The sequence below is a fragment of the Cimex lectularius genome, unplaced genomic scaffold (genome assembly GCF_000648675.2).
Source record: "Cimex lectularius strain Harlan isolate CLEC.00 unplaced genomic scaffold, Clec_2.1 scaffold166, whole genome shotgun sequence".
Taxonomy (NCBI): domain Eukaryota; kingdom Metazoa; phylum Arthropoda; class Insecta; order Hemiptera; family Cimicidae; genus Cimex; species Cimex lectularius.
In genome coordinates this window covers 949,865-1,094,043 of record NW_019392766.1, presented here as the reverse complement: position 1 = coordinate 1,094,043, position 144,179 = coordinate 949,865, and the positions used below count along the sequence as shown (strand labels likewise).

Sequence of the window (144,179 nt, the reverse complement as noted above, 5' to 3'; positions counted from 1 at the left end):
TCCTCCCGTTTCAACGTTTCCGAAGTGAGTCGCAAGTCGCCCCGGGCAGGGAATCAAGCACCTCGAAAGTCCGTCCGGTTGCACAACTGCTTCTTAGGGGCGTCGATTCTGCCGTGCCGAATCTCACGAAAAGCAGGCGTGTGAGAGACTTTTTCCACCCAGAGGAAAAACCGTCTTTCCCGTTCGCCGTTCACCTTGGAATAATGTTACGGGCTTATTCGGCTCGACACTTTTTGAGTCAATTTGAAACATGAACACGAGAGACTGGAGTGTGTTTTGATGATGAAATCAAACAGTATAATCACTTTGGGAATCTTACCCACGAGAAATCTGCATGACATAATTTGTTTCATAAATGTAAATTTTTGACTAAACAACAATTTTATCACTTATATGATACAAAAAAATTTGCTGGAAAAATAGAAATTTACATAATGCCTATTACTAAAATTTGTGAAATTTCTTCACCAAGTCGTCAGGTGATCAATCAAGTTGGTCGCTTCTGATCATTTTTGATTTGTCAGACACATATCGACTTTTCTTCATCATCACTGGTGTCTTCGTGATGTTTCTTCTTTCCAAAAAAATAGCAGAGCTTAAAAGAGACCAGAGGTGTCCCATCAAAATTTAAACCACAGACTATATTTCAAAATTCCTTCGATTTCCAGCACCGTCGAAATTGCTCGTTTTGCATATATTGCAATTTTTCGAAGAATGCCATCAAAACGAAAAGTATCAATAACACGAAAATCACAACAATGAGAAAATATTTCACGAAATAACATTCATTCTAAGACAAACAAACATTACAATTAGACAACGGAAAATTCCAAAAAGGTTCCGATAATTTTTGCCAGTTCTTAGCTCTTTTATATTTCGTAAATGGTGGATTAGTGTGACTGGTTTTTCCTGGCTGACACAGTTAAATTTTGAGGTTTCCTTTTGAGGTCTGTGGAGTGACGAACCTGTTTCACCCACTCATAACCTAAAACGACGAAAGTGATGACAGGCAACATCACTGATCGAAAGAGCCAAGCTACATATTTTAAGATTGTAAGTTTTTCTATTGTCAAAACCTAAGTTTGGTTTTATTTTTCAAAATCCCATAATTAAATTTTCCTCTACTAAAAAACAATAATTTCTAATAAATTGTAATGCAATTTTTAATACAAACAATGTAAAAATGCGAGGGGAAGTAACTACTACAAAATTGGCAACATCCCTACTCATTTTTGAGCAGTTTAGATATGATTGGCATTTACTGACATCCCTTTCTAAAAGTCAGCTCTATCTGGTATCGGTATCTTTTTTTTACGAGTGTTGGCAACAGCCCGTTTGAAAAAAAAGCCCGTTTGTACGTAAGTCGGTTTCGAATACAGGGCTGCTGGATTCGAACCCGGGACCTTTACCTTACAGCGATGAGCGCCGTGTCAATGCCTAAACCGTTGCGGCCACTCACGCCCCCTATCTGGTATTCCAATTTGAAACTTATTTATCAAATCTAAAATATTCTTTAAAATGAACTACATTCAAACCAAAACTACAAAAGGTAAGATTTGGCCCTTGGTTTAGGATTCAAGAGGGGACATGCGTCAGAAATCCTTTGGACACACGTCATTAGAACAGGTAAATAAAGTTTGCTCTATTTTTTAATCTAAGAATGATGAATTGTTCAAGGTTTTGTATTTATTTACATTTTAATTTGTTTCAACAACCAAACAATTTTATAATTATATTAAACAATTTAATTTACATTTATTACATCAGAAAATTTAGACCACATTTTTTTTGGTGGTTTTCACGGCTTTTCCTTCCAAGATTTATTAGATTATTTATTTCGTATTTTTACTATTTTATTTTCCAGTTGTTAATAAGTATGTTAAAACGCAAAATTACATGGGAAAGTGACAGAGCAAGTCTTCAAGCAATTTAATGCCGTTCCCATCGCTTGACTTTCTTCTCTTCTCTATTTGGTTAATAGAGGAATTAATGAACAAGGTGTTCTTGATATAATTGCAATTCTCCTTTTACATTATTAATGTTTTTAATTATTCAAATATTATTCCAAGGCCTGATGAGAAATAAAAACAAAGAGGTTTTTTAACACCTTTCAAAATCGTCAGGCAATCCTGCATCATATTTAAGCGTTATAAGCTGATTTTATGAATAAAGTTGTATAATTAATCATAAATGAAAAAGCCTTCTCTCTAGTAAGTATTTCTCCATAACATGTGGATCAGATTTTACACATCTATTCCAATCGTCCTTAGGATCTTTCTTCCTCAAATTTCCATTTATTTTAGTGATGACTAACGAAAAATAATGCTTGTTTTACTAAAAATATTGAGTGATTTTTAAGAGTGATTGATTTTTAAAATTCTTATGAGGATATGAGAAAATGGAGAATGTTCACTCACATGCACCAGAATGTTTCGTAACTATGAATAGAACTTGTAACTCTAATTGCTAATTATTATTGGCATCACGTAATTTCATGGTCTATAAACCAAACAAGACGCATTGTTAGAATTTTTAAATGGATCATTTAGGAAAAAACCAGAAAAGGGAACAAAAAATGATGAATTGTGGTGATTGCTGTCTTTTGGTTTTTCGGTTTAGCTTTCATCAGCTACATGAATTAATAAACAATGATCGAAGAATATACTCTAACCAGGAAATTTAAGGCTAAAACAGCTACTACTGTTTCGAGGATCGGGTAACAAATGAAATATGATCTTTCACACATGGATGATATGGCGTCTTTTGAAAATTTCTTTATAAGCGTTTCTCTCCACTCATGCGTCATTGAAGTGCAAAACTCTTCACGACTTCCATTCAGGGGTCTGTTGAAAGAAAAACGTTCATTGCCTCTATCCGTTGTGCAACTTCAAAGACAATCCGGGTAATTTAGTTTTTAATCTCTAATTTTTTTCCCGAAAATACCGATAATAGGTCAGTTCGAAAGCATAATTGGTCGGCTGAATAGTATTGTCGCTAGAAACTCCAAAAAACACAGACGTAACGCCGAATGTTACGAGCTTTCACCTGGAATTCGTATGCACGCGGCTCGTCACAAGGCGCGTTGTAAATAAACTCGAACGCCCTGTTTTCCATCTGTGCAAACAAGAATATCCAGTTCTGACTCTAAACCAGTTCTCCAAACGGGGAAAAATATATTTCAGCTTCATTTATTCGATTTCCTGAAAATATAGAACAAAATGTATCAGTAGTGTATACAGAAAAAAAAGTGATTTTGTGTCGAGAAATACACCAGCTATATATTTTGGAAAGGCCATTTAATTTAAAAAATAAGTTTTACCTTTGACAGTATGCTTGTAGTTTACGTTTTAGTTTCTCGACCTCCGGGCACAAATTTGATATCCCATTTTCTATAAATAAAATATGTATCTACCTATCTATTATCAAATAAACTTAATTTTACCAAATTAAAATATTTTGTCAAAAATAAATTCAAAGAAAATCATTTTTAAAAAACTCGCCCATTTCTGTTTCGTACTCAATACACTATCATTTTAAAAGTACAATATTATGATTATTTGGTGATAGTGAGATGCGATCTGGTGTGACGTAGGTTTTAGAAAAACATTTTCTTTATGGTGCCAACGTTTCGATCTTTATTGAGATCATCTTCAGGGCCTGGGATTTACAAACATTGTTTAAATTATACAAATGCATGTAGGATGTAAAAAGATGAATTTATACAATGGTAGAAAATTTTAGATTAAAAAATTTAATTTATACCATCCTAGAAAATTTTAGATTAAGAAAATTAATTTATATAATACTAGAAAATTTTAGATTAAAAAAATTAATTTATACAATGCTAGAAAATTTTAGATTAAAAAATGAATTTGTACAATGCTAGAAAATTTTAGATTCAATCAAAGTAATTGTACTCACTCAAAGTGTTTGTTTTCCGTGTAGATGTGTCACTCTTGTGTGTTCTTCACTTTATTTTCAGTTTATATTTTCACTAGTAATTAATATGGGCCTGAGGTACCCTGTAATTTTTCAATATTAAACAGTATTATTATTATGAAATTCATTAGATTTCGTGGTCGGATTGACCAAATAACATAACAGCAGATAAATTATTTCACTTAATTAATCTTTATGTAAGGTATTGATTGAGATAAAAAAGTCAGTGTCACGAGCGGGATTCGAACCCAAGACCTTAAGCTAAACACGCCGCTGCTTGTTCAAGACATGAAGTCACCATAGCTCAGGTGGTAGAGCAGCGGCGTATTTAGCCGAAGGTCGTGGGTTCGAATCCCGCTCTTGACACTGACTTTTTTATCTCAACCAATACCTTACATAAATTATTCAGAAATCGTGAGATGCGGTCTGGTGTGATGTAGGTATCAGAAAAACATTTTCTTTGTCGTGCGAACGTTTCGATCTTTATTAAGATCATCTTCAGGGCTAAAAGTGTTTGTCTTCTGTGTAGTTGTGTCATTCTTGCGTGTCGTGTTGAGAGTGCCCTGTGAGTGAGTTTGGGCACTCTCATCACGATACACAAGAATGGCACAATTACGCAGAAAACAAACACTTTTAGCCCTGAAGATGATCTCAATAAAGATCGAAACGTTGGCATGATAAAGAAACTATTTTTCTAAAACCTACATCAAACCAGACTGCATCTCACGATCTCCAAATAATCATTAACTAACGGTCACTAAACACCACACATTTGTACAATATTATTTCAATATTGTACAAATAATAATAATAATAATACAAATAAATTGTACAAGTAATAATAATACAAATCTAATCTCCTGTCCTACAAAACCTCTTAGCCTATATTTAGGAATATTAGGAGGATAAAAGATTACGGGACCTTGCGTAAAAAGGCCGTTATCTAATGTTATTGTGTTGCATTTCATCAGATACCCACCTCTTCCTCATCATAATTTGTAATCACGTTACAGCAAAGCATTCTGATGTTTACTTTGGTTCATATTAGATAAAACTCTATTACAATTAATCATTACAAACCATCAAAAACTTACGAAGATTACGATAATTATTATAGTTGTAAATATGAATGCAAATTTAACTTGAACTGGATCCATTTTGTGGATCTGCCATGAAACAGCAGACATTGTACCGTGTTGCCTAGAAATCTTCCACAATAGATCTTCTAGGTCGCAATGACTGTAGACTAAAGTCACCAGTGACCCCGCAATCCATGTTGCCCGCAGTGTTACCCGAACAGAATGGAGGGAACAACAGTTCCAACCACCTTTAACCGAAGATATGCTTGATCAATACCCCTGCATACATGTCAAAAACGAATCGTTTCATTTTTATGCAAAAAATAACAAACTTTAAAATGAACTAAATTAAAACTTTCTCGGCTTTATAGATGCCGAATAATCATGATAACCGATCCATTTGTATTTAAAAATGTTAATATTTACTCTTCCAAGTAATCAAGTAATATTAATTAAGTAAATTTCATCTTTTTTATTTTTATCCTGTTGTAACGTCTCCTAAATATAAAACCACTAGGAAAATCCTATTTCACATATTAAACAAACGAATTCATTTAAAAATAATAATTATCTTACGCCGTTCTCTTTGTTAATTTTTCGATAATTCTATTGTTTAGAATATTTGCTACTATTATGTATTATTCGAGATATTTGCAAAAACTCAGAACAAAATCATGTTTTTTGGGCGGTAAAAAGGAGATTTTGCATAACGTCAGCGTGAGCGGTAACGCTAAATCGATGGAAGTGCGCATGCGCAGATATAACGGAACGCTATTTGAAATTCGTAAAAACAATATTATTTTATCTTGATAATATTGTTAATCTTATTATATGCTATAGGATGGATGTTATTAAAATTTATTTTTTATTTTGATTCATCCTTTTCCACAGACCGAGACAACCAAAACACACTTTTATAAAAAGTAGTCTATTTTTTTTTTTAAGTATCGATTATGGGGTGCTACCAACCCGCTCCCGCTCTTCTACTTTAATGACTTACACTACTATCTTAAATAGCGTCCTACGTTGTCTTATGTCCATGTATCTTATTGCCATGGCAGGTCAATGCATTGATCACCAAGCTGGGACCATGCCACGCTGGCCATGTAGTCTTTATTTTTTTAAACGTATCGATTATGGGTGCTGCCCGCTCCTACTCTTTAACTATTATGACTTCAACTGCTATCTGAAATAGTGTTCTACGTTAATTGTCTTATGTCCATCTTTCCTATGGGCCATGACAAATCAATGCATTGATCACCAAGCTGAGCACCATGCCACTCTGGCCATGACCTTGGTTACATACACATGGGCCTACGCTTAGCCCAAAATTGAGCCAGCCTCAATGGACTATAATTTCTTTCGTTTCTTATCGAAGTCGAGTAAATCGCTGTTGCAGCTTTGGTTTGGCAGGGTGTACAATTGCTATTTACGTGTTACATGGACGATCAATGTAGGCACAGTGTGTGGACACAACACCTATCTACTTACTTCTTGATTGCTGGCCTCCTTTGATGTGTTTGGTGAGACCGGTCCCAAAACCAATGTTCCCAACACCATTTCCAACCTTGGCCAATATGGCCATCCCTCCCTCTACACAGTAAGGTTTGAACCATAGTGAAGAGGGGCCAATGGAATAGCATGCTTCCTAACGAGTTATCATTTTAAAATTCGTACAAGTTTTCACGAATGACTCCTAAGAATGTATTTGGTGTTCCAACATTAAAATATTTAGCTGTTTTATTTACATTCATAAAGAATGACAGTTAGCTAGAAATACAGCAACCTTAATTCTTTCTTTCAATTAATTACTCGATGTATAAGGTATTGGTTGAAATGAAGAAGTTAGTGTCACGAGCGGAATTCGAACCCACGACCTTCGGCCCAATACGCCGCTGCTGTAACCACTTGAGCTGTAGTGATATGGACTTAATTCGTTCCACCATTAAAGCCACAGCAATAGTGTAAAACCGATCCTTTGGCTGAATTTTAGTTTGTACATTAGGGCTTCTAAAACTATCCAGCCATCGGCATTCGCCAACGAACTGTCGTCATCAGACAAGAGAAAATCCAAAACACCTTTGAACAGGCCTTTGTACACAAGCTTGCAAGATTGGACTATAATTTTTATTTAGAAATCGTGAGATGCGGTCGGGTGTGATGTAGGTTTCAGATAAACATTTTCTTTGTCGTGCCAACGTTTCGATCTTTATTGAGATCATCTTCAGGGCCAGGGATTTACAAATATAGTTTACATATAACAATTACATTTTGGATGTGGAAAAATAATATATTTTGCACTGTATAAATTCACTTTTCACGTTGGCACGATAAAGAAAATGTTTTTCTGAAACCTACATCACACCAGACCGCATCTCACGATTTCTAAATAAATATCGATTAACGGTCACTAATCACCACACATTGGACTATAACTTGAAATATTACAAACTCCCAGGAAACAGCGTTGCATCCATTATGCAAAAAATCTGCAAATATCGTCAAAGTTATTTGAAAGACTTTAAATGTAACGGTAACCAGACATAGCGGAAACGTTATATGTATATTATATTAATAAAAAAAGGAAAACAGCAAAAAGGAGGGAAAATTTGAATGGTTGTAGGTTGACATAGGGAGTTTGTGTCCGAGTGGATCGAAGTCACGTTAGCTCAAGTGGTAGAACAGCGGCGTAATTAGCCGAAGTTCGTGGGTTCGAATCCCGCTCGTGGCACTGACTTTTTCATTTCAACCAAAACCTTGCATAAAAAGATTAATTAATTATACTAATAGTTTTTTTTTTCTGGTAAACAATGAGCCGGCAGAGATTAGGCAGCTAGGTGAGTATTTAAAATTTTAATCATTACATTTAAAAAAATCTTAAATTGTAAAAACGTAGGCTATGAGGATAAACGACAATTGATGATGGGAGTCAGTTGTTTATAAAACGTACAATTTAGTAGGCTTATAATTGCTGTAATGGCCGTTAATTTGCGTAAAAAGTACTAACAATTTGCAACACGTGCAGTCGATTTGCTGCAACGGGATGAACGTCGATGTAGGAGGTCGAGAGTTAGATGTTGAAATGTTAATTTCTATTCTAGAAGAACACTAGTTTTATTAGAGCAGCGATAGTTTTATCTATCTTCGGATTGAAATTTTCGTTTTAATATGCCGGCGAGGCGTGCCAGGTGACGCACTGACCTAGCAAGGACGCCCGGTCGGAAAGGAAAAGTGCTCCGACGCCGTTTTACAGTTATGTCATGAATGGGCAGACAAAGAAAAGGAGCCGGGCCGACTCGCGGCCTGTCTCGTGCCTCTGAAACAGGAAAACCGCGGAAAATGAAAACGGATTTTTTCCTGGAGCAATAGTCGACGAGCGGACTCTGCGGTTTTCTCCCCGGGCACCGAGAACATCGTGCCTTCTCGAAATGTGTGGAAATGTCGCAAGTCCTTTCGTCATACTATTGCTAAATGCGTTCGGCAACCACATAATTTATAGATTCAACATGCAAACCTTAATTATAGCATATTGATTTAGTTCGTCAACAAATGCAGTTACTAGGAGTAAAGATGGCATTAGTCGCATACTTTCTTCGGTCTAGGCTGCATTCGTCGTACAAATCATTGTAATTATTGGTATTCAAAGTTGTTTCTTCTGCGTACACACAGTATTGACCTTTTAAACATCACTAGCGGTTTGTTATCATAACCTTACAGCAATACGGATACAGAAGATGAACCAAGACATTGTCTATGATTTAAGATTTAACAGCCAGTTTTTCTCATAATTTTTTAATTTCACATAATTTAACCTATTTTAAAAGATTCAATACGAAATCAAGTATTATCACTGCAACTCCAGTTACTTGGTAAAAGATTGCGCATTACTCTTACGATAATTATCGATTGAAGAGTAACTGAAGTTACATTAGGCTTTATAATTCTCCTTAGAGAACCGTAAATACGACCATAACAGAAATACAGAAATGCATTGTAGACTGACTAAACCATTTTCTTAGATTCATCAAACAGGATTTTACCGGCCTACCAGGACAATTTTACCGACCAAATAATACAGCCAGAGTTGCTTGCTCATGATGTCTGTGCGTTCCTCTAAGCACGATGGCTTCTGTTCTTCCTGGCCATAAGTGTGCTCTTTCTAGGAAAGTAGTTGTTGTTGAGAATAACTGGTTGATTTCTGATTAGTGATTGATGTAAGCGAGTCTGCAATATTCCGCCACCGGCCATCTCCTCACACTACACATTCACGTCAATAAATACGTTCAGCGCACAGTAATAGATACACAACAATGCAGATATCAGTGCTATATACAGTAAAACAACTCTGTTTCCTCCAAAAGTCGGAATAGATCCCCGAATACTCGCTGCCATGCTCAATAATTCTCATATCTGGTGGCATTCCTATGCGCCCTCTATACACAGCCAACGAATGGCAGCTCTTTCAATTAAGTGAAAAGCATCGAGCGACCTTCCTTGTAAGCTGGACACATAAGCGGACATTGGCCCAAAAGTAAGTGTCCTTATGTCAATCTCGCATGGCCTGTACTTAATCAGGTGAGGATAACCCTTCTTCTAAGTGTCAGATTCTCGGAGGAGCACCTACCTGTCGACAGTGGTCTTGATACGTGAGAGCTTCTCTGCCGATCCGGCCCATCTAGGCTGCCAATATCTTTCAATCATGATTTTCATGAATTTTTAGCGTCAAAGGGCTAGAGGTTGGGACGTCCCGGCCTTAGTCGCCTCGTTACCATCCAACGTGTACCTGACAACCACAGTTTTGCCGAGACGCTCCAGTTCATTGTATCTCTCAACAAGAGCACAAGGACACAACGAGAGGGTCAACGGAGAACCTATCACGAGCAGAAGTTTTGGAATGAATGAAACTTGGTATCTCTTCTCTTTTTGTACCCCCACATTTACACCATTCAACCATATTGGACTCAGATATGTTGTATCAGCATGTGCAGTTTATTGTTTGTATTGGGCTCTGAATGCTTTTTTATTAACACGGGTTTTCCTTATCAGCTTGGTTGAGCGTTGCTGAAACCGGGGTGACCTTTTCTAATTGATTAATATGACCATGTATCGTTTTAAATAATCGTTTTAATTTTTTTCACATCAGTGATTAGGTTTCAAGGCAATTAAATCATATTCCTTCCTCTGTCTCGGTACCCTTTATGTCAATATTGAATCAAGCACTTAACTTGAGATATCTCCCTTCGCTCAATGTGGGAAAGCCACTTTTCCTTTCCTTTTTAATTCGCTTAATCATCGGGTGAATTCCCACTGATGACTTCATAACGGATCTGGACCTTGATCGTACGTAAGAACATGATCTGTTCTATTTGGATACGTTGCTCCTCACGCGTGTTGGCATCCAATATGTTTTCATATGTCTGCTGGAATATCCATAAATTTGTAAACCTCGAGCTTGGTGAAATGTGCTTCAATTCTCTGGAACCGTCTAATCTCTGAAGGCCTGTTTATAGTTCAGGTCGCAGCACTGAAGGTGAAGAGCGGCACTCGTTTCACTATTGTTCACTTCATTATTTGGATCGCAATTTCAATCCATATTTTTTAGTACAACTCTCATTTAATTTTATATCTTCTCTTTACAGCCAAGCATCATCTTTGAATATGGTTAGCAGTTATTCCTCCAGCTTGAGAATCCAGTGTGCACAGAGAGTAAAGGAATGGTCTAAGTACAATTCCTTGCGGAGCACCATCCCTTTGGTAAAATGTAGGCTTTCTTAGAAGAAGAAAGACATTTCCAATCCTAATTAATCGCACGTCAATTATTTTGTATTTATTTCGAGTGGATCGAAGTCACGATAGTTCAAGTGGTAAAGTAGCGGCGTATCTAGCCGAAGGTCGTGGGTTCGAATCCCACTCGTGACACTGACGTTTTATCTCAACAAAAAACCTTAATTAATTTTGTATTTAGTTTGTACTTTAAAAAATTCTTTAGGATATAAGATGAAAAGCAGCGGCATTAGAATGAACAGTGACTGTAATATGTTTTGTTGGTATGTCTGGTTGTTTTTCACTTTTATTGAACAATTCCAATTTGTATAATTTGTTCAAACGCGATTCGACATTTTCAGTAATTATACCATGTCTGACTGGGCCAGGAAGATCAAATCAAACCGTGAACAAAGTGACGAATGTTGAATACCATCGGCGTCACAAACTTTCGTTCTGTTCACGTTTAACCATTAGAAGTGGTCGACAAGAAACAGCGAAACAAATAATTTGTAAAATAAATGTGCACTGGTTGACGAAAGGAATTAAATTTTCTGTGCCATTTCCGGCTCCGGTCTTTTTCCAGCAAGGACGTTGCGTAATAGCCTTTTATGAGTCAAAAACTTATGAAAGGTTAACCCAAGGCTGACGTATAATTGCCGATACGATTAAATATAGGAAAAAGATTTTTTTTTTTTTTAATTGAAAAAATCTTGTATTGAGTCATTCGTAAATGACATGCGCTCTGTGTCCTGACAAGTTAGTCGATAATTATTTCGCTTAAGAAACAGAGGTTTTAAGAATAATAAAGTCGAGATGTTTTATGACTAATAGTACATTCGACCCTTAAGTCTAGGATCGGTTAGCTGTTGTACAAGTGTGCTATTTTGTTAATTCTTTAAAGACCAGGTTTGGCTCAAAGCACATCTTGGTAATTTTTCGGTTTTTTGAGTTCAACACACACCCAATCCTGTTCAAAAAAGGAATTAACAAATTGTTATTATTAACGAAGGAGAAATGCTTAAACCTAATCAAATATTTGAATACACGAAACTTCGCGGTCATAGTTCAGGTAAAGTGCGACGCCTGTTTCACTATTGATCGGATCGAAATTTTATTCTCTATTTTTTACTACACTTCTTGGTAATAATTCTGCATCTTCTCTGACTCTGTCGAAAAAAGCCAATTATCACCTTCGACTATGTAGAGTTTTATTCCTCCAGCTTGTGAATCCAGTATGCACAGCGATTAAAGGAGTGGTTCAAGTACAAGTCCTTGCAAGATCACAACCCCGTTGGCAAAACGTGGAGTTCCTTAACGAAGTCCGATCATAATTAACCATACGTCCATTATTTTATTTTATTTGTAATCAAAATTACCTTGTTGAAGATCTGAATTGATGTTTTCAATAATAAGTTATATGTAAATATGCTCCTAAACCAAAGCTTTAAATTGGTAAAACAGGATAATTTATTGCAAATTACGCCTACTCAGCAGTCGGGCCAATGCTATTTGTGTTTAAATGATTGTGCATTGAGCATTTAATTTTTTTAGATCTTTTGGAATGTAATAATAATAAAAAACTTTCTGATCTATTCGAATTCCTGCAAACATCATCAAAATTTTTGTAATGGTTTCGGAGCTGTGTTCGGTATTTTACGTTTACGCTTGTGGAAGCGATACTATTGATCCGATTTGGATGAAATTCACAGGCGACCGTCTAGAAACTAACCCGCACAATCTTTGAAAATTTCATAAAAATTGGTCTCATAATTTCGGAGTTTTGCCGGTTACAAAGAATTGGCCATAGTCAGATAGACAGAGACGGAACAAAATTTGCTCAGAAATATCTGATACGCAAATTGCGAGTGGAAATTTTAATTTTGTTTTCACTTTCAGCATGGATGACTTCCCTACCTTCGGTAGTTCGGAACCAATAACGGCATTTCCTGATCTGCGTAAATACTTATGGTATGGTATGGTATTGTAGAAAAGGATACTAGGAAGCGGAGTTTGTACTCCTCAGGCACTGCAGCCTTCTGGCTTATTGTACCTTCCTAGTTCCTTAGACTCAATCCTTCTTCTTAGAAGTATCAGGTCATTGACTGTTGCTGCTGCAATTTGATTCCCTAAGTTTTTTCCGTACGTTAGGTTAAACCTCCATTGAGCTGTTGCTTCGCATTCGAAGATGATATGAGTGGCTGTTTCCTCCTCCTCATTGCATAATCTGCAAATGGGATCATCGCTGTATATACCCATGTTGTGTAGATGTTTTTCTCAGATGCCAGTGACCGGTTAGAAGTCCTACCACTCCTCTGAGTTTGGCCCTCTCCAATTGCAGCAGTGTTTTTGCCAGTCTGCGTAAACACTTAAGAATACTATAGAAATTTCCAATCTTAATTAATCGCACGTCAATTATTTTCTATTTAGTTTTACTTTAAAAAATTCTTCAGAGTTTAAGTGAAAAAGCAGCGGCATTAGGATGAAACCCTGCCAGAATCCACTTTTGATTTTTTATGCCATCGGTTCAATGTTGTTTGTTTCGCAATGTTATTTTGGAGGACAAAATCTTTTCGATTCCCAGCATGAATTTGAAACGCAAGGCTTCCCTAACTTCGGTAGTTCGGAAGCAAAAACATTATTTCCTGAACACCGTCCAACACCCTGATTATTTCTCTCCGCTATGATAAGAATAAAATCGTGTCATTGTATTTGTGGTTCATAAATAAATAAATTAACAAGATAAATAAATAAATTAAAAATAAATAAAATAGAATAAACTGTATGACTGTAACTAACCGGAAACTATAGACTTAATATATTTCTTTGTCTGGAGAATGAAGGAAAATACTTGTAATAAAAACAGCTCATTGGGTCCAGAAATGTCTCAGGAAAAACCGGTATAAGCAACCCCAAATAAGTCTTTACTAGTAAAAAAAACTGACCCTGGTTGTTCTTCTTCCTACTGTTTCCATATATGCGCATAAATATATTTGCTTTTCAAGGTCATTTTGACATTCAGAAGAAACCGATAACATCGATTATTCCGTGGTATGCACAATGCACGGCGAAATTCTGATTTATCGCATAAATGGATTTGCAGTTGAGCCCGCTTTTAATTACACGCTGTTTCCGTCTTATCGACGATCAGAAACTATCAATCGGCAATTATTGCGCCATGACGATCAGGTCATCTTGCACCACGACCACTCGGACGTAATGCACGGTGTGTAGTGTAATTGACGAGGCTGAAGTCTGAAATCGCCCTAATGAGACCAACCTGGAGAATATTCAACGCAACGTTTCTGTAAACAGAACGTTTGCATTTCTGCGTAATAATTTGACTATCGGTTAGGGCGTACTAATGTCAGATGTTACATCACGGTCCGCCTAACCTCGCGTTTCGTGCCAGATGTCTCCTATTCGACTTGAAAGTTTGATTTTAATGTAATATTAATATTGCAGTCTTTACATAACATTAATTCTCATAAATATCGTTTAAATTATACGAAAAAAGGTGATGAGCGTGAATCCGTTTATGTAATTTGTATCCTATTTTCCTGCCTAACCTCACATTTCTTTTAAGTATGCTTAATATTTATGATGTTATTAGTAGAAATTTGTGCTATAACATGTCATAAAATGTACCAATAAAAATTAAGCAAAAACCTTTTCAAATAATAGAACCAACAATAACCTAAGGAAATATAGTATTATACAACCCATTAGCAGTACTACGATGTTGTCTATTTAATCAAGACATGTGTCAGTCATTGGATAGAAGATCCCTCTATCATTGACAATTAGTCTTGATGAGAGTTTCTGGATTTGAGGATTTATGTTGTTGGGAGGATTTTATGACACCTGAATATGTGATTTTGTTGGACAACTGGAGCATCAAGATTTTGTCCAAGGTTTATGAACTGGGGCTGTAGGCGAAGATTACTGTAGTGAATTCACTGTTTTTCGTGGTCCGCTTGACCAATTAATAACATTCAATTAATTAAGGTTTTAAGTTGAGATAAAAAAGTCGGTGTCACGAGCGGGATTCGAACCCACGACCTTTGGCTTGATACTCCGCTACCACATGAGCTATCGTGACTTCGATCCCCTCGGGCACTAACTTCCCATCTCAACCCCACCTTTTCAATTTTCGCTCCTTTTTGCCATTTTTCAAATGTCGTGTAATCGGATTGAATTCTCGGCGACAAATGAAATGGCCACGGAGAGCTTGAGTGAAGTGTACTTCATTTCAATTCATTGAATTCACTATTTTTCGTGGTCCGCTTGACCAATTAATAACATTCAATTAATTAAGGTTTTAAGTTGAGATAAAAAAGTCGGTGTCACGAGCGGGGCCGAGAATCCAATCCGATTACACGACATTTGAAAAATGGCAAAAAGGAGAGAAAATTGAAAAGGTGGGGTTGAGATGGGAAGTTAATGCCCGAGGGGATCGAAGTCACGATAGCTCAAGTGGTAGAGCAGCGGCGTATCAAGCCGAAGGTCGTGTGTTCGAATCCCGCTCGTGACAATGACTTTTTTATCTCAACTTAAAACCTTAATTAATTGAATATTACTGTAGTGCTTTTTTTTCTTAACTTGGCTGAACCCCACACTTCCAGTCAATGAGTTCATATCGGCTTTATTAAAGTATAAAGTAGCTTTCTATTTGTGAGATGTAAGTCTAGAGCGTTTTTTTCGTTTCTTTCCAGAAAACCCAAGCGAAATGTATCGGTCATCACAATTCCTCAGTTGAAACCATAGTTTTCTTCTGGCGTCTTCCATAAGTGGCTTGCGCAGTTTCCATTTCTCAACATGTCAATGCGGCTGTTTGGCATACTGTATACTGATCTATTGCCTGGAGATAATTTTTCTAGTATTGCGAGCGCATGAACCACAGCCAAGCACGCATGGTTATTCAAACAATCTACTGCTAGTTACGAGAAAATCTAATTCCTGCTAGCTCTATATAGAACTGCCGAACAGCCAACATTTCCAACATTCTTGCTACCATCTATATAGATGTTCAAGGCATAGTGCACATAGTTTCCTTTCATCAACCAGTGACAATTTATCAGTGTGAGACAGTTGTCAATGCTCAATGCTATGCCTGGTGCGTTGATGACTTTATTTATGAGAATTGACTCATGTTTCGAGAAGAAGAGCGAATTGAGTTGTCCCATTTTAAGGAAAAAAGGGAGGATATTTCGACAAAACATGTGGCTTCATATGAGATAGTTCGGAAGCTTATAATGTCTCTCATCTCTATCAGTCTGTGTGAAACGTTTTCCTTTTGTATGATTTTAAAAATTCGTCTCGGACGGGACAGGCGTTTGTCATGAATGGACTGACACCATCATGATTGATCATCATTGCTTCACAGCTGAACCACTTGAGGTCGTGGTGAAGTGTGGATAAAATCCGATCCAGCAAGATGGCGAGGAGATGAAATGAGCCTGAAAAACCAAAACAGCAATTATGGGCTGACCAAAAGATCGGAAAGGATCAAACCGCATATTCACCATAAATATAACTAGACAATATTGACACACGGACACCTGTTTTGGGACAAAACCCTCGCAGGTGTCCCGTTCGTAGAGAAAGGTGGCCCAATATGTCACATCTGATCAGTGCCTTGCCTTGAACCCTTACAAGAACGGATAGGCATGAGACCTGATATAAAGATGGTACACAAATTTTGGGTCCGTGGTGACCTTCGTCCATGACACCCAGCGGTTTGTTACACGTTAAACCTGCACGACATGAAAAAGTACAGGCAGACATCCTCTGAGGAAACTCGCTGTTTCTAACGGATCAAAACCAAATAGACAGATTAAACAGACCAAAATTTTCGGGAATGAACTTATTACAGGTGCATCACGCCGCAGAACACAGACGAAAAAAGTCAAAAAATAATTTGTCCAATAATTTTAACATACAGGACGTAACGTTACTCTTTGTGTTTCCCGAATGAGGGTGGTCTATTAAATTTACAATACTTATTTTATCTTATGATTTTTCCTTCTTGAAGGTGGGATAATAGGTCATCTCAAAAAAACCACAACCAATTTTATATCCATAATGTTTCGGATTTATTTTAATCCTTCCTCATCCTGGTTATAACCATTGCGTTAACTCACCTGAGGAAGGATTAAAATAAATCCGAAACGTTGTGGATAAAAACTGGTTGTGATTTTTTTGAGATGACCTATTATCCCACCTTCAAGAAGGAAAAATCATAAGATTAACTGTTGAGGTCAAAATAGAAGAAAACATCGTTACTTATTTTATATTATTCTAAATTAAAATTACATGGGCTATGCCGGGATTCGAACCCAAAACCTCTAGCGAGACAAACATGACTCAGGCACCCCATCCATGCGTCATTTTATAAATTACTCAAAGAGCTCAGATGTATAAAATTTATTAAGTGCATTGAACCGAACGTAATACGACAAATTAAACTAAAAACGATAGTTAACTCATTTGTGTTGAGGGCAAATCGAAAAAGCCCCGCGCTTGTGAAACAATACGAGCTTAAACAACAAATTAGCCAATTTTGAAATGAACATTTCATAACGGAAATAAGTTAAAATAACGTTGAAATAGAAAGGCGTGACCTTGTATTTTTACAAGACGATAATTTTGTAATTATAAATTGTCTAACGTTTGATCATTTGTAGTTTGTACAATCGTGGCCATTTATGAGCAAATTTCAACATCTACTTCTCTATAGAATAGTTCATAATGCTTTTTATTTTTGTTATCACGAACATTAATTACAGTACTTTACAGTATAACTTGAAATTGTATAAAATTATAGAAAATGCGTTTTTCTTGTTTTGATTATACCTATTTTCCTTTTTATTTGTTTGAACCTTTGAACCTTATTTTTTCCTACTCATTGGAATTAATTTTCGTACGTATTTCATTTCCAGGATATTTTTTACATTCTGCTTAAAGCATAAAATTTTAAAATTTAACCGTGTTTGAAAGAGTTTTTCAAGGTTGTTTAAAGGTTGGAAGAGAGGCCAAAAATTGACCATGTTTCGGTGACATTTTCCCAAACCCGTTTGATCTATTACAGTAAATTGTTTTTGTTTTATTCTACTTAGTAAACTACAAATTCTTGGCTAAGGGAGTGTAAAAATTAGCTACAATCTAAAGTAGTGACAACATTTTACTCTATTTAAAAAAAATTAACTTTATATATATNATATATTCTGAGTGTTCTTTAATCACAATTCTTCACTAACCTTGTTAGCTAGGATTTTGGGGAATATTTTATTCGAAAGGTGGATAATACACTTTTCAGAAGAATGGATTTTCTGATCGAGCTCATTTTTCTCCATAAAAATTCAGAATATGCCAGAGGATAAAAAATAAATACAGACGTAATACAGATATAAACAGCTTTAAAATATTGCTGGCTGTGTGGCGATAATGAAGATGATCACCGAATAGATAGCTTTGGGTGGAAAAGGGAAAAGAGACAGCTACAAAGATGGAATGACATCATGGACCATTGCTGTCGCACTATTGGAACAAGACGGAAGAAGAACAAGACAAGACAAAACCAATATAATTGGATCCGGGAAAAAATTCATCTCAAACATTGGGTTGATGGTTAAAAATATATGTATGTAACTACTTAAACATTAACTATAATTGATGATGCATGTTGGGATGCGATATTAAACCAGCACTACGTATGGCTGGCTATACTCGCTGGAATTATTCAAACGCGCGTGTACAGACGGACCCAGTGTTTGTTCAACATTGATGACGGATAATACACACACAATAGTAGAGGGACGTCGGTGGCCACAACGGTTTAGCCGTTGACACGGTGCTCATCACTGTAAGGTAACGGTCCCGGGTTCGAATCCAGCGGCCCTGCATTCGAACCCGACATACTTACAAATGGGCTTTGTTTCAAAAACACCGGCACTCTTGAGGGTTAAGGTATTAAATTAAATTTGTTACTGTGGCTTTGCCATCACCAAACTCTACATCTGATTTAGCTGCCATTTGCCCCTTTCTTGGCAAAGTTACCTCACAGCAAGGCTAACTTTAGCAATTTTGTGGACATCTTTGAGTTTAGTCCCCAACTTTTCCACAAAGGACTTCCTTTCTGCCAATGGCAATTTTCGCTCCCTGAGTGATTTTATTTAGTTGTTGATTCTACGAACGTCTTAGGTCAAAGATGATTCCCAGATATTTCGCCTCTTTAGACTCAATTTAGCACAAAGAGCTTAAGTCCTCCTAATGCCCTTTTCTTGGTAAAAGAAACCACGATGGTTTTCGAATGGTTTATTGATAACTCATTCCTTAATAAACTAAACCAGTTTTACCCCTTGTTTCTGCATTTTTGCAGTCATATATTTAATCTGAACAGGGCTCAATCCTAATTAGTCTTGAAAGACTATTGCAGTACAACTTTCAAAGCAATCCATTATATTTCGTGGTCCGATTGACCAAATAACTTCTTTCAATTAATTAATATTTATGTAAGGTATTGTACATTGTTGCGGAATTTGAACCCACGATCTTCGGCTTGATACGCCACTGCTCTACCACTTGAGCTATGACCTCGATCCACTCGGACACCAACTTCCCATCTCAACCGCACCTTTTGAATTTTCCCTCCAATTATAAACGTACTAAATTGTACATTTTATAAACAACTTACTCCCATCATCAATTGTCGTTTATCCTCATAGCCTACTTTTTTACAATTTAGTAAAGTAAGATGTTTTAAAATATAATGATTCAAATGTTAAATACTCACGTAGGTGACTTATTTCTGCCGGCTCATTGTTTACAAGAAAAAGAAATAAACTATTAATATAATTAATTAACCTTTTATGTAAGGTTTTGGTTGAAATGAAAAAGTCAGTGCCACGAGCGGGATTCGAACCCACGACCTTCGGCTAAATACGCCGCTGCTCTACCACTTCAGCTATCGTGACTTGCACTTCGATCCATTCGGACACCAACTTGACTGTTGGTCTGGAAACAGACTTTTTATCTCAACCAATACCTTACATAAAATTTAATTAATTTCAAAGCAATATTGGCTATTAATTATTATTATTGTTATTTTTAAAAATACATAAAATGTTATTGCAACGCGTATGATCGTTTCCTGAACATTTGATGCCGTCTCATCAATACACCTGCATAATTTCTTAAAGAACCGTGGTTAATGGGATACTTTGCTACATTAAAAGACTATTTCGTCAATTCTTTTAAAAAAACGACATTAATAAAACAAAAGGTGACGAAATATCACATAAGCCGAACGTGCAGCATTGTCCGAATGAGGTTGACATTCGACCAAAATCCTCAGATGTTAGAAACTTATCGTTGTACCCGTCTTTAAATAATGGCTGGGACCTCTTGAATATTTACCAGGTGGGCGATTTCGAGAAGAGAGTGGCCCTCGGACCGAAATGTGGCAATGCGAACCTCGGCCGGTTGCCATGTGTAACCCCGTTGCGAATTCCCGTTCGCGTGTACGCGTGTACCCTGTGTCCAAGTCCCAGTTGGGCTCTGCACGACTTGATGCCTCGGCAACATTTTAGTTTAACTTCAAAACAAGAAACAAAAACTTCACTCTATGCGTTTGTGTGTGCATTTAAAAAAAATTTATTTCCACTTTATCTTTCTTCTGCGTAAAAGCCGATATCTAATATTTCACCACAGGTCGGTTATTCCTGTAACATAGCTAAAATTAAGTAGATATTTAATTGAAAATTTATTTATATTATTCTAAAAAAATGTTTACGTTCATAATTTTAATTACAAGATATCAAATAAGAAAAAATATTTTGTATCTAACTTTAATTAACTTTTTACCTTGATTTTTGAAATAGATTTTCTCTAGTAAATTCTTAAAATTTGTTTATTCTATCGAACGCCTTTAAAAACACCGACAACAAAGGCCCTTCCTTGCTAAGAGTGCTTTATTTTTGGCATCCGCCCCGAGGGTGCAATTTGGGTGAAATATGTTACAGAAAAATATGTTTTCGACGTCGTTTTTCATGTTGCAAAACATTCTATGTAGTAACAGTCCAATAAGGTATTTAAAAACCTTTTTAGTACATTACTGTTGGTATCAATAACAACCGAAAATAGTACACAAGCTAACGGGACGTTTTCTAGCAAATCTATTTAAACTCATGGTAATTACAATTTTATCTGTTATGTTATTACACTTTAATCTACGATGTTAATTAATACAATTTTTATAGTTGTACACCGTGTGTTCACAGCATTATTATAACACTATTATTTAACGCTCTTCATGACACCCAAGGCTTTTTATCAGATCCTAGGCTTTCTTAAGAGCTCTCGTGTGTATGATTCAAGCCTATCCCAGGAGTAGGTTACCTGGACAGATCTTCGCAACAACAGGAGATATTCCGCACTGAATCCAACCGGACATGAGAGACAACAAGCAGACACAGAAGATGGTTAAAAGTAGAAACCAGCTAGGTTAGCAAGGGAGGAGTTATCTATCAATCCTCATAAAACCATTCACAAGGAAGAGTACAACAGGAAGCTTAAAAACTCCAATCCTAAAAGGAGGCCAAATATCTAGGGATTACACTAGATCAGCGGCTCACTTGGAAAAAACTAAAACTATCCAAAGAGCGAAAATTGCCTGGGGGAGGTGCAAAAGGCTCTGCGCCAAGAATTGGGGTCTAAACCTCAAAATGACCCTATGGCTATACATCTGTGTTGTAATAAGACCAAAGTTGACATACGGGTCGGTGGTGTGGTACCAAAACTCTTCAGGCCAAAGCAATAAAGCTGCTAAGTGGCACCCAAAGACAAGCATGTCTCAGTGTCATTGGTGCCATGAGCACAACGCCAACTGCGGCCCTGGAAGTTTTTTTAAACCTCCCATCACTTCACATTTTAATCCAAGGAGAAGCCAGAGCAGCAGCCCACTGGATCATAATGGACAACCATCTGCTAGGATAGGCCATGTGAATAAACTTGGAAACTGAGGGAGGAGATACAGTAGATGCCATTCTATGTGTGCCAATTGATTCCACTACTTCAAAGTACCACAAACTACAACAATAAGTCCAAAGTACTGATACCAGAACGGGAAGAATGTGCCAAGAGAACACTAAAGGCAAATTCTTACTGGTATACTGACGGCTCTAAAACCGACAAGGGTGAGGAGCTGGGGTTTTCGGGATGAACCCCAAAACCGAACTGGCGGTAAACCTAGTCAAGTATGCTACTGTTTTCCAGACTGAAATCAAAGCGATCGAATAATGTGCCAGAGAAATAAAAAGGCTAGGAATACATTCCCGGAAGTTAGCCATTTTCTCTGACAGCCAGGCAGTTCTCAGGGTCTTAACCATAACAAATCTCATGCGAGGCGAAGGCAAAGCGTGTTTGGAAATGTATGGAGGCCCTGACGGAAGTCAGCGACACTAATGACCTGACCATGCCACTGCCGCTTAGGAAAGCACATGCACCGGATAGGAGTACATACAGAAGAAACACTGTGCAGATACTGCCAGGAAGAGGAGGAGACCGCAGAACACATTTTATGTTTCTGCGAAGGTCTATGTAGGTGCAGGTTCTTGCAGCTAGGACACGAAAACCCACAAGCAAGATCCTTCACCAAGGAACCGCTGGCAAAGCTGTGGAGGCTGGTTAATAGCCTGAAGCTGGCCAGTGAGTTATAATTAACAGAGGAGCACAATAGATCTATTTAGGTAGAGGTGCAATACGCCTTGTGCCGCCTCTCTTATCTTTATCCCTATCCCTAGCCAGATTATGGATGATTCAAGACGAATCATCTACTGTTAAACTTATATTTTGTGCGTAGAACAAGACGAATAGATAGAAAACAAATTTCATTGCACTTTACAACATGGACGGATACGAGACAACAAGCACACACCCAATGAAAATGCCTACAAAATTAGACAGATCTGCATGAATCGGAACGAACAATCTGCTATAAAACTGATAAAAGTGCAACGACCAGCCGCATAGCTAAAAACTAAAATTTCATTACAGTATAAGACAACGCCAGACAACAAACAGGCAGATGTAAACTGAAGAAGAAATCTATAAGTCTATACTGAAGTCTTCAACAGGAAACACGCCTGAAAGTTAAGTAGGCCGCCGTTTTACGACTTGGCGCCAGAACGATCAATATTGGTGGATAGCATCTATCATGGATTTTGTCCGTTTGGTGAAGAAGGTCTGTATTAATTATAGGCGAGACTTTCTTAACTGAGTCCTTTGCCTGTTTATATCCTGGGGTGCTGATCCACTAGTATTCATTTTTTTAACGTGATCTATTTGTCAATTTTCTTTGTTTTATGGCATTTGGCAACATCACATAAAGGTTCTGGTCCTATGGGTGCTGCTTATGTATGTCCTGGGGCACAGACAGGAGACAATTCAGTTCTATTCCTACTCTCTTTATCATTGGTGTGGCCAGCGCTTTTACGGCTTAGACTTCAGGACGAACAGAAGTTTTCTGGTATATTAAGCGTTAGCATTGACATCAGGCTTGAGTTCCAAATTATTTTTTCAGTCCGGAATACCTGCCAGCAAGGAAAGACTTCAAAAGTTGCATAGAGGGACTGTGGGGGACTTTTTCACTACTCGGACTAACCAAGACTTCATCGAATACTTTGACTAGACCATAAGCCAAACTTCAAGACCAAAAGCCGAGCATGTCCGCTGTATGAAGGTAAATTTGTTGGTGTTTGTTTGCCGGCGAGTGGAAAGAACAACAAAAAGAACACCCAACGAAAGAGAAAGGCAACACATGTTGAACTGTTCGACACTAATTACTGGGTCCGTTTACGTAACTCAGCAAGAAAAGACGAACACAATTATAAGGGGCGATACTGTCGTCTTGTGATGTTAAGAAAGAAGGTTGTTGATCCTAATGGACCTCCGTTTTACTGACCCACTCGATAATCAGGTCATCATTGATAGTGTTCTCACGGTTTTGAATATCACTTCAGAGATTTTGGTCTCGGGATCATCACATGTGATATCTTTATGCTCTCAAATTAGCCATATAGTCTGTAAATGTATTGAATATTATGTTTCGAAAACGAATCTGCATATTTGACGAAATAAAAATATCGATATTGGAAAAATATTCACGTGACTGATTGGAGATATTAGCATATAATTTCTTAATAGATTTACAATGAACGAAAAGAGTGACCATGACCTGATGTTTAAAACAGTCGAAAAAACTCGGCCTTCAAGACTTTTGTCATTCTTTTTCCAGTATTGCTCATTCTATTAATAGACAACAATTTGATCGATGTCAAAAACAACAAGGAAAACGTCTATCGCATTGCTTGACAACGAATTAAAACCGTGTAGTAAACAATTGTGAAAGGAGTCTGAAGAAGGATAATTTGTCTTAAGAAGGCATGTTGAAAACATGAACACGTCGAGTTTTTAACTCAGTTATTTCGTTATAGACGTGAAAGTTTTATGTGTGAAACGTCGGCTATTTTAACTGCTTGATGCATGCGTTTCCAATTCATATACACGACTCGGTTTTGAACGAATATTGCCCGTTCCTACTTCATTTAAACGAAGAAAGTTTATTTAATTTTTCTAATTTAAAGCGCAATAATTTTAATTGGGCAAAATGTACTGTGGGCTCAGGAAACCATCCCAAGTGAGATTTTAAGTGGCTATTACTATTTTTATGATAGTCATTCATTTCTATGTGCAAGCTGATCCTTTTTCTAATCATGAAGGTACTTTCTTACCTAACGCCTTGCTACGTCTTAAGACGGTACAGAAACTAGGCAGATCCTTCGATTTTTTGTCTACGCGAGAGAGCAATTAGTCTGTGACGGCAAACTTTTCTACCATTGTGCCACCCCGAGGAGTGGAGGGCCATTAAAACAATAACATAAAAACGGCGGTAATGCTCTGCTTGCATAACAGGAGGGTTACATAAAAAGATGTGAAGCCTCTGAATCGGAAAGGTGAAGGACGCCCAGGATCTTCTTCTTCGCGTCGTTAATCGTGAGAGGAAGATATGAAAAACCACTTTTACTCCGCCGAGAGAGAACCGGACTCGCTAGAGGAATCAGTTGCGACTTACCTGAAACCTGAAGACGAAATCAATCCTTTTCTATCTATTTTGAAATTTTTACTTTCTTAATTTACCGTTCACCAGGTTTTTGCCAGGTTTTTAAGAAGACGGTATTGACGATTAAATTACCGATCAAATCATGCCATATGTTTTCAGTTTCTTAAGATTAACAGATCTGATATATGCGAGCGTTGCATGGAACTGTGTTCAATGGAACATTTAATTATAGTTTGTCCAAGACATTGGGAAGAAAGAAAAAAACTATTTCATACGATTAATTAATGTTTATGTAAGATATTACTTGAGATAAAAAAGTCAGTGTCACGAGCGGGATTCGAAACACGATCTTCGGCCAAATACGCCGCTGCTCTACCACTTGAGCTAACGTGACTTCGATCCTCTCGGACACCAACTTCCCATCTCCACCCACCTTTTGAATTTTCTCTCCTATTTGCCATTTTTTATCTCAACCAATACCTTACATAAAGATTAATTAATTGAAAGAAGTTATTTGGTCAATCGGACCACGAAATCTAATGGATTTCATAAGTAAAACGAAGTATATCTTCACTAAAGCTCTCTATGGCAATTTCATTTGTCGCTGAGAATCGAATAGAATACACGACATTTGAAAAATGGAAAGTAGGAGGGAAAATTCGAAAGGTGGGTTGAGATGGGAAGTTAGTGTCCGATGGATCGAAGTCACTAACACGATAGCTCAAGTGGTAGAGCAGCGGCGTATTTAGCCGAAGGTCGTGGGTTCGAATCCCGCTCGGTACACTGACTTTTTATCCCAACCAATACATTACATAAAAATTAATTAATTGAAAGCCAAAAAACCAAAATCCATAACACCCTTGAACAGGCCTTTCTTTACAAGCTTGCAAGATTCGACTGTATCTTGAAATATTACAAACTCCCAGGAAACAGCGTTAGCGGCAAAATCCGTTATGCAAAAAATTTTCAAATAGCGTCAAAGTTATTGGAAAGACTTTGAATGTAACGGTAACCAGACATAGCGGAAACGTTATTTGTATATTACATTAATAAAAAAAGCAAAATGGCAAAAGGAGGGAAAATTCGAATGGCTGTAGGTTGAGATGGGGAGTACGTGTCCGACTGGATCGAGGTCACGATAGCTCAAGTGGTAGAGCAGCAGCGTATTTAGCCGTAGGTCGTGGGTTCGAATCCCGCTCGTGACACTGACTTTTTTTATCTTATCTTTATCTATACCTTACAAAAGATTAATTAATTGAAAGAAGTTATTTTGTCAATCGGATCACGAAATCTAATGGATTTACTATTTCATTCCATAAGCTACAACCAACATATGAAAAGCACTAGTTAAACTATACTAGAACACTTTGTGTTATTTAAACACTTCTTGCTTTGACGCATGGCTATGGATAAATAAAGTACATTTATACAACTTTCAACTGTTAGATGAAGAAAGAAAAGAAACTTATATGTTGTCAAGTATATTTTCCTTTTTTCAGCTCAGACAAACTGGTCCTGACATTTTTTTTACAGAATATACTCATAATGCTTTAAATTATTTTACGGTCTTACATAAGTTCAATATATCCTGTACGACTGGACAAATGTAACTCGATCGCTTAAATTAAATGGATCACAAACGAATAAAAAATCTTATTTTCACCCGACGTGTAACAGGCGCAGCTGGTCGTACCTGTTTGCTTCCTGATATGGCCGAGGCGGTAATAAACCTACGGACCGGTCCGGTTTTATTAACAACGCCGAAAATAATTAGATAAAAGTTGATCACGTCTTGACCATTCGTGATGGTTTATGGACAGCGATCGTTTGGCCGACCTGTGCTTTCTAAGAAGGCGGCAACTAACGAGTCTCCGATAAATTATGTTTAAATGCACTTAGACCACGATCTATTCCGTGCTTCCGAGTTACCCTAAAACGACTACTAGATAAATGTAGCCCAGTTTTACTAAAACCCAGCAGCTACCTGGATGAGGGCGTTTTTTATCTAAGCACAGGTCGATGATAGCCTAGTAGGGGTATTCACGATGTTTGTAAGATGTTAACTCGTGTTAACTCGAATAGAGAATTGTCTAGTAAGATCGTGAACGCCCCCTTCTTTTCTTAGCAAGTTAAATATTAATTTTTCCGCAATGCTGCGCGTGGCGATTAGTAGAACCAAAAATAATGTTAAAACAGTCCTTGAAGGCGTGTTGAGGTTTGTTATGGTTTTCTTTTGTGTTAAATTGTAAGAGCTAAAAGTTAATAAAAAAGCAAAATTAATCAACACTTTCATTCAAAATGCACTCGAAAAGTACTAACAAATGACACGCTTCAATTCGTGCCGACATACCTAGGAATGAGGAAAGAGATAGCATAGGAGAGACGGCCACAAAGCCTACTACACCTCAGGCTATTAACCAGCTTTGCCAGCGGTTTCTTGGTGTAGGATCTTGCTTGTGGTTTTTCTTGTCCTAGTTGCAAGAACCTGCACTTACATAGACCTTCACAGAAAACTAAAATGTGTTCTGCGGTCTCCTCCTCTTCTTAGCAGTATCTAGTGTTTCTTCTGTCTGTACTCCAATCCGGTGCATGTGCTTTCTTATGTGGCAGTGTCAGAAGTTCAACCAGAATCCTGGTTCGGTTGAGGTTTCCTTCCAGTAATTCTTTGGTAAGTTTTGCGGATGGCCTTCTATGAATAATAATATAATCTTCGCGTGCCCCATCCCTGTGGTATTGTTCCACCAGGTTTTGGACTCATTAAGGATCGATTTTAAGATGTATCCTCTTTTGTGGCAGGCTGCTAGGCCGCAGTACGGTTCTGGGCCCATAGAGTTCATGTTGGCTCCCTTTTTGGCCAACATGTCAACCTTTTCGTTGCCTCTATGCCCCGAATGTCCAGGGACCCATGCCAGAGTCAGGTCATTAGTGTCGCTGACTTCCGTCAGGGCCTCCATCATTTCCAAACACTCTTTGCCTTCGCCTCGCATGAGGCTAAGGCCCTGAGATATGCCTGGCTGTCAGAGAAAATGGCTATCTTCCGGGAATATATTCCTAGCCTTTTTATTTCTCTGGCACATTGTTCAATCGCTATGATTTCAGACTGGAAAACTGTAGCATACTTGCCTAGGATTACCGTCAGTTCGGTCTTGGAGTTCATCCCAAAGACCCCAGCTCCCGTACCCCAATGCCGACATACTTAACTTGTATTCCTAGGTCTAACAGCCTACAACTTTATATGATAGGGGATGTATCTATGAGAGCATAAGGACAGGTCAGAAATTAACAAAAGAAATGTATTGGTCTGAATTAATTAATGCGTATTTAAGAATAAAAATACGTGTAAACAAAAAAACAGCTGTTAAATTCATGGCTGCCATGTTGGTTACCTACGCCCTAACGGATAGCAATGTGACTACATTTTCGACCTAACACCTAACCTTGGCTCTGGTCTGTTAGATCGAGCAATGTTAACTAGCCGATTCTTACAAGTCTACGTCATCATTTCTTGCGATCTAACAGGACCTTACAGATTTAACACAAGGATCGTGAATACCCCTAGTATATTCAAGGATGACATGCGTTGAATTGGGTTTACTAGAATTTTTACAAGAATGCCTGATTGTCTAGCAGTTTCGACGGAAAATAAAGAAATTTGGTTCCCACTTATCCGAATAGAATATTAATTTTTAGTTCGAATTTAATTTTGTACGACTGAAGCAAAGAGACCTTTGTTCAGAGAGAAGCCTCGGCTTTTCGTAGTGGATGTTTACATTCGCTTTCGTTCTTGCTGGGCCTGATGAAAGTTAGGTTAAATATTGCAGGTTCATGTGAATAAAATCAATCAATGAAACTTCAACTAATTTTAACTAGAGGCACGCATATCAGATAAATATTGTACTGTTAACCTAGATGCGAGTAATATGAGCAAAGCATCCTTGTTTAAGTCCTTTAACCTCAAAACGTTCCAAGAATGACTTTCCTGACTATATTACGGATAGCTAACATCAAGGTAGAGATTACTCCAGCGTTCTTTGGGGTTTTCAGTACCTTCCATCTAGGAAATCAAACGTAGATTTAAAATTTTTAGTTGAGATGAAAAAAAGTCAATGGCACGAGAGGGATTCGAACCTACGACCTTCGGCTAGATACGCCGCTGCTCTACCACTTGAGCTATCGTGACCTCGATCCACTCGGACATCAACTTCCTATTTCAACCCCACCTTTTGAGTTTTCCCTCCTTTTTCCATTTTTCAAATGTCCTGCAATCGGTTTGGATTCTCGACGACAATTGAAATGGCGACGGAGAGCTTTAGTGAAGTGTATTTCATTTTTAAATCATTAATTCACTATTTTCGTGGTCCGCTTGACCACGAAAATAGTGAATTGTAGATTTAAAGATTTATTTTTACGAGGGTATTTCAACTACGAGGTCATTTGAACCTTCGGGGTGCCGGTGTTTTTGGAAAAAGCCCATTCGTAAGTACGTCGGGTTCGAATCCAGCAGCCCTGCATTCGAACTCGGGACGTTTAGTTTACAGTGATGAACAGATTTAAGGATCAAAACAGCTCTACGAGTCAGCCAAGAACTCCACCCTACATTGTATTCAGTCCTTCCAATGCTCCATTACCTCCGTTCAGGACGCAAAATCCTAACTTAAAATCCGTTTAACATCTTACAGATTTTCTACCAACTCTTCAAACGACTGAAACTTCGGTGGTCCCTCGATGAGTTTTGCTGGATAATGACGATATCCCACGTATAAACGGCAAAAATTTTTTGAAATATTGCTACTCATGCCATGACCACATTTAACAGACACTTGTTATTAATGTTCTATGTAATTTCGAATATAAATTTAAAAGGAAAGTTTCGATATAACATAGATAATTTATAAATTATAAAGATTGAAAACCTTTCCTGTTTTTATGTGTTTCTAATATCTCTTATTTTGTATGTTTGTTACGTTTGTTCGAAGCAATAAACTAAACTACTTACGAAATGACAGAAACCATTTTACGAAAGCAATCTTTTATAATTATGCGAAGCTTTTTTTTGTTGTTGTTTGAATGACCATTTCGCCTCACTATCCAAAATTACCCCAGCCGTCGATGAAAATGTAATTTACGACTGGTCGTAAATGGAACAATTAACCTTGCCTCTTTGTGTATGAAGATATTTCGAACACATGGACAACAGGAGTCGTAAATCCGAACCTCCGATGTTTTACGCTTTGCCCTTTGCCATTTTACTCTTCGACGTACGAACAAATTGTAAGTTTGTTAAAGCACGTGTACCTTTCCTTTTGTTGCCGGGCAAAGCAAGCGATAAGGAATACAGATTTATGCATTTATATCTCAACGAAAGTTTACATAAAAATTTGTTCGCGAATCTTCAAGATTTCGCCTTGTTTTCTGAAGGGTGATGAACCTGAAATTATGTAATTATCGAAGATTTAAAAAAACGCCAAAACTAACAAATTTAATCAAAAATTAGATATTAAACCAAGAAGACCACGAATACTATCTGAAAACTATTATGCAAAACGGCTGAAAACCCATAGTATGCACATGCGGAGACAATAGACCGGACAGTAAGGATGAAAAATAAAAGACATATACAAAGAACATACAAGATCATCTAGGTAAAAAAAAAATCAAACTGCACGACTTACCACCACCAGAAAAAATATGTCTAACTCTCAAAAAAACATAAAACCATTACATCATACAGTAAAGAACGTGGACGTTTTCTTTTTTGATTTTCTCTTCTGTCTTTGATTTAACTCCTAATTAAATAACAATAAACATACAAAATAATAACAGTGAAATTGATGAAATTTTATTAAAACGAAAAATAAATTCGATTAACAATTAAATAATAATAGTAATACGCTATTACATGCCAAACGCAAATATACAAAATTTATGAATCTGTTGGAAATGATAATGGTCCATTTTAGGACAAGCCATTTCACAACAGGCCGCCAAAGCGGCATGACCAATCAATAAGGCAGTAAGTTCCAACGATTGAAGAATCGCTATCAGATGAGGAATTTTTAAATGCAAATGAAGGGGGCATAGGCTGGAAAGATTTACTTTTTTTTAAATGTGTTGTGATCAGAAAAATTTTTATGCGTGAGGGATTCGGGTCGCAGTATTTGTTTTGATTTGTTTGGGCTAGTCAGAATGAGAGTTTTGAGATCTTCCTCAAGCTTCTGTTCAATGTTTTTTATTAGTTGAGGGATTTTCTCCTGCCTTTGTGTGGGTCTTCCTTTTTTGGGTATTAGAGGAGATCCCAAAATTTCAATTTCCACTGTTTTTAACAAGGTCTGTTTCAAAGATGTAAGGTTTTTTGAGTCAAGAGGCAATGTATCCTCGCCCTGGTAATTGGTAAGTTGGGAACTAGCCCCAACCAAAGCCGTTTGAAGCCGTTAGCCTATATGAGTACGACATTTTTTTTTTCTAAATCAAAGGACTATTTATGTGACAAATCATAAAGGCCGCCAAAGCGGCATGAACAATCAGTAAGGCAGTGAGTTCCAACGATTGAGGAGGCAGAAGACCAGGACGGCGGAGGCCTTAGGCAGAGCCACGCTGGGATTGGAGTTACGGTCAGTCACTTTAAGGGTTAAAGACTCAAAAACTGCTTGTGTTGGATTCTTCGTCGATTGGTGCCAATTGTAACAAGGTTCTTTACATCAGTGTTGGGCAAAAATTAGTCATGTCTAATGATTAATGATTGATCAATCAGACCGTTAGTCATGATCGGTAGTAAGTGACAAATTTAGTCATTAGTCGCCATATGTGATTGACCGTTAGTCATGACTAGTAATTAAATAAGAGGCATGACTAATTTAGTCACAATATAGTTAGTCATGACTAAATTTCGATAAATCATGTTCAAATGGGTGCTCAAAAAATGAAAAATACACAACTTCATCACTTTTAAAAAATTTTCTAACAGAAATTTATTTCATCAAAACAAAAATCCTTCAACACCTTATTTAACGAAAATTAATCTTCGAATTATAAGTAAAGCTCCGTCGTTATGAAAAGCCAAAAAATAATGATAATGATAATAATAATAATAATAAAATAAAATAAAAAATCCTAGAACAAGCTACGCTTTGAAAAGTAAATATGTTTACATAACCGATCAATGGAAAAAATATTTTTTTGAATTAAAATTTATTCCACTTAAAAGGAGAGATTTCTACATTATTGGAAAAATACACCATCTAGAGGTCTTGATTGTAATAAAATAGACATGTAGAATAATTATGTAACTTTGGTTTTCGTTTATGATAACACTTTTTGAAGGTTGGCCTTGAGCACGACTCTCATCTCAAAATTTTTATCCGGAGGCGGTTGGATTTTGGTAAGTTGGTCATTGTAGCCAGGGTTAGGCAAAATCAAACTAATTCAATCATGATTAAAAATTTTGATTGAAGTTTAATCATGATTGAATTAGTCATGAGTAAATTAATCATTATATGATTTAATCATAATTAATTCAATCATGAGGTATGACTAAATCGTATAATGATTAATTTACTCATGACTAATTCAATCATGATTAAACTTCAATCAAAATTCTTAATCATGATTGAATCAGTTTGATTTTGTCCATCTCTGCTTTACATAATTGTTACATTATTACATTTTTCTTTACGTTGTTTGCATCTTGTCTAGAGAAAAGGATATTAAAAAACAAACAAAAAACTTTACACTTTCTACTACAGTTTCTTTATAATAAGTAATCTTTGATGACATTTTATGGATACTATTATTTGTTTGTAATATAAGAACTTTTTTTATGTTAAACAGCTATTAACCTTTTTTTTACAAGCTTATTAATCCCCCAACGTCATAAATACGCTCCCACAACGTTATAATTGTTGACAACTTGACTATGATTGTGTGAGTGAGTCGTCACTCAATATACAATATTTGTAAAATTTTCCTAGAAGCATCTGCAGATATAAAAATAATTTTAAAAATATGTCTTATATGGTATTATAAGTGTTATTCACTGTGTTCTACACATTCTATCGAGTATGTGTAATAATAATATACTATTGTAAAACAAACTCACCAATTCTATGGAAACCATTAACTTAAGACTTTTTTTAATTTTACTAGTAGAGAAAATGTATGGTGCAATTTTTCTTTTTATGATGCTCCTCATTCAATAATAAGTGAAATAAAAGTATTGAAAGTAACTCAGAAAACAATGATTGTTTATAAAGTAAACACAATGAATTTAGAGACCATATAATTTAATTTTAAGGACAGAATTTTGGCCCAGAAACCATCAACTTTTTTACAGTAGGTTAGGAATTGGTAGGTTAGTTAGGGCTGGGTTAGGTCAGGGATGGCTAAGAAAAGTAGGGTTATGGTTAGGTTACATATCACATAATTCAATTTTTTAAGTTTATCCGAGAAGGGGTGAAAATATAGGAGTGCAAAACGAGAATTTTGATAGACTTTTAAGTTGAATACATACACTGAACAAGCCTGCCGAAGAGCATCTCAATTGATCCGTGTAATAACACGTACAGCGAAGATTTTTTGGAGCATTTTTATGTGAAACTAAAGGTAAAAATGGTACATTTTATTACGCCTCCTCATCTATTACTAAGGTTATAGTTAAATTTCTAAAAAAAAAGTTTAATATCACAAGGTACTTCTGTGATCATTTTGAAATTCCCCGCGAGTACTCTCCACCGACAAGAAGACAAAGATCGACGGAGTATGGAGCAGAACTCAGACTGGTCTGAACAAGGAAGGAGCTTTTTTCTTTTCGACAAGATTCTGATTTAAACCAGGGTTGAAAATAATTGCGATTATTTTAATTCACCTTTTTTTTTAAGTGGTGCCCAATTTATTGTTCATCTGATTTTAAATTTATTGTATGCCATTTTTATCAACTTCAGCGCTAGAAGATTTTTGTTGTAAAGGTACTTTTATTTTTATTTTTATTTTGTTTTATGTAAATATCCATCTGTTTATAAGGTAAAAAATTTAGACAAGAAACACCTATTTTGTTTTACATTTAATCTCCATTCAGCAACACACCACCGCGTGTTAGTGCATGTTCATTTCTTCATTATATATATATATATATATATATATATATATAATTAATATATATTTCTTTTAAAATACTCCTTTTAATCACTGGGGATAAGATCCATCCCAAATTTATCAACACCCTCATAAATAGTAATGAAAGAGATATATATTTTAACAGTTGAGGCAACTCATAATCATCCAGTAATGATTCTTATATTGCACAACATATAATTCGTCACTCCAGTGCACCACATCGTAGGTCAGGAAGAACTCAAAGATGAAAATAATACACAGCAATTATACGAATGGTAGATGTGATGAAAACGTAAGATATACAATGGAAGTGTATGGACAAAAATAAAGAACCAATTTATAGCATACAGCTCAAAATAGCAGATTGGTGTTCTAAATATCAGGTCAAAATGTTAGCCGTACTTAGATCAAGAATCATAAAAGAGTAAAATGAAGCGGATTTGTTAAATATGGACAGCAACATCTATATTTTATTATAAACTAATGAAAGGTCAATAGCTGAAGGAGCAATTTCAAAAATATTTAAAATAATGTGTGGTGTTTAGTGACTGTTAGCCAATGATTATTTGGAGATCGTGAGATGCGATCTGGTGTGACGTCGTTTTTAGAAAAACATTTTCTTTATCGTTTCAACGTTTCGATCTTTATTGAGGTCATCTTCAGGGCCTTGTGTTGTCTGCATTTCAACAAAAACGTTCTCCGATTGATAGCCTTTCGTCGATGATTGATTGATTACTCTGATTGATTTTCGTTGGCACGGTCACTAAACACCACACATTTCTACACGAGAAGAACGAAGAACATGGTATTCTATGAACAGATTTGAACTATACATATGGACACCAAGCAAAGAGTATTTTGAAGGACATCGCCAATAATACAAGAAACTTGCATCGGCTATCAATCAGGGAACTTTTTGGTTGAAATGCAGACAACACAAGGCCCTGAAGATGATCTCAGTAAAGATCGAAACGTTGGCATGATAAAGCCTACGTCACACCAGACCGCACCTCACAATCTCCAAATAATCATTTAAAATAATAGATTTTAAGGCTTTAAACTAGTATGACAACACTCATTGAATCTTTTAGCCAAAAATCCCTGGATTTATTTTTAAAAAAGTCTATTGAAGTCTGACAATGTTGGTAAAATAGCGGTCAAAAACGAAAATTTTCAACCGAATAGATTTAATATTAGAAAATCTTCTTAGATCAATTTGTTTTACAGCCTTCAAAGGGATGCCGAAATCCAATTTGACTATGCAAATACGGGCAAAAGTATTATTTTCTCTAATGGGTGCAATCAGAGCAAGATAATCTGGTGTGTGCACTTTTCATTTTCCCCATAGTCATAACTAGTGATAGTGATCCGAAAGTACATCGATGAGGGTTTCAATTTCTTTAATATCGTTGGGGTGGTATCCAAGAACTCATGTTTTAAATTAGGTGCTATTAACATAAATTAAACATAAACATGCTCTTCTTGAATTTTTAAATTCTGGTACTTATTCGTGATCTCAACGTGGGAAAATACAGTTTGACAGAAGAATATAAAATAAACTCCAAATAATGTTCGTCCAAGGGAGGAATATGAATGTGGCGCGTTTATCATTTCCGGAATTATGTTTTGTGGCTAAGTTGTTGACCCGTACGACGCCGGTTGACTTAGACGTTTATCGTGAAAAGATACGATACGATCGTAGATGGTTCCATGACGGATGAACCACGTTTTATATCTCTGGGCGATTACGAACGACCAACCTTTTCATCATACTACGAACATGGGAAATATTCTAACTTATTTTAGAATTCTTTGAATCCGTCTTACTATTTTTGACTTGATTCAGTGGACCAATTTATGTGAAAAGGTCGTATGATAATTAATCAGTTAGAGCATAGTTAATACATTATCACTGAGGGGTTCATATTTACTGTTTTTATAATTATAACACTTAGCACTCTATATTACTTTATTCTCTTTTGTAGGATATTTACATCCATAGAATTAACTACAATAAGTTGAAATTACAAAGAAACAAATACAATAAGGTGAAATATAATGACTGAGCAGAGATGTCACTGAGTAGTGATGGGCCACTGTCAGTGAATTTTGTGGTGATTATGACGACATATCATCTAGGCCAAAACTATTATTATAGAAAGTCACAAAGAGCTTTTTTAATCCCTGATCCATTTGGTGTGTTTCACACTGGTTTATCAGGAATCGGCGTCTTTTTGACCTTGCGTACTGAGAACTATATTGGAATATTGTTCAATCTCCATAATGATAGACAATGGTTTAATGGTATTTACCAGATCCTGTAGCTGGGCCCGTCAGGACATCACCCTTAAAAAACTAACTGTTACTAAAAAATGACCAGTGCTAGAGGAGTAGATTTTGTTTGGCGTGGGAAACGTAAGGGATGACCTCAACATGGTAAAGAGTCAGATTGGACAAATAGAAAGCGTTGACAATATAAAGGAAGAGTTGACTGGAAGAATGCAGAAATTGGATGCTTTAGCTGAGCTCCAATTCCATGTCTGAGTCGTGTGTTAGATGGTCGCCGTCTGTTATGTTCTTTCTGTTTCAACCTAGTATGAAGGTTCTACTTGAGAAGTGCGTCGATAGTCTTAAGTAGCGTACACAGGTAGTCATGGGTGAAGGAATACTTCTGAGGGAGTAGTGTGAAGGTTGAACTGGAGTTCTATTTTAAATTGTGAAATTTCCTCTTGTAGACTGCAAGGTAACTTATAATTAGAAAATTATCTTCATTACCTTAATTATTTTGTGTGAACATGCTCGTTTATTTTATCAGTCAGACGCGTTTCGGTATTTCGCCATCCTCATTTTTGTGTCTGTGTGTGATTTTTGTGAAGTTAAGACTCTTTTATAAGGTCGTGAGTTGTGGGATGCGTGTATCGGCAAGAATGATAACAAACCTAATGGCACATTCATGCCAAACGCGTCTGCCAGATAAAATCAGCGCAGACAGGCAGACCAAGATGGTAGGTAACTATCAAACTATATTTATACGTTAGTTACATCGATTAACTTTTATCCATAATTTCATTAGCAAAATGGAAGGTAAAATGAGACTGCAGAACGAACGTAAAAAAAGGATTCTTTCTAGTAGCTCAGGTAGTTCTTGGTTGAAGAACTACTCCTAGAGGACCAAATTTAAATTTTCGTTATACATTTCCTCGATTGGCTTCAAGACCTCAAGCCACCCAGCATATCATCTAAGCCAAAACTATTATACTACCATATCTCGTTTTTAAAGAAAAGTGGCAAAGAGCTTTTATAATCCCCGATCCTTTTGGTGTATCTCACTCTGGTTTAGGATTAGGTTATTAGGAGTCGCCCTCTTTTCGATCTTGAGTACTGGGAACTATATTGCACTATTGAACAATCTCCACAATGATAACAGTGGTTTAAAGCTATTTAGAAGATCCTGTAGGCCTGTAAGCACCTCACTATGTATATAAAGGAATTTTGAATCCCTGAAAAACGAATATAGAGATACCAGAACCGTCTTCATAGACGGGTCAAAAACGGCAGAGGGCGTGTGGTGTGCCGTGTGCACGGAGGGAGAAACAAAAAAATTGTCACTCCCTCCCGCCGCGAGCGTGTACACGGCGGAAATAAATGCCATATCCCTCGCACTTAGCATAATAAAAAGTCAGCGTCACGAATCATTTGTAGTATATACCGACTCGCTCAGTGCGGTCCAGAAGCTCAGCAGAAAAAGCTCCGTGGACCCATTAGCAAACAAAATAAAACAACAATTAAAAGGAATCGACACAGTCGGGAAGAAGGTCGTATTGGTGTGGGTTCCCGGCCATATAGGGATAGCCGGGAACGAAGCAGCAGACAGGGCGGCCAAAGAAGCAGCCAGAGGACCACACGACGTTTCCCAACCAATACGCCCAGCGGATCTGAACTTATTAATTTCAAATACGATAAAAGAAGAATGGAAAAACTGCTGGGCTCGGAAAAATAGAAATAACCCTGCCAAACTGTGACAGGTTAAGAAAGACGTCGGTCCCTGGTTCACGGAAAATGGGTCAAAAAGGGAAAAGGTCATACTGACAAGACTACGCATAGGTCATACAAGAATTACCCACGGGCACCTTCTAGCAGAAAAACGACCGCATAGGTGCCCATTATGCAAGGATAGAGTAACAGTCGAGCACCTTTTCAATTGTAGAAGGCTCGACGTTTATAGGCAATATTTTGGAATATCATCGGACCTGTGCGTAGTCTTGGGGCACGGCAGCGGGCACAAATCGCTGTACCGGTACCTGAGGGCTATAGGGATTTTCAAATGTATATAGTTTATGTGTGTTTGTGCTGTGCTTGTGTTGTGTCTGAAGTGTTTGTGTCGTGTTGTGTGGTGTTTATGTTAATATATTAGGATGAATGTAATTTATTAGCGTGAAAGGAAGGGGTTATTTACCCCGCCCCGAAGAATATCGAGTATTATGGGGTGAGTGTGTGACGTCTGGAGAGTAAAAGTAAGTTATTAGCAAGAATGGAGTGGGTTCAACCCCGCCCCGAGGAATATCGAGTACTATAGAGGAGGGAATGTGACCAGACGTCTATGTTTGTGGCGATATATATCTTATGTATTGTATGTTGTGTATCTATTCTTAAATTGACAACCTGAGGTACTAACAAGAGGCTAGCTTTTTAAAATAACGACGTAATATACAAGTAAAAGCAGAGAGTCAGTAACCAGATCGAGATGCTCAAATGGCTGAAGTTCAATACAAAATACGCGAGAAAGAGAGGAAAGAGAAGAAATACACACGGAGGGCCGGCGATGACCTCAGCTGTTTGTCGGCCCATAAACCTTCCACTTTATATACATATACTAACATCATAGTCCAGAACATTTTTACATGTCTCTGTACTGGATTATTTTCTCGTTGAACCGATATCTTTCTCACCCAGATCACACTGGTACTCTGTAGTTTACTAATCAGGGTGATCCTATTCACAACAGTGACGTTTGTTTTTAATAGATTGGATGCATTTGGTCAATTGCTTAGCACGTTGTTCATCAGATGTGTGATTTGAGATTGAGAAATGTTGTTTGTCTTCCTGGAAAAAAAGGGTGAACATCAACCGTAGACAACCATACAGTCACAATGGATAAGGTTCAGTTGAAGATTGTGTTTTTGGGATGTTTGGCTGATAATAAAACTAAAATAATGTCCATAAGGAAAGATGCAATCTTACCATTTGGAATGAAGTTAAGCAGTCACAGATCAAGCTGATCGGAAACGATCAAACTAAAAGGTTCATCACTCCTCAGACCCCACCCAGAAGACCCAAGGCTTAGATGCTATAGAACAGCGTGTTTTTATTTAAGAAAACCTTCCATTTCCAAGTATCTCTTCAGCGTTTAGAGACGAGGATTCCATCTTGAAGTTTGAATTTTAGACAAATGTCAACGGTTTCTGCGGACGTGCCCGATCGACGCTCGTTTCATTTTCTCCGTACCTGACAATTCGTGCGATACGTGTCCGAGCATAGGAGCGTAATTGAAATAAACGGCCTGATCGGCATCCTACGGGATTCCGGACCCGTTGCGTGAGTCAGCGGTCGTTCTCAACCCGCAGGTGTCCTTCCGCCCGAGGATATCCAGGGTGACGGAGTTCGGCCGGTACCAGTCAGTTTCAGCCAGTTCCAACACGGATCTCATAGGGGCCTTGGTTTAGTTTCGTTCTATTTTCTCCTAAACTGCCGACCCTTCACTGGTGACTCACATGCCATCTTTATTAACATTCTTTCTCCAAGGACCATTTTGGAGATGTGGCAAAACACGGCCGGTGCTCATTTTTTCGTGTTGTGTCCAATTCACAATAAAAAGGATAGAATGTTTGGTGACGTCCAGCAACACGACAATTTTAACTTACATTTGCTTTTTTACACCTCTTACATACATATTAAAACTACATTTTGTCCTAATTATCAAGGAAATGGGAATTACAAGTTTCAAAATCCGACATCACCGACAGAAACAATGAGTTTAATGAAATATTTGACCAGCAAAGCCCAACAACCAAATTTCAAAAGTACAATCAACCCCCAACGAAGCGTATAAACGCACAAAAATCGACCCGAAACTACCCAACCTCGCAGCGATCCCAAAGATGTATATTTTAAAAAACCACACCAATCAAGCCTGCTTGTGCATATAAACACCTTTAACACGGAACAATTTAAATAAAATAATGACATAAAATCCTCGACGAACCCAATAAAGTGGCATATTTTGTTAAAATATCTCGGTCATTTTGGTCTGACTCTCCGCACTGGGTCGGTCTACGGGACGCGATTCGAGAAGTCAAGTCCCTTTTAAAGTTCTCAACCAAAAGAGACTTGACTTAAGAAAAATCACACAGACCCAACACTGAAGATGGCAAAATTTCTAAACCCGACTTACAAAATAATCGGAAACGACCAAATTACAAGTTCATCAAACCGCAGACTGCACTGTAAAGTATCAGAAAAACTATTTAAAAAATGCATAGGGAAATACATCGGACGGGCTGGCATGAAAATAAAAGAAATATGCAAAGACGATAACGCTACCAAAAGCTAGTTTCAATCTGGGTTCTTATGTTAAAGTTTTTTATTTTATTTTTCCTTTACAAATAAATAGTTCTTTTTAAATTGTATAACTTATTAGTTGATAGAATATAGGCAGGAAGCCTGAAACATCAATATTAAGCATTTGTAAATTTTTGTATTTATTTCTAAATAAATTATTCTTATTCTTATAATCAGAGTTTTTGAAAAGGTTACTAAAGACATAATTTTTTATCTGGTCAATTTTAAACTTTTTCTCAGTGCAAAAAAGGTTCTTTCCTGACTCCAAAGCTGCATTTGATCCCGTTGAACGAAATCTTGGATTCTATACTCTTTTCAATCTTCCTTACAACCCGATATGTATCATTACTTAGAAAAATCTGGTCAAAAATCTGCAAATGGTGCCATGAAGTGATCTGAGTTCTTCGAAGTTAAGAGCCGAGTTCGGCAAGGTTGTACGCCGATCCCTATCTTGTGCTCCTTATATATAAACGATCTCATTTGTATTGTAGTTAAGTGAGTGGAGATCGATGGCGTTGTTTTCATTTGGCCCTATCCAGTTGACATTGTCCAAAGTACAGGAAGCCCAGAAGATCATCAACTCAACATTGGAAAGTTGGAAGTATACAACATGAAATGTAACGAAGATAAATCTAAAATTCTGATATTTAGGAATGAAGGTTATAATTGAATGGAGGGATCAGGACAGTTGTTTTAGACCTTGTGAGAAGAAATAAAAAATAAACCACAGCAAAAAATACAAATAAACACCTTTTTTCTATTTTTTTGAAAATAAAAATGAATAATACATAATTAATTCTTTTTTTTAATTAAAAATAAATAATACAAAATAAATAACTTTTCTATATTTAAAATGAATAATACCGATTAAAACCTTTTTTAAAAATTAAAAATTAAAAATACTAAACCAATACTTTTTCTTCAATTAAAATTAATGACATTGAGCCGGCAATAATAAAGAAAATCATTTGACAGAAATAAAATAATAAAAATAAAATGTTCTTGGGACAAGTGATTACCCTGCCAGTGCAGCTCGATGAAAGTCGAAGGTAAATAGCTGTCGAACTCAATCGAAGCCGGTTGCCCAGTCCGATGTGCCAGAAAGATCTCCTCTGTCCAGAAAAAAGGCCGTTGAATCCAGAAATATATATATTTTGTCGTCCCCGGGGAAAAGGGCGAGAGCGCAAAACCGCAAAGGCGAGAAGCCACCTGTCAGGACGCCACGCGTTCCTCGTCTGCCGGAGCCGCCGCGCATCAAGCGAATTCTGGTGCACTCGCGCTCCAATTTGAAAGTTGTTATAAGGTAAACCTCGTACAGATGAATGTAAGACATAGTTTCATTGTTGATTATGATAATAAGAATTTGCGAGACTCTCACTTTTAAATTATCTTTCAAGAAACACATCCAAGTGATGAGAAACCGCGCTTATTTGCCTTTGGTAAGCTTTGAGTAAGAGTCCAACTTTTGGTTCAAATTTGCCGAAAAACTGAATACAACACTGATACACTTTTCAATAACGTATGAAATGAACATAGCCAAGTAAGAATAACACACAAACCCTCCCACTGGAGATGGCAAAATACCGTACCTTATCTGTCACAGCATGATGATAGGAAACGACCAAACTGTAGGTTCATCATTCTTCAACGATTAGGTGAAATGAGAAATAATGGTTAATTGTCTTTCGCAGGTTCTAAGTAATAGTCCTACCTTTCAATAACGTTCAAAGTTTTTCCACAGACCAACTCTTTTTTAATAACGTATGAAAAGAACTCAGCCAAGTAAGAATAACGTACAAACCCTCCACTGAAGATGGTAAAATGCCATAACTCGTCGAGGATGAGGAACTATCAATAGTCAACCAAACTATAGTTTCATCGTTTCGCAGACATCAATTTGATGTTTTTATTAAACGAGAAACGACGGTCATTTTGTGTTTGGATACACATTACTATCCTCATGCTTATGGTTTTACGGTAATAATTCAACCACCGTGGTCACGGTTCCCATCGCATTGAAATATGTAAATATTCCCTACCTTCGGCTATTGTTTAGTTGTTGATCAAAGGTTGTCTTGACAACAAAGAATAAGTATATTGGTTTGGACGACTGTGCAGCCTTGAACGGTGGCCCATTTAACGACTTTTTCAAAAATCTTGATATATTAAATGGATTTACAAAAAAAAATTATGTTGTAAAATATCCGCAAGGTTAAATAAAATTACGACTTTGCCATAATAAAAAAGGGTGGGTTAATCTCTGACGTCGTCCGTTCGTTCTAGTTCTGTTTGTTGTAAGTTAAAAGTTGAAGGTATTTATGTGCTTTAAAGAAGATATTTTGTATATTAATTCTTCAAACTAAACAACAATTAGTTGTATAAATAGCAAAACCCGAGGTCGATTGACCTATTAAACCATTTTCAACACCTCTGTTTTGAAGGCGCTTTGTCGTCTGAAGCCGTATTCGGCAATTATTCGGGTCATAAACGCCGGTCCGGATGGTACATCTGTTCGGGGTCTTCGGCTTTGTCCCTCCGAAGCCACCCTTCCAGGAACCCCGACCCTCCTCAAAATTGCTCCATCGAGACCTTCGTCTCCGCACATGTCAATTTTGCCATTGAGAAAAATCACCCGGCACATGACAATGAACGTGAATGGAAATGGTAGAGCGCGTTCGCCGGAGTCATTTTTTTTACAATCCCTCTTTTCTTGATGAATCAATGATTATCGGATGACATTAACAAAGAAACCCAAATTAATAGGTTATAAAGCGTAAACTCTTACGGAAAAAAGTATATTCCGAATCATTCCAAAAAAATCCTGTCTATGGAATTAACAAAACGGGTTATTTGATTATAATCAGGCTCCTCACCAAAAAGGTAAAAATTCCCTAAATTTAAATATAACGGCGGGTGCATGGAACAGTAGGAACAGTTTAGATAACGTCGACTGTAGGCCACCAATGCTTTCAACATCGGTGTTTTTTTATGTTTCTATGTTTCTTGACCAGTGGGCTATCGAAGACTTCGCTTTTTCAGTTTTTCCTGTGTTCCACGTTTGTGAATAGAGAATAACTCATATTCTTCTGATATGAAATTGACCTATCCGAACCTGTCAGAAGTTGTTCAATTTGTTGCCTTAGATGGCACATCTGTTCCCTCTGAGCGATTATTTTCTAAAGTTGGGCAGATTATTTAGAAAACCAGATATCGCTTAAAGGGTAAATTGGCTTTAAAGCCACTTTTTTTTTAATTCCCTTCCGGAGAAGATGGGGTAGTGTTTCATTAAAAAATTTGGATAAATTAATTTTTAAAATTAAGGATATGGTCGATTTTAGTTACGTACATGTTAAACCTTTGATTAGTTTTTTCTTTTTTCTTCTAAAGCGACGGACAGGAATTGGGCTTGGGTGGATTATCGATGTTACGAAGGAAATACAGGGAGGTATTCAAAATACTTTAACAATAGACGTCTTTTATTCAAAAGGGACCGAGAAACCTATATATATCTATAAATGATTCCAAAGACGAAAAAATAATAAACATCATTTTTATTAATCAAGCTCATAATAAACGTTCAGAAATGTCGAAGTTTGAAAAATTAGCTTATGTTTTTGAAGTGGCACATAAAAATAATTTGTGATTTGAGTAATAAGTACTCAAAAAACCACGGATGTGCAGACTCGATTGGCTTCGTAGAGTCGATGGTCGTACGACCATAGATTATGAGGTTGCGACCGAATCGATGGTGACCATCAATGTTTTTCTATCAATGCTCATCCCTATGGAACTAGTTCAATTAATTAATCTTTATGTCTCACGAGCAGGATTCGAATGACCTTCGGCTAAATACGCCGCTACCCTACCACTTCAAAAAATTCGAAAGGTGGGTTGAGATGGTAAGTTGGTGTCCGAATGGATCGAACTCACTATAGCTCAAGTGGTAGAGCAGTGGCGTATTTAGCCGAAGATCGTGGGTTCGAATCCCTCTCGTGACACTGATTTTTTTATGTCAACCAATACCTTACACAAAGATTAATTAATTGAACGAGGTTATTTGGCTAATCGGACTTGGAACTAGGTTTATATACCAGAAGATATAACATTATTAAGTAAGACTCCGACGATATTAACAGGGAAGACTGGAGAAATCCGAATCTTTCCCACGACAGTTCTATTATTCACTAATCAGGAAATAAAAATGTAAAACGCGCTTCATTACTTGATGTGTACATTATGAATAACTGTGGAGCGTTGTGACGAGAAAGAGTAGATTCTCGTTCTGTCACTGATGACTATCGAATTGATGTTAATATTAATTTTTGTGCTTGGGCAATGTGTTTCATTCTCTGGCTTCAAATGATAGTATATCTTGGTTTTGGAATGCGATAGCCCACACAACGAATTTCGGCGGCTAATAAGGTCACAAATGAACTAGAATGGCCTTGAAATTTTCGGTATGTATAATTACAGATAATATAATTAATTTGTCTGGCTTGTTTAAATGGGCTGGGGTGGAAGACATATACGGAATTACTGTGCTCTCAGACGAGAGAAATTTTTATTGTGGGACCTGTAATTTAGTTGAGTCCGATTTGGCCTGACTATCCTAGCTGTTTTGGTCTGCTGTCTTTTCGTCGATGTTTCGTCCCCATCGTCAGTGCTGTGATTTTTTGTTGAAAAAATAAATAATAATAAAGTAAAAAAAGCTACTAAAGCTGCAGAATAAACATCTAACAAAAGAAACCTATGGACTTGGGATCAGCGATTTTCATGATCTTTCTGGTGATAAGGGGTCGAAAAATATAAGACACGTGTCCAAGCGTTCTTTAAAAAAATTTAGCATTTTAAAAAGGGTTTTTTAATATGGGTTTCTGTCTTTTTGTGCATATATTTCAATTTAATATATCAGCTGATCCGCTTTTTGCATAAAAAGGTAGTAAAGTTGGCCAAAAAATATTTTTCTTGAAAAAACTAAACAATTCATACATTTTTACTTGCTGGTTTTCTACTTAAAAATTGATAAAAATCTCTGAATTTGATCGAAATTCGACATTTGTATAATCCATTATATTTAGTGGTCTATTGACCGAATTACTTATTTTCATGAATCAATCTTTTTATGTAAGATTTTTATTTAAATGAAAAAGTTAGTGTCCCGAGCGGGATTCGAACACACGACCGTCGGTTGCTGTGGGTTCGAATCCCGCTCGGGACACTAACTTTTTCATTTCAACCAAAATCTTACCTAAATTTTTTTCATTAAAATAAGTAATTTGGTCAATAGACCACTAAATATAATGGATTATAAAAATGTCAAATTTTGATCAAATTCAGAGATTTTTATAAATTTTTAAGTTCAAAACCAGCAAGTAAAAATGTATGAATTGTTTAGTTTTTTCAAGAAAAAAAAAACTTTTGATTTCAACTAAAACCTTACATAAATAGATTAATTAATTGGAAATTTTTATAACCATTGGAAAGGTAATTTTTTTCTTTTAGCGTACGTCAACAAAGTTTAGACATACGTCCTTACTTATATACCTTTTTAAGTGAGATAATTTCGGACAGAATGTATAAAAAGCCTACCAATTTTTATTTTATTCTTAATCTCCTGATCTAATTTATTTAAGGAGATAACTTTACTTGTCGTTTTTAACACCCGTCATTTAAAGCCTTGTAACGTATCGTATGAACGCCTTGGTGCAGTCATTTGGAAGGTATCACCATTTTTGTAGTTTTAAATAAAATCGGATGCGAAAAATGTGAGAATGTTTTTTCCTTATCAAAAAGTCATATTAAGGGATTAGGTTAGGTTTCAACTTGGTTTTTTGATTAAAAACGTATTTAAATCTACTTTGCAAATATTTGAAAAAAAATAATACATAGGCAAATATTTTCTGACCATGCGACGTGGCAAATAGGTCAAAATGATTTTTTTATATATTTATTTTTTTAAGCATGAAACAAAGTCAAAATTTGTTTTCTCAGTTGGAAAACATTATATATACAAATCTTGCGAAAAATTAAAAAATACAATTTTTGCACACATTTTTCCCGTATAAATGGCTACGGTTTTTTGTTTTTTTTGCGCAAAAATGACCATAACATTAAAACGACTTAACCAATTTTCAAGAAAGTTTACAGGAGTTGAGAACACCATAAACTACACTTAAAGGTAAAAATCTGACCTCTGTAAATAAACCAGGACTAGTAGAAAAACGACATATGGTTGAAGGTTTTTTTATTGTTATAATCCTTATTTTTCTCATAGTGGTCCCTATTTCTCTCATAAAACCTAAACATCGTTGACGTAATCTGATAGATTAGAAAATTCAACTTATAAAAAATTGTAATAATGCTGCTGAATTTGAATAAAATCCAGAAGTGTTGTGAATTTTTAAGTGGAACGAGGTGAAAAAAATTGCATTCGGTGAATCCAATATACAAACTGTATATTTTTTGTTTGCTATAAAACTTTACATTAAGGGCTTTATAGAATTTTTCAAACGAATCACTATTATTATTTTTCAAAAAGATATTTTCTTTGCCTACTTTAGTAAAAACATTTTTTTTATTAAATTAATCCTGCATATTATTTACCTAGGCCAGATTTTATTAATCGACTGATATATTATAAAGTCGAAATAAATATATATATCAAAGGCTGAAAACCATATTTTGAAAAAATTATTTAGAGAGCTTAATTTTTATCGGTTCCTATGGCCCATTGTCAATAGCATCTCTTGTCTGAATCACTACTTTTCTATCTAATAATAACAAATATCATTTTAATTTGTGAGATTTCATCTTTGCGTCGACAGGATTGCTTGTGCATTCGTTTTAGAACATTTTGGTCCGGCTAGTCTCGCTGTTTTGTCACTCTGTCCGACCCCAACATGAGGATAAGCAGACCGAAATGATCCTAAAGCCCAAACATCAAGTTTTTATTTTCCATGTTTAAAACCGAAGTGAAAGTTGTTTTAAAATGTTGGCACTTTACCAGCTCCCTCTAAAAGTGTTCTGATATTGCAGCCGTTTGCCCAACTGCTCGGTAAGAAAACTTTTCCAAAAGAAAATAACATTATGCAAGATCTTCAAGTTAGAAAATATAATTTTTTTCAGACTACATTCCGTGGATGTTCATGTCGCTAGAATGCTCTTCTTTGTGTAATTACTACCATAAGAAAGGAATGAGTAGAAAACTGGATGTTGTAGGGTAAAATATCATTTATTATCTTCGTGTTGACTTAATTTTTTTTAATTTTGGAGGATGGAAGTCGTGAAGTAATTTATAACCAGTTTGATGATTTTGGCTAATTGCCTGTCTAGATATTCTTTTAACCTGTTTGTCATTTTGCCGCTTTTAAATGTTCCTACCAAGGACAGCATCACCCTAATCTGAACGTATAATGGTGTGTAATGATGTTGACTGGAGCCATCAATTACAACACGGACAAAACTTTAAAAAAACTTGACTCTACAAAGAGAATACTAAGTTTCATGGGCGTGAAAAACTATTTTTTTCCCCAATCGGTAAGTAACGCCAGAATAAATGAGTGGTGACCTGTTTTAACTGGTTTCTGTCTATCAGTGATGGCTTCAGAGAAAACGTGACACTATTGAACAGTGAACGCTTTGTATACAAGGTGAATATGATTGCTCCTTTTAATTGAGCTATTATTTCGTATTGTTGTTTTAAAAGTTGGCTACTATCTCTGTCTAATCGTAAATTAATTGGTTTACGTTAATCCGTACTGGTTGGATGAGAATACAGTGCACATAATGGAGGTAAACTGTTCTCATTCAAGCCTAATAATATAAACAATGAGTAATATTTAGTGACCGTTAATTAACGATTATTTAAAGATCGTGAGATTAGGGGCGGTTTAGGCGTTGACATCATCACTGTAAGGTAAAGGTCCCGGGTTCGAATTCAGCGGCCCTGCATTCGAACTCGACATACTTACAAATGTTTTTTTTGTTTTTGTTTTTCAAAAAAACCGGCACCCCGAGGGTTGCTGTGACCTCTGCTGATGCGAACCCTCGTAAAAAAAAATTATCTGTAAACGAATGTACTAGATTTGACAAAAAATCCCTAATGTAAGATTAACGTTAATTGCAAAAAAACTAATTTTTTTTAACGAACAGTTTACAAAAGTTAGTAATTAAAAATTTCAAATTCCTATTAAAAATAAAAGGCTTTTGGTACAAAAGTGAACAAGCAAAAAAGAAAAGTTTTTAAAAATTAAATTGCATGTTTAAAATGTCCGCTTTCTTGAATGCATTTTTAAAAAAAATCATGAGATGTGGTCTGGTGTGATGTAGGTTAGAAAAACATTTTCTTCATGGTCCCATCGATTCGATCTTTATTGAGATCATCTTCAGGGCTAAAAGTGTTTGTTTTTGCGTAGTTGTGTCATTCTTATGTGTCGTGGGGTTTGGGCACTCTCAACACGATACACAAGAATGACAGAACTACACAGAAAACAAACATTTTGAGCCCTGAAGATGATCTCAATAAAGATCGAAACGTTGGCACGATAAAGAAAATGTTTTTCTGAAACTTACATCACACCAGACCGCATCTCACGATTTCTGAATAATCTTCGACTAACGGCCACCAATCACCACACGTTAATATTAATCGTAATTTTAAAAATTGATAACTTTTTCATAGATGCATTAGTGTTACAAGATATTATATTTAGAATATGAAACATCCTGTGAACCCTGGACAAATTTGTATTCATTCTTCTCTTTCAGCAAACGATAAATCTAATTGTAAGTTGGAAATAATGAGAAAGGACAGTTCGATGATGATTTTTCAAGAGGTTTATTTATTTATTATTTTTTTATTATTATTATTATTATTATTATTATAAACCCCCAGGGTGACGGTGTTTTTGAAAAAAAAGCCCATTTGTAAGTATGTCAGGTTCGAATGCAGGGCAGCTGGATTCGAACCCGGGACTTTTACCTTACAGTGATGAGCGCCGTGTCAACGCCTAAACCGTTGCGGCCACCGACGCCCCCTCGATCTTTATTGAGATCATCGTTAGGGCCTGAGGTTTATAAACATTGTTGAAAATTATACAAACACGTAAAGATATTAATATGAATTTTTACAATTATTTACGTTTAATAAAAATATTTGTACTCACTCAAAGTAAGTGGTTAAGTACAAGTGAGTGAGTACAACTACTCTGATTAAACCTATAATCCTACATTGTGTACATCATTGTATAATTTTTTATGAAAACATATGTATTTTTATAATTTAAACAATATGTGTAAATCCTAGGTCCTGTAGATGATCTTAGTAAAGATCGAAACTTTGGCTCCATAATGGCTAACTATAATGGCTAACGATAACTTTGGCTCTAACCTACATCGCACCAAGCTGCATCTCCTGATCTTTAAATAATATAAACAATTATGAGAAAATTGTTATTTCCTTAAAATATTTATCATATAAATATCTTTTGCTTCTTAGAAACATAAAACAGAAACGTTCTTTTTTTTAAACAAGATAAAAGATCAGTCGTTACGAGGGGGCCATCAATCTCAGCTGCGCCACACAACCCACAGAGATAAGCCTAATCCTAAATATTGTAGTATTTAATTATTTCAATTTATTGATTTTATCTGTTTCGTTAAAGAAAATGCGATCTTGGTGTTTTTTTTCAAAGTTCCTGCGAACTCTTCTCCAAACCCGCGATGTACACTATGATCTAACCTTTGTAGGAAGACGAAACAAAGGACGCAGAAAGGCCGTGCACCTCACGATTCAAATGCCATTTGGCCATCCGACGTAACAGCATCACGCATCGCCCGGGCTCAAATCCATTTATTCTTTTTCTTACTCTGAAAACTCCTTCGCAGACCCAACTAAGTTACTGGGAAGAGATTCCTGATGGTTATTTAACTGATATCCTTTATGATCGATAAATAGGTTTTCCATGGCCTTTTTAGCTATTTTATAAATGGTTTTTAAACTCTGAAGAGTTCGTCTCACTGGTACGTGCAACGACAACCGTGTAAAAAGATTTAACGCTAACATGGAAGAGACTCATCCAACTCGAAGTGGTTTTTTTTTTCTTATTCTCTGTAACTGTGCACCGGCCAAAGAAGGATTTGGTTCATTGTGTATCTCGAGATGTTTTCTTAGGCATTGCCTGAAAATGCATATTCCGTCTAATTCACCCGTTCTTTCAAGGATGTAATCAAACAATGTACCCTCCGAGCGCCTTAGCCCCTTTTGTTAATTTTTTACGAGTGATTTCAGTTTATTCATGCCTTCTGCCATTATTATTCGTTTTAAGAAAGATAATCTATGGGAGAACTTTAACAAAACATAAAAACCTCAGCCTTTTCTTGAAAATATGAAAATTTCGCTTTGCAGGTTTTATACTACACTGATGATTTTTAGGACGTCAAGTAATCAAGTTGGACAGGTAATATCCGAATAGTATTTCTTCTGAGCCAGTCATATTCAATGGTTGTCTGCCTATCATCTCCCAAGTTAGCTCTATTGAGAGGATGATAAAATTTTCTCGTTCTATGCACTAATAGTCAAAATAAAAGTGCATTGTCTATCTCCAACAGTCTTAGCCAGCCTATCGTATATGGTGTGTTCTTTCAGAAGCGTTTACGCTTGTACCATTTTCATACCTGTTGTGTTATATTGTCAATTTATGAGTAGAATGATCGTATTTGATCATCTTGCTGCACCAGTTAATTGGCTAGTTCTACTAGACCACGTTTTCTTCTTTTATCCATCCTTATTGTCTTTGGGCGCCTTAGTTTCTTTTGTTAATTTCTTACCGTGTCCTTTCAGTTTATTTATTCCTTCCGCCATTATTATTCGTTTTAAGAAACATAATCTATGGGTGAACTTTAATGAAACATAAAAACCTCAGCATTTACATGAAAATAAACTATTTTCATTACGTTTTCATTTACATTTAAACGAAAATGTATTATTTATCTTCAATTCGGCTTTGCAGTATTTATACTGCACTGATGATTTCTAGGACGTCAATTCATCAAGTTTGACAGGTTATTATCGACTGCTTCACAGATCAGGTTGCATTGTAATTTGAATCTGGTCAAATTTCCCTAAAAGGTTCTGTTACCTTTCTTCATTTTTACAGAGAATAATTCTAATTAGTCATCCAAGGGTCTTCGAAAGACTTCTATCCCAAGCTCCAACCATAATCAGTATTTTCACGATGCTACTTCGGTACACTACAGTCCCAATGGGAAAAAAGATCAACCTGGGACTGCTCATTGGTACAGTATGCATTTTATGCATTGTGGCAGCCAAGTTTGCTCAAAGGAAGGCAGACTTAAATGGCTCTTTGTACTATGATCTCAAATCTTGTGGGTTATCAAGAAATTTATTCCCAGTCTTGCAGTGCATCAGGAAGACTCAAGACAATGTACAGGGGCCCCTTTGCATATTTACTTTTTACTTGTTACAATCCAACGAATACAGTTCCAAAAATGGCTTGTTTTGCTGTCTATATGTTCATTCTGTATGTTGTATGTTATACTTCAAGGGTTGAGTACTATTTTTTTTACAGACCAAAAAGACTACTTAGTCGTCATTCCAAGGCTATCAAAACATTTTTTCTACCCAAGACCCAACTAAAATCGGTATTCCGCGAATATACTTCAGTATGAAAAACTCAACTCGTGTGAAAAAGATCAATCTGGGACTCTTCATACATACGAAGATGCATTTGATACAATGTGGGAGGCAAGCTTTTTACAACGCTACATCGGCATTGAAGCCCGCAGTTCCAATAGCTGCTGATGATACACGTGTGAAAAAAATCAACCTGAGACTCTTCATAAATGTAAGGATGCGTTTGATATAATGCGGCAGTCAAGCTTGATCAAACTGAAGACAGACTTTAATGACTGTGAGATAACCTCAGTCCAACCTATGCTCTATTACAGCGATGGCTGTTCACTAAAGGTGGCTCCAGTCATGCCGTATTCGAATGCTGATGCCGCTAAATGTTTGCCCTGTTTCCAGATGCTAAGAAAAAGATATGGTGGATGGTATCACAAACCATTGACACCTGCTCCGCTTTTGACGATCTCCTTGATTTTTTAAGGCAGATTCTAAAGGATGCCATTAGTGAATCCTTCTTTTTTTTAGATCCGTCATAGAGTACTGATGCCCCACCCTACAACCCTACATTCGTTGCGTGGAAACGCATCGAAAACCTCGTTCCGATTTTTATGATTCGTAAGAGAAGCTTTCCAAATTATTGGTTCTGTTACGTAAACATCGAGGAACTCCAAAACTGTTGTGTTGGGCCAATCCATTCCTAATCAAAAAAACAATGCTATGTTGTTAGTTAGGGATCGTTTATTAATGAAAAATAAAGAGAATTACATAAAATTATACACTTTCTGTTGATTTTGGTTGGTTGGCAGTTCACAATTGGTTAAAGGTATGTACAGTTATTCCCGAATGTGTGGATGCTTTGAGTGCAGTTACTTCAAGAATATTCGTGCATTTTGGGACAAGAAAACCGACAATAAGCCGAGCACATGTACCGAATGTTGTACCGAATAATTTCCACTAGTTGGATTCGGCAGATCCCGCATGAGGTCATTACATGAGGAGGACTTCAAGGCAATGTTGAGAGGCCCTTTTTATGTTTCCTTTTTACTTAATAATCCAAAGAAAATAGCTCGTAAAATTGCTTACTTTGCTAACCAAAAAGAAAGTATTCAAGAGCTGGCTCTAGACTCAAAGATTTTGTGGTTGATGACTGTAAATTTATAGGTTATACGGCAATCAAGAGTCTCAGGTCAATTTAGCTACCGTCATAATGTACCAAGTAAAAAAATCCACCAGTGCCGGCTACACTGTCAGTTGTTGTAATTTTGACCTTCAGCCGGATGGCAGGCTCATGAGGAAATTCACAACTCGAATGGACTTCACCTTCATCTGGCCAATATGGCAGTGCTATATTGTCATCAGCAACGGATTCACAAATTCAATGATACAAGCCATACAAATTCCTCAACTGTACTGGTGTTCTATGGTTCAACCTCTCGATACATAGAACATTGGACATGGTAAGTCCTTCGCACTTTCACGAACTAACTGATTTACCTACTACCTTTCGAATTATAATGCACCTGTTTTTTTTTTGTGTTTATTAATTGTTATAACCAAGCGGTACAGTTGTAACCATTAAGAAAAACTCCACTGGATGTTTTCTTTTCCACGTAATTTCCACCTTCTTTTTAGATCTTCTTACTATCCTAACTATAATGCACCTTTCTACAAATAAAGTTTTCACAAAACAAAAAATGCATCCATATTTGCTTAGTCGTCATACTTGACCATATTAATTATTCCAATTAATTATTATTTTTATATAAGTTTTTTGGTTGAGATGAAAAATTAGTGTCACGAGCGGGTTTCGAGCCCTTCGAATGAATACGCAGCTGCTATAACCTGAGATAGCTTCGATAAACTTCGATCCCCTCGGACAACTCCTCATCTCAACTTACAACCGCCGAAGGTCGTGGGTTCGAATCCCGCTCGTGACACTAAGTTTTCATCTCAACCAAAAACCTTAGATAAAAAGAATGATTAATTGGAATAAAAAATGTGTTGAACCTGTGTAACTTATTTCTAAGCACTGGTATGCAGTAGCCTTCGATTTGTTGAGCATCTTGTTGACTTTAGCAATTTAAAAATCTAGTTGATTGATACGGTAAGATTGATACATTGACCAATATGCTAGACCGTAAGGCCCAAAAAGAAAATGATACATAACCTTAAATACCTCATAATTAACGCAAATAACACCATATCTACTATTTTATAAGATGCATTAAGCTATTAATAGCAAAAATGTCGTTTTGTCCCCTCCCCACCAGAGTAATAACTTCCGCCGGAGATCGGTAAAAATGCCAATGTGACAATGGACAACCCGTCCTCGTCAGCTCGTAGAATTGTACTCGTACGAAAATTGGACAATTGGGGCATTTGCATGTGTGAGCACCAGTGTGTTTGGCAACACAAAACTGACATCAAGGGCGCCGTAAATAGTCGCTCGTCCATGGCCCCTCGAACTGCCATCGTAGTCGAAACCTTGTATTTTTTGGGCAGATTTCCCTTTTCAATTCAACTCGAGCGTACACGCGAATCGCAGTAACGGCTTTAATTGAGAATTTTGTGTAATCGACCCCATGTTCCAGTTAAAAAAAGAAGTTACAAGTGGATTTATTCGATAAATCACTTTTTATTGACTCCGAGGTAAAAGCCTGAATGGAATCTTATTCCCGACAACCTTTCTCTCATCTCCCATGGGTGAATTTCGGCCCTTCACATCTGACCGCCTTCTTCTTGCTCAATTCATAACAAACGAAAGTTAGAGAATGTAAATTATCGAATTTGCAATGTCGACTGTGTTTACACATTTGCTCTGGCCTTTTTAAAACCGATGGCGATGCACTGAGGTTCGTCGAACTGTAAATATTATCGTGAGATTTCCTCTTGAGGTCTGCGGGGTGTTGAACCTGTAGTTTCGTTGTTTCCGGTCATTTCTGGTCTACTTGGCTTTTCTCCACATTCAGTGTACGTCTGTTTATCTCTTGCCCGGCTCTGTTGTGGAATGTCATGAAATACAGTGCTATACAGTGTAGCCATATTAAGAGTAGAATGATCTTCTTTGGTCATCCTTATCTGTACAAGTTATTTGAATTATTCTGTAAGACTCAAGTAAGCAAGTCTAAAGTACATTTGATCTACTCCTCTTGAAATCATTTCAGTAGATGTCTGATGTGTCTCGTGCATGTATTTAAGTGGGACGAAATGTATGCGTCGGATTCTATTTAGTCATTTTAAGAGGAGATCGATCGTCACTGATCATCCTGGTCTGTCTATTCTAGCTGGCTTCAATCAAAGTCCTCTTGAAATCATTTCATTTGATGTCTGCTATGTCTCCTGACCTGCCCTGTATTAAAGTGGGACGGAATTTGGGAGTTGTACAGTCATTTTAGAAGTAGAATTGTCGTCTTTGAACGTCCTTGTTCTGTATCGGTACAAATGGTTATCTAACCCTCAAATTTGGCTCTGTTGAGAGGGTGACAAAACTATCGTTCCACGCATGCGATTGGATCTATTCAGCCTCTTTAAGAGTGGAATGATCGTCATTGATCATCCTGGTCTGTCTATTCTAACTGGCTTCAAACAAAACCCTCTTGAAATAATTTCAGTGGATGTCTGATTGTTGTGTCTCATGTCCGGCCATGTAGTTGACTGTGAGGGACATTGGATACCATATGGTCAATTTACGAATAGAATGTCTTTGATCATCCTTGTTGTGTTTACTCTCAGCCAGTCATATTCAATGGTGCCTATCATCACTCAAATTCGGTTCTACTGAGAGAATAAAATTTTCTGTTTCTATGCCCTAATTTTTTAAAATTAAATCTATTTATTAAAACTGGTCTTATTAGACAAACCATTGATTTTACAATAATATATATAACATAAATACATGTTTACAATCTTATAACCCATTAGTACAATAAGATTTACATTTCACTATTCACTCATTTTTAACTACACAAGTTCATATGGCTTTGATCTTTTTAATCGTTTAATCGATTATGTAGGAGTTTGGTCGCTTCCACAATCTAGTGCTGGCTGAGGTGGGAATGGTGTTTGGCTTCAAATCTTTGTATTTCCGCCGTTACCTCAGGGATCTTAAGATCCCTATGTAAGTCCTTTTTCCTTACGTACCAAGGTGCTTTGGCCATGTTACGTAAGATTTTATCTTGGAGTGTTTGTATGATTTTGATATTGCTGTGTACAACCCCATAGTTGAGTGAAGCATATGTCAACATAGGATTTAGGGCTTGTTTGTAAAATAATATTTTTGTAATATTCTTAAGAAATTAAAAATTTTGAAAGAAATATTTTAAAGTATAAAGAAGTAAAACAGAATAAATGGACATACTTAATACTCGCTTCTTCGGAAGCTATGGAAAACTAACTTCAAATTTTTTTTTTTAAATACGTACATCGCTCAGATTCTTTATTTGAAAGTACCATTACATGCAAAAAAACCCTGACAAATTAAAAATGTTTAGTTTTAGTCTCCCCCGTAGTCGGTTTTATCCTCATAAGGATGTAGAACGCCAGGACATTCCAGGATTTTACGTTGAGTTTAACAATATACGACATGAAATGTTTGAACTTTTAAAGGGTTTTCGTATTAATCATAAATATTGGATTTTTTTTCTATAATATGCAAATGTCTCGCTGTCCAGATAAAAAAAAATCTCAAATGAGTCTGTGCACGTTATTGCATAGAGGGCAATGAAGTTCGTGGTGAAATCCGACGTACGTATTCTTGTAATTTTTATTAGATAATTAAATTTTTTTAGTAAATTCCTTCTACATACTCAAACACTTCTTTGATAAATAAAAGATAAAATATATAAGCCGTAAAAACTATAATTTAAAAAAACTTTTAAATTTTTTATACGTGGAGGTTTATAAGGTTTTTGATTTATTTGATATAGGGCTTTTTGTAAAATAATATTTTATTTTGCAAAGCAACGCATGAGTCACGTCCTCTCAACCTGTATAGTTGTTTATACCTTAAACCTATTTCTGTCCTTATTTTCATCACGTGTACTTTCCATCTCAGCTTGGCATCTAAGGTCATTCCCAGATATTTAATTGTATCGCTGTATGGTGTAGTTCCATCGATTGTGAGCGACGGAACACGGTCCACTTTTTTGTTTGTAAAGATTAGATGAACTGATTTATGCTGATTTAACTTGATTTTGGGACTGCGGTAGCCGAGTGGTTAGCATGAGAGACTCTCACGCCGCGGTTGTGGGTTCGATTCCCACCGTCGCCTCTGGCCCTTTTTTCCCGATAACCCCCAATTTGAACAACATATATAAGAATTCGTAATGGCTAATATGCAAAGATCATAAGGCCAATAAAAAAAAAAAATAAAAAAATAAAAAAACTTGATTTTGTTTTGTCCATTCGTTTATCTTATTACAAGCATTTTGAAGCATTTTGGTTGAATAGTTGATAGTCGGTCCTACTGATATCACCGCTGTGTCATTTGCAAACGTTGCGATTTTTACTCCATCTATTTTCGAAAAATCACTGGTGTATAACAAGTAAATAAGTGGACCTAATATGCTACCTTGTGGCACTCCTGCATTTATTGTTGTTATTTTTGAATGTCGATCTTCTTGTTTGACTCTAAACAGTCTGGCAGTTAGGTAGGAACTGATAATATCGGCATACTGCTTTGGTAGCACCCCTTTTAGTTTTTGATGAGTCCTTCGTGCTAGACTATGCACTAATAGTCAATTTAAAAGTGTATTGTCCATCCCCAATAGCCTTGGCCTGACTACCTATGTGGTGGGTACTGTGAGACACGTTACTCTTGAACCATTTTCAGATGTCTGCCTGTTTGTTATATTTTCAATTTAAGAGTATAATGGTCGTCTTTGATCATCTTGTCTGCACCAGTTAATTGGCTTGTTCCACTAGACCACGTTTTCTTATTTTATCCATCCTTATTGTCCTTGCGGTCTGGTGTGATGTAGGTTTCAGAAAAATATTTTCTTTATCGTGTCAACGTTTCGACCTTTATTGAGATCATCTTCAGGGCTACATCACACCAGACCGCATCTCACGATTTCTAAATAAATATCGATTAAAGGACACTAATCACCACACACTTATTGTCTTTGTAAGTTACTTATTTGACTTGTTGTGGACTTTTATTATTTCTCCGTTTTTTTCTTGGATCCACCAGTTTGGTTCATGTATGTGGCCGGTTATGTCCACTAATCAATTTAAGATTGGTCATCTCCGATCATCGTGTTTGCTTATCCTAGTACATTTGTTTCAGTCAAAGTTTCTCTTTATGTTTTTTTTTCTTATTTCGGCTCATTGCCTCCAGTGGCAGACCCTGTTGTAGAGTGTGATGGAATTCGGATAGCCTTAGTACCTTAGCACCTACAAGAAAAAATTTTCTTTTGATGTTGTTGACAATTATTTTTATAAAAATACTTTATTTAGTTTTTCGTTTAATTTTAGTTTTTTCTAGCTTTTGGCAAAGCTTGGACAGCCTGGAAGAGGGAGGTCCAGTAAGCCGGGCAGGTGGTACCCTCGACTGCCGTGGAGGGGAGCGGGGCCGCCGGCGATCCACGGCTCGCCCCATCCAGTCGCTGGTTGCGTCTTGTGTTGTGTGTGTTGTGCCGTCCACTGGAATAAACTATTCTCAAGGGGAAAGAGGTAAGAGACATTTTTCTAGTCTGAACTATCTCTAGAAACAATTCTCTAAAATTTAAACTTAGTCTCTGAACAAAATCCTGAACTCTACTGGAAGCCGCCTCTTCAGGTGTAGTTACTATTCATTTTTTTTTCCAATAATTCCATCATTATAAATTTAAGCTATAAAAGCAATTTGAAAATAAAAATCATCTAGCAATTCTAAAAAAAAATTATATTTAAAGTTGAATAGTAAAAATAATTTTTTAAATCAGTTTTTTTTGGAATTAAGAAGTGTATTACCTCTCACATAAAGAAGATTCTGTACTTTATTTAGTCAAAAATTATCAATAAGATGCGATAATTTTAGAACGGAACACAAGCTCTAAAACACTGACCTGTCCAACATTATTTACTTTGAATAATAACGACCGCACACAAGACTTGAAATATTTTGAATATAAATAATTAAATTTGTTTAAAAAGTACATGAATTGTATCAATAAATATTTAAACAATAGAAGTAGGCGAACAGAGACAATTTCTTAGGGGTAGTAGACATGGCCAACATTATCCATATGTGAAAAAAACCCTCCATATATGGTCACTTTTCTCAAAATCCAATTGATAAATTTTAATTCAATTTTATATGCGTGTTTTTTAATGTTTGGTACACACGTACGATTAACGAAATTTTCCAAAATTTGATAGTTTTGATTTGACAAGAATTTGAAATTAAGGAAAAAATTTCGTCGATATTTTGTCATATGAAACTCCCCTCCCCGTATAAACTACACATTATTTTTACAATTCCACAGCTATAACGATGCTAAAACGTCGGATTAATCATTGAAAAAATAATTATAAAAAAATTTAAAGGAAAGACTGCGATTTTATGCGTGAAAACGTGATTTTTCAGGAGAGATGGAAAACTTCTTAATTCGCGAACCGGGTTATTTCAATTCTGAAGAACACTAAAAATTGAACTCAGGTAGAATAAAAGAGGCAGAAATTCTCAGCAATGAGGCCGAGCAAAAAGAATATCTAGCACCCAAGTGAAAAAGAATTTGGAGGATTTACGAGAAAGCTGATAAGTATTCATAAATCGCTGAACGGTTCTAAAAAATATTAATAAAATATTATTAAACTTATTTTTATTTTTGTAATATTCTTAAGAAATGAAAAAAATTTGAAAGAAATATTTTAAAGTATAAAGAAATAAAAAAGAATAAATGGCCATACTTAATACTCGCTTCTTCGGAATCTATGGAAAAACTAACTTCAAATTTTTTTAAAAATACGTACATCGCTCAGATTCTTTTTTTTAAAGTACCATTACATGCACAAAAACCCTGACAAATTAAAAATATTTAGTCTTAGTCTGCCCCCGTAGTCGGTTTTATCCTCATAAGGATTTAGAACGCCAGGACATTCCAGGATTTTACATTGAGTTTAACAATATACGACAGGAAATTTTTAAACTTTTAAAGGTTTTTCGTATTAATCATAAATACTGGACTTTTTTCTATAATATGCAAATGTCTCGCTGTCCAGATAAAAAAAAATCGCAAATGAGTCAGTGCACGCATAGAGGGCAATGAAGTTCGTTGTGAAATCCGACGTACGTATTTTTGTAATTTTTTATTAGATAATTAAATTTTTTTTTAGCAAAATCCTTCTACATACTCAAACCGTTCTTTGATAAATAAATAGCCGTAAAAGCTATAATTTAAAAAAACACTTTTGCAATTTTTTATACGTGGAGGTTTATAAGGTTTTTGATTTATTTGATATTCAGTATAATGTTAGATATAGAAGATAGTGATTTTTTTTAATTGGATACACAATTTTTTGCGTTAAAACTAGTAGGATTCTACCCAATTATCACCTTACCTCCTTGTACCAGACATGCAGTAATTTTAATTTTTTTCTCATATGGTTTCAATATTGAATTCGGGAAAAAACCAATATCTTTCTTTACCGGAAGTTCTTTTTCTCATTATTTCCTTGCAAATGGCTCGAAGGGAAATTTATGGCTTTTGTGGTTCTCCGCATGCAGCTTTTTAGCAACATAGATATGTAAAAATGCATTTGAGCTATACGACTTCGGCTTTGCTATTTTTGTACTTCCAATAAAGAATATTCTTTTATGTTCAGTTTTAAAACTTTAATTCACGTTTTACAATATAAAAAAATTATGTTGATAAAACCAGCGTCAGTTTTATAATCAATATCGGTACGAAGTTCTTTTAAGGTCACGATCCAAAAAAAAATTAATCATTTTATAATGAGTAATTTTTATCAGTAAATTGCCATTACTATACTTTTTTGTATTGTTATTAAATTGTTAAAAATAAATAAATAAATAAAAATCAGTGTAAGGAGAATGCAACTAAGCAAAACATCATTTTTTTTGTCGATTCTGATTATTCATACATTTGATAAACAATGGGTCTTCCCAATGATGATGATGATGATGGTTTAATGTGTGTAATATAAAACCGTGACTAATAACAATTAATTCAATTGCTATGAAATTACTTTTTCAGTCTCTCAATCTGTTTGCTCTAAAATGTTCGACGGCGATTAATTCTTAAGATTGACCGATTATTACATTATCGTAAAAATTTTATTTATTAGGCTAAATGATCAAAACTGACCCGAATTCGATTTTAATGGATTTTTATATGTAATTATTATTACCAGTTCGTTCCTAGTGAGCGGGTCGTGGAATTTTTTTACACTTTCTCTTATTCGTATATGTTGTCGCTTAAGAAAGGAAGGAATCTTTTGAATGATAAGGAAGATAATCTTTTTAAAAAAGTGGTCCTGGTCTGATAATTTATTTTTATTTTTATATTAAATTTTATATTAAATTGATCTTGTCAATAATGATGTTCCACGTTGTTCATATGAAAAAATGAGGTCTTTCAATACATTCTTCATCTGTTTTTTTAATTTTATTATTTTTGAACCCCATCTTCATTTAATTGGACAGTCATGAAGTTCTACCTTGTGAACTATGAATTTGTACGTCGGATTAGAAAGGGCGCGCCCCTTTCAATCGCGATTCGCTCTAGTTCACGCCCTTCTACAAAAGAGCGACATTGGAGCTCGATCGGTTTAGAAAGGCCAGTCGGTGTCTGTTTCCCAACATAAAACACCGGCCGCCGAGGAAATGCACGACGAAATTGCTTCGTGATCACGATGGCCCGACGGTACCGTCCTTCGGAGACAAAAATGGACGAGAAGATTTTTCATTGGACATCCGAGGGTTAATAATCCATGTCTTACTTAAAAAGAAACGAGAGAAAAAGAAATACGCGTTTAACTAACAGACTAAGTTCAGACAAGTTATTTTTAAAGACTGAAGGCCGGTGACTTCAACTCTGGGATAAGAACGGTGCTGTACTTTTGAATCTCTCAAATAGACTGCAGACCCGGAATCCAAAGAAAAATCCACACTAGTTTGCAAAAAAAAATTATTTAAGTCACATTTTAAGCACACATTGAATAAATATTTAGAATAAAATATAATTTTTTAGATTCAGAAGTTCAATTTAGACATTCACACGTAGTTCAATCTCGATAATTGGTTGATAAAATTTTGTCTGATATGTTGAAATGAACAATCAAATATCAAACTCAAAGCTAATGAAACTCTCATTATGCCAAAATTGAGCCCACAAGTACAACACATGTGGTACATATACAATGAATTTTTTTTTTGTGTAAACACCAGTTCATTTTTGAAAATTCTCGACAGAATGTGTCTGTGACGAAAGTTGCTAACTTGAGACAAGTAAAAACCTGGATTGATGGTGACAGTAGCCATAAGCGTTTGGTAGCTTTCAACAACAAATTCAGCACAGTTTTTTCTTTCTTTTTTTTTCTTCCTATGATAACTAAGTTACATGTTAGATCTTAGCGTTTCCCTGAACTTTTAATTCCGGGCTGATTACTTCTTGTACCCATAATGTTAAATTAATAATAAGAAAAATATTTCCCTGCTTCCTTGGGTCTTCCCTTTCAGGGCAAGGTCGAAGGAAGCCGATAAGCAAAATAAGATCTCCTAAACTTGAATCCCATTTGAATTAGTTTAGAGGCCGTGGTCCGCCGGTATGGGGTCTCCCTTAGGTACTGCGGGGAGGTGGATGGGTAAAAAAAAATTCAGCAGAAGGATGCAAATCTTTCAAATCAAATTCATCCTTTTATAAATTAAATTCACCCTGCAAATCACGTATTTTTATATCTATATTTTTAAACATAAAACGATGTTAATTAGTCAGTAAGAAAATCTATTACGAATGGTCGAGTAGAAATTTTAAAAAATAATCAAAATCGCTTTTTCATAGATATTTCTCAACCAATTTTTGCCTTTTTCATAAAATTGACTGGATTGATGTACCTGCAAATGAACGTAAAATTTCANAAAAAAAAAAAAAAAAAAAAAAAAAAAAAAAAAAAAAAAAAAAAAAAAGTTTTTCTTTCAACCCACAACGTTTCGCATTTATTTTAATCCTTCCTTAGGTGAGTTAACGCAGTGGTTAAAACAGTGGTCGTCTGTCATTAATATTTTGTAACTGTTTATTTTAAAAAAGAGCCAATGTGGTACATATTTAAGTCTTTCAGACTACTCGAATTCTAAATTTCATTTTTAAACGCTTTTAAGATACAATGAATTGTTATTAAAATCTTTAAAAGTAGAGGTTATACAAGAAAAATGCTGTTCACTTTATTTTCTAGTGAGTGGTTTTTAGAAAACCAGGAGTGACAATCGTAAATTGACACCCTGTATACTTACGTTAAGATAATTTGAGAACGTAATGGGTAAATACATTAAGATGGAAAACAAATACATCAAGAGATTATAAAGTTCGTAGCACTTTTCTTACTAAAGAATTCACATTACTACATTTTTAAATTAATATATATGTAGAAATAGATACAATATATAATAGAAAAATCCAGCAAAAATAGAATTTAATTTTCAAAAAGGTTAATTTGATTTTTAAAAGCGTGAATTTAATTTGCTAAAGGGTGATTTTTATCTGTAAAAGGATAATTTGATTTGTGAAAGGATGAATTTCAAGTGCAAAAAGGTGAATTTGATTTGTAACAATTTGAATTTAATTTCAAAATGGTGAATTTGATTATAAAAGTATGAATTGAAACTGTATGGTGAAGTGAATTTAAAAAAACCTGTAAAAATATCTTCAGATACAGTTCCTGAACATGTTGAAAAAAAAAAATTTTTCGTAAATGAAATATTCTGCCGGTCCAATATGCTCATATATTTGACAGGTAAAGAAACCTGATGTCAAACAATGTTTCCTCAAGTTTTTTTTTTCTTTCTTTTTTTGTCAACTAGCAAATCGTGCCATTCACCATTTAAAATGTTTATGCAACACCCTTGGTTTGCTAATAGATCGTGTATGGAGGTCATTAGACTTAAAATTGATCGTCCTCTCTGCTTACGTGGAATGTTTTCTAGCAATGGATTATACTAGCTTTTATACAATAGCATCTAAATATACCATTTCGCACGTTAAATGAACTATTCAGTTTATTACCAAGTTTTATTTCCAACCACAATATCCGTGTAGATTGATTTTAACGTTTTCTCGCTCTAATGGTAAAGAAAATTGTATTATTTGCTTATGAATTGAATTCCTGCTTATTCGATAATCGTAAATGTGATATTAAAGGTCGTTACTATTTAGAAAGAGGCCAGCCCAATGCTAACGTATTGCCAATTCAGCTATCCTTGGTATTTGTTTGACCGTCAGATCTGCAATGAAATCCGATTGCGTTCACGGTTTACGGATCCGGTGGAATTGTTTTCGTCTCACAGTTGCGATAATTCATCAATTCGATTTTTTGCAAGGTTGTTTCTTTCCTGTACGAACAATCGTGTTATCAACGTGCACTTTATCTTTCTAACATATCGAACATGCGTGAAAAGCTTAAAAGATGAGAACACCTAAGAAATCTCACGTTTAAACCCTATTTAGCTTATCTTTAAAAAAAAAATCTCAAGTTTCATAATTTTTCTGCATTGAAAAACCAGACCGGAGTACTGTTTTGTCCTTCACTGCTGTCCCGAATCCTCGCTCGAGCACTAGACCAATTAGACTGGGATAATTTATTTATATTTCAATTTTTGACCTTCAGCCCTTTCAACAAGAAGAGTACGAAGTCGACAGCCTTTTGAAATTTTTTGTAAATCATTACTGTTAGCACTGGTCAGGTATTGGGACACCTGGAGTCGACCTGACTATTTGCGGTCATTTCACCTTCTCGGCCGTTTCGTACGCCTTTCCGTTCTGAATATATATCACTTCGTTGAAAATAAGTATTGGTACTTTATTTTAAACAAAAATGGAATAATCCGGTTGGAAATACGATACTCTGCCCAGACCTGATCGGCGCTGTTTCAGCGATTTTCACTTCTTTCTTATGAGAGCTGTACTCTATAAATGAAAAATGTGATTTGCGTAGTAATACCACAGAAAACATGTAAATAGTGGCACTAATTTAAATAAAAATGTTAAAGGAAGAAACAAGAAACAAGAAAGTGTGTTTTATTGGCTTCATGTAAAAATCTGTAAAACCGTTTTGCCTGCTCATGTTAATGAAATGGATTCTTCCGTTAATGTTTTGACGTATTTTGCATATTAATTCCATCATTAATTAATCACATCATTTATTGACGAGTCCTTAAAAAATCCGCAATTTTATGCGCCTAAGCACAAGTGTAAGAAGCGAAAGTAGTATTTGAACACGAATTTGACTGATCTTTTTGTAAGCAGTTTATGGTTCTGCATACTCGTTGCACGATTTAGTATTCTATTGTCATCATCAACTTTTATCAATCGCCCTTGATAGTTGCACCATCACTTGTTTAGACCACGCCTTTTGAAGCGCCTTGTGTCGTTGGCTTGACAAAATTTTGCGGCGTGTTCTGATGATGGAAATCGCCTTTTTCGCCAGAACGAGCGCACCTGGCACGACCGGAAACAGTTCAAAGCCGACTTCCGGACTGCTCCCGCCCAGCCGAACGTCCTTCCTCCTCGTAGCGCTCGTCAACTGGATCGAGTTGAACGGCCGAAACGGACCGGGAGCTTATTCGGAACCGCGCCCTTGTGTACCGGGTACAAAAAATTCGATAAGCTCGGTAATCGATCGGTCGGGTCAACAATGTCAACAAACCCGTGGCGTGTACGTTTACGACGTACGCCCACTTCGTTGCAACGCAACCCGCATTCGCGGTTGTGCAAGTCTGGACATTATGTAAGTTTTGATATAAGGCGTGCGTTCGATTCGACTCGCGGCCTACTTAACCGAGGTACAAACAGGACAGACTTGACAACATATTGCCGATATGTGTGACTAGCTTTTCATTAATAGAAATTGAGTGCAGATCGAATTTGTCAATACTTCACCTCACACTGCACAGTGCTAGGTTAATATATGGGGCTTAAAAAGGCGTTGATCAACACAAAAACATTATATTTGGTTAAAGAGGCTAGACCCAAGGCAAACGGATAGGAAACAAAAGACACCCCACATAGAAAAAATGTTGAATGTTCTGCTTCACACACAAAACTAATACGAATCTTCACCATTACAACCATGTAGGAACCATTTACATATTTACATAACTGCTCAAAATGAATAAGGATATTGTCAATTTTTTATTGGACACAATTTTTTTAAACAATTAATACCATATACAATGTGTTCTGTTAGCTAAATCGTCTGGGCAACTGTTAGGCATTTTGTGTAAGGTTGTCACTAATTTCATAAGGAATTTCACTCCATAGATCCAACGCTGCACTCAGTTGTTGCATGTCAACTGGTGGTGAATAGAAAAGCCTTCTATGCGACGCATCTCACATGTGCTCAATGGGATTGAGATCTGAGACCATGGAGGAAGGGGCAGATGGGAAATTCCCAGTTTTCTGAACATTTATGAACAACTCTGCCTTTATGAGTTCTGCCACTGTTAGCCATAAATCTAAAATCACTGCCAATGAGATCCCTGGTTTGATGGATGTATTCGACGATAACTGCTTGGACGTAATGGACTGTGGTGAGGTTGCCTTCAACAATGTGGAGTCGAGTTTGTCCTCCAGTGAAAATCCCAGCTTAGACCATTACACAACCTCCTTCAAACTGCACTGAAGGGAGCACGAACTAGGCCATTATACGCATCCCCTGTTCTCGGAGACTCTTCGGCGCCTGCTATCACTGTACAGACAGAAACGCGACTCATCAGTAAATATAACAGCATTCCAATTGATGTTCTCTTCTAGTCGCTCGATGTTTCTCATTATTTATTCTCATAAATTGCTGGTGGCGGGCTGTTGTCTGGGGTGCTCTGAAGTCTTCTCAAAGGGACATACGATGTGAGGCCAACTTCCCACAAACGATTACAAATGCCTTGCCAAAATATCTTGTACATCATTTAGGATCTCGCGGGCACTATGGAAAGCGTTCCGTCTTGCAACAATGACAATATTTCTGTCCTCCCTTAACGTCGAAATGGGCTGAGATCCACTACAAGGCCTCCTATTGGCTCTTTCAGCCTCTCAGAATCGGGCTGAAGCCCGGGAGACCACGCTCTGAAAAATGCCAACTGCCTCCGTGATATCCACAATATCCACTTGTCAGTGACCTCGATGACTCATTCTAACAATATTGCGAACTTCTCGTTCAAGATGAAGTCTTTCCATGGTTAAAGAGAATACAAATGGATTAGAATGGAAAAAGAATAGAAAAGAAAAAAGGTGATTTTTTACAAAATAAATGAGCTTCGTCTTTACTATTCTTAAGTAAATCCGTTATTAAAAATGAGGATTAACATTTGTTTGTTTTTGGTTTGTATTTTCTATTTTGTTTTATCCAACTGACAAGAATATATCACTTAATATAATTAATATCAAAACAATAAATTACAAATATCCCTATTCATTTTTGAGCAGTTTACATTGAAAACATGAAAGTATACTGAACAGAAGCCATTGACATGGGCAAATTCTCCATGGCACTGAAAGAACCAAGGTCTTTGATGATAAACACAAAAAGGTAATAGGCCTTACTAATGGACTAAATCCTTGAAAAGTCAATTACCGAGATCCAAACACCCTGGATGGTATTATTCTTCCTTTTTACACCATCGTTTAAGTCAGACATTAAGACGACTGCAAAGATTTTCCCACCACACAATCGCTCCGTAGCTTATCATTGGACTGGCAAGAGTCGTCAATTGAGTCGTGGTAAAAACTCAGCAGTAAGAAATGCAAAAGTTCCTAAGTGGTACTGGCCTATGAGACAAGATAAATACTAACCTAACTTACATATATGACTCTGCCTTGTATGCCCTAGTACACAATCAAGGGATTTTTGTTGTCCCCAATGCCTTGCAGAGGTATAATGCAATCTCAAACGCCTCTGTACTTTATTACCGATCTTGCCTTTTCTTTTGCCTGCACAAGACTTAGCACCAACAGCAGACATTTCTTTTTCCTATATCTCTCGCTGGCTTGTTTCTGCTACTCCTAGTCTACTACATATGCCTCGGGAGCAAGTGTGCTACTATCATTCCAGTGCTAATACGTCCTAGGCTGTTAGTAGTTCTGCTGTTAGTTTATACGATGGGACTTTAAGGAACTTTCTCGCATGCCTCCGTCCTAAATGCTTTCCCAATGAACCGAGGACTTTAAAAAAAGTTTAAATTGTTGTTCTTTCAATTAACTATTCTTTTTATGTAAGATCTTGGTTGAAATGAAAAAGCGGGCTCGAATCCCGCTCGTGACACTAGCTTTTTCATCTCAACCAAGATCTTACATAAAAAGAATAATTAATTGAAAGAAGTAATTGGTCAATTAGACTACTAAAACATAAATGGATTTGTAAGTATGTTGGATTCGAATCCACCAGTCCTGAATGCTGAGGACTTTACCTTACAGTGATGGACATCGTGTCAACACGGAAACCATTGCGGTCATCGACGCCTCCTAAGGACTTATTAACCCATTGCCTGATGGATGGAAGTTTTTGGCAATTTGATACCGCAAAAAGGTTCAGAGCCGAACGTTCTTTCATTGTCCAATTTATCGGCCACCACTGCTCTATATGCCCTGGACCTTAAATGGGGCGGGGCTTGACTACGGATGAGGTTGTTTCCTTCAGTGCTTCCTGACTTTCCGAGAGATGGCTATTCTTTTATTGGTAATACACTATCTTTTGATATCCTACGCTCAGTATTCTCTAAGTCTCTATCTAAAAGACATTGACATATTGCGTAAGGGTTATATGAATTATAGTTCTTGGTTTATTACCATAAATACCAGCTCCTGGCCCATACGCATTAGCTGGATCCCTTTCTCTCAGGTTGTTTGTTTTTCAATTTTTTATAAATTTGAATCTTTTGGATCATGACGTCGACAGGCATTCCCAGAACCTTGACCACCAGAAGTTCCTCCAAAGTGATTTAAGTGTATGGCATAGACGATAGAAAGATAACCATCTACTCTGATGGCCATGCTGCTCTCAAAACACTGGGAGAAACAGGAGCAAAGAAAAAAAACTACATCTCGTCTAGGCTCTAGGACATAAAGAAAAGGTAGAGAAGAAAAGCTGACTTCTGTAAAATTTTAAATTGCCTTAAAACAAGAGTAATTGCCAAATTTATCAAAGTTTGTTTTGACGGGAAAACACTAAAGAACTGTGGTAGGCTGATGGCTTGGTCAAAAAATCTCACTTAAACTTATTCACAGCGACAAGCTCTGAAAAAGGGATTTTTGCTAGCCTGTTAACTGCACATTGCCGACTTCATGATCTTCTACTAGTCAGGGAATGACCGAAGAAGCATTGCAGTCCTAATAAGTAAAGCACTTCTACTAGCAGGCAAAAACATGCTTAATCCATTAACAATGCTGACAAGCCACTATTTATGGAGGATAATTAAAGGCGTGAAGATAGTGAATAAGTCCTGCCTTATCGCCGCAGTGCAAAAGCTCTTCAGCTACCTCAACAAATGTACTAAGTACATTCATGCGTAAACGTTTGGAATGTCTGGTCAAAATTGCTAATTTTTACCGCTATATTGCCATATTAGATTAAACCATTTAGTCGATTGTTTACTAAGCAATACTCAATCAGTCCCTATCTAGTCTTGATAACCAAATCACTGAACTTTAAAAAAATATGCAAGCAGAAAAGCAATAGTTTTAATGTGCATCACACTCTGGGAGCGTTAAAACTCAAACGAGGTAAGTTTTAATTCGTTCTACCCGTTCAGATAAAACACTCGTGTCCAAACAAACAATTCAAGTTGCGTAAGTGGTTTCGATTTTTTGATAATCGATCACCTTCCGGCGTGAAACAGAGTTGGGGGTTCGACCTAACAGTTACTCCGTTAAACCTTTTCATCGGTTTCTTACTGTCCAATGGAATAATATGGAGATTGAATTATCTCGACAAACTCATACGTTTCACAGCCTTTTCACAAACAGCCATCTTAACGAGACATAAAAGAAGTGGTATTTTGGACAAATCAGCCCTTCTGCGTTCTAGTCGTCAGGCTTCCAACAGATATTTTACTTTAACCATTAAAATAATTTGTATGGAAAGTTTATTCCCTGAAAAGTGAAAAAACGTAAAGATAGAATAATTTGTACCTTGGCCGATTCTGAACATTTGGTCTTGTACTAGGATTTGTGAGACAAAAAGGCAGATGTTTTCAGTGTATATCTGCCTGTGTTCTCTCATGCCAGACGCCTCTGTGACCGCGGCCACTAAATTAATTTCAATGATAGAAAATATAGGATATCTTTCTGTACTTAGCGCCTTATTTCGATAATGCCCTAAAAAAGGGAGCTTCAAGAAAGTTTGGAAAATAAGGGTTTATGAATATTTCTTTCTATTAAAACAATATACACAGTATTTTAGTAACTAAACCGTAAATAAAAGTTCAGGATAGCGCTTATGTCCATTAAGTTGCCTCATTATCACATAAGCTTGAAACTATCCTTCATCTAAGGACGTCCGAAGTTAAGGCCTACTGGCTTGCCGGCATCAAGGATTTTTTTGTGACTTAATTTACGGTCGATTGCCAGCTGTGGCAGAAGAGGAACTTGAAACGTTTCCTCACACTTTCAGACGGGGGGAGGCACTTTTATAGCGCATGGACTCTGTCGTCGACTCCGCACAATGTGAAACTTTGCTCTATGGATCCGATATAGTTACCTTTTAGTATTTCCTCTGTTATTACAATTTTTGGGTGATCTATTTGAAGCCACGATACTCCGGCTCGATTCTTAATATTAAGGAGAAATTCGTTAATCGTCGTAGCAAGTTAATCGTCGTGTCTTTCCTAACACGAGTACGAAATCCAATATGAAACGAGGTAAGGAGACTTCAAAGAGATTTCAAAGACTCGTCTCGAAACCAGCCTATATCAGTCGTCATGATTTTAATATATTTTAGCTGTCGGATTGCTATTTTACAATGAAGCTCACTTCAGGTTTATCGTCCTTTAGCTCGACGAAGACAATGCTGATCGATGATTACAGGGAAACGGACTTTTTGTTGATACGTATTTTATAATGGGTACGGATTCCTGGCGATCAGCGGCGAAATGTGGGGTCCGCTGGCGTAACTACGTATATTAATCTGTGTCCTCAGAATGGAACATTTTAAATTGTTTGTAGCCTTAATAAAAATTTCACGACGATAACATAACATGAAGATTTGCTATAACTTATTAGTTTTGTTCAAAATTATTAAAAATTATATCGACTGTACCTTCCATCTAGAATTTATCAATTTTTTGCTTCTCCTATAATACCACAAAAAATTTCAATTTAAAAAAAAATATAATTCACTTAAATATAAAGAACTCTTGAGTGAATAATGAACTTAGCAAATAAATACCCTCAACTGAAATTTTTCTCATCATTTATGATTTCGTTAATGAACTTCACTTGTAAAATTCTTTAATATATTGGGTTGTCCGGAAAATAATGCAGGATTTTGGTATTAAACAAAAAAAAAGAAACTAGTTACTTTAAAGCAATGTTCTTTAATCAAAANATGAGTAATCCTGTAAACGTAAACAGAATATTTTATATAGATTTTTTTTAATGAAAACTTAAAATCCTGCATTATTTTCCGGACAACCCAATATTTTAATTTTATATATATATTTTTTACAACTAGAAAGGTACATTTTTCTTACTAAATTTAAAAATGTACGTTATTTCAAATTAATTAAAGGTTTATTTTCTATTTTATTATTTTACATTTATTTTAATAACTTTTTATTTTACCTTTTATTTGCTTGTGTATATGTTTATATACACAGGCACACTGATGGACAAATTTAACGCACCACTCAATTTATTTAGTTTAAAATTAAATCCATTTTATTTCTACATTAGTTACAGCTAATTAGAAGCTGTGGTAGTCAAAATGAACAATAAATAATGCTTTGTTTACTTTTTTTCTGATTAATCCCATTTGTACAAAAAGTAGCATTATGCCCTTCCATTCTGCTACGTCTAAAGATCGCTTTCAGTTAATCTTTTACCTTCGTTGATTTCATTTCATATAATTCTTATTCTAAACGTTTTTCAACGGCTCCAAGCGCCAGGAGACTGAATGTAAATCACTCTACAATAGGTAGGGTTCATCGGCGAACAGGGCTTCGTACTATAAGGCCAGGACAGGGTCGACCTAGGTCTACGGACGAGAGAGACGATAGATTCATCCGTCGTCAGGCTCTACGAAACCGCAGCATTACGGGAAATGAGATAAGAAATCTGATAAGACAAGTCCGGAATGTTTCCATTTCCTCCAGAACTGTCCTAAAGGCTCAATGAAAATAACCTCGGCCCGATACTCGGCTCAGAAAATGGCCAGACTTCAATTCGCACGCGAACATGTGAATTGGACATTGAAGATTGGGTTCTCTTTAAAAATGAGGTGATAGTTTGCGTCAGATCAGATGGGCATAATTTCATAAAGAAAGGTAAGCCTCATGCTGTATGGTTCCTCGGGTGGTATTCCACGATGGGTCATTGATGTTCTGGGGTAGCATTTCCTTGGCTGTTGTGCGAAGAAGATTTCACAGAGGTGCACATGCAGAATAATGGCAGACCGATAGAGCACGTATTGTGAATGATACCTGAATGAGATTGAAATTGAGTGCTTGGTGTGGCCAGCTCGAAGTCCAGATTTGAACCCAATCTAACACATTTACCAACTTAAGCGAGAAGTACACCGCGAAACCCAGGTCCTAACACTAGAAGATTTGGAAACGGCCGTTCTTATTGACAGGAAACAATTCCTCCGGATTTTATCAGAAACCTACGAAATCCAACATGCAAAGTTGTACGGGCATGATTCGTACCAGAGTTGGAAATACTCAGTACTAAAAGGGAAAAAAGTATTTTTTACACTTTTATTTGTTTTAGAAATTTTCCGTTTTTTGTTCTTTACTCAATAATTGTTTTGTTTTTTAGACTTAGTTATATACGTTTTATTTTTACATGATTTATTTTATACCTAACCTATTTTTGGTATGCAAAATTGAATAAACATTTTTTTAACCCTTTCCACCACCCCGCTGTACCTGAGGAAGACCCCATACCGGCGGACAAACGCTTTAGCTTAATCAAATTTATATATCTAAGGGATTTCAAATAAATGGGATAAAATTACTTCCCAACGATCTTTCCTTCAGGCGAGACCGCTGGTCGGTTTTCGAAGGAAAAATATTTTCATTTTGAAGCCTAAAACAAAAGGTCTTCCCTTGCTGGTTTCCCCTTGCATATTTTCTTGATTTTATTTTCTATATATTTATAATCTAAAATTTTCTTACTAAGAAGAGGAAAACAGCTCGGAACCCTACAAAATTGAATAAACGTAAATACATTAAAATTTAAGGGAAGTGCGTTCATTTTATCCATCAGTGTATTATATCTGCATACTTATATTTCATTTCACATATAAATCCGGTCCCTAGTTAAGTAAGAACTTAGCGATTTGATAATCTATCTATATAAATAGCTCTGGATAACATCTGCTCACGTCTCCGACTGCCAGACCCTAGTAAAATCCTGGGTCTGTTTTTACGCATTTTTTACTTTTACTCTTCAAAACCAGTCACAAACCTGGTCTGAAAACGCAACGGAACTGCCGAATGACAGTTTGAGCTTGGGCTTGAAGCGTGACAGAACGCCAAAACTCAACTGCGCACGCGCACTCAAATTTGCTGACGGTTTGGACGAGAGATGTAACAAACCTAAAGATTGAAAATAAGGGGTTTAAAAATATTTAAATCGATATTGTAAAATTATTCCCAGTGATATAACATCTAGGACTGAAGGAAAAGCGGGCCATACGTCGAGGCGCGGAATGGACAATTGAAAATAACTTTTTGAAAATCAATCCGCTACTTCCGCCGTGCGACCTCGCGTTTCCTCCGCTCGTTGCAGAATAATGCAAGCAGTGGAAAGTGGAAGAAATTCGAAATGATAAAAAGGGAATTCCTTTCTTGCGGGCGCGGCCAGAGGGAACAATGGGGAAGTCGAGCCTGCTTGGCATTCAAGGCAACCCTTCGCCCACAAACGCCGTTTCCTACCCAGCCGTTCAAATCACCCGTCGACGCCGACACCTCTACGGCCGAGATGAAAATTTAAAAAGAAATCGATCGAAATCCAGACAGAAAACTACAATCGATAACGTCCTCAGTGTGCAGAACCACAAAATTTCACTTCTTTGGCCACGGAGAGACACAATTAATCTAACATGATAAAGTTTAGACGTTCACCATGACCGCTTGAAAGTATACCTAGTTAATTTGAAGGTAACAGATAGTGCAATGCCGACTAAACAATCGAAAGAATTCGAATACAAGGCTGCCACATAAAACTATTAACAATGTTTATAAATAGTATGTTAAAAATTATGAAAAGATCTAAATACAATACACGCTGAACCAAAACATTGGACGCTATCATTCTATCCCAATTTTAATTCTCCCAAAATAAGCAATTATCTTTATAGTTTATATGTTCAAAACAATCCTGCACACTACACGCTTCATTTCAAAATCCTTTTCTAATAGGGTAGATTAAACAACAAAGTTTTATATAAATGTACGAAGTACAAGAAATGTAGAAACGTCATATAAACTCATTTTTAAACATTATTGTACTGAATATTTACGACAGATGTTATGGACTTAAACAGACAAAAAGGAAGATGTGCCACGAGGCATTCCTTTTGAAAATGTAATAATGGAGATAGGTTCTTGGAGAGGTGCCCATCAATAGATATTGATGAAGTTCTTTGATGTAAACTAAATCGAGCGACAAGAAATCGTGTACTTGTTAGGGAGTGTGAAATGCCAAAAGGCACGGTTAGTGACTATGGGACATGACATAGGGAGGGTGAAATAGAGCTTTAGACTGGTCTCGCTCGAACCTTTGCATGGAATTCAAAAAGGTATAAAAACTTCATATAGTCATTAAAAAGAAGCTCTTGGACAAAAGATCTACTACAGCTGAACCTGCTCGTTATAGACTCGTCAAGTGGAAAATGTTGACTAGTGAAGTCTGACGAAGGATCTGTTTGGAACATTTATTAAAAGACATATGTTTTTGGTTGGTCGCAACAATAGATATTGACGGGATTGGATATGAAGCTGTTGAATCATATCCAACTACAAGAACTCGGGAATTTGCCACGGGTTGTGGATTGTCTGAAGAGATTTTCGGTGGCCGTCGACAAGACATGGAGTCAGTGAAAAAGAGCTGTAGCAGGTCTCATACAAATTTACGCACCAGCAATCCGCGAATGGGGTTAACATTTGTGAAAATGTTTTAAGAACCTTTTGTAATATGTTATTTTACCAAAATTCTGTTATTATAACAGGTAAAAAAAGAGATTCTGATGCTTTTGGCAGTGTGAGCAAGCTTTTTGTTTTTTAATGAATACCAACTCTGAACTGCGAATAGTTGAAAAGCATCATCTCTGGTTTGGCCAGCTTTTGGTTCTGTTGCATCAAGAGAAACCTTGGCCACGCGCTTCCCAAAAATAAAGTTAGAAGGTATCAATAGCATCAATCATCCAGATATTGCTAGGTCAACAAATTTTTCTTTCCATGTATAATAACTGAACCATATTTCAATTTTGGCTCTACTCAAGAAGCTATGGCAGAAATATTCTTTGAAGAATTTGAAAGTCAATCATTTTTGAGAAAACCAGCTGGAGATTTGGTGGAATACCATTGCAGGCAACAAAATCCAACTATTCAGGCATGCCTCGTAGCTGACCTAGGACCCAAGAAGCACTTCGTTCAAGGGAAAACGTTTAACAAATACGTCTACGCGATTCCCCATTTGTCCGACAAGAGGTATACCGGGAAGACGGCTAATGACCGTGGATCTTAATGACCTATGGATTGAATATTAGTTTTATCTTAAATCAAAGCCATAAAAAATTAATTGCTAGTGGGAAAACGGTCGTTGGTTGATATACCTATTAAGGACAATTCCTAACTATAACAAAACTCATTATTTTCCTTGCTACTTCATACCGATCAGTCTTTTTTCCTTTGATCGAAAAAATACTGAAAAATTCATATTCCTCATTCAAAATGAGACATAGACATGACATTCCATTTCTATTCGTCGTAGTAGACACTTTACTTCCCTCAATTTAAAGCAGTACTGTCCTGGTGTCTAATGGGGGACATAGAGCATTTGACCGGGCATATCGGATCGTTATCATCATAGAACCACGGAAGCTCAAGACTTCTTCTTCATCTAAACATCCCATTCGTCCAAACTTGCTCAGTTCTGTGACAAAACATCCCGTGGTAAATTGCAGGTCATCATAATCTCTCCAGACATCATCAACTCTTCAAACCTAGGTTAGTGGCCGTACCAACTTATTCTAAAATCTAACCTGGCCGTTTCAAAATTGATCGAAACACTTTTTTCGAATACATTTACTCAATATTCACTGATATACAGCAGGAAAATACCTACTCACCTAAACACTTTCATGTTTACCTTTGCCGATGATACAGCAGTATTATTCCTTTCTTCCTATAAAGATCCCGTTAGAGAATCATGTAATTTAAAAACAGTTACACACACTTCTACTCAGTGGAAAATTAATGTGACCAAATCTAAACACAAATGAATGTTTTCATCTGTAATAAAAAGACCCCCTACTGTCTAGTTCAATCGTTGCTATTGGGAACCAACTATTGTATATGCATGGATGTCTCAAACCGATTGAAACATATGCAAACTATTAAACAAACTTCACAAACAAAAAAGACTGTTCGTTGTCTTTATGGGCATACGAGCGTGGACTGTACGGCACGTAGCGCGTTCTAACCTTAACATACTCCAAACCCTTCAATCTAACATCCTCCGGACAATTGTTATTGCTCTTCTTTGTCTCCAACCTTACAATCCATTCCGACCTAAATATCCCATTCGTCCAAACTTGCTCAATTCTGTTGCAAAACGCCACGAGGTATATTAGAGGTCATCATCTCCAGACATCATTTAGAACACAACCCTCCAGACCTAGGACAGTCGCCGTACCAACTTATAACACTTTATATGAGATCACCGCATTACCGATTTTTAATTGTGTCTTCTGCACTTGTGAACAGAGAAATCAAAACGTTGGGCGGTTCGGTGAAGATTTGGAAACCAGTTTAAAAACACGTGTCACAAACAATTTTCCATTTCTATTTCGGATCCGGTTGCCCTTTCGTTGTTTTTGTGTAGAAGCGCAATCCCATTTGCGGTAACTTTCGCGAAGATTTATAGATTTGAGGGGGATATTGAAATATCCCCAAAGATTTACGAAGGAGAAAGTCCTCAAATCCATCGTCGGCCGAATGTCCGGATCGTTATCATGAGCAATTTTTACAAAGTTTATTGGGATTTCCCTTCTTTATCCAAGTCGTGCTCAAGTCTTATCTCCGTCAAATCTAAGTATGAAAATCAAATCGATTGATTATCCCCGGAAAAGAGTCAATGCCGATTTGGTATTTGGAAAAATGAAATGTTGTTTTTCCCTTTGTTATTTATTGTTCTTGTTAATCACTTTCAAATTTGAACTGAAACTTCTCTTGCACCACTTTGCGACTCTGTATAACTTTCCAGCGAAAAGCTAGAACGATGACTTGTTTCGGTCGTAAAGGAATACGATTTCCTGCAGATGGCAGGATGGGATAGGGATTTGGAAGAAGACCTTCGTCTATAGCGTTACATTCTGCAGAAATCTTTTTTTTCAAAAATACGCCGTTTTACATAATTTGGAAATAAGGAAAGAAAGCTCTTTTATAGTCAGTCGACAGGAAGATATAAATAAATCGAGGCGAAAAAGTCCCCGAAAAGATCAAGGTCTTTGTGATATATTCAAAAGTCGTCGGGTGGGTATCGGGTTACGGTGATCATATTCGAAATGGAGAGTGGTTTTAACCGTTTTGCAAGATTTCTCACCCCAGTACGAGGGTTTTTTATGAATTTGGTCCAGTTTCATCCTCGGTGCCGAATCGGAGATTAGAGATCAGCGGGCGCAAACCCTCCCGGAACGGCACGGATTAATTTTTAGAGACGTGAGCGAAACCCATTCCGTTTATAACTGAGGTGCCGCGAATTAGAAGGGATCGATTATCCCCGGGCGGAGACGCCTAGCGGTAAACCGTGTTCAAATCTCCTTTCCAGCGCGAGAGTCCAGTGGGGGGAGTTGAACATTCGATATATATGTTAAATCGCGATTGGGAAAGAGTTGCGACACGGCGATTGTCGTGAAACTGGTTTTTAATTTCCATCCACTTCCTCTCGCTTGGGCGACAATTCCTTTTTTCTTAAAGAATCACTGCGGAGGCCTTTTTAAGACTGGATAAAACACATCTGCCCAAGCCGAGGTTGACCATTTTGCATAACAGGATTCCTAGGTCCACTCCTTCCCAGACTCATTGTCTTCCCTGATTGTTTGTTAATGAAATCATAAATATTCAGTTTTGCGAAACCGCTCAAGCGTGCGAGTCACAAGTTCGCCTTTAATTGAGGAGCCAATTAGGAAAAAAAAAATAGCTATTACGGTCGGCGACCGAGTGTGACTGCTTAGTTCTTCTTCTATTCATTGAAGCCTCAGTGGAAAAAAGGTTTTCGATGCATAAAAATGAATAAAAAGTGTGTCTGTAGTATCAAGTAGCGAATAGAATCAAGGAAAGGCCTAAGACTCCGGAATCACGCTAGTCAAGTCATATGAGCTTGTCCTTTGAGTATGCCCGAAGCAACTGAACCTTTCTTACATTTTATTATCGAATTAAAACAGTCAATCGAACCGTTGTGAACCTTGGATCAAGGCAAGGGGTTAATTATTCTATATCCGGAAAATTGCAGGCCGCAACCTTCGCCCGACTTTCACTAAGTGGCTCAACGCCGGTGAGTCAGCGTTGGTTTCAATGGGGATTAAAAAAATCCAATAAAAATCCCCGGTCTAATCGCGGGTATCGCGTCCCGCTGTTAACACAGAACATCTGCCGTTCTGTGGGAAAATGAAGATTGAAGACAAATGCGTTCTGCGGAATAGGACCCGGACAAAACGAGAACCCCGGCCCAGGGGCTGCGTGCTATGACCTCCCCTTTATTTGCTAAAATATAGCCAAGCTTAAAATAAAACCGTTTGTTCTGTGCTCCCCCACTGAAGTTTAGAAAACGATAAAAATGTTTTTTTACCCCAACAATTATTCATTTTAGACGCGCCAATAATGATCATTGAAGCTTTTGATAGATTTTCCTCAAAATCAAAGTTACATTTTATACAATAGGATGGATTATTGCCATTTAGATGCCTCATTGAAGATGGCACAAAACCACAAGAAACTGATTAATGACTCGCGTTACTGTCTACCTATGTAGGTAACTGATTGAGAACCCGCAGACAATACTGATTACGGTACAAATCTGTTCCAGGTAGGTCGGCTGTCGAGTCACTACTGACTGAAGTTGCTCACTTTCAGGTGATTTCCAAGAAGGACAATCAGCGCATGATCATATTAATTGTGAAAGAAAAGGCATGGCAAGAAGTTAGAAAATCGCTTCATTTCTTAAATCACAATAAACAAAGTTAAGGTTTGATGTTCCATCCATGATTTCACAGAAGAAGCTACTTGTTTTCTGAGTAGCTTTGCGTATGGATCCGCGTCAATAATGTGTCAATAACTGATTAATGAATCCAGTCACAAACCCGTGTGTAGAAGCCATACTCCAAGGAGATTTTGCTTTGCGTCATCTTCAGTGAGTAGTCGAACCCAATAAATAACCCAGTTCCGATTCAATAAGTTTCCTAGTTAAAGGCGTAGAACTATTATGCTTCGAGTGTGCTATTTATGCAATTTATATTTACTTTGCGAACCAATGAGTAAGTGTACTATTTCGCACACTCTTTAAGGTTAGGTTAACCTACGATCGTGTTAGTTTCCTGTAATGGAAGTATGTATCATTGTATGTAAAATATCAAGAAAGTTCAGTCGAACCTATTTCTAATTTCAATTAATTTTATGTAAGGTATTGGTTGAGATAAAAAGTCAGTGTCACGAGCGGGATTCGAACCCACGACCCTCGGCTAAATACGCCGCTGCTTTACCACCTGAGCTGTAGTGACTTCGATCCACTCGGGCACTGACTTCCCATCTTAACCCTCCCTTTCAAATTTTCCCTTCTTTTTGCCATTTCTAATATTGAAAATTTGACAAAAAGAGGAAGAAATTCGAAAGTTTGTAGGTTGAGATGAGGGAGGTGCTGTCCTGGTGGATCGAAGTCAGGTGGTTAGATCAACGGCGTATTGAGCCGAAGGTAATGAGATCGAATCCCGCTCGTACCACTTGCTTTTTTTCACCTTAGATTAAAAGTATAATTAATGAAAATAATTAATATTGTCAATTATGACTACTAAACACATATAACGATTAATATAATCAATTAAGTACCTATTTCTAATGATAAACTATAATGTTTGAAAGTCCTAATGAAAGAATATTTTCCTCGGAAGGTTGACGAAAGAACTGAGTTTTTTTTCTATCTTTCAAGTACTTATTTCTAATGATAAACTATATGTTTGAAAATCCTAACGAAATAAATGAAATTAAGTTGAAATTAGATGAAGTCTTAAATAATATATTCCTCGGATGTTGATGAAGAAACTGAGTGTTTTTCTATCTTTCAAATTCGCCTTATCTTTTGATATTTTATGTACAATTATGTATAATATTAAGGCGGATATAAATCACATGAAGTATTGCGTATCAAAAAATCGAAAGGAAAAAAGTAAGTTAGATATGGAAAGGAATGATCAAGGGTGATCAACGGAACGTCTTTCGAGTTTACGAGTGATATAATTAATTTAGTTCTTGACTAATTAGCGTTTTCATTGTATAGGAAACCGAAACGTAAAAGTTTTTTTCTTGTAATTAAATATTATTTAAAACAGCTTTATTTGAAAATATGTAGGGAAAAGTGTTGCATAACGGACTTATGGAATTTCGTGAGAAAATACTTGATATAATTCGAAATTACTCCGGCTCTCTCAAATCGTAATAATCAGATCCTTGCAAAAGCGAGACATGTCGACGCCCTAAGGGTCTTGTCCTAGGGTTGTACAACTGACGGAATAACTGGATATACAAGCTTTGTAGCTGAAACTCGTTCGACTATTTCCAAACGATGTTTGTCCGTATTTTTGTCGTTTCGTAACTATCAAGTTTCTCCGAAGCAGAAACTCCTCTTCCAGTATGGTTTGGTTGCATACAAAAGAAATTTGTCGGTTAAATGGGGATAAAATTTAAAAAAGATGAAAAGAAGTGGTGGAACGATAGGATATCACTTCTTTACATGGGCAGCCGCCGCTATGTTCTAAACTGTTTAAAATATGGTTGGGCTTTGGCATTTAAAAAAAGAAAAAAGAAATACAGCAAAAGTAGTCGTGTATAGGCATTAATCACTTTCACTTAAGAGGTCGCGCGCCCTGCGACGCTTCAATCATCGGGGAAGTTTATCTGGAAAAAGGCAGGATGAAAGGTATCTGGCCGCGAGTGTTTTTTTGTGGCATGGCTTCAGTGAAACTTGTTAACGTCGATGTGGATGATGCGATTGGAAACATAGAAAAAAGCGTTGGCGATGGTATAGCATTGTGTAAGTTGGTAGGTGAAGCGTTTGATTAAAACCTAATTTTTACATTTACATATTAATCTTAGTATTATTTTTTCGAAGGGGGAAGGGTAACGTGAAAAAAATGGCCGGGGACGAGTGGGAATCGAACCCACGACCGCGGAGTCTACGAGCCGAGTCTATCACGATAACCATTTGGCCCGCAGTCCCCAACCAACCCTAAGTTCGATGTCTATGTCTAAATTGAAATTAGAGAGACATGAATGTTTTTGAGCCAGTTTTGATCGTTTACCCAGCAGTATTTTAAGTAGTCTGAAGGGTCTGTTGAGTTGTTGCCTTTTGAGTTGCGTGTGGGTGCCATATAAATCCTTTGCCATAGCGCGAAGCAATAGCTGGTGGGAATGTAGTACGTTTATTGTTTTTTTTTTCCATTGGTTGAACCACTGCCAAAGATTGGTTTGCACGTTTCTGATTGAGATTACGGGATCTTCATGAGAACTGAGTATGGCCGTATGGGTATGTCGGATAAGAATAGTTTCAAAAAGGATAAGTTCTAAGATCCTTGGAACAATTCTGCATCTGTGCGATAACCGATTGATAGAGAAGTTTAAAAGTGTCTCTCGGTTACCTAGGATTTTAGAAGTACTCTTATCCAGAGCAGCCAAGTATCGCCCTATCGAATCTGATGCTTACTTCTTCTCTAGGAATACTCTGGAATAAGTTTGGGGGGGATGAAAAATGGAGAGAATGTGCTTAAGCAGGTGTTTTTCTAAGATTTTTCCCATTATAGGCAATGGACTGCTTGTACGGTCCATGATAAATTGTTATGACGTTTTGGCAATCCGGGTTAGACCTCTTCCCTCCCGTCGACGATGGTAGGCTCCACGGGTCAACAGCTAGGTTATTTTAGCTCCAAGCCTAGACCCACTAACAGTCTCATTCTTAAATACATTATTTTCTATTTACATACAATTCACTCTCTTATGTTCGTCGAGTACTTGATATCTAACATCTAAATAATCTAATTGAGGATCTATGAGGTACTGAGGTACTTAATATGTCACAAGCTCTCGCCTGTTCACACTAATAAATACATTCCATCTTAATATTCACAAAAAAGGAAGACTATATATCACTATCAAGTACAATATATACTAAAAAGCCCTGGCTTCTTCAAAAGTCGAAACAGGGAACCGAATTCCTACTTGCTCCTTTCTAAATAGTAATGAAATAAAGTTATAATATAATTATACAAATTACCTAATATGTTGAAATTATAATGATTTTGTAGGACAACTTTATTTATACCTAGTTTTTAGCATAATTACGGTAAATTTAATATGAATTGGTAGTATTGAATGGGATAAACGGATGGAGGTTATATTTCTGTTAACCTTATTAATAATCAATTATATATCGTGGTCTATTGACCAAATTACTTTTTTCAATTAATTAATCTTTTTATGTAAGGTATTGGATGAAATGGAAAAGTCAGCGTCATGAGCGGGATTCGAACCCACGACTTTCGGCTAAATACGCCTCTGTTCTACCACGCGAGCTATCATCCACTCGGACACCAACTCCCCATCTCAACCGCACCTTTCGAATTTTCCCTCCTTTTTGCCATTTTTCAAATGTCGTGTAATCAGGATTTCATTCTGTACGACATATAAAGTGGCCACGGGGAGCTGTTAGTGAAGTTATACTTCGTTTTACTTATTAAATTCATTATATCTCGTGATCTATTGATCAAATTACTTCTTTCAATTAATTAATCTTTTTTGTAAGGTATTGGTTGAAATGAAAAAGTTAGTGTCACGAGCGGGATTCGAACCCACGACTCTCGGCTAAATACGCTGCTACTCTACCACTTGAGCTATCGTGACTTCGGTCCACTCGGACACCAACTCCCCATCTCAACCTACAACCTCTCGAATTTTCCCTCCTTTTTGCCATTTTTGAATAATTAATAATAGTTTTAAAGACCTGATGAAAATGACGTATTGCTCTAAAGCTCGACAACGAGCCTGAGTGGTTTTTTTTTCAAATTGCCCTAATCCCTGATTTTTAATAATTATATCACAGATACTTCATTTTGAACTATTTTTTAATTGATAGCCATGCCATAAAGCAGAATTTTATCAGAAATGAATTAGAAAGAGGGGGTGAACCGCATAAATTTAAACCAATCACGTTTCTTCAATTCAATTTTGGCAAATGATCATTGTGCAAAATAAGTCTGTTTTATCGAGTTTTTAAATTCATGATTCATTCTAGAATTTGATGTGAAAACGTTTTTCCAGAACTGTTGGCTGTTTGACGCCGTAGTTTCTGCAATCTCCCCGACCCATCACAAAACGTCTAAAAACCGAAGTGTGGGAAAGTTCTCATTCATCCCGGCTAATAAAATATATTCTCACGCCAACGAGGTTAATTAATCAGCATAATAAAGACAACAGGCGACCTTCGTTTTACTACAACAAAAAATAAGTAAAATAAAATAAAACAAAGCGCATTCATACAAATTTTTACATGGGAAGACTTTTTCAAAATACTCTCCGATCTTAACGTCTCAGATCAGAACAGAAGTCGTCGTTAATTAAGTAGTTAATTTAATCCATCCTCGTCACTCCTGCTGCTATCGTTGAGTGAAATGTTGTATTTTGACTATTTTTATTAGTCTATTTTAACTCGCTTCCTTTTTTCTCATTGGTTTCGTTAAAGACGGAAATCTTTGGGCCATTTTTATTAATTTATTAACATAAATTTGTAACAATCGCGCTCTAAAATATGCCCTAGCTGAAATACTATCAGACAGATAGTCAAAGAAACAAGGTCGATTATCAATGATGAACTGATTAAATTTAAGTGGAAAAATCCATCTTCTATTTAACAATCTTTCCTTTTAACCTAATTGTTTCATTTTTTATCGCAACATAGCCCATGTCCGCATATGGTATTGAGACTGTCTCTACATCAGAGAGGTTTCCTGAGAAAGAACGGAGTTTCTCGATGTGTGTGCTTTTTTTTGTCGCCGATGAGGAAAAGTCCGTCTGGTCTCGCTTTACGTTGAATCATAAAGCCGAGTCTGTACAAATGGAATGGGCCCTGTGAAAAACGTGCGAGCTTTGGAATGCGCGAGGCACAACACGGCCAGGAAAAAGGAAAAAGCGAGTTATGAAATTTGTGCCATAACTCGTCCATACGAAGCCACACGTGCGAGAAATACTATTATATATATTTATGCTAATACTTTTCACTTATTCTCAGGCTGAAAGAGTGCATTGGCCCTGACGAGAAATGCTACACTGGACTGGAAATTTTTGAAAAAAAAAATCGCAGATTCAAGATTTTTCAAAGTTTGTGTCCGGATGGTCAAAATTGATAAAAATGGGATTAACCAGTATAAAATTTTTCCAGCATTATTGATCAAAATCTACAAAGAATAAACATAAATTTCACGCTTCCTCTGTTTGATACGATTAGCTGTTTTCCAACGCGTGAAAACGAAGGGGAATCGATTTTTTCCGCATTCTGTTCCTTCCGCGGCGAGAACTCTTCCTACTCGATTTGAATTTACTTTCTTCTCGTTATCTCTGGTATCTAGCGTGAAAAACAAAAGGCCAACGCCTTTACTGGAACGTTTAGGTGTTTCTGGAAGGGGCCTTTCTGAGATGATGGGAAGCCCGGCTGCGGGACCGCGTGATGAACGGCGGATGTCGTGTGGAGGTTGCGAAGCCTTTTTTTTTCCTTTCTACAGGGCGAGTGCCCTTCTCCTCCGACACCACGGTCAAATATCTTTTCCATTTTGGCATCACGTCCTTGGCTCCTTGGATAGAAAGGATCATTTATGAAGAATGCGCCTCGTCTTCTTTCCATTGCGCCCAACGTCACGAAGTCCTGTTTTCAAATGTCGGTCAAATTGAGTGCCAATATCACAATGATTACAGGTGAAAAGCCCGGGGTTTTCCGGCTGCCGAGAAAATACAGAGATAAACTTTGAAATTTCACAAGAGATGATGATAATCAAAAGCTAGGCTAGAAGCCTGTTAGGAAATTAAGTTAAAGGGCTTTTGATGCTAATCTGATCGGTATCTCTTAAAAGATTAACCAGTACGATTTTTGTTACTATTTTTACCCAATCATCAAATATGATATCAATACTGAGGTATATAAAAGTCAATCTACACACGGTAATCCAAATTATGTGTGAATTACTAACTTTGACGGTTGGTTCAAACTTAATTTTATGGCACGTAACGGTTTTAGGGAGCAAGTTTAAGTCCTTTCAAGTCAACATTTAATAAAGGATAATAAAATATTTATTGTAGCTTTTGGGAGAGCCCTGAGGACGAAAGGTTTCGTTGAAATATTGAAAATCTTCCTGTGAAGTTTCCTTAAAACTGTTCGTTTTTATCAAATTCCACAGTGCTCTGTATTTTTCAGCCAACACAAGAATTATTTTTTCATAGCTCTAAGGATTTCGCAGGAATAGCACTTCTTAATTGATTGAAGCCTGAGAAGTGATAATTGATAAGAATGTATATTGTACTTTTGTCTTTTTCAGCCATTTAAAAAAACTTAAAGTTTGGCTTCTAAGACATTTCACGACCGAATATCCTTCGGCATAAAAGCAGACAGACTCCAGTTTGGCGCACATCGACAGCCGCAAAAGTACACAAAAAAATTAAGTCCTTGATATGTCAGTGTGAAGTTTACAACCTGCCGTCGTTGTGTAGCCGGTGGGAGGTCGGCCAGGTAGATCGGTACTCCCTGGACAAAGAAAGGGGATGGCGATGGTACAGACGCACGGGCCGGCAACGTGGTCGTCGGTGGTTCAAGGACACCACAACGCTAGCCAGACGGTGAAAGCTATTTACTTAGTGGCTTAGCTAAGCCCACCCGGCATTCCGGACACAGGTGACTTTCCCCGCTTGCGCAATCAACGGCCAACGCAAAACAGTCTCATCCACCGTCCGCCCCTTTTTAGCACCTACACACCCCGGGATATTCTACGGTGAAATTAGCGACCTAAATAATATAATAACATGGGGGTCAACATTAAGTTCCGTTTCGGACTATTTAAGTAGAACAACTTATGAAAAATGTGGACCGTCGGTTGTTAGGAGTGTAATGGACTGTTGTCTTACGGTTCGGGTCGGTCATAAGTCATAAATCATAACGGATCAACAAAAGTCAAGTAAATTAATGAAAAAATCAAACGATTTCTCCAAATCCATATCCGATCCGTTATCATCTTCAGTCACAGTCAAATGTCATTAATAACGTGTGGTGATTAGTGACCGTTTGTCAATGATTATTCAGAAATCGTGAGATGCAGAAAACAATACTTTGAGCCCTGAAGATGATCTCAATAAAGATCGAAACGTTGGCACGATAAAGAAAATGTTTTTCTGAAACCTACATCACACCAGTGTGCATCTCACGATTTCCGAATAATTAAACCTAAAATGGGAAAACGATGATATATTATGTGAAGCTTGAATATTAAGAAAACAGAAACGTTACCCTTTCAGGATAACTAATAAGGAGATACTTGATATGGTACATGCAGATTTCCTATGGTCCTATGGAAGTTCCAATTGGAGGATTAAAATATTTTTTGCTTCTGAAAGATAATATTTCACATTATCGGTTTGTATATTTCATTTCAAAAAAATCGGAAATTTATGGAAATTGAAAGAATTTCTCATGCTAATTGAAAATCAAAAAAATCAAAAATTTTCGATCAGATAATGGAACAGAATTTTTAAATAATGAAGTACAAACCATGTTTAAAAATTATGGAATCATACACGAAACAACAGTACCATATACTCCAGAACAGAACGGGAAAATTGAAAAATGAGGACAGTGGTAAAAGCAGCCAGGTCAATGATGGCAGATGCCAAAATGCAAAAGTTTTATTGGGCAGAAGCTGTTAACTGCGCAGTATATATTTTAAACTTGACTGGAACAAGTTCAATAAAAGGTAAAACTCCTTATGAACTATGGTTTCAATGCAAACGATATAAAAGATGCGGTCTGGATCTCACGATTTCTGAATAGTCATTAATAACATTACACGAACTTGATGGTCTTTGACATAGCATACTCCGATACTGTCCGAAAAAGTTAACTTTTTGAGCCAACATCGGCGTATAGATTAAGGTGTGTTACAAATTACTAAATTTATTTTTATAACAACAAATTTCGTATTGTCTTTGTAAGAAAACAGATAGGCAAATTATAAAGCTCTATTTTTTTTTTACCTGGATATACGTACGACTGCAACTAGATCATGTTTCGTTAGGGACCTATTCAAATATTCCAATTATTGCAATTTTTCTATTTGTAGTCAGTCAATAAATAATTAAATTTTGTCCTTTCTTTTTCAGGTAAATCTTCAATTCCAGTCGTTTCTTGGCTCGATCGTTTCCAACATTTTTCAAACAGAATAAGTACCTACATAATATATTTTTTACTCGATTTACACGAATATGACACGCTTGACTTCACCGTTCAAAAATTTTCTCAACAACCAAGACAGACCACGCCTTACGATGAAATAAATATTCAGTGACCTTCCATAACGGCAAAACTGATTTACCTGAGGTACCATCCCCAGGACGGCGCCTTTTGGAGATTTACAGCCGGAAGGAGCCATCCCTAAAATACAATGGGTTTTTTTCCTAAGGCGAACCTAAAACCTCTTTGGCCTTAAAATTTCATAAATGGAAGAAGACATCGACTAGATGTTTATAATTAACTTATCCTACTGATCAGGTTAGCTCGGTTGTTTTCGATCATTTTGGTACTTATATCAAGATAAGTAAGACCCACCAACGTAAGATGGTGAAAAGCACCTGAAATGCCAAACCAGTGGACCATGATCATCCTAAATGACCAAGTTGCACATCCATCACCTCGCCGATCAGAAGAAATCCTGACCTCCTAAGTAATGATTTTTTTTTAATGTACCAATATTTGTAGGGCTTAAACGAGGAGATTCCTAAAGATTTGATACGACCTCAATTTATTCAAGGTCTAGGTCAAATTTGAAAATATGTTGCTGAATTAACAACAAATCCTCTTGATTAAAAGATTAAAACACGACGATATGCGGACCAGGATGATCAGAAACGTCCAACCTACAGGTCCACTACCCTGCTTATCAGAAGAAATCTCCTAACCTCAAAAGTAATAATTACATTTTTTCGTTATTTACTATTGTTGATAGGGCTTGAACGAGGAGATTCCGATAGATTTGAAACGATTTGAATTTATGAAAGGACTGGGCCAAATATAAGATGGTCACGAGTTTAATGCCCTGAAAATAACTTCAGACTGCCAACCAATTTCTTTGAATTATTAACAAATTAACACAAGACAACAGAAATTAATCTTTTAATTTTTACCCAAAGACAAACAAATCCTCTTAACTTATAAAACTTCGAGGAAAGGAGGACCTGGATGATCGCAAGGTTACAGGTCCATCACCCCATTGATCTCCAGAAGAAACCAAATGAAACTGGGTGAAAACGTTTCCGAATTATCCGATATTTGTAGGGCTTAAACGAGGCGACTCCGTAAAATTTGAAACGACCTAAATTTATGTAGATTCTAGGTCAAATGGCAAAAGTTTTGTAGATGAAATGTGTAGTACTGAAAATAAATATCGACTCCATCAGTCCCTACCAATTTCTTTGAATTATAATCAAATTGGAACAATGAATGCATTTTCTTTAATTTTTTACCAAAAACAAATAAATCCTACTAATTGACAGCCCAAAGCAGCAAGGATACGTGAACCAGGATGGTGGGAAACATCCAGGTTGCAAGTTCGTCAATTTGATGATTTCAGACAAACATCTCCTGGCCCCGATAGTAATGAAACGGGATAATAACTTTTTGTTCAAAAAACGACTAAAATTTATGAAAATTCTCGGCTAAATGCCAAAAGTTGGATGGATCGAGTTTGATGTAATAAAAACAACTATCCAAGCCCACAACCCCAACCAATTTCTCCAAATAACAAATAAATCACAAAACTATTGGAATTTATAGCATTGGCTTTAATTTTGAACTAAAACCGAACAAATTCCCGACTGACAGACCATACAGCTAGGATAGACTGAGCAAAATGATCTAACAATATTTCTCATTATGTCATCATTTTTTCTCATTAAACTTTTAATCAATGTAAACTATGCTGTGTGAATTGAGTCGATGTTAATTGAAAATATTTCACTCCATAAATTGAAATTGTTCGAACCAAACAAAGTAATCTAATGACGTGACAAGAAGAACAACAAGCACTCGGTCGACATGGTAATTATTTACTATGTTAAAAATAAGCATGTGATAACAATAATGTAATATTAACGGTCTAAGCATGACCATAAAATAAAATTGAATTAATTTAATCATGGCTACTTTCATGAAAATTCATGCTTCGTTAATCGTTTACAGCCTTTGGACCGTAAAATCACGAATTTTGGGATATCGCACATTTCGTTTTTAAGCAGGGTTTTTCCTATAGTATAATTAAATTATTAATCTAACTTATATAAACGTCATTAATTTGCTTTTAGGTTACAAGAAATAGAGATGTTTCTTCGTTTGGTTTTCTTTGGATTTTATGTGTTTTCGTGGACATTTTTCATTTTTAAAAAAATCTTCAAAATTCGCATTGTTTAAAAAAATCACTTAGAAATGATAAAATCTTTCTTTACCCTGTCAATTTTCATGGGCGTGAGAAAATTAAGACACTTTATTGTGTAAAAGCTCTTATGGAATTTTTAAATCAATTGATTCTGTTTGATCTGTAATTTCTAAATCAACACACTCATTGATATACCATAGATGATCATTTTCACTTTTAACTTTAAAAAGGCGACTGCGTATTTAGCAACAGCTTAGGCAGACGTTGTTCCCGGTTATCAAAAGAGCCGAAACCAGGATTCGACTGTTGGAACGTATTCCCATATTATGGGATTTTAATTAAGAAAAGGATCCCACAGGAGTTGGCCAATTACGTGTATCGCAACGTTTCGACAACTACAACAGCCCCCGGTCATTAGCCGGGTCGAAAGATTTCAATTGTTCGACGAAAAAAAGCAAGAAAGTTCGAAAGTTGGCAGAATCCATGGGTAAATACTGGCGATTTCATTTGGATTCAGAGAAGAGACGAGCAACGTGTGGACGATCAGATTTTCTCGGCCCTGAGACGTCTGTTTTTCGTTAACTCGGCCTTATCTCCTCGACAGACCAAATTAGAGCCAGAAATAAACTGCGGGGTCTAAAAAAACAAAACATTAAATCTGTTATTTACACAAGTATGGAAAAAACCTCTGATATAATAGTGCAAACTTTTGGAGAAGCTTAACACGTTAAAGGTGAATCTGAACATGTTATCGAACCTCTGTACAGTTCGGACGTGTTTTCTTACTCTAGAGGATTAACAATCTACGCTGATGATACGTATCACCTCATATTATTTAAAATGATATCAGCTTTTTTTCTCTCTTTAGTCTTTTCAAACATTCCTCATTTTCCTTCTGCGAGATAGATGGAACTCGTTTTAATTCAGAAAGCTATCTAATTATCTTTACTTCTTATCAATTGTAGTGGGAACCTTCGGTTACCACGTTAGGTGTCACTACCGGTGCTGGAATGGTCTCGCCTTCCACTCTGCAGCGGTTCAGAGCAGGGCCAGTGCGTATATAAGCAGGAGCACAGCCCCACTGGCCTCAGACTCTCAACCCGACGAGGTGTCACCAATCACCAGTCACCAATCGACAACGACAGCAGACTCGTCAACCCGGCGAGTTCTGGCTTATCACTAATGAAGCACCTACGACGATGGAAAGGGTACGCTCAGCATTAGCCTCGAACTCGCCTTCTCAACATAGCCGACTTGGCTACAGGCAAACCGCTGTACTAAGCCAACTGCTGCACCAGAGTCCCTTCAACCGATGTAGAGTCAGCCGACTCACGTCCCCGGACCTCAACCAACTGCTCTATCTACCAACAGGCACACACACTCGGTCGCCTCGATACATCGTTTCAACGCCACTCTTCCAAAAACTTCGCCCCTTGTCAGATCCACCAAAAAACTCCCAGTCACTGAAGGATAAAGAATTCTTAACAATATCCACAATTACTGGAGTCCACAACACTCTTGATTCCCCCCCGTAAACAAAAGTACTAACATGAAATTTAGCTTTGCCCAACAATACCTTGACTTTTCAGGTACACAGTCCTTGGCAATGTTGAGACTGAATCGGTCTTCAAGGAAATTTGAAATTGCTTGTAAAAACTTATATATGTCAATCTGTGGACATATTTAAGGTTGTTTTGTCCTGATAATGACCTTAAAATAGGTCAAAAATCTTGGCACACGCAATTAAATTTGCTTTCTTCTTCAATACCATACCTTGATCAGTGTTCGTAAGGGAAAAAGTGATCACACTTCTATTACTGAAAACTTTTCAGGATACAATGAGATCTTATAACAAACAGAAATAGAGAGGGAATAGGGTCAAAAAAACAACGGCCAAACAGACAGAAGAAAAATCATTCACCAAATTGACGGTCAGTAGTACAGAAGATACAAAAAAAGAAAATGGAAAATGAGCGACAGTCAATAAACATCAATTGTCATTTTAAATCGCTACGGAAAAGACGCCATCGGCCTCTATTTTGTATTTAATGAAAGCCTAGAGGAGAACATAAGGAACATGCATTTTGATACATGCCTATTCCAGGATAACCAGCAACAAATTGCTTGCATATATACCAGTATTTGCTATTAAAAAGAAAGGGTCATTAAAGATGTAGACATCACTTTAACCGGAGAAGAGATTTTCGACAACATGAAGTGGAGCCAGTGACAATAGAAAGAACGAATAGATAAGTAAAAGAAAGGGAACAATTTAGAATAATTGAATACTTCCCTTAGAGACATGTACAGTACTGTTCTTAAGAGAAAAATTACCTAACAAAATTCTATCTTCCGTCACCAAATATCCCTCTTGTTAGGCAGTGTAACAACTGCTTAAGACACAACCATATGGCGTTAATGCCGAGGCAAACAGCGATTCCTAAAATGCGGAGAGTACTCCAAATGGAAACTTGCCTCTCAAACAGACCAACATGTACACTGTTCAAAGAATCACCTGGCGAATAGTAAAGATTGTGAAGTACATAAAAAATTGACATAGAAAATCAAAAGAAAGTTATGACTTTATGACTAGGATTCCATTTGATGGGTCTAAAGAACTCTGAGATGGCACTGGAATAGAATTGCCGAAATAATCGCCGAAACTTTAGACGAGCTGTAGAGAATATAAATGGCCCTACTTCAAAAATTGGATCTCCTATAGACCCAGATCTTCCATCAACTAAATTCTTAATTTTACAAAAGCAATATATAGCGGAGTCCCACGGATCCATATTTACTGTAAGTGACATTATAACGCACATAAAATCTTATGAAAGGATAAAGTGGTAACGCGAATAGAAAGAGTCCTCAGACAGAAAAGAAAAACGTACGCATCCATATAACCAAATACTCTCCTAAACCGTGTTTCACGAGAATGAATGGTCCCTAGGAAAATGTTCGTCCTATGGGCAACACTCCGATTGAACCATAATTGAGGATCTCATCACCTATACGAAATGAGCATCACTGACTCTCTGGCGGGTGAATGTGACGGAGTCACCACGGACGACGTTGATCATGTCCTTCTAGCTTGCCCCCTATCCTCCCATAGTTGAGAAGAATTATACCAATAACTGATTCGGAGTGATATTGAAAATGCTGGCATAGTACATACTTTGTACAAGTTCGTGTCCGACAACAAACTTGCCATTGGACTAAACTGAGACCCAACATTCAATGTCCTGATGGGGGGAGTATCGCCAGCTGGGGGGTATCCGGGCACTCTAGGCGCGTTTTGCCCCGGTCAGTGAGGAGCGTGAACTTTTCCATGGCGCTTTGGATGAATGTAAATGATTTTTAGCACACACAGATCATAAAAATGAAGTATAGAACAAGGATATTCCGTAAAATTTGATATTAAACCTACGGGAGTTTGTCGTTCTTGCCTTACTTTGCAACTGAGCGAACCTATTTTTGGCTCGCTCTAATCCACACGGCCATGTGGAGGATAAGGGGATGAGTTTGGGATAATTGCTCAAGGCTATTTCATAAGTGGGAAGATCGGTGGTCGTCGTTCTGTCGCAAACAGCATTTTCCCAATCTGCAGACCGTGTGAAGAATCACTTCCTGCCTGTGTAGGCGATTTTCCGCTCTGGCATTGAAAACAATCCAAGACCTTGTCCGCCTGTCCGTTTTACGGTCTCGTTCCATCACCCATTATCTAAATCATCCTAAGTACACCGATTGACCTTTTACCCCAAAAGCTTCAACAAGGTCAACGGAAAAACCGCGTACTTCAACAATCATCTTCAACGTGTTTAAAGGTATTCATATAATTTCTCTTTATACACATCGGGGGACACAGGCAGCAATGCACCTTCGCTTATTTTAATCTCGGGCTTTCACTTTATCAACGACCCGACGGGGTGAAAGGGCTCGGAGAAAAAGCAACGTGCAAGTAGTCAAAAGCTATAAAAAGCAGACGATTTTATTACAGGACACCTTCTTAATAATAGACTTTCTTATGCCGCTAAGAGGCGTACAGCAATGACTTTCGAAAGTGTCCAATCACTAATGGAACGAGACAGCAGAAGAAAAGGGCTGATTATTATTAACCATTGAAATATTGAAAAATTAGATTGGGTATTCAGAAAAGCTATATTTAATCAAATTTAATTTAAGGAGATGGCTAGCGACTGTCATGGCTAGGGAAATGGTAATTTCACGACGAATATAAAAAGTAATTAATTTCACCGGGTGGATACTACCAGATGAACTTTGAATGCCTATCGCAGGGAACCAGTTCGACTCAGCGAAATTTAGTTTGCTAATGAAAAAAGTTCTTCTTTTTCTTCTCAAGTTATGATAGAGTATATACTGACAGTTCCAAAGAAGCTCGAACAAGTCTATCCTGGAATTTCTTACTGCGGAGTGCCAAAACTTCATTTTTTTTTATTTTGACTCGAAAGGAAGATCCAACCATGAAGTCGGTAGTGTTGTTCATTATATATGTATTTTACCAGGTAGCCAGAAAAGCGGTGCGTTCATATTTTATGAATTTAATTTTGGTTCCAGGGCAGCTCTTCAAATAATGAGAATGAGGCCGAAGAAACCATTCGCTCTAGCTTACATCGATTTAGGAAGACGTGGGAGCTGAGCAAATTGGTCCATCATAAATGGACCACCGATAACAAGCTTCACCATCTAAATATTTACCTCTCATCGCTTTCACGGCACAATGAAAAAAAGTATTTTGACCGGATGTCAACAAGCGACGAAAATCTGTACACTTATACCAGAAGCTCGTATACTATTGGCTGTCACAAAATTGTCGCGAAAACCGAATAATCACCAACCAAAAGGTGATGATTTGAGTTTGATGGAGTTCATTTTGAACCATTTTGAACTGTGTAGAGGTCGAAAGAAAATATGATCGTTTGATGCCATGAAAGAACAATTTTCCAATGGAAAAGGTGTGTACTGGCCACTACCAGGCTAAAATCTAAATTACAGATGAACATTTTGAGTGATACTATCCTTTACTATATACTGTATTCTTACACGAATATTTTTTTATTAATACCTTTCCCTAGTAATGTAATTTGAAAAAAGGAAAATTGATGAAGCAAAATTCATAAGTGTACTTAGTGTCCGACTAGGTATTTTCAGAAATTATTTAAATTATATGTACTTGATATGCGGTATAGTTATTTAAATAATAAAAGTTTAAAATAGACTGTAGTCGGGCTGAGGCTGATTGTCAGTTCAATAACTCAATTTTTCCCCTGGTCTCTTTTTGTCGCAATCAGCATAACAGGAGCGTCAAGCGGGTTTGCGGACCTCGACTTTACAACATACCATATTGCTAATCGTGTTAGGTGGGCCAAATCGAAAGGTTTTGAGACCCGAATGTGATATTTCGGAACTCGACACGGTTTTGTGTTGACCAGGGTGTATGTGCTATTTCGTAAAAGTTTTTCAATTTCAGGTATTTCGACTGTTACTAGTCCTATTGTTAGGAGACCCCCCAAGGAAATATCCTTAGTCCTACCCTTTCATCTGGTAAATAACCTTAAGAACTCTAGACATTGTCTATCATTTGGAGTTTGTACAATTTGGCCGCGATACGCTCGGTCGTAAAGACTTCTAGTAATCTAAACCTAAGCCTCAACGTTTTGAGACTGTGTTTAGTTGTCAAGATTTGGTTGTGTCATCGTTCTGGCCCAGATGATATCCTTATTTTCTAAACGCAAAAATCTAGAGCGATTCTAGGGGATGTGTAATCAAAAGTTAAAATTTCCGGTCCTCCAGGAGAACCTGTACCAACTCATAAAGTGAGCTTCAAAAAAATGCAGCAATGACAAACTTAGCTTTAGAAAAGTAATAATGTTCGGCTGTCTTTATGGACGTTGCGCCAGAATTCGATCTGCTCTGACTAGCTGTGTAAACTTAATCTTCTACCTCATAATAAATTTCTGCCTTGCTGACTGTTAATTCTGGACGTACTCATTCACCCATCCATCCTGTCCCCTAAGGAAGTGTTCTTGGTCCAATCCTTTACTTTATATATACTGCTGACACCCCTAGCTACCCCAATACTTCCCAGTTCACATTTGCAGATGTTACTGCAATCCTGTCCATTCACAAAGATCCACTCCTTGCCGTTCGTTCCTACAGTCTCACCTTACGTCCTTGACCTTTGGCTAAAGAAGTGGAGGATAAAACTAAAAAGCCTTAATATATTTTTACTCTTCTTTTTCGATTGTTCACCTTTTATATTTTTTGCGTTTCTTTTCAGGAACTGGACAACCATCAAACTAGACTAGTTCTTGGTAGAAATATAACAAAAACCTTTACTTCAAATTACGGCGAGCAATCCTTCGTCCAGTATACCAAAACCATGTTCTTCTCCCCACTGTGTTCGCTGCTCAGGACTACACATCGACAAACGCCTCACATGTAATTCCCGACTTAAACAAGTACTCAATCAATTGACGATACAAACATCTTTATCGACCCTTAGACAGACGATCATACAGATCACTGGATCATCAGATACAAATTACTGGAAAATATGTTCATCCAAAGCAGTGGAATCCAATCTTTCCTGTCGAAAACCATCCTCAATATCCTTTACGTTTCCCTCGAAATAAAATACCGATGTAACAAATTTCACTCTTCACTTATTGTACACCCCATCCTTTAGTAACCCAGCTTTCTTCCCACTTCCTGATGGTACTCAACGCTGGTGGCCTCGTGATATCATCGAAAGTGATTGCCTATACTTCCATTGGAGTGTCACTAAATTTTGAGGGTTGAAAACTCTACAGTTGGGAGATCCGAAGCTTCCTTGTGTATGTATCACCGTAACGGATAAAAAAACTCTACAGTCGTAAACTGTCCAATAAAAGAGAGAGAGAGAAAAGGCTTTGGTTTACATTCCAAGTGTTAGATGCCTATAAAGAATGCGTCCACCAAAAAAATCAGAAAGGGATAAAAGTTAGAATGAGAGAGTAACTACCGAAAAGATGATCAAAACAGGATCCAACTTCACCAATACACTTTAAACAGATAATCCATCGACTCTGCCATTTTGGTTATCTTAGCATTACAAAAATTAATTCTTCATCACAATGCTTATTGAAAAACCTATGGATATCCTTCGTGAACAAGTTAGCGCTTCGCAGATGGAAGACTTGAAATATGTGTTAATTACACATTAACAATTTAACACGACATATTTGTCTGTTTAGGTAATCTATGTTGTAGTTTAGGTTCATGTCATTAGAGGTTGAGTAAAAACCCTTACTCGTTATCTCTCTGTCGTAAAGTTCAAATCAAATCCGTCACGTAAATAATTCGATTTCTCTTAATCGTTCTCTTTCTTTATCTAATTTTCAATTATCACACTATAGCAAGCTTTAATCCGTTCAACCGTTCTTTTTTAATCTTCATTCTAATCGTTAATAACATTGGGTCTTTGTGGATGTAGTTATACTTTTAGTTACTTAGCAGCGTTTTAGCTTTGTAATTTCAATGAAATTTTGTTGTATGTCGTACGTCATGAACTTATTCCATCACAGCCTGAAGGAGCTGATTCGATTTTTGCCGTTTTCTCACAAACCTCTGTTCCCATACTATTGAAACTAAACCGTGAACTTTCCAATCGGAGACGGATGCCACACTGGGATGGGAAGGTACCGCTAATCCTCTGTATTTCCACGGTCCATGTCGATACATAACGTTTGGTAAAAGAATAAATAGAATTGTTTGAGAAAGAGACAAAAGCCTTTATCTTGATAGGCGGATGCAGCCGCGAGCCCGGGAAGGTCTTGGCGGAACGGTGTCCAAGGCCGACGCCCACGTCGAGAACACCGACGAAGGCTTATTCGACCGACGAACTTGAAAACCGCCGAAAAAGCTCGACCTAAGAGAAAAGCACAAGCTTGGACTAAAAAGCCAGGACGTTTGGAATATCCCACCAGACAGAATAGTTTCTTTAAAAAGTAATTATAGTGGAAAAATGTTTTCAGGGAAAAGAGTAAAAGATATTGAAATGAAAAGAGAATAAGAAGAAAAGAATATGAGCAAATTGTGCAAGAAAAGAGGTCCTTCTAGGTAAAGTTCTACTGGAAAAATATAAAGACTGAAGCTAATTTATTGACAGAAAGAGCGTTTATGAATTAATGTAATTAACAAAAATCATTTATGACTAGTTAACTGTATTACCTGTTCATTATTTCTGGATGATTGTCGCTTTCATTTCAAACTGAGAAAAGTATGAACTGCTTTAATGCTTCAGAATATGAAGTCCTGTGTAGGTATGTTTGTTTCCTTTCTTTTTTTAAGCATGTAAAGTAATGCAAGGCCGCGAGAAAGTGATTGTAACTGGATTCCGGCGGCCTGCGGGTCGAGGCCCTTCTAAAAGTCGAACTAGGAAAGGTACCGCACCCTCTCCGTCCTGATTTCTTGGGCTTTCTACCGTCTTTTCTCCCCTTAGGATGACTTTCAAATATTTTCAAGATATCGTTTCCATTGTTTTTTCAACCTTCCGTTTATATGAACGTTGAAAAGTTTGGCTGAAGGAGCCGAAGCAACCGTGGCCAACCCAAAACACGAGCTTAAAGCATATTTGGATAATTTGATCAAACATATTACAAAATTAAGAGATCCTATATGACAATTGACCGCTTTTTATTTCAAAACGCCAGTACAATACTAGAAGCAGTCCTTAATTCCAAACGCCTTGCTTTTCGTACTCGTCACTCCACGGACATCAGTGTCATCTAGTTGTAGATGCTGCCTCTCTCATGCTTAAGTAATGCTGTCCTGGTATACTAGCAAGTATTTGATAACCTATGGCATATTGGCTGTTATTTAACCTCTTGAGAATTTTACCTTCCACTTACAACCTAGTACTTTGTCCTGCTATCAAACCTGGCAGTCACTTCAATGGGTGTGACTTTAAACCCTGTCTATTTTAACCCTTACTTTCAAAAGGTTGATCTGATCGATCGTCTTGGTCTGCCTATCCTCGCCAGTGTCAGGCGCGTTTTCTCTTTTCAATATCTTCAGTGGTCGTCTGTCAGAAAACATGATTGAAAGCGAACAAACTACGATTATTGTAGTATCGTATTGGACAGCTTTTGGACTACCATTCCTATTATGAATATAATATTACTCAATTGGAATATCTTCCCATGAGACATTGGAAAAACAACGGAATTACCTTTGTCTGGGTACCAAGGCACACAGGACAGAGGGGCAACGAAGAGGTCGATAAATTGGCAAAGAAATTTCGATGAGGACATCTATTAGCCCTGAACCTTTTGCGACATACCAAACTGCCAAAAATGTAGAACCACAAGCCAATGGTCCTCGGTTCAATGGAATCGTGTTCCAAGACATAGAGCATGAAAAAAGGTTTATCAAAAGACCATGGCAGAAACTAATGGCAGGACGTATTACTCTCGAATAATAGTTGTATTGCTGACGACACTGCAAACTCCGATATATATACTCAGAATCTAAGCAGATATTGAAAAAGAAGAAGAGACAGTGGAACATGTCCTCTGTTAGTGCGAAGGCTTATGTCAGCTGAGATTCCTACCCTTGATTGAGGAAAGACCCCGGCTTGAAGGTAGACAAGGGAGTCCTTAACAAAGCTTCGTTATCTGGTAAAAAAATTAAGCTTAATGAGGGGCTAGATAATAATGGAGGTGCTCAATAAACCAATACTGTTGAGTAGGTCGTAAAGACTCATTATAACCTTTCACCTTTAATCTTTAGATAATATCTTGATAGCTTTTTGGTCATCTTATCTTATTTGTTATGTCTGGGAGACGACATTTTGCATGATGATCCGAGCAACAGACAGACCAGAGGCTGTACATCATTCCGCAGACCTCAGGGAGAAATCTCTTCAACTTTGATGGTACAATTGGATTTGAACCCACCACGGAAGATGGCGTGAAGCCGAACGCCTCTCGCACGTCAAACAATGAGGCCTGGCAACGTGATACGGCTAAACTACAGTTATCGTTTTGCCAATTTCAATTGGACGAATTAGATAATAACAGTTCCCCTCAACCTGGTCAGCTTAGCTTGTTGGTTATACATATTAGGCTATGATCGTCTTTGGGAAGGGTTAAACTACAGGTTAATCATTCAATCTATCCGCACACCAAGGAGGAAACCGACATTGTACGTTACCTCGAATTTTCATGGACAAGATACATACTTGACTATCCTCCCTAAAAGACACCAACTGCTCTTCATATTACTTCACCGACAACCCAAACTTTCCCAAAACAATATGGAACAACGAAATATTAAAACTAACTGGACATAAGGACTTGACCTCTAGCGTCAATGGTAAGCTCGAATACCAACACTATCAACAAAGTTATTTCGGAAAATAAACGATGATCCTTTCTATAAAGCAAACGTCACTATCATCACTAAACTCAATATTCCATGCGCTCCAGACCATGCAAGAACTCGATTTCTACTTTAAATTCTATTCATCTTTTTATCTTTTTCACTCACGATACTCCACTAGGCATATCTAACAATCCTTATAGACGTGTGAAAAGATAGAGGTCACGTAATTTCTTAAGTACTGTGTAGTGCTTAATATTGGACCATTGAATGATAACTTCCCCATATAGGCCATGGGAACTTTCAGCTGATTTACTCATGTTGTGTTATGAGTTATTTCAAATGACTAATGAATATTTAAAAAAAGATTGCTTGGGCGAAATAATAAAAGGATGACCATGGATACATCATAACGTAGCCCGTTCGTAATCATTCGCTGTTTTGGGGCTTCGGTTCGATTCGGTCGGTCGCCCGTCCCATCGGACCCATCATCATATCGCCGTCTAGAAAGCCGTTTCGTAACGGATGACTGCTGTGAATTCACAATGGGTTATGAGCGATGAAGCAACGGAACATTGTTGCACCCGAGATTCCCGATAGCGGGCCCGGGGAGGAAAATTTTCTAATTAACACCCCTCCTCGCACGACGTTCTAAATGAGGTTTATTTTATAAAGGTCGGCCGGCGGGTACAAAGAGTCGGTAATTGAGTTTGCGCCCGGAGGGGATTCGAATTATCCCCGTCAGACGGCGAGTTCATTGTGCCGCGACAAAGCCCCATGAAAAGGCCGTCTCGATTGTATACTTTGATGAGCCGAGAAAACAGAAAAGAAGAAATGTAGAAAAACGTCATAATTTTGGGGAGGGTTCGTTCACCGGGTGCGAAGGGCCAGGGTGGAAAGAAAGACCAGCGGTGGGCTACACGCATAAACAAATCTCGTTTGCCGGCTCCGCTTGTCACTGGCTGGGTGGAACACTGTTTTTTTCAACGACGTGTTAGCGACTGAAGAATCTTTTACGTTACTGATCGGATTCGTCTCGTCCGACGTGGAAAATCACAAACGGTCGCAACCACCACATGAGTCCACTTAGTCTTATCTTACTACCAACAGCCAACTAGAACGATTGACTATCAGCAACAATCAAGATTTGGGAATTAAGACGGTCCGGTGTTCTTTTGAGGAGCAGTTGAACGCCGCGAACTAACAAGTTGGCTATGTGCAGTGCTCGGTATGAGCCGGATAGATGTTATAGCTGATGAGTAAGCATTGAACTTTGGGCAGCTGTCAGCCACGATGGCTTTTGAGTGTGCGATGTGTTCATGTTGTTACGTAGCGTTGCTATAGCTAATGTTTGAGATTTGCTACATTAATGATGAAATCTCGTCGACGAGTCTGCTCTAAGCAGGTTGAGCCCCTCTTATTATAGAGGGGTGCTGCATACTGTTGTAAAACAATAAAATGTATATAACCTTCCTTAATCCTTTTTAAAAAAAGATAATTCCTACTCACAGAGTTTTCGCTGGCTTGTATGCACGTAACATAAGTTTTAAGCTTTATTTATTAATTAAGAAAAACACCTTTTTCCCTTTTGCTGGCGTTTCGACCTTTATTCGAGTCATCTTCAGGGTAAAAAGTGTGGTGCTATTCTTGTGGTGTCATATTGGTGTTGTGATGTGATGAAGTCACAGCACTTTCACACAACACTAATATGGCACCACAGTTTATATCCTGAAGATGACCCGAATAAAGGTCGAAACGTCGGCAAAAAAAATTAAAAAGGTGTTTTTCTAAACTACCTCATTCTTGACTGTTCCTCACTAATTGAACAAATTATGAAACATCAAGTCGAAACACACATTTATTTATTAAACTGCCAATTTGCAGTTTGTTTTGTTTGTTTTTTTAATTAGCTCTTTTTCATTTTCAGATAAGGAGTCGTACCGACTGAAATAAATTAGCCAATGATCGGGAAACAAGAAAGATGAGCGAAGGCACCATGGCTGACGACCCGCAGCTCAACACATCCACCACAATAGGTCAGTAGGACGCGCTTCACAACCGTACCGACTAAGAATAACATATTCCTAATCTAGAAATACCCGGAAACGGACAAGTCAATGCGGGCTTCGAGGACACAGAGAACAGGGCGGAGACGCCCAAGACGGCGGACCAAGAAGCCGAGACCCCGCCCGCAGCATCCAAGTACCCGAATGGCACTGAAAGGCTGAACCAGGAGAAGACCAACGGGAATGCGGACAAGACGCAGAACGGCAACACCAAAGCCGCCGAGATCGCCGAAGCCGTCAACCTCGAGCTGGTCAACTTGCAGCCTTACAACAACGGCATACCCGTCAAAAAAGAGTCGACCGAACTCGACATCGGCGACCCTTACGACGAATATTTCGTTCCTGTTAACCAACACAAAAAATACATGAGGTAACTATTTCGATCTCGATGATCTTTTTATATCCAATATAAAATAAACATGACAATTTGGAAAATGGAATTTTTTAGAGGAGAAAAGTTATACGTAACACAAGATAAGAGAAGAAGTATAGGTGGTGGGAAGAAGAAATGTTGCTGGGGAGTTTTAGGTGTATTAGTATTAGCAGTCGCTGTTGCCATATTCGTCGGTAAGTATTTCATCTTTTCGTTCTTTGTTTCGTTAAATAATCGCCGTCTTCCATGCAGGAATAACGCTGTCTCAAGAATCGAACGAACCTGGAGAGAGCAGGACGTTCAAGAACAAGTTCCAAGGAGCAGGCTTCGGAGGAGTCGCACCATCGCCGCCTCCTCGGTCTACTGTCTTACCTCCTAAGCCCACGACTGACGTTTCAGAGATGTTCGGTAAGAACCAGTATAATATTCCATTTTTAGTCATACGATTTGGAAATAATTCCTTCAAAGCCATTCAGAATTAAGAGAAAGTATAAACGGATACGAGGAAAAAAAGTAGATCTAATTTCTACTTCTTAAATTTCTAGTGTCCAGAGTCATCGAAGGTGAACTTACTATCGACAATTTAGGATATTCGCACGAGTTGTCACAGGACAACAACACAGAATTCAAACTCCTTGCTGCGTCATTAGAAAACGAGGTATATTTTTTATTTTATAATCACTTTCATAAAATTATCATATAAAAATAAAACATTTAACAGCTTATTTTTTTATTGGTTGTCAAATATAGTTAAAAGCAGTTCTATTCGACCAATCAGAAATATTAAAGGGAAATCAGGATTTAAATGTGAAAGTCATGTCCTTCAAGTAAGGTTGATAAAGTTCGTCCGTCTTTTCCATGGTTCTTAATTTTTTTTTTTTTTTTTGCAGGACCGGAAGTGTGATAGTGGCGTACAGAGTCGGTTGGGCGTTCAAGGATGCAGAGGCCAGAGATCCCATTGACGCTGAGAGTTTGCAGGCAAGACTAGAATCCCATCTGGTCAGCAACAAAGGGCACATCTACAACTACAGAATACCTATTTCGTCCTTAAAATCCCATAGTGAGCACGTTTTAACAATAGTGGGCTTTACTCCAACTCATTTTATTAACTTTTAGGAGTGGAGAATGAATGTCAAAAAAACAACTACGGGTGTTCTCACAAGTGTTTGTTCAATCAGAATATGCTTGATTTTGCTTGCCAGTGCCCAGATAATTTCAGCTTGAGTGAAGATAAAAAAACATGCACAGAAGGTGAGGTCACTTTTACTTAGGGACATAAATTTTAAATAGCAATGCAGTAAACAGTGTAATTGTTATTGCAGAGGTACAAACTTTTGTGCCTGCATTAGCTCATCCTGAGCCTTCGCCAGAACTAACTGCTGAACCGGAACCTTCTGCAGAGCCTGAACCTTCACCGGAACCAGCTGCAGAACCTGAACCCACGCCAGAACCTGCAGCGGAACCTGAACCATCTCCAGAACCTCCAGCAGAACCTGAACCATCGCCAGAACCTGCAGCAGAACCTGAACCATCGCCGGAACCTGCAGCAGAACCTGAATCATCGCCAGAACCTGCATCAGAACCTGAACCATCGCCAGAACCTGCAGCAGAACCCGAACCAACAGCTGTGCCGGAACCTTCTGCAAAACCTGAACCCTCCCCAGAACCTTCTGCAGAACCAGAATCATCACCCGAGCCAGCTGCTGCACAGGAACCTTCAGCAGAACCTGAACCAGCAACAGAACCGGAACCTTCTGCAGAACCCGAACCATCACCAGAACCAGCTGCAGAACCGGAGCCTTCTGCAGAACCTGAACCATCACCTGAGCCAGCTGCAGAACCGGAACCTTCTGCAGAACCTGAACCATCACCAGAACCTTCTGCTGAGCCTGAACCCTCTCCTGAACTTTCCCTTGAACATAAACCCTCACCAGAACCTGCTGCAGAGCCCGACCCCTCACCAGAACCTACTGCAGAGCCTGAACCGTCACCAGAACCTGCTGCAGAGCCTGAACCGTCACCAGAACCTGCTGCAGAGCATGAAACGTCACCAAAACCTTCTGTAGAGCCTGAACCCTCACCAGAACCTGTTGCAGAACCTGAACCATCACCAGAACCCACTGCAGAGCCTGAACCATCACCAGAACCTGCTGCAAAGCCTGAATGGTCAACAGAATCGACTGCAGAATTATCGCCCATGCGAGTATCTTCAACAGAACCAGAGTCATCACCAGAATCTTCGACACAATCTGAACATTCTGCTAGTAAGTTGGAACCTTTTGCAGAAATGGTACCAGTATCAGAAACATCTGAAGAAACTCAATCCTCAACTGCAGTTAAACTTGAATCTTACAAAACTCTTGCTTCTTCTGAAGATTATTCCTCATCTTCCAAACCTTCAACCCAGTCAACTCCTGATGAGGAAACTGAAAGTGTAGCTAAACAGGAAGAACATCACGTTATTGTTCCGCATGAAATGGAACCATCCACAGAAAGTTTAGACAATTCTTCAACTGAAAAGATCTCACCTGAACCTTCACCTAAGTCGCTGACATTCCCATTGGAACCCACTGAAAACAGCTCAGCTGAATCACAGGAAGTATCAAAGGAACCATTACCAGAACCTTCTCCTGATCATCTTCAAACAGTGGGTACATCAACTGAAGGATCAGTAAGACCGTCAGATGCACCTTCAGAGAAACAGAACACCTCTGCAGATGAAACTACTCAAGACACTTTTAACTTGCCAGTCTTCTCTCCTGAACAAAATGAGACAACAGTGATGAAATCAGAAGAAACCAAGCCAGTACCTGAAGAAAAACCTCAACATATGTTTGAAGAGCTCGTAACTACTGCACTTCCTGAAACCAATGAATCAGAAAACAAACCTGAGTTAGAAGAGACAGTTGATAAATCTGAAACTTCATTCAATTCAACATCTTCTCCTATGATACAAACATCAGAGAAACCAGAAGATAGTTCCACTAAAAAAATGGCTGTTTTGTCTGAGCCTTCGCTTAATGAAACTTCATCTGAAAGTGAATACACTGGATTAAAAGCGAGTACATCCAATAAAATGTTAACTGATATGGAAGATACACGCTTTTTTACCACTATGGAACCTCAGACTGAGGCTATTGAAGGAAGCGATTTACAAAATGGGAAAGTAGGAACCTCAGAAGAAACAGATATTGCTCACAAGTTTGAAGTAAATGGAGATTCTTTAGTCGGAAATAGATACGAAACAACGAAAGAAAATCCTGATAATGGAAATGATGCCAAAGTTTCTACACCACCAGTTGACACTATGAAGCAAAATGACCTTCAGGAAGAAAAGTACACATTTTCTGATGGGGAACTCACAAAATCTGAGTTTTTCAATCATGGCAATCTCTTTACAAAAATCCCTGAACTCTCCGGGCCATTCCCAGTCGAGACAATTCAACCCTCCACTACAGAAGATCCTGCTGTTAGCACTATGGAGGAAAGAAAAAACTTTACAGAAAATGTAACCGAAGAGGTTACTAAGCACAAAGCCGATCTATCAGGAGATGAGCTGAACAGCTTAGACATTGAAGATTACCAAGAACAAGATAAAAACAAATACAAAAAGCCCCTTAAAAATAAGACTTATAAAAATGTTAAAATTCAAGAAGTAATAGTGCCTCATGACAACATTGCAGATAGTGTCACTAAAACTGAAATCGTTGAAGTAAAGCCGGATAATCTGAAAAGCCAAGACGAAAATGTTACTATGACAACATCAGTAGTTGAGGAAGAAAATGCGACTAGACATGAAGAAACTACAGTCCATCCATTGTTCGCAACGAGCTTACAGGATATGATCAAAGCTGTCTCTAAGTCACTTGATTCTAGTTCCGAAGAACCCAGAATAACTGTCGCAGAAACAACACCATCTGTAGAAATGACTACAAATTTTGTAAACATTTCTTTGGTGGATGAAGAAATGGAACAAAACCAAACAGATGCGGTAAACTCAACTGAAACAACTATGTATGGGGATCTCACAACTGTTTTGCCAGAGACGACTTCAGAGGGGGTGCCAATATGGGAAACTGCAAACTCGACCTTTTTCACTGATGTTAACAACTCACCCAAATGTGCATCAGGTAAATTGAGAAGTACTAAAAACAAATAAATGCAGCCAATATTAATTTTTTGTCTTTTTTTAGGAGAGGTTGCTTGCAGGGATGGTAGCAAGTGTTTGAAGCGGATCCAGTTGTGTGATGCCACTGAAGATTGTACAGATGGATCAGATGAAATGGGATGTCAAGCTTCTAAATGTCTCCTCAACTTTCAGGTAAAAAAAAAAATCTGACATTGTCACATTCAATGTTAAAGGTTTTGATATTACTTTTCTTCAAAACTTATTACATCTCTTCTTCTGTTAGAATGCCAATATATATTTTTTAAATTCTGGGTTGAAGAGATTCCCTGATTTTCCTCTTGGGATCTGCAGGGTGATAAACCTGTAGTTTGGGTCTTTGCCTATCATTTTGGTCTGCTTCTGACCATCTTCAGTGGTGGGCCAGGGATATAAGCAGAGTTAGACCCCACTATTGATGATCGCAAATAGCAAAATATTGAAAATTATCAACAACGACCAAACTAATATATTTTTACTTGTCAGTTTAACTACCTGTTTCCTCATCATGTCTACCTAAAATATCAAGGGAATTTTTCACACTATTTGCTTTAAATTAATTAAGGTTTTTAGTTGAGATAAAAAAGTCAATGGCACGAGCGGGATTCGAACCCACGATCTTCGGCTTGATACGCCGCTGCTCTACCACTTGAGCAATCGTGACCTCTATCCACTCGGACACTAACTTCCCATCTCAACCACACCTTTTGAATTTTCTCTCCTTTTTGCCATTTTTCAAATGTTGTGTAATCAACTTGATTCTCGGCGACAAATGAAATTACCACAGAGAGCTTTAGTGAAGTATACTTAATTCATTTCACTTAATTTTATCTCAACTGAAAACCTTAATTAATTGTAAGATATTAATTGGTCAAGCGGACCACAAAACTAGTGAATTTAATAAGTTTAAAATGAAGTATACTTCATTAAAGCTCTCCGTGGTCATTTCATTTGTCGCCGAGAATCAAATTGATTACACAACATTTGAAAAATGGCAAAAAGGGGAGAAAATTCAAAAGGTATGGTTGAGATGGGAAGTTAGTGTCCGAGTGGATCGAGGTCATGATAGCTCAAGTGGTAGAGCAGCGGCGTATCAAGTCGAAGATCGTGGGTTCGAATCCCGCTCGTGCCATTGACTTTTTTATCTCAACTGAAAACCTTAATTAATTGTAAGATATTAATTGGTCAAGTGGACCACAAAACTAGTGAATTTAATTTGCTTTAAATTAAAAACATAACCTACCCTTTCTCTAGAGTACAATGACACTGAGCCTATTTATAATAATTGTTCTGTAACTTATAATACTTAAAATTTTGTGTTTCAGTGTAAAAATAAGGAATGTTTAGGAAGGCATTTAGTATGTGACGGTACTAGCCATTGTTCGGACGGAAGCGACGAAGAAGATTGTGGTAAGACCCTTTGTCTATACTCCCCCTCAAATTTTATCCTTCCAGGTCATTAAAATATTCCATTTCAGAAAACTGGAAGTGCGCTGCCGATGAATACAAGTGCCCTTCATCCTCACAGTGCATCCCTAGTGTGTGGAAATGCAACGAGAACAAGGACTGCCCTAACGGAGAAGATGAGGAGGACTGCAAATGAAAACTGAAAGCCCAGATTTAAGACTGCAAACTGTTAATAACTACCCCCCCCCCAAATAATCATAGCGGTTACCTTATGTCCCTGTGTATTATAGATTTCGCATGAATGCGAGTTTGTTGTATATGTGTAATTGATTGTGTAAATATGTACTTATGATTACGAGTAGTCTGTTACCTATGGAGTCATACGATGTTCCTGTCCAAATTCATGCGGATGAAGACGAATCGTTTCAATTCCTCCTCAATTGTGATGATATGTTCACAAAATTTAGTTTCATAAAATTAAGTCTGTTAAGTAACTCCTTTTTCACGAACAGTTTTCCAACATCTCATTTTAAATTTGATTTGATTGGAACACGCTGTCTTTTTTGGCCTATTCTTGCAAGTTTATTCAAAGAAAAACAATTCAAATTTTTGTTTTTATCTTTGAATACTTAGTGTTGCTTGACAGGCTCCCATTCGAAGTTACTGGACTTCACGTAACCTTATTTATGCGCCTATCTTATTGAAATATCTTTCTGTCATTTATGTACTTAACATTCTTAGGCTAATTACCTAGTTTTTAAATGTATTATATTTATTTAGATAGGCAATTATAATACCAAACAAGTCAATTTGTCGGTTCCAGTTAATTTTCTATATTATTATCGAGTGGTGCAACAGATCATCACCCCATTTCGGTTAGTGCTTTCACATGTAAATAGTTTTATCATTGGTCAATATTTTGTTAGCTGTCAAACAGATGAAGGAAAAGAGATTTTGATTGGTCAGGCCGAACAACGGTTTGACACAGTGCCGCCATTTGAATACTGTACATTTCCAAACAACGAACAAAAAAATTAATCAAGATGACAGGTGGCACTGTAAATCACCGTCGTAATGACCATCAACAACTATTTTGTTACATTCCCTTTCAGAAATGTAAATGTTGTAAATTTAATACAAGTGGCCAACAATGCTAACAATGCTCAAAGGTACCTTGTAAATTTTGTCGATTCAAAAATTAAAAAAAGAAAAATATATTTATGTATATTAATATTTTAAATATATTTCTTACAATAAATATTTTTGTAAAAATATATTATATATTCATATTTCAAATTGTTAATAATTTCAGAAGTTATAATAAATCTATAAAATATAATTGTTAATTTTTAATGAAATCGTCCATGGGACAGCAATACTGGTTCACAACTGCCTATCTCTCTTCCCAATATCCTATAATATTACTTCCTCTCTCATAATTTTTTTTTCTTTTTTGTTGGCAAACAGCTACAACACACCAATAACTACTTACAATACTCTAATAAATATACTCATTCATTTACTCATATGCCGCACTATATACAATTAAGAATAAATCAAGGGTCACTGGGGTATTTGACATTCTGCCGGTGACCACTCCTCTCATTCAATCATAAGACTAAGCCTAGAAACATCTGTCGAGGTACTTAAATATTCCAACAAACAGCCTTTTCTCATTCACACCAATTCCTGTACCTATTTAATGTACCCTTGCACCCACCCTCAATCATGCTAATAAATACACTCATTCATCTGCGTACATGCTATACTATGTACAAATAAAAGATTTCTCTATTATCGGAGCCATTTACATACACTGTATCAACCTTACTATCCTCCTTACCAAACAATAAATGAAAGCTACTCCTTATACCACTTTGATACTCTTAGACCTCAATTCGTCTGTGGTGGTGACTTTTATGCGAAATACCCAAACTGGGGTAATCGTATGGTGAATTAGAGGGATCAAACCTTTTACAACATTCGTACTCAAGCCAATTTCTTCTTCCTATACAATCACAACCAACCTACTGCCTACCTCCTCTAAAAAACGACCTAACCTGCTTGATTTCTTTATTACTTACACTTACTTAACTTTACTCTACTGATTATTATGCCTAAGAAAATCTTTCTTCTGACCATAGCCCAGTTATTCTATCTCTTGATATCCATACAAAAATAAACCTGGCTGAACCTACTTTAATAAACATCAGTTCGCTGGGAACTAGCAACTGTGGCCGCAACAGTGCAGGCATTGATATGCACTCATCACTGTAAGGTAAAGATCCCAAGTTCGAATTCGAAAACTATATACAGTTATGTTATAAAAGTTGGCGCTTGAGGTAAATTCTGTTTAAAGGCTGCAAGCAAAACTATGATTAAAAAAGAAGGGTTGAAGGGAAAACTAATGGGGAACATTACATAACTAAACATAAAGAAAGAAATGTTTTTGGATTTATTTCACATTAATAGAAATGATAAAGATGGGGTGAGTATATTTTTTAATCTTTTAAAAAGATATTGCTTAATTATGCTCATCATCAGGTCGAAGGAATTCTCAACATGAACTGTGAAATGAAATATTATCCTAATAAATGCTGTAAGAAAATAATTTTAAATTAGAGATTAATTTGTATGTCAAATTTTGTTTAGGTACATGTTAAAATAGAAGGTAAATCAAAATATATGTTCTTATTTTATGCATTTGTCCTCCATATTTAATTTTACATTTTTGAAATTCAAATTTCGCAAACCAATTCCCTCCATTTGTTACAATTGTGTTACACTGTCATATTTAAATTCAAATTGAAATCTTGTTTCATTTATATGGCCCTTAAATTTAGAAAATTTGTTCAATTTAGGCAATTGTTCTTTATATCGTTTTAATTTCATTGCCACTTTGTCTTATATACTAAGCAATCAATACAATTAAATTGGTAAACGCCAGCTTTTTGACAAGTTATCAACCTTTTAAGTTTTGAGAGAATTCAATTAATTAAGTTTTTTAAGTTGAGACAAAAAGTCAGTGTCACGAGCGGGATTCGAACCCATGACCTTCGGCTAGATACGCCACTGTTCTAAAACTTGAGCTATCATGACTTCGACCGACTTTTTGTCTCAACTTAAAAAACTTAATTAATTGAATGTTATTAATTGGGCAAGCGGACCACGAAAAATAGTGAATTTAATTGATTAAAATGTAGTACACTCTCCGTGGCCATCTCATTTGTTGCCGAGAATCCAATCCGATTACACGACATTTGAAAAATGGCAAAAAGGTGGTAAAATTCTAAAGGTGGGGTTGAAATGGGAAGTTGGTGTCCGAGTGGATCGAAGTCACGATAGCTCAAGTGGTAGAGCAGCGACGTATCTAGCCGAAGGTCGTGGGTTCGAATCCCACTCGTGACACTGACTTTTTGTCTCAACTTAAAAACCTTAATTAATTGAATGTTATTAATTGGTCGTGGACCACGAAAAATAGTGAATTTAATTATTTAATTTTTGAGAGAATGTTTCTAAATGAAAGTGAAGCTTCTCTAAAACTTTCTCATTGAAGAATTTTACTTACTTGTTTTGATAGTTACCAATGTATGGCAAGCAAAGAAAACCAAATTATTCATTTTTAGTGGAGTGGCTGAGTCAAATTGTTGCTTCCTCTAATTTTTTAAAATTCTGTTTACAAGCAAGCTATGGATAAATATTTCTTGATATCATAGCAGAATCTGCATGTGCCATCTTGGATTGTTCCAATTTTCTTTAAGTGTCCATTTAATTTGCAGAGTCCTGTTAGGAATCCTATTAGGATTCGCAGTCTGTTCCTGCTTCCTTGTATTCTGTAATGTCTTTCCTACCAAAATTGGTTAGAAGATTCTTGCATTGACTATGTCCAATGAGTGAATTCCAAAGTTCCCTCATTTTCTTTTTGTCCTTCTTTCTGAATATTCGTTAATAATGTGGATTCCTAGGTCACAGAAAGGTTCAGGTCCTATCAGCGGTGTAGCAGCCCCTTTTCTTGCAAAGGTGTCCGCTTTCTCGTTGCCTTCTACTCCCATGTGTCCTGGGACCCAGGAGAGGCTGACTTTATTCTGCATACCTAATATATTTAGTTTGGTTTTGCAGTTCAGCACCATCCTTGAACTTAGTGCTTTGAAGGCTGCTTGGCTATCTGGCATGATAGCTATATTCTTGTTTTTGTACCCTTTACTTAGGTTGAGTTAGATACATCTTTCAATCGCATGAATCTCAGTTTGGAAGATACTGGTGTATTTTCCCATGGGTTCTGAGTATTTGGTTCCAGGTCCAAATACTCCTGCACCTGTACCTTCTTGTGTTCTAGATCCGTCTGTGTACCAGAGGATGGTACCATTTGTTCTTCTTTTTTGGTACCCAGGTTTATTCGGAAGTTTTGGTTAAATTCAAACATCCTGTTCATGTCGCCTTTGGAACCATGAGTATCAGATGTACCGGAGGAATTGAAAAAGGCTTAAGAATAAGAATTATATCAAACAAAATTAACAAAGGAAAAAGTTAAACTGAAAGCTTTAGGCGTAGCAGAATGTAAATGGGATTAATCAGTAAAAAAATTAAACAAAGCATTATTAACAGTTTCTTCAGACTATGATAGCTCCTAATTACCTGTAACTAATCTAGAAAGATAATGGATTTAATTTTAAACATAATAAATTGAGTGGTGCGTTAAGTTTGTCCATCAGTGTATAATAATTTTGTAATGTATAATAGTTGTTTTATTAGTTGTGTTATTTTTGCTATTTTGTTAAAACAAAGAAATATGGTATTTTTCTACTATCTTATAATTAGTTTTCAACCAGTTACAAACAAAAATTACTTTTTCTTGATTTAGGCTGGCTTTTTCGACATATTTATACTCGTTTTGCATAAAATAGATCATTCTGAGTTTATTGGGCGCAATAATTAAGCTCGTAAACTTCAAATTAATCGAAATAATCGCTTAAGAATGGGGAAAAACAGAAAAAAACAACTTGATTCGATCTAAACGAAAACTAGAAAAAAAACAGAGGTTACACAATTGTTTTCTTGTTGTGACAGCCACGTGTGTTATATGAGAAAGTACTGCTTATGCTAAAATCCCCAGTGGTACAGACTCCAGTTGAGTAATGCAGTTGATTTTCCTCGGGACAGCTTCGTGCTACCCTACAGCACACAGGGGCGTTAGCTGCACTGCCCTCAGGCTCGACGGTCTATAACAATGACCAACATACATAAACAACATTCTTAATAGTTCATAACATAATTTGCAGATGGTAACGTCTGGATATTCGACTGCGGGGAAGGGTCGCAGGTGCAGATTCAGAAGAGTTCAGTCCTTCCGGGGAAAATCAAAAAGATCTTTATAACTCACTTGCACGGTGATCATGTGAGCGAGTTACCAGATTGAATAGTAAGAGGAAAATTTCGTTTTTGTATTGCTTTTACAGCTTTTTGGCCTTCCGGGTTTGGTCTGTACGCTGGGATGTCAGGTGCAGGACAGGAAGGAACCTTTCATTCTGGACATCTACGGTCCCTTGGGTCTCAGGAGATACCTGAGAGAGAGTCTTAAATTGTCAGTTTCACCTCTTCCCTTTAAGTACAAAGTATGAAATTTTAATATTTGTATGGTGTATAAATTAGTATTTGTCTTTTTGTTTGCCTCGTAGGTTCATGAGTTGGTCCCTTTTGACTTTAAAGGCACTCTCTTCGAGTCCCAAGAGTGGCAAATTGCAGTTGGATCCCTTCATCCACAAGAAGAGTTAGGAGATACAATCTATGAAAAACAAGGGGTATGGAATGTGTGAGTTTGTTAGAGAAAATATATTTGCTAATTATTAATAATTGATCTTCGTTCGCTGGAATATTTTTTGAAAAATTTTTCAGTATGCTTGAAAACAATATATCTGTATATGCTGGTCCCCTCGTACATCGGATTCCTTGCTTTGGCTATGTTGTAAAAGAAAGCCCATCGCCAGGGGCTTTGAATGTCCTTCAGCTTAAGAAAGAGGGCGTTCCTCCTGGCCCTCTTTACAAACAAATCAAGGATGGGCATCCGATTGCATTGCCTAGTGGAAAAATTGTATCCTCTTATCTGTAAAAAATACTTTTCTCGATTTTGTGTTTATAATAAAATCCTTAATAGGGCTGTAGATCATTCCCGAGGAAGTCTTGGGCCCTCCAAAACCTGGTAGGTGCATCACGATTCTTGGAGACACCTGTGATTCATCAGCGCTTAAAGATATAGCTATGTTCGTTTTATAAATTAATGTTAATTTATTATTTGTTAATTATTTAATTTTAAACAGCAACAGTGATGTTCTTGTTCATGAAGCGACATTGGAAGAAAGTATGAAAGACAAGGCTATCGAACACGGCCATTCTACGCCTGTCATGGCTGTCTCTTTTGCCGAAAGCATCGCCGCAAAAAAATTAATACTGTTCCACTTCAGCCAACGGTACAAACGCGACACTGGAGAAGCGGGAGAAGATGTAATAACCTAAATTTAAAAATGCACTTTGAACAGTTTATTAAATACTTTTTTTTAATATGCAGGGTGACAATAATACAAGCGTTAATATCCTGCACAAAGAAGCTGAGCTAGAATGTAATAAGAGAAATTTCATCTGTGATATAATGCTTGCAGAAGATTTACTAGAAATAGACGTAAAAAGGCCTGTTCCAAAATAATTGCTACATTTTTTGTATGAATAAATAAAAGCAAAAAAAAAAACTCATCATACAGACTGCAAGAAAATTCCAGGGGATAACAAAGGCTTTTTCTAGGCAATGGGCTTAGAATAAAGTTTATTGTGTGGTGGTTAGTGACCGTTAATCGATAATTATTCAGAAATCATGAGATGCGGTCTGATGTGATGTAGGTTTCAGAAAAACATTTTCTTTATCATGCCAACGTTTCAAACTTTATTGAGATCATCTTCAGGGCTCAAAGTGGCCCAGGGCACTCTCAACACGGCACGCAAGAATGGCACAATTACACAGAAGACAAACACTTTGAGCCCTGAAGATGATCTCAACAAAGATCGAAACGTTGGCACGATAAAGAAAATGTTTTTCTGAAACCTACATCACACCAGACGCATCTCACGATTTCTGAATAATAAATTTTATTATTTAAAATTAAAACTGCTACTTTCATAAGAATCTTTTTGAGATTTAAGGTATGATGAACCTGCAGTTTGGTCATTTCCAATTATACTAAAGCAGCAAAACTCAAAATATACACTCCTGAATAGGTGAATTGTTAGCTAAAACATCGAAATGTTTAATAACATATAAGTTCTCTACAACTTTTTAAAATGAATGTTGGATCATTCGAAGCTCAAATCTTCGCTATTGTGTTCGCATGTGCAGAGTTGAGCCTACCTCATCTCACAGTCCATTGGCCAAGAAACACTCTTCAATTAGGTAGAATTCATTGAGCAACCATTCTCTACTTGCGCAAAAATAAGTGCCCAGAACACCTCAACTAACAATCATTTAAAGTAGAATATATATTTATTTCGTTGTAATTACATAATAACAAATAATACCAAAATACATAAGACAAAGTTATTTTTATGCATCTATGTATAAGGTTTAGAACATTGACCAATAAACAATGAAACCAAGGGAAAACACAGTTAAAATTATTAATGCAGAGGGGAGGATCAGCCATAGACAAGAATCATTCACCTGTCAGTCATCTTGTAGATGGAATGAAGGGATGTAAATGCAGAAGGGATGAACATAGAAAATAGAAGTGGGCCTAAGAAGGACGCCGGTGAAACTCCAGAATTAATAAAGTCTGTCAGTTCTTTTGGAGTTGAAATTAAAAATGCGTGAGCGACTACTCACTACTCAGATACAAAATGAAAAATTTACAAGCGGTGGAGCTGAAATTAAAGTTTTGGTGTATCTTGGTTATCAAGGCACTATGATTGATTTAAAAAATGCATACAGGCAGAAATTAAAGCAAACCACCCATGAGATATGCATTCCTGAAGGTATAAATTGTGCAGAAAGTGAAAATAAAAATTGTATTGGCTAGAAAATAGTTTATTTTAAAGAAAAAGTTCGATGTTAAATTTTTAACAATAAACTTTGCTTGTGTGATAGAGATTTCGAGAGTGTAGTTAAAAGTTTTTTTAAAAACGTGCCTTTTTTATTTTGTCTATATTTTTATTATTACATTTATAAAATATATGTAAAATGTATATATTTTTATGGTTTGTATATATAATTTTTTCGGGGGGGGGGAATACCAAAAACGGGAATTGTTGTAATAGGCGCTACAGAGTACAGCATGGGCTGTAACAGTTGCAGTACAGGGCAACCTATTTAATGTTAGTGTTGGTTATTAAATCGTACAAACTAACTCTCTGTGATTGCTTTTTTAAAGTGTTTTAGTGTACTTTATAAATGAGTTTTTCCATGGTCACGTTAGCAGCAGGATAAATAATTTATTTTTAAAAAAACTATTGAATAAAATCAGAATGGCAGAAGAGCCAAAGAAGATATCCTTCGGATTTAGTAAAATCAATAAAAAGACCAATCTGGTCCAAACTGCCAAACTCGAAAACGAAGAGAATCAGGTAGAATTCATAGCATGCCTGGATAACAAGTCGATTAAGTTAGTCAACGGGGAGGAGAAGAAAAAAGATCTTCCTGTGATACCGATGAAGGTAGCCAGCACGCTTAGAGAAAGCATAATCCAGACATTAAATTCAAGAAAAGCTAAAACAGATGATAAAGGAGAACCTAAAGAGAACGGTGAGACGGTTGAGAATGGTGAACCCAAGCCCCTCACCCTCGACGAAATGGCTGCTAAAGAGATCATGGAAGACCTTCAAAAAGGGGAAAATGCGGAAGAAAGTAAAAACGCAAATGCTAAAGTACCTTTACCTTCAATCGGTGTTGTGAGTGAGAAAGAACCGACGCTGGATGATTACAACAACATGCCTATAACAGATTTCGGCCTGGCGATGTTGAGAGGTATGGGCTGGGATGAGAAAAAAGGCATCGGGTTAAATGAAAAGGTGGTCCAGCCAGCCCAGCCGCCTTTAAGACCGAAGGGCATGGGCCTCGGTGCAGACAAAGCGATGCTCGGGCAGAAAAACAAAAACGATAATCAGGATTTAGTTATGAAAAAAGGCGCATTTGTCAAAGTCAAAACTGGACCTCATAACAACTTATATGGAAAAGTAGAAGGCTTCGGCGATCTCCCAGGAAGAATTCTTGTCAAACTCGCCCTTCAGGGAGACATTGTATCTCTGAGTGAGTTCATGGTCGATCTCGTAAACCAGTCCGAATACAATAAAAACTCAAAAGTTATGAACTTGAAAAAATTTAACGAGTTTTCCGATATAAAACCTCAGACACCAAATGTGAAAGTGGAAAAACCAGATGACAAGTCGGCAATTCATAAAGATGAAAATATCCGATATTCAAAGACAGACAAGAATGGTCCCTCGTCTGTTGCTTCACCTGAAAGAGTAAGAACATCGAAACAGAGACATTCTCCTGATGCAGACTATAAGAGAAATCGATCACCAAGTTCCGAATACGATGTGAAGCCAAAGAAAAAAAAACATCACAGACGCCACTCGTCCCAATCATCAGACGAACACCACAGGTCTAAAAGTAGTAAACACAAAAGGAAAGATAGGATGAGCCCTGTTGAAAAATCTCTTAAAAAGAAACATAAAAAACATAGATCAGCAAAACGTTCTAGATCAAGGGAAGAAAGAGAAAGGAGTTCGAAAAGGCGACATTCTAGAAGCAGAACACCAAAAAAACACAGCCGGCATCGATCAAGATCATAATGTCCCTTCTTCTTGGAATAATTTTGCTTGAATAATTTATTTATTCTTTGTAAAGTATTTCTTGTACATATACATACCTTGTATAAATTTTAAAAAAATTAAATATAATTATGAAACTTTTTTTAAAAAATTGTCGTTATTTATTCCTATTCATATTAAATAATATAACACATTTCAAGGGTTGATTGAAACTTTAGCACATCAACCATGCAGGCTCATTGTACACCTAGATTTATACTGCCTTAGCTTTTTGTTTTTTAATTATGTTTTTTTAGTGAATCGTTTCATGGCTCCATCAAGTTTCAGCTTCTCAACTGTAAAATTTTCCAGGCAGATTTTCCAAGTTCACAGATAAGGGTTTGTTTCTGTTGATCATGGTAATTATATTTCTTTAAAATGGTAGACAATAGTCAATGTTTCTTAGTGTTCGTTGAATTCGTGAAGTGCAGTCTGCAATGAGGTAGTTTAGAAAAACATTATTACATTTTTTTGCCGACATTTTGCCCTATTTTTGGGTCATCTTCAGGGAATAAAGTGTGGTGCTATTCTTGACATGACACCACAAGTCAGCAAAAAATGAAAAATATGTTTTTCTAAACCAACGTATTCAACAAATTGTCAATATTTTATGATATTGGAGAAAATAAATTGGCCAGTTTACATGGTTTTGATTCTGACTCTTACCTTGCAAGATGTTTGGATATTTTTTCCAAGTCTGTTGTTTGTACAGAATCTGGGCATTCTTGTGTATGTGTCACCAAGGATTTGACTATTGCGATACTGCCTTTGAGAATGGGTGTGCCACAGGGCAACGTGCTCGGACCTATCCTGTATCTCCTCTACACCACATCCCAACTAAACCTACCCTCCTTGCAATTTGTGTGTGTGTGTGTGTGTGCATGCGTGCGTATGTGTGTGTGTGTGTGTGTGTGTGCTGATGACTGCGTTGCTTTCCTCTGATCCCAAACCTTCAATTCAGAGGTGCTCCAGGCACATGTCAAACGAATAGCCTAATAAAAACAAAAGCACCAATGTTACGTTTACCCTCTGAAGCAAAACCCCTCATGCAATATTCCTCAACAACATTTCTATCCCTAAAACCAACTGCGTACACTGCCTTGTGTTCTTTCAACTCACATTTAACCTCGAACCAACACATACAAATAAACACGAACTGAACTGATGTTTCAGTCTACTTTATAAACTACTTGGGCCCAAATTTTTATATATCCTCTAATTGCAATTAGATAGAAGCATAAATTTTGTGACTTATATTGGTCTATTGTGGCACTCCTACATGACTACACTGTGTAAAGGGCGCTTTTCCTCACAAAACTAAGCACTTTCCTTAGTGTCTTTCTGCGCACTTCTCTTGGTAAGAATTGCCTTACTAAATTGCTATATTGTATATGGTTTTATGGGCTAGTGCATCATATTTTCTGGTCCTGTGGGTGAGTGTTTGCCCTTTCTTTGGCTAATTAGTCAGCCAGTGTGGTTATGTGCCACAACTCACTTGAAGGTAACATTGTGTTTTCCTAGAACCATTAGGAAATTTAGACATTCCTAGACAAGTTTAGAGCTAAAAGAAAACACATTTAGTGCCTTTATAGTTGCCCAACTATCTGAAAGTATAAGTCCGTGCACCTTTCATTTTATTATTTCTTGTGCATAGAGGTGAATGTATGGACCTCAGCTTTGAATAATTGGAAAGAGTCCGAAGGGTTTTGCTAGGGAATAATTCAGCCTCTTTACTCTAACACCAGTTCCTGTCCTATCTTTCATCAATCAGTGTACCACATTATGGTCGTAAACAACCGGGTACAACTACTTTTCTTCCAAAGATCTCTTTTATCTATGACCCATTGTCACTTTGTCTGTCAAAGTTGAGTTTCCTCTCAATTTGTCAGGTGACTCTTTATAACCTGGTTTTGATCTCTATCAAAAGCCACCTTTTGCAAAAGAATGTGTGAGGGTGAGAGATCAAACATGGTTTCTATTGCTATTGTGGGTCAAGTATGAAATACATCTGTTATATTAAGACATGCTAGTCTTCGTTAGACTTGAAAATTTGTTTTGTGTCATATGCAATGTTTTTGGACATGTCTTCCATATATGACAAAGGTCTGGCCGATGTGGTGTATAACCAATACGACTTCATGGGTTTATTCCCCAGTTTTTGCTGAATAATCTCTGGCCAATGCTTATTAGTGCTTTGGCTTTATGTAATATGTTGCCTATATGACTTCTCTACTTAAGCTTTTGGTAAGAACTTAGTTTCTTTGGAGAAAGTTATGGCATCATGTTTTAGAGTTGGTGCTTTTTGGTATAGCTTTCTTCTAATTGATATTTTCTTAGGGTTGATATACAAACCCATCTTTTCATACCATCTTTTTACAATGTTAGGGTATTTTGCTTCTAATTTCTTTCAAATGAGAATACATTTATACACAATAATTAATTAATTCTGTAATGCTAAAAATTGTTAAAACCTTGAAGGATTGCTAATTTTATGAACTACACATTTATAAATAAAGAAAGGCAAAATATGTGGATATATTTAATAAACAATCTTCATTAGATCAAAGTTTTATACAAAATATGATGTGCATTAAAAGAAGAAAATTATATATTAAGCATCATTATCATTCCATCAACTCATTGGCAAAACTCTGATGCTGATGAATTGAGTCACTGTGTTTAAAGATTAAATAAATAAATTGCTTTTCTTGCGTTAATTAGCCTAAACTTACACAAAAAATATAGTAAAAATTTCAAATATGCAATGATCTCTTATAACCAATTTGTACAATGCACACTATTGCGATTTACATAGTTTACAAATTAAATGCAAATGTTTAAATACAATAAAAACATGCTTATTAATCATCAATTATTCCTTTAAAGGCAAAGGGAATGAAAAGGTAGCCTGTACCAGCATAGTATTTGCTTTGAAATTCCATCCTGAAAAATAAAACGAAGAAAAAAGTTCAATGTGTATTCAGTCTAGTCACAGACTTATGTTAGAGAATTAAAATTTCTTACCAATGCAACCGAAGTGCGTGTAAAAATGCTGACAACCCTTCCATCAGTACAAGTATACCAACGGTAAGAAAAGACCAAACCAAAAACATTATGTACACCAAAAAGTAATTTAAACCTACAATATCTGGGACAAGCATGTAGGAATTTATTAATATCATTTTCCAAAGTACTTCAGATAATTCTGAAAAAAAAGAAGAAATATTAGCATTAATTTTGAATGATAGTACTTTGCTGATCTTTTTTACCAGCAGAACATTTTATTACAGCTTACAAAAATATAAATCTATAATACACTCAAAGACATTTTTTACCTAGTTTTGCTCTTAATGCCTTATGAAAAGCAAAACCAAGTAATATATTGATAAATTAACTTAGCTTTAACTACGGGTCTTACCATTACAAGGAGAAGGCCAAGAATATGCAGTAGGAAGTGGCCAACTGAAAGATTCAAAGACAGCAAATTTATCTATCTCGACTCCAAAATTAACTCCTTTAACATCTCTCCCAGATTAGCAAGAAAGCTGCTAATAGGAGCTATTTTGGCCTTTCAAAATAAAAAGCATCTTAATCTCTGGGAACACAAAAATCAGACTGTAAAACCCTCATCTACCCAATACTGAAAGAAAGGGATGAACGACGAAGAAGAACTAATAAAGCGTACGATCTATGCAAAGAAGCGAATGTCGTAAATGTAAAAAAGTTATCAAGATTAAACTGGGCAGGTCACGCCGTGAGGATGAAGGGGTGGAAAGTGCCAGCAAAGATAATTGACAACTAGCCAGAGCAGAAAGAGGCCAAAATATTTCGCACAACCTATTTTCCCATCCAGTGGAAACTATCTTTATTAACCCCATACCCCATACCCAAAACCACACAAATCCCCGAGTTTCCCACCCTGTTATAGACCAATAAGCTTCCTCCCTATTTTATCCAAAATCTTTGAACATCTCCCCATAAAAGACTAATTCCCATGTTCGACTCTGTACACTTAATTCATAACCATCAATTTAGGTTTCAACCTCTCCATTCCACTGTTCAGCAGTACTTCAGAGTAGTCAACACGCTATCCTCGGCAGTAGAAAACAGACAATACTACTCAGCGGTATTTCTGGACGTTACAGAAGCATTTGACCGAGTATGGCACCGTAAAACATATCCTCAATCATTCCTACTATCTTATCCTGAAATCCTTCCTCTCGGATCAATGGTTTAAAGTGTGAATCGCACTGATTTTTCACCTATCACGCCAATCAAAGCTGGTGTTCCACAAGGAAGTATCCTAGGCCCAATCCTCTACACCACCTACACTGCTGACATACCCACACATCCAAACACACAACTCACAATCTACGCGGACGACATCGCAATCTTATCAACACACTATAATCCTATCCTAGCAACAGAAGCAATTCAACAACACCTGGATTGGAACAAACTTTGACATTACTGACTGGTGCAATCTGTGGCGGATCAGGTTAAACGAAAAAAAAAAGCCAACAAGTTACATTTACGCTCAAACATCAAACCTATCCATCAATGCTCATTTACAACAAGATAATACCACCATCGAACCAAGCCCACTACTTTGGGCTTTACTTAGATAGTAGACTTACATGGAACCCACATACAAGAATAAAATGGCAAGAACTTAACAAAAGATATGGACTACTCAGACCCCTACTTGGACCAAAATCAACACTAAGCATACATAACAAACTAACCACTTACAAAACATTCATCAGACCTATTTGGACCTATGGATTTGAGCTGTGGGGCTTGGCCAATCATCCAATTTCCAATAAATTCAAACCTTTTCAACCTAAAGTTCTCTGTTGTATCCTCAAAGCCCCCTTCTATGTCACCAATCAAACGATCCATAAAGATCTTAAAATCTCTTTCATGAAAGATCTTATTCCACTCTAAACTATCCCCCAACCCTAACCCACTAGCCCTAACTCTTTCCTCAACGTCTCACCCTTACAATCTTCCACGCCGTTTAAAATGAAGATGGCCTCGTGACCTTCTATCTAATCCACCCAATTAAATTTAACCTACCCAATTAAATAAAAGAGAGTCGCAGCACTGGTTGGTTTCTCTCCCCTCCTGATCTGACAGGTCCGTCAGATTTGTTTATAATTAACCTATTTGATCTATTGTATATTTTGTACAGATAACAGTAAATAAAATAAGATAATTTTGAAAAACAATTTTTTTTACTGTGTCAATCGATTGCTGGAAAAGGAGTCTTGTGTTGATTTTACAAAAGAAAAAATTAGATTATCAGCATTTGGTACAGCAAAAAGGATAAACTTAAGGTCACCATAATAAAGGACCCAAGTGTGCACCTTGTGGCACTCCAGATGTAATTGGAATAGGCTTCACTACCTGTTCACGGTTAGTTTAATAATTACAGATGCAGGACAAAAATCGTCCAGTAAACCAGACAAATTTAAGTTTAACGAATACCAGATTGTGGGTATCTATCAAGCGCCTAAGTTATGAGGACATCTATCATCTACCTGACTGCCACATTCAAGTTATGTTGGTAGGGAACTGTATTATACAAGATACTGTCTACTATAGTTTTGCATTACATTGCTGTATTGCTTATTATATTATGCCAATATAAGCTGATATTATTTGTTGAAACCGCATAAGTAGACTGTGAATGACTTCTGATTTAATTACTCCTAACGTACTATGAAGATTGTCAATTAGTTACCATTCTATTTTTATTAAAAATCCATATCACTTAAATTATTGGAATTAATTAAATTGGTCTCTTCTACTGAATGAGACGTGAGTAATAGGCAACGTCGTCATGGAGGTCAGCACGTTGCCGGCACGTGGTTATTACTGCAGGTGCAACCTACTGCTAAACGTCAGGAACGGTTGGTCGGTTCACGGTTGTATTCGACACTTTTCCAACGTTTTCAGCCTGATAATGTAATTAATTCAGTACAAGGGAGATGAAAGTGCTAAAGGGCATCAAAAAGGTGGCTTTAGGGGTATCAGGAGGTGTGGACAGCGCCGTAGCCGGTCTGCTTTTGAAGAAAAGAGGCATTGACCTCATAGGTGTATTCATGAAAAACTGGGACATCGTGGACGAACAGGGCTTTTGCGATGGCGAGAGAGAACTCGAGGACGCCGAGAGCATATGTAAAACACTCGGTATACAATTTAAAGTTGTTAATTTCGTGAAGGAGTATTGGAACGAAGTGTTCACAGAGCTGATAGCCGACTACGAGAAAGGGCTGACCCCGAACCCAGACATATTGTGCAACAAGAACATAAAATTCAAGCATTTTAGTGATTATGCTTTTAATCGTCTGGGCTGCGATACCGTCGCTACAGGCCACTACGCCAGGAATTCCTTTGGTGAAGATTTGCAGAATTTCCACCCGTCGGGAGCTAACTTGCTGACAGCAGTTGATTCCTGTAAAGATCAGACTTTCTTCTTGAGCCAGATTCCTCAGGATGTGCTTCAAAGGACTATATTTCCACTTGGCTCCATGTTAAAATCGGTAGTGAAGAAAATAGCCTTTGAAAACAATTTTGAGAGGATTGCCAAAAAGAAGGAGTCGATGGGAATTTGCTTCATCGGCAGTAGAAATTTTCAAAGCTTCATTTCTGAATACATCAAGCCTAAAGAGTGCAACTTGATAGATATCGATTCGGGGAAAATAGTAGGGAAACATTTAGGCAAGCACTGCTTGACCATTGGGCAGCGATGCAACATTCCAGGCACCAAGAAACCATATTATGTCGGATTAAAGACAGATACTCCAGATATACTTGTCGCAATGGGTCATAGTCATCCATTGTTTCATTCCAGCCAGTTTATTACGCACATACCATATTGGATAAATTCAGAGCCTTCTGACCTAGAAAATAACAAAATATTCCATTGCAAGTTCAGATTTCAGCATCGCGATAATGTGTTGGGTAGTTCAGTTATGAAACTGGAAGACGGCAAACTTCATGTCATGTTGGAAAAGCCCGTTAGGGCTCTTACACCAGGACAGTTTGCTGTGTTTTACAAAGGGGAAGTTTGCTGCGGAAGCGCACCCATTGATTATGTCGGCCCTACGGAATATTCTTTAAATTATTATGAAAGATATGCAAAACCAGATAGTTGACTTTTAAAATGTAAATTGTTTTTATATTAAAGTGTTTTTCTAGTCATTAGTAGTTTTTATATATACGAACAATACTTAAACCCTTATTTAAAAAAATTCTAAATTGAGAATAAACATCATTCTCACCCGATTAAGAATAGGCCATGCAAGGTGGACACATGGACACTTACTTTTGGGCCAAAGCAGGCAGAGAAAAGTCCGATGTGGCCCGCCTAATTGAAGGATGTAATTCCTTTGTTCTAAATAGAGTGTGTAGGAATGCCACCCAATACGGAAGCATGGAGGAATATCGAACCACCTTAACTGAGTGAATGGTATATAAATAGGAAAGAGGGGTGATTGAAAAACTGATTACGTTGGTGGTTGAAATGACCTAGCTGTTAATAGCCGCTGGGAACAACCTTGGTGGCTGGACAGATAAGGCTGAGGACTGCCTTAGACTGCCAACACCCAAGGTGGGTGATTCTCAAAGTCTACCGGTAATTTACTGCGAATCACCAAAGCTGAAATTGCTAGTGGACCATCAGAATGATAAGCTCAACTCTGTACTCGCTTATATGTATGTATGTACATGCAAGTGCAGATTTGAGCTTATAAATCAGTAATCAGAATTGAAAATAAACTTACGAGAATGTGCTAGAGACAATGCCCATAATCTGAGATATGAAGCTGTGTAGCTTACGCACCCCAATGCAAATTCAATTGTGTGGATGCTTGCTGTAACAATAATGTCCATCACTCCTTCATCCGAATGTCCTTTCGCTGGTTTAGGCCCTTTTTTTGCCTTGGAGAGCCTCACTAATAAAATAGTCGGTTTCAACAATAGCATCCAAGGCAGACAGAGTATAGCAGCATAAACCAGTAGTGGTTGTGCAATAGCCTAAAAATTAATAATAATAAAATAAAAAACAAATATATGAAACAATAAAGTATCAGTGCTTCTGAATATTTTTTTAAAAATATTACCTGGCCTGGATAAAATTGCTGTGCACAATTTGGCAGAGTCTCGTACTTTTTAAACAGCATCATATTTATGAAAGTGATGAGGACTGAAGGAGCGCAAGCACTGCTGTACAAATTTCCTGTAAATCAATTAATGTAATATTTTCCTTTTCTATTCAATTGAGAAAGTAATTACCATTTCCTGGGCCATAGTTTAACCATTTGTAAAACACTAAGAATACAAGATAGCCGAACAAATTTGTAAAGAAAATAAGTCTTGGTAAAAACTCACTATATACGTTCAAGTACTCCTTGAAATACCTTAAGATAGTTGTAAGTGATTAAATTCTTATTGCGATTTAAAAACACAAACTTACAGATCATTAAGTAAACTTAAAAAAAGACCAAATTCCATTTGAATTATACCAAATATGATAGCTGCTTTCATTTTAAAACTGTTTTGAAAATCAATCTTATTTACAGCTAGCTGGAAAGACGAATAGATTTTAACTTTAATGTATTTGAAGAATTTTAAAATATTCCTTCCGATGTTTTAGTATTTTATATACTTACCACCCATGTCGGATCGAGACCAAAAGGATAAGGTGTCCCTTTGTAATCTTCCGTTGGATTCAATTCCAACGACGGATTGTTATGTACAGTGGAAAGATTGTAATTGACTGACCAACTAGATTCAAAATTAAGGGAATTTCCAAAACAGTCATTATACATAAAGCCAGCATACATCGAAAAGGCACCCATTAGCAAAATGATGTAGCGACCACCAAACAGCATGGTCCATATCTATAAAACGCATTTTTCAGTAGACTTGTTATTATTTGTTTTATTTGATTAAAAATTTACTAATAATCTCTTGCCTCATTATCAATTTTTTTCTCTATTAAAGGCTTTTCAAAACACACAGCTGCCAAAGCAGCAGAAAACATGAGGAACCCATGTCCAATATCACCAAACATGACTCCAAAAAGAAAAGGAAAGGTTATGACAGCAAATGGCACTAGTGTTAATAAATTGAGTTAATTAAATTATTTAAAAAAAAGTAATGGTGTGATAAATTTTGTCAGTATTTACTTGGATTTATTTCCTGGTAACTAGGCACTCCATAAGCATCTATTATATTTTGAAACGCTTGTGTAAATTTGTTCTGTTCAAAATATGTTGGAGGAATATCATCAGTTGCTTGTATTTGGACGATAGTTTTCATATCACCCTTTGATTCCTAGAAAATAAAAAAAATTCACTTAAAAATGGTTTACTCATTGTATGATATATTTTTATTATTGTTTGCGATTGATTAAATTATTAATAATCCGGCTGTCTTTAAGAGAGCAAAAGTATTCCAACCAGCAGGATGGCTGAAGCATAAGAAAATTAAAAAATTGCTACTTGGGAGGGTGAAAATTAAAATTTTGGCAAAACGCATTAAGTGCCCAGATTTCTAATTTACGTTACGATGTGATTGTGATCAGCATATCGTGTTTTTTTATACTACTATAAGGTTAGGTTTTTACAGTCTATACTGGGCATCTTTGAAGCTCAATATTATGATATTTTAGTATTTCTTCAATTCCATTGTTTTGTGGTTGCTCCCACTGAAGCGTTTACAAGGTGGAATTGTCTGGGACTTGGTACGGGCTAGGGTGATCTGAGATGATGGGGGCTCTGGCTACCTTGTCTGACACCCTGAGCTTATGTATTCGGCATGTAGACGAAAGTTGCTCACATAACTGAAGGGTGTCATTCCTTGGCTCCATATAGAGATGGTGTAGGAATGTTACCCAATATTGTACTTGAGCTCAGCAGCATGTGTTTGAGCTCTGGTTCTGATTTTTGGAGGCAATAAAGATATTTTATTTTATATAGTACTGGTATATATTTTATTTTCTGTTCCTTTTGTGCATATTGAAAGTGAATATATATATTAGCTAAATTGTGCAGTGTTAGAGAACCAATGGAATATTGAGAACCCATCGACCCTCAATTAGATTATAGTTTTATAGAATTTATAGGTTTAAAAACTGCATGCATTGGTGATTGAAAGGAACTAGCTGTTGACAGCCCCTGGAGCTTAACTTCAATGGCGTGACGGTTAAGATTGAGGTATGATCCCAGACTGCCAAAATATGAGCATATGCATGTGAAGTTGAGCTTATACGGATAAATTGATCTATTTCATTATTGTTTTAGTTTTAATTGTAATTAATTAAGGTTTTGGTTGAGATAAAAAAGTCAATGGCACGAGCGGGATTCGAACCCATGATCTTCAGCTGAGGTGGGGTTGAGATGGGAAGTTAGTGTCCGAGTGGATCGAAGTCACGATAGCTCAAGTGGTAGAGCAGCGGTGTATCTAGCCGAAGATCGTGGGTTCGAATCCCGCTTGTGCCATTGACTTTTTTATCTCAACCAAAACCTTAATTAATTGAAAAGAATTTATTTGGTCAAGCAGACGAAACCTAATAAAATTTAATTGTAATATATTTTATGGTATTTAAATTTTTTGTGAACTTACACTTTTTGAAAGCACTTCCTTTAATTTATTAACTTTTTTCTCTGGTACCCAACATTGAGCTATGTATATACTTTTATTAGTGTCTGTGTCCATACTGTTGAGTGTATTATATATAGCTTTTGCTTTTTTGAGTTTTTTATTCCAGCAATCATGCTGCTTTGCTACTGCTTTCAATTCTTGATCTTGCTGGTCCAATACACTAACCAATGTCTGTAACACAATTAAAAATTTATTGCAATCAAATTAAAGCTCTGGATAAATTCTTACCTGTTGGATGTCACGTATTTGGTTTTCACAGTCTTTTATAAGTTCAATACATTTTGACCTTTCATTCGGGATTCTCAGAGTAATTGCTTTGTAAGACTTGCTCAGGCTTTCGATTTTGTTTGGAATCCCAGTTCCATGGCAAAATATAATAAATTCAGTCCTCGGTTCCTAAATATTTATTCAATGACCACATAGACGATTTTATTTTATAAATACTTACAGTATTACGCTCTTTAGAAGGGTAGTTAGGAGCTGTATGAAGTATGAAATTTCCTCGGCATATTCTTGAAATGACAGTTTCAAAAGTATAGGCACGAGAAGTTGAAATAATGCCTCCAATTATTCTAAAGATTGTATTGAATTAAAACTAAGTTAAAAAGATATATTCATTTTCTTAAATATATACGTTATTATATTTTCTCCTTTAAAAGCCTCTTGTCTACCACTCTCATCTGTTGATGAAGTAATATTCGTCTTATTCAAACCCTAGTTTAATTAAAAAATAAAATAAATAAAAACAAATTCCCTAAAACAATATTTACTTACTGAACTCATTAATTTCAGAGTGAGTTGAAGAATACTTCTGCAATCTTGATTTAATCCTAGATTTTCCTTAATTTTTTCGACATCTGATGCTACCTCAGAAATACTATCTGTTACTTTCTAAAAAAAATATAATCCTAAAAAGGTAATCCTTTTTCAAATGGGTCAAATAAATTCAAAAACTTACACGAAGGATGTCCATATCCTCAATGTTACTGCTCTACAACATTAAATAAAAGTTAAATTCACTAATTTCGTGGTCCGCTTGACCAATTAATATATTACAATTAATTAAGGTTTTTAGTTGAGATAAAAAAGTCAATGGCACTAACGGGATTCGAACCCACGATCTTCGGCTAGATACGCCGCTGCTCTACCACTTGAGCTATCGTGCCTCGATCCTCTCGGACACTAACTTCCCATCTCAACCCCACCTTTTGAATTTTCCCTCATTTTTGCCATTTTTCGAATGCCCTTTAATCGGATTGGATTCTCGGCGACAATTCCGATTACACGACATTTGAAAAATGGCAAAAAGGAGGGAAAATTCAAAAGGTGGGGTTGAAATGGGAAGTTAGTGTCCCAGTGGATCAAGGTCACGATAGCTCAAATGGTAGAGCAGCGGCGTATCTAGCCGAAGATCGTGGGTTTGAATCCCGCTAGTGCCATTGACTTTTTTATCTCAACTAAAAACCTTAATTAATTGTATTAAATAAAAGTCTGAAAAAACTAGATAAAAAAATTTAAAAAGCTCATTTCAACTTACGGCAAGGTCTAAAATTTCTCTCTCGGATGGAGCCTCAACCGCTTTTTTACATTTGGGAATTTTAATATTGTTATTTGTTAAAATTTTAGTTAGTATTTCTAACTTCTGTTCAAGAGCATCTATTGCTTTAATTTGGGCAGCGAATTTTCTGAGGTGAGGATTCTGATCTTCGTTTAACTAAAAATTATTTGGGGAAAAAGATAACTTAATAAGACCATTATTTAATTTATATTAATTATGAAATTTCTTAAAATTATACTGCATAAGCATATAATGGATTAAAAGTAATTGAGAGGTTGACTGTAGTAAAAATTAGTTCACGTCATTCAGGAAAAGAGGTCAAACCATTTTAACATTTTTTAATTTAAATTAATTCATATTAATCTTAACTAAAATTTCAAGGGCTATGTCAGATTTGAAACAGACCCAACAGTCCAGTTGGTCTAAATTGAAGTTAGGCCTAGATTTAAGTACCAATAATTCTTCTATCTTCTTACGATTAGGATCAAATCTTTTAAAAATTTCTAACTCAATTTTAACTTTTTAGATATTGTTGCACCCCACCCGATGCCTAACCAGCAAGCGCTTGAGTTCTACGCCCTGGTCCTGGCTTCATAAAGATCCATCCAAGGTTTATGAAGGTGAGGTCTCACCATCACATGCTCAGCCTCATCGGCAAAGACCCAAGGTCTTGCCATGCAAGGTTCTCAACCCGAGGCTGTTTCTGGCTGTGCTAAGACATATATAAGACTGGCCTTTACCAGAAACCATCATTTAAGAGTCAGAGTCAGATAGATGGAGAGACCTGTTACCTGAGTCTGAATGTTATCTTCTAGAGGAGTTCCTCAGTAGAAGATGGCCAGCATCTGCCACCTACAATACCTATGGCCCAGCGTAACTGGTCTTCCTTCATTGCAAGCTGAGCAATAAAACTTTTAAGCAAGGGCACCAACCCTTAAACTAACGCATTTATTCAATTAATTTCTTTTTCCCATATAAGACCGTCCTACTACTCCTAATGATTTTCTTTTTGATTATATTTAAAATAGAGACCCTTATTTTTAGAGTTAGAAAGACTCTACACCAAAAGAAACATATTTGTGGTGGCTAGGGTATGTAAAATGTAAAATATATGTAAAAAAGTATGTAAAATAGTATATTTCGTAATACTGTATGAAAATAAATTTTACAGGCCTATACATCATTATTTATCTTTGTGTTCGGGCTATTATCATTAGCAACATTTCAGTTTACCCTGAAAACTTACATCCTGAAACTGCACAATACCAACTTCGCCTAGGTTTGCGACACTATCGAATGCAGCCGAAGGGTCTATTAAAATGTTGCACAAATTCATTTTTTCACTTCTCAAAAACCGCATCTTGTCTGATTTACTTGTGACAGGCAAACTTCAGGCAATCACTAAAAGATATACAAAATTCCTCTATTCATACTTGTTAAATCAGGTGATTCAATGTTGTTTTTGTTTTCAGAAAAAACAAAACAAAAAAACTGAAGTTTACCATTGAAAGAACAAAAATAATGATAAACTTTGCATTTATTGAGAATTTTATATTATGCTTTATTTTTATATTAAATGCTTTGCTCATACTCAGAAGACAATACACTACGAACATGAAATTTTTAATTTATTATCACATATGCAACCAACTATATTAAACTACTTAAATGTTTAAATCATTTTGTTAAAATTTTTATTAATTTTTTGTAGTCAAAAATTTTGACTATTTAGATTTCAATTGATGTAATCTGTGTTCGATGCGATGTAGCAACAATCATCAACATGGCAAATCTGAATAGTTATGACTTTGTATCTGCTTTCGTCTAACTTATCTTTGAAAACCATTTCGATACCCACGTTAAGTTCATAGTCACTTGATTTTAGTGGAATGGTATCAAGAGGAATGACAGATTCTCCACCACCCATCTTTTTATTTGAACTGAGCACATACAGGCTGCCTAAATGCTCTCTGCACTTGAGCGGTGCGAGTACCTTGTGACAGAACAGTTCAAGGGAAACTGTCAGACTCTGTTGGTTTGCAGGATCGGGATTTTTTTGTGCTTCCCTGCTGTACATTATCCTTAATTCAGGTGTGTTCTGGGACCACATTTTATTTTCAAAAAGTTCAAAATTGTTATTTACGGTGTTAATGTAATTCAAAACATTATTCCATCTTATGTGGTTTCTTATGTACTTTAGAAGTAAGAACATGTCTGTGATATTTGCATGGCTTTCTGACAGGATGGGTGGTGAGGAAAGGCTTGAAATATCCATCGCTTCGTACGTTCCATTAAGCTTGCAGTGATTTTCGCCCATGTGTGGATTCAAGACAAGCTGATAATCAAAGTTTGTGTAGCATTCCAGTGTATCGACGATTTTCTTACCAAACCAAGAAAACGGAAGGTGGATGGAACGCTTTATTATTTCCGGCTCTATTATGGAATCAAAGTTATCAAGAAAATTGTCAATGAGAACAAACAGCTCAGACACATTGTGCGAGTTGTCACTATTATTTTTCAATGTCATGATTTGATTGATACAATCGAATATCTTGCCACCATGAAAGAAAAACATATTTGATATAATATAATCCAGACAATTGGCTTCTAACATTTTCACTTCGGATTTAAGAATGTGGAGGATTCTCAAGTATCCATCATTTGTTTTTCTTCTCGATCTCTTGAAATACCCTATTTCACGTTCTATTGATATTCTCAACGACAAGAATTTTTGATTCATCATTGAACCGATAACATAGTAGAACCAACGGCACACGCATCTTATGCTGGACAACTCTGTGTACGACAAATGGTTAAATATTATTTCCATGACAGTATCGGGAAGGAGAAATATTTCAGCATTGGAATTGTAAGTCTTAGGGCTTATGAATGTTGCTTGTGTCACAACAGGATAAGAATGATACCTGCACATATGCTGGCCACAATCCATTACAAATTTCTTGAAAACAAATAGTAATGCCGAAAAGCAAGGAGTCAAAAGTTAAAAAAATGTATAATACAATAATTTTGGTAACAGGAATTGTTTGTTTTTTTTAATCAACAAAACTTAACTAAACTTAACAAATGTTGTTTTAAAACTAAAAACATTTATGGGTTACATAATTGTTAGGTTAAAAATAAAATGTACAACAAATGTTTCTGCTTCAAAAAATAAGCAAAATTAATATTTAAAAAAAATAATACTTTAAAAATGACAAAGAATTAAGGTTTATTTTTCTTCAATATAAAACAAAGAAAGAAAAAACCAAAGACACAAACATATGTATTAAAAAAAAAAAAAACACCCAAAAAACAAACATTTTGTTGGATAAAGAATTGTGACTATTTATAATCAAGACATAACTACTAATGACTTAAAGATACATATTTCTTTTACATTCGAGAAAATACCATCTGGGTAAATCCCGACGAGGCAGAAGTGTCCAACTGGGTAATGGTTGTACAAGGGAATCAAGAGTGACAAAGATCAAAATAACATTTGCATTCTATTTTCATTGGTTATAGATAGTAAATAGGCAATAATGGAATAAGAATAATACAAATGGGAAAGATCTAGGAAAGTTTAGAAATGATGGGACTTTACTAGAGCTCACAGTTGTCACTCGAATCAGCAAAATTTCCTTTATGCCCTCCATCATTAAATAAAACATTAAGGTGTTGCCTGGGTTTTCTGTAGCCAAGGTAAAACCAAAGCCAGCAAGGATGTAATCATAGGATTTGGGATGTTATCAGAAAGCCGAGCCTCTTTGACCGAGCATTTCTCAGAATTTTTGCATATAACCTTCAACCATCCAAAAACCAAGACAAAGATGTTTTGAGTTACTTTGCTAAGGTTTCTAGTAAGTTTAAAGCAGTTTCTGGATTGTCTGAAATTTGTTTTTAAAAGTTTTACCCAGCATGTACCCAGTTTTACTTTTTTATTTATTTATTTTTACCCAGTTGGATTCTTTACTGTCCTATTTATCCAGTTGGAAAACACCCTTGTATTAATTTTAATTTTGAATTTTTTTATGCCAGGGTTTGCAAAGCGGAAGTCATATCAACCCTATCAACCTAACCTATAAAAAAACATCTCCAAGGCTCTAAGGTCTTTGTCACCGAGGTACATAGCCTTATCAGCAAGGTCTTATTATTCTAGGTTCGTAACATGAGGCCAGGGTATAAGAATGTACCAGACACCAGAGACAGTCAAATTGTGAGAATGAGTCAAAATCTGGTTCAGTGTCAGATAGGTGGAGAGTCTGATAGCACTTGTCACATGAGTCTGAAGGTTATCTTTCAAAGAAGCCCCTTAGCAGAAGAGGGCCAGCAATCTGCCACCTCCAAGACCTACGACTTACTTAACAATGGTTCTCCCTCACATGAAGACTGCATGCTGAGCAATAACTTAGTGTAAGCAAGGGGCACCAACCCTTAAACTGAATCATTTATTTGATTAAGTCCTTTTTCCTATCAAGGCCTACTCCTTTAGAAGATTCTTGAGGGCTCACGAGACAAAAAGCCACATTATTGTGTTTAGGTAAGTTTGTGTTGTTCAATTGATCCTCTCAATTTAGAATATTGTAAGTTAGTTGAGGTAGTGTAGATCAAATTTATAGCTTCATGGCTCCTTGTACAAGAGTTAGTGAAATCACATTGAAACATTTGGCTGACTGAATACCTCTGGCGAAGAAATGCTACTTGAATAATTTGGCTTGTTGTCCAATTACTGTAAACACAAAGAAAAGCAGTGTTGAAGTTGTTAAGGTGTCCATTTGTATTTGCCTTGCTAGCAGTTTTGCATTCGAATCCTGGTAGAGCACATGGCCTTGAAATTGATTATAGTATGAAAAATGTATTACCCAACACAACACCCAACAACTGTTGAATGCTAAGTCTACCGCTATGGAATGAGCTTAATATAATTTATATTATATTTATATTACAATTAATTAAGGTTTTTAGTTGAGATAAAAAAGTCAATGGCACGAGCGGGATTCGAACCCACAATCTTCGGCTAGATACGCTGCTGCTCTACCACTTGAGCTATCGTGACCTCGATCTACTCGGACACTAACTTCCCATCTCAACACCACCTTTTGAATTTTCCCTCCTTTTTGCTTACTCAACATTTGAAAAATAACAAAAAGGAGGGAAAATTCAAAAGGTGGGGTTGAGTTGGGAAGTTAGTGTCTGAGTGGATCGAGGTCACGATAGCTCAAGTGGTAGAGCAGCAGCGTATCTAGCCGAAGATTGTGGGTTCGAATCCCGCTCGTGCCATTGACTTTTTTATCTCAACTAAAAACCTTAATTAATTGTAATATATTAGTTGGTCAAGCGGACCAAGAAATTAGTGAATTATATTTACAATTTAACAAAACAATTTGTTATTTCTTACATGATTTGTTTGGCATTAATTAATGTCAGATTATTATAATAAATATATTATTTATTTATGCTTTCTACATCATGACCATTTTGATTTTGGTCATTTTTAGTGTTATTTTCCATTTTGTGAAAATCCATTTTTTTTGTGTTTATAAACAAATAACTAATAGTAATAACATTTATTACGGATATTTTGTTTAACTTGTAATTTGGCCATTACCCATTACTGCACTGTGAGAATAGGCAGACCAAAACAATCAGTAATGACCAAATTACAGTTTCATGCGCAGACTACACAGAAAAATCAGACAATTATGTTTAACTGTCAAGGTGGAATGATTGTAAAAGCTTAATTGGGTTAAAAATGGGGAACAATACATTTCGATTATTTCTGAAAATCCCTTAAGTCACAAACATTGTCAAAATGTAGCTGATGCTTTATTTTGTCAATATTTTTGTAAGAAAAAGATCCAGGTTGATCAAAATATGAATTTTTAAAAATTAATTTACAAATTAACCATATTTGTACTTTGTTTTTTCACAACTGGGTAATTTTATCCTTTACATTATTAATGTAACTATAGTAACGAAAAAACATCCAAACCCATTTAACTTTCGAACTAATAAAAAAAAATTTACAGTTTACATATAAAAAGAAAAAAAAAACATAAAATTTAATAATGGTCGTGGTCAGGGTTAATTTGGCAGAATTGCCAATTGAGATTCTCGAACAAATAGTTGCTGAACTGGACCCAGATGAGGTAATAAAACCAATTTTCTTTTTTGAAACATAAGATATGTTAATGAGGTTCCGTTGGTCTGAAAGTGGATGAACACACTACTTGAACTCACTTAAATGATCATCTTACTGGGTCCATCTATCTCGCTTGTTTCTTATTTTTCTCTTATATGCATTTCATCTTCATTGAGAAACTAGTGAGAATATATGTATGCAGTATTGTAATCAGTGTTTATGAGTTCAACATAAAAAAAATCTTGTAGCTTGATTGTCTTTAATCATTTTGGTCTGTTAATTCTTGTCGGTTGTTCTGTCAACAGTGTTTCATCTGTTACAGACAAAACCAGTACATGTAGATAAAGGGTTATGAGAGCTAATCAAACTAGAATTTTTTTTCAACTTCAGGAGTTAGAATTGCTTATACCAAACGTTTATAATACTCAAAATTCATTGTAAATTAAATTTCTCCAGGTTGTCACTTCAGTAAGCAAGATAAGTACAAAATTTGCTACAATCGCCTACAGGGTCATGAGGAAGGAATTTCGAAAGTTAGCACCTATGATAGAATCACAGCTGAATGCGACAAAGACTAGGATATCAGCATCGGCCGGAGACCCTAGATCACTTCAAGCAGAGATGAAAGAAGTTGCCAATTTCACGTTTCTTCAGGTATTTTACTTCAGGTAGAATAATTCGAAGTGGCAAACCTGCCAGCTTTAAATTTTCTTTTCTAATTCAACGCTCATATTTTTTTCAGATAATGAAATCCGAGTACAACATTATTTGCACGATATATTTTGAAGAGAATTCTTTAAGCCAAAGCACACTTGTGTTCAAAGCTGTGAAAAGCCTGCAGGAATTTCAGAGATTATTAAAAGGATCGGAAAATAGTTCTATTAACATTAAAGATGACAATGTTTCATCACTTATGAATGAACTAAGAACTATTAACTCTGAATTATTAAGTTATTTCTTTGTACATACATGGGATATGGAAAAGGTGAAAGAAAATTGTAACCATTTTTAAAATGTAATTGTGATAAACATGAAATGTTGTAGGACCACATGGGATTATTGATACTGAAGTTTTTAAATTGCTCACTCTGCTCCAATTCTTGTGTTCGTATTTCGTATGAACAAACTCCAAAATATAAAGATTCAAGATGCTACATCAGTGGGTAAATTTTTTTTTCATCGACCATACATTATTTATATTATAAAATTATTTGAAATTTAATTTTTAAATATTTTCTAGTAATTTTGAAATTGTAGACTTCAGCAATACTGTTGTTCCACCGCCACTAGGCCTTCAGCAAATGCCACAGAACGAAGCGAGACGAGCACTCGCCTCATACATCTGTGAAACAATACGATGGGGTAATTTATTTCATACACTCCGTTTACGTTGGGTGAGTTAGAAAACAACAATTAATTTTTTTTATATGAAAAACTAAGTATCAAATTATTGCCTGTTTTATAGATATGCATGGACAGAGCACTGGCCATGGGAAGACGACAGTATCCAGGATGGCCTCTTCTCGACGCTAAAAATGTTTACATATCTGGACCACCAAAAGTCAACGTTAGGGAAGAAGTCAAAGAAGTGCGTAAAGGAGAAATGAAAGTTCTGCGCTATATCGATAAAAGGATGGAACAAATGAATCTCGATTCAGACAACTGGGTTGGAACAAGGTTTGAAATGACCTGCTATATTAAGGTTAAAAAAAAATCCATACTCATAAACTGAATTATATTTAGGGTTGATTTCCAACTGTGGTGTCTGTCAGAAGAAGCTCCACCAGATATGTTTCCCGAGGCTTATTTGGCCAAGCTCGGAGAACTTCCGGAAATGGACCTCAACGAGAACACAGATAGTGGAGCGTATCTAGTTCCGTACAGGTTTTTGATGGAGTACAAAGTGTACTCCGCTGCTCAAAGCACGCACAATAACAGCCTTGCCCAATCGACCATTTGGTTACAAGAGACAGCGGGATCGACCAAAATAATTCAAAGTAGGCAACTTCTGGCAGCATAATGTTGATCAATGCTTCAAAATAAACATGATACTATCAATAAAATTTTTAACACATAAAATTTTTTAAAGTTATTTTTTCAAACAAGAATTAAATTTGTAGATTTATTGTTGAACTGTCATCATACATTCTGACTTAAACTATTGAAACAATCTTAATAAGAATTAGTAAAATACAGCTCACAATTGCTACACCCTTGGTACAATTAACTATAAAACAAAAACATCATAATAAAAAATAAACCTCTGAAACAGACAATAATTGTATCACATTCAATACAAATTAACTATTATCCTTGGTAAAATGAAAACATTTGATACAACAAAAAATTTATTAAAACAGAATTGAGAGACTGTGGTACATACAAAACTGTTAAATGTTAACTACACATATGGACTTATATACCCTTTGGTTCAAGATAAAATACATTACCGCTAATTTCACAAACCCTACCAACTACTGTAAAGCAGCTGATTGGAAAGGTCACATCAATAACATATACAGGAAAGGAACTATAACAATGGTACAATGTAGGAGAATTGTCGGTAAAACATGGGGCATCAAACCATGAGTAGCTAAATGGCTATATACTGCAATTATTCTACCTAGATTATTTTCTGCAGATTTAGTATGGTGGAAGGTGTAGAAAATAAAGGGAACAGTAACAAATTAAGGTCATTGCAAATACTAGGTTGTTTGATGATGACAGGAGCATTTTCAACTATACAAACCCTAGCACTTGAAATCATAACTAATACCACACCTCTTCACATTGAGGTTAAGGTCAGAGCACTAATCAGCTGCTACAGATTAATTAGCGAGAGCAGCTGGAATCATAAGTGCAATAACATAGGCCACTCGAAAATCTCACAACTATTGAGCAAGGTTAACGGTCAATTATTAAGTGTTAGTGATAAAAAGATTAAAACCCCTTCGGGGAAAAAGCACTTTCAGGTCATCCCTTGTGATTACAATTATAGTTTGGATGATGACCATCGTAACATAGACCGCTACACAGATGGTTCACTTATCAAAGGTAGAAGGAGTGGTGCAGGAATCTACATACCAAAATTAGGAATCAGCTTCTCCTCCCCTCTTGGTAATAACACCTCCGTTTTTCAGGCGGAAATCTGGGCCATTATTGTGTGTTGTAGAATACTTATGGAAAATAAAATTAAGGGAAAAGATATTAGAATTTTTTCTGACAGTTAGGTTAGTCTTAGGTCATTACAAAAAGATTTGTCAAACTCACGACTGGTGGAGGAAACTGCAGCTCTTATCAATAGGATCTCTTCCAGGTTTGAGAAAAGGTAACTCTTATTTGGATACCAGCACATAAAGGACACCATGGCAATGAACAAGCAAGGAAACGGATGGCCTGGCCAAAGAAGGTTCTAATACTGTGTTTGTCGGGCCACAACCGGTATTACCTCACTCTATAAGCACAGCGAAAGAGAGTATTAATAATTGGGGCATGAAACAATTCCTTAGGGAGTGGAATTTATTCCCTGGACACAGGCAATCGAAAGAGTTTGTTAAGGCGATCAAACCAACAGAAACGAAATTCTCTATCTCAAGGAAGAGAATTAGGAGGCTGATAGGTATTGTGACAGGCCACTGCCCACTGAGAAGACACCTCTCCATAATCGGTATTCTACCAGATCCCTTTTGCCATTTTTGCGAAATAAAAGAAGAAACGGCAAGGCACTACCTAGGTATGCTAGGTCTAGATTTGAAATCTTTGAAGGAGAGGACATCACCAAATCACTCCCTGAGATTAAGTGGTCCAAAATCTTGGGGTGAACAGGTTCAAGAGATTTATGCAGGACACGTGAGCCGACCAAGTCCCGGACCTTTTAGGGATGGGGTACGAGTCTACCCAGGCATTTAACCCCTCGGGTCTTGGTCGCCCACCCTGCATAATATTGTAAAACTGGACACCAGAAACATCGTGGCCCGACGAATCCCCTCGAACCCTCCTCACTGACTGAAGAAACAATCAGAGATCTAGGAAGTGATGGTGATGATAGTGGTGTGAAAGTGATAACACAAGTATCAATTAAACAGACTATTTTTAGTATCAATGATTTAAAACTAATGGGTATTTTCTCCACTCTTGTTTTTAATTTTGTATATATTACCTTGCACATCGTTACATGTTACCTACTTGAAGGTAATTGTAATGCACTACAAAATAAATAAATATAAAAAAATAAATAAAAAAATGGTAGGAAAATACATCAGGTTGACAGTAAAAAAATACAAGCACAATAAAAATGGCACGGCACTAAAGACCAACACTCACGCCACACAAGAAAATCGTGCGGGATTAGTCTATTGTACATTTGACTATTTCCATCAATTGGGATAAGAAGTTTAGTATTTTTATCTTTTTTCAAATACAGCTCCAATCAAAAGACCAAAATAAAAGAGGTTGATTTTATGATTATTTAGAGATCGTGAGATGCGGTCTGGTGTGAAGTAGGTTTTAGAAAATCATTTTCTTTGTCGTGCCAACGTTTCGATCTTTATTGAGATCATCTTCAGAGCCCGTAATTTATAAACATTGTTTAAATTATACAAAATAAAAGAGGTTGATTTTATGATTATTTAGAGATCGTGAGATGCGGTCTGGTGTAAAGTAGGTTTTAGAAAATTATTTTCTTCGTCGTGCCAACGTTTCGATCTTTATTGAGATCATCTTCAGAGCCTGTAATTTATAAACATTGTTTAAATTATACAAAATAAAAGAGGTGATTCTATTATTATTTAGAGATCGTGAGATGCGGTCTGGTGTGATGTAGGTTTTAGAAAAACATTTTCTTTAGGTGCCAACGTTTCGATCTTTTTTGAGATCATCTTCAGGGACTGGAATTTATAAACTTGTTTAAATTATACAAAATAAAAAAAGGTTGATTTTATGATTATTTAGAGATCGTGAGATGCAGTCTGGTGTGAAGTAGGTTTTAGAAAATTATTTTCTTTGTCGTGCCAACGTTTCGATCTTTATTGAGATCATCTTCAGAGCCTATAATTTATAAACCTTGTTTAAATTATAGAAAATAAAAGAGGTTGATTTTATGATTATTTAGAGATCGTGAGATGCGGTCTGGTGTGATGTAGGTTTTAGAAAAACATTTTCTTTAGCGTGCCAACGTTTCGATTTTTATTGAGATCATCTTCAGAGCCTGGAATTCATAAACACTGTTTAAATTATACAAAATAAAAGAAGTGGATTTTATGATTATTTAGAGATCGTGAAATGCGGTATGGTGTGATGTAGGTTTTAGAAAAGCATTTTTTTTATCGTGCCAACATTATCCAATAAAAGAGTAGCATTGTTCGAAGTTGCTGAAGATAGAGAACAGCGGAGTATCAGCCAATGCTAGGGGGACGGAGTTCACCAAGTTCATTGATGATGATGGATGTTATATCCGAAAAATAATAAATACTTTTTACGACCCAGAAAAAAGTTATTATCCCTTTCATGATCAGGCACTGGGAAAAATTTTCTCTACTCAAGCACCACACTGTATTTTCGAGTATTCCCGACATCCTTACAAATGGGATTTTTTTCAAAAACATCGGCACCTCGAGGGTTCATATAACCTCGTAGTTGAAATACCCTAGTAAAAAAAAAATCTTTCATAAAAATATTAATTAATTGAAAGAAGTCGTCAATAGACTATTGGATTATAATTTATATTCAATGGCAAAAATATACAATAAAATGGATTTTAAAAGAAAGTGCCATAACTTGATTTTAGAACTAGAGCTATATGATGAGATGTCATGATGATGTACATTTTTTAATCTAATTATGTATTACGTCACCTTATGCAAAATATAAACTGTTTTTTCCTCTAAATAAAGTTTTTTTAAAAGTTGATTCGTAATAATAATTATTTCTTGAAGGTATAGTTCAGAGAAGCTCTCAATGTCTCAACGAACGGATCAAATTCGTCCGACGTGGGAGCGGCGTTAAACGCGAGTTATTTCCATACAAAACGGAACTTTGATTGAGCCGAGATAGTTCCAGAGGTTTTGGGCACGTTCGATATCGAATAGCCTAGACTAGTTGGCAAACATAAGTTCGTAGGAAATAGGCGTTACTACTATTAATTCCGTATAATGGAAGGGGGTGAAGCATTATAGGAAGAACGTGTCGGGCCTAGTCCCGTCCTGGCTCACAGCGAATAACAAAAGATACTTTTAACAATGCCATGCTTTCATCATAAAAAACCAATAAGTTAAATTTGTTGTAAAATGCCAGAAGTTCAACATGTTAAAAATAAACCTATAAAGCTAGCTCAAGTGGTATAGGGTAGCGGCGTATTTAGCCCAAGGTCGTGGGTTCGAATCCCGCTCGTAGCTAACTTTTTCATTCAACCAAAACCTTACATAAAGATTAATTGAAAGAAGTAATTTGGTCAATAGACCACTACAATAATTTAATAGATTTAATAAAACTTCACTAACAGCACCTCGTGGCCAATTCAAACGTCGCCGAGAATCGAATCCCGATTACACGACATTTGAAAAATGGCAAAAAGGAGAGCAAACTCGAAAGGTTGTAGGTTGAGATGGGGTGTCCTGGTGGATCCAAGTCACGATAGCTCATGCGTTAGAGAAGCGGCATATTTAGCCGAAGCTCGTAGGTTCGAATCCCGCTCATGACACTGACTTTTTTATTTCAACCACTACCTTACATAAAGATTAATTGAAAGAAGTACTTTGGTCAA

General features: G+C 36.6%; 6 protein-coding genes across 7 annotated transcripts; 5 read left to right on the top strand and 1 right to left on the bottom strand.

Moving 5' to 3' along the window:
- The first annotated feature begins 58,847 nt into the window (after nucleotides 1-58,847).
- Nucleotides 58,848-110,230, top strand: LOC106661300 (proteoglycan 4-like). The gene is made up of 13 exons (XM_014384590.2): nucleotides 58,848-58,945; nucleotides 103,113-103,221; nucleotides 103,279-103,621; nucleotides 103,700-103,818; nucleotides 103,877-104,032; nucleotides 104,170-104,282; nucleotides 104,375-104,451; nucleotides 104,515-104,684; nucleotides 104,741-104,875; nucleotides 104,947-107,754; nucleotides 107,818-107,945; nucleotides 109,115-109,199; nucleotides 109,268-110,230. Exons 2-13 carry the CDS (start codon nucleotides 103,167-103,169, stop codon nucleotides 109,390-109,392), a joined length of 4,314 nt encoding a protein of 1,437 aa, XP_014240076.1. The 5' UTR covers nucleotides 58,848-58,945; nucleotides 103,113-103,166; the 3' UTR covers nucleotides 109,393-110,230.
- Nucleotides 110,231-114,220: 3,990 nt separating this feature from the next.
- On the top strand, nucleotides 114,221-115,943 carry LOC106661329 (zinc phosphodiesterase ELAC protein 1-like). Its single transcript, XM_014384629.2, has 8 exons — nucleotides 114,221-114,413; nucleotides 114,476-114,591; nucleotides 114,653-114,808; nucleotides 114,872-115,005; nucleotides 115,089-115,284; nucleotides 115,356-115,453; nucleotides 115,511-115,694; nucleotides 115,759-115,943. Exons 1-8 carry the CDS (start codon nucleotides 114,332-114,334, stop codon nucleotides 115,891-115,893), a joined length of 1,101 nt encoding a protein of 366 aa, XP_014240115.1. The 5' UTR covers nucleotides 114,221-114,331; the 3' UTR covers nucleotides 115,894-115,943.
- A 1,537-nt stretch (nucleotides 115,944-117,480) lies between these two features.
- LOC106661630 (G-patch domain and KOW motifs-containing protein) lies at nucleotides 117,481-119,146 on the top strand. Its single transcript, XM_014385161.2, has one exon. The coding sequence runs from the start codon at nucleotides 117,699-117,701 to the stop codon at nucleotides 119,025-119,027; it is 1,329 nt and encodes a 442-aa protein (XP_014240647.1). The 5' UTR covers nucleotides 117,481-117,698; the 3' UTR covers nucleotides 119,028-119,146.
- A 2,735-nt stretch (nucleotides 119,147-121,881) lies between these two features.
- On the bottom strand, nucleotides 121,882-132,717 carry LOC106661561 (V-type proton ATPase 116 kDa subunit a-like). Its single transcript, XM_014385056.1, has 17 exons — nucleotides 132,524-132,717; nucleotides 131,257-131,433; nucleotides 130,678-130,710; nucleotides 130,494-130,610; nucleotides 130,354-130,433; nucleotides 130,168-130,291; nucleotides 129,948-130,115; nucleotides 129,681-129,890; nucleotides 128,243-128,390; nucleotides 128,029-128,168; nucleotides 127,724-127,954; nucleotides 127,528-127,637; nucleotides 127,347-127,471; nucleotides 127,175-127,290; nucleotides 126,836-127,088; nucleotides 122,070-122,250; nucleotides 121,882-121,988 (listed from the first exon to the last, which is right to left on the bottom strand). Exons 1-17 carry the CDS (start codon nucleotides 132,635-132,637, stop codon nucleotides 121,907-121,909), a joined length of 2,409 nt encoding a protein of 802 aa, XP_014240542.1. The 5' UTR covers nucleotides 132,638-132,717; the 3' UTR covers nucleotides 121,882-121,906.
- Nucleotides 124,816-126,254, top strand: LOC106661562 (mitochondrial tRNA-specific 2-thiouridylase 1). The gene has a single exon (XM_014385057.2). The coding sequence runs from the start codon at nucleotides 125,039-125,041 to the stop codon at nucleotides 126,206-126,208; it is 1,170 nt and encodes a 389-aa protein (XP_014240543.1). The 5' UTR covers nucleotides 124,816-125,038; the 3' UTR covers nucleotides 126,209-126,254.
- Nucleotides 132,718-137,239: 4,522 nt separating the features above from the next.
- LOC106661643 lies at nucleotides 137,240-139,498 on the top strand. 2 transcript variants are annotated; one of them, XM_014385179.2, is made up of 7 exons: nucleotides 137,240-137,426; nucleotides 137,876-138,073; nucleotides 138,162-138,404; nucleotides 138,464-138,578; nucleotides 138,677-138,813; nucleotides 138,885-139,096; nucleotides 139,163-139,498. In XM_014385179.2, exons 1-7 carry the CDS (start codon nucleotides 137,346-137,348, stop codon nucleotides 139,437-139,439), a joined length of 1,263 nt encoding a protein of 420 aa, XP_014240665.1. In that variant the 5' UTR covers nucleotides 137,240-137,345; the 3' UTR covers nucleotides 139,440-139,498. The 2 variants fall into 2 exon arrangements, with proteins under 2 accessions (XP_014240665.1, XP_014240664.1); XM_014385178.2 differs by having other exon boundaries at nucleotides 138,464-138,582; nucleotides 138,660-138,813.
- Nucleotides 139,499-144,179: the final 4,681 nt, after the last annotated feature.

Excerpts from the sequence above, each read along its gene's own strand:
- LOC106661300 (XM_014384590.2), top strand. The coding sequence starts at position 103,167 with ATGAGCGAAGGCACCATGGCTGACGACCCGCAGCTCAACACATCCACC. Across the intron at positions 104,283-104,374 it reads CTGCGTCATTAGAAAACGAG|TTAAAAGCAGTTCTATTCGA; the intron begins GTATATTTTTTA and ends TGTCAAATATAG. Across the intron at positions 107,946-109,114 it reads AATGTCTCCTCAACTTTCAG|TGTAAAAATAAGGAATGTTT; the intron begins GTAAAAAAAAAA and ends TTTGTGTTTCAG.
- LOC106661329 (XM_014384629.2), top strand. The coding sequence starts at position 114,332 with ATGCAGTTGATTTTCCTCGGGACAGCTTCGTGCTACCCTACAGCACAC. Across the intron at positions 114,809-114,871 it reads CTCTTCCCTTTAAGTACAAA|GTTCATGAGTTGGTCCCTTT; the intron begins GTATGAAATTTT and ends TTTGCCTCGTAG. Across the intron at positions 115,285-115,355 it reads CATTGCCTAGTGGAAAAATT|ATCATTCCCGAGGAAGTCTT; the intron begins GTATCCTCTTAT and ends ATAGGGCTGTAG.
- LOC106661630 (XM_014385161.2), top strand. The coding sequence starts at position 117,699 with ATGGCAGAAGAGCCAAAGAAGATATCCTTCGGATTTAGTAAAATCAAT.
- LOC106661562 (XM_014385057.2), top strand. The coding sequence starts at position 125,039 with ATGAAAGTGCTAAAGGGCATCAAAAAGGTGGCTTTAGGGGTATCAGGA.
- LOC106661561 (XM_014385056.1), bottom strand. The coding sequence starts at position 132,637 with ATGCGGTTTTTGAGAAGTGAAAAAATGAATTTGTGCAACATTTTAATA. Across the intron at positions 128,169-128,242 it reads TTACCAGGAAATAAATCCAA|TGCCATTTGCTGTCATAACC; the intron begins GTAAATACTGAC and ends TATTAACACTAG. Across the intron at positions 127,291-127,346 it reads AAACTATGGCCCAGGAAATG|GAAATTTGTACAGCAGTGCT; the intron begins GTAATTACTTTC and ends ATTGATTTACAG.
- LOC106661643 (XM_014385178.2), top strand. The coding sequence starts at position 137,346 with ATGGTCGTGGTCAGGGTTAATTTGGCAGAATTGCCAATTGAGATTCTC. Across the intron at positions 137,427-137,875 it reads CTGAACTGGACCCAGATGAG|GTTGTCACTTCAGTAAGCAA; the intron begins GTAATAAAACCA and ends AAATTTCTCCAG. Across the intron at positions 138,074-138,161 it reads CCAATTTCACGTTTCTTCAG|ATAATGAAATCCGAGTACAA; the intron begins GTATTTTACTTC and ends TATTTTTTTCAG.